The 102,263-nt window shown below is 41.7% G+C and overlaps 7 protein-coding genes, 1 long non-coding RNA gene and 1 other non-coding gene across 13 annotated transcripts; 4 read left to right on the forward strand and 5 right to left on the reverse strand.

The window, feature by feature from the left end:
* Nucleotides 1-1,340: 1,340 nt before the first annotated feature.
* Nucleotides 1,341-9,940, forward strand: gtf2b (general transcription factor IIB). The gene is made up of 7 exons (XM_006786805.2): nucleotides 1,341-1,435; nucleotides 4,587-4,699; nucleotides 6,007-6,140; nucleotides 7,060-7,206; nucleotides 7,822-7,951; nucleotides 8,268-8,549; nucleotides 9,068-9,940. The coding sequence occupies exons 1-7, from the start codon at nucleotides 1,419-1,421 to the stop codon at nucleotides 9,199-9,201; spliced, it is 957 nt and encodes a 318-aa protein (XP_006786868.1). The 5' UTR covers nucleotides 1,341-1,418; the 3' UTR covers nucleotides 9,202-9,940.
* Nucleotides 9,692-31,782, reverse strand: LOC102784989 (serine/threonine-protein kinase N2). Of its 3 annotated transcripts, XR_015716817.1 has the most exons (24): nucleotides 27,697-28,010; nucleotides 25,309-25,473; nucleotides 24,997-25,132; nucleotides 21,135-21,289; nucleotides 18,123-18,252; nucleotides 17,844-17,989; nucleotides 17,479-17,686; nucleotides 16,851-17,036; nucleotides 16,523-16,632; nucleotides 16,285-16,428; nucleotides 15,127-15,202; nucleotides 14,734-14,890; nucleotides 14,236-14,362; nucleotides 13,669-13,805; nucleotides 13,323-13,398; nucleotides 13,035-13,126; nucleotides 12,770-12,946; nucleotides 12,618-12,680; nucleotides 12,458-12,534; nucleotides 12,129-12,271; nucleotides 11,916-12,023; nucleotides 11,755-11,835; nucleotides 10,646-11,666; nucleotides 9,692-10,537 (listed from the first exon to the last, which is right to left on the reverse strand). XR_015716817.1 is itself a non-coding variant. In XM_006786804.3 (23 exons), the coding sequence occupies exons 1-23, from the start codon at nucleotides 31,507-31,509 to the stop codon at nucleotides 11,463-11,465; spliced, it is 2,919 nt and encodes a 972-aa protein (XP_006786867.1). In that variant the 5' UTR covers nucleotides 31,510-31,782; the 3' UTR covers nucleotides 9,692-11,462. The 3 variants fall into 3 exon arrangements, 2 of the variants coding, with proteins under 2 accessions (XP_006786867.1, XP_087688350.1); XM_006786804.3 differs by lacking the exon at nucleotides 27,697-28,010 and adding an exon at nucleotides 31,489-31,782 and having other exon boundaries at nucleotides 9,692-11,666; XM_087832224.1 differs by having other exon boundaries at nucleotides 9,692-11,666.
* A 3,678-nt stretch (nucleotides 31,783-35,460) lies between these two features.
* On the reverse strand, nucleotides 35,461-66,248 carry LOC102793735 (heparan sulfate 2-O-sulfotransferase 1). Its single transcript, XM_087832002.1, has 7 exons — nucleotides 65,641-66,248; nucleotides 43,636-43,886; nucleotides 43,454-43,539; nucleotides 43,055-43,193; nucleotides 42,172-42,269; nucleotides 40,187-40,344; nucleotides 35,461-37,249 (listed from the first exon to the last, which is right to left on the reverse strand). The coding sequence occupies exons 1-7, from the start codon at nucleotides 65,762-65,764 to the stop codon at nucleotides 37,026-37,028; spliced, it is 1,080 nt and encodes a 359-aa protein (XP_087688128.1). The 5' UTR covers nucleotides 65,765-66,248; the 3' UTR covers nucleotides 35,461-37,025.
* Nucleotides 39,294-43,020, forward strand: LOC148097759 (uncharacterized). Its single transcript, XR_015716783.1, has 3 exons — nucleotides 39,294-39,443; nucleotides 40,418-40,581; nucleotides 41,434-43,020. It is a non-coding gene; the product is annotated as an uncharacterized LOC148097759 (long non-coding RNA).
* A 314-nt stretch (nucleotides 66,249-66,562) lies between the features above and the next one.
* On the forward strand, nucleotides 66,563-74,507 carry selenof (selenoprotein F). Its single transcript, XM_006786806.3, has 5 exons — nucleotides 66,563-66,652; nucleotides 69,133-69,300; nucleotides 72,709-72,772; nucleotides 73,216-73,265; nucleotides 73,385-74,507. The coding sequence occupies exons 1-5, from the start codon at nucleotides 66,605-66,607 to the stop codon at nucleotides 73,514-73,516; spliced, it is 462 nt and encodes a 153-aa protein (XP_006786869.2). The 5' UTR covers nucleotides 66,563-66,604; the 3' UTR covers nucleotides 73,517-74,507.
* Nucleotides 74,508-75,249: 742 nt separating this feature from the next.
* On the reverse strand, nucleotides 75,250-79,215 carry cldn18 (claudin 18). Its single transcript, XM_006786807.2, has 5 exons — nucleotides 78,996-79,215; nucleotides 77,508-77,672; nucleotides 76,047-76,176; nucleotides 75,829-75,942; nucleotides 75,250-75,669 (listed from the first exon to the last, which is right to left on the reverse strand). The coding sequence occupies exons 1-5, from the start codon at nucleotides 79,213-79,215 to the stop codon at nucleotides 75,573-75,575; spliced, it is 726 nt and encodes a 241-aa protein (XP_006786870.1). The 3' UTR covers nucleotides 75,250-75,572.
* A 908-nt stretch (nucleotides 79,216-80,123) lies between these two features.
* LOC102786249 (transcription factor Sox-14-like) lies at nucleotides 80,124-83,622 on the reverse strand. Of its 2 annotated transcripts, XM_087831453.1 has the most exons (2): nucleotides 83,613-83,622; nucleotides 80,124-81,644 (listed from the first exon to the last, which is right to left on the reverse strand). In XM_087831453.1, exon 2 carries the CDS (start codon nucleotides 81,625-81,627, stop codon nucleotides 80,935-80,937), a length of 693 nt encoding a protein of 230 aa, XP_087687579.1. In that variant the 5' UTR covers nucleotides 81,628-81,644; nucleotides 83,613-83,622; the 3' UTR covers nucleotides 80,124-80,934. The 2 variants fall into 2 exon arrangements, with proteins under 2 accessions (XP_087687579.1, XP_006786871.2); XM_006786808.2 differs by lacking the exon at nucleotides 83,613-83,622 and having other exon boundaries at nucleotides 80,124-82,150.
* A 6,793-nt stretch (nucleotides 83,623-90,415) lies between these two features.
* trnap-ugg (transfer RNA proline (anticodon UGG)) lies at nucleotides 90,416-90,487 on the reverse strand. Its single transcript has one exon. It is a non-coding gene; the product is annotated as a tRNA-Pro (tRNA).
* Nucleotides 90,488-92,894: 2,407 nt separating this feature from the next.
* septin2 (septin 2) lies at nucleotides 92,895-101,787 on the forward strand. 2 transcript variants are annotated; one of them, XM_087831400.1, is made up of 13 exons: nucleotides 92,895-93,049; nucleotides 93,844-93,886; nucleotides 94,561-94,675; nucleotides 96,784-96,870; nucleotides 96,966-97,089; nucleotides 97,314-97,448; nucleotides 97,569-97,686; nucleotides 97,904-98,005; nucleotides 98,532-98,677; nucleotides 98,840-98,962; nucleotides 99,978-100,038; nucleotides 100,428-100,522; nucleotides 100,651-101,787. In XM_087831400.1, exons 2-12 carry the CDS (start codon nucleotides 93,863-93,865, stop codon nucleotides 100,512-100,514), a joined length of 1,122 nt encoding a protein of 373 aa, XP_087687526.1. In that variant the 5' UTR covers nucleotides 92,895-93,049; nucleotides 93,844-93,862; the 3' UTR covers nucleotides 100,515-100,522; nucleotides 100,651-101,787. The 2 variants fall into 2 exon arrangements, with proteins under 2 accessions (XP_087687526.1, XP_087687527.1); XM_087831401.1 differs by having other exon boundaries at nucleotides 98,840-98,923.
* The last annotated feature ends 476 nt before the right edge of the window (nucleotides 101,788-102,263 follow it).

Below are 102,263 nucleotides of genomic sequence, written 5' to 3' on the forward strand. Positions count from 1 at the left end.
TCATACGTATGCTGATGAACAGGTTGTTTTTAGTCCAAGTAGTGCTGGATTAGAGTAGCTTCTTAATACATGTGCTGAATATGGTGTGCTATATGATATAATGTACTATGCTGTTAAAAGTACTATCTTGACATGTAGAACCAAGCAAGATAAACAACTGAATTTCCTTGTGTTTAAACTGTCCGACAATAAAAATAAAAGGTGAAATACCTTGGTCACTTTATTACTGATCAAATGAATGATGATGATGATGATGATGATGATGATGATGACATATATGGACAACGTGGTAACTCTTTGTTCAGGCAAATACTATTACAGTATAATTTTAGCAGTGACAAAGCTGACAGTGAGTGGTTCCTGTTACTCGTTCAGTCTGAGGAAGCACTGGTTGAAGTGTTTGTGTATTTATTGATTTCTTTTAGGAATATTTCTTTAGGAATAGTAGTGGTACAATAGTTATGTCAAGCTATATAGTTTATGTCTTGCATATTTCCAACCATATCCATAATCACATACTGTGTATGCTACCATTGTGTATAGTGTATTATCTTACTTTTTTCATTGATTGTACTTATTTGTATTTTTGTATTTCCTTCTGATATCTGAACCTGAGCTAAGGTAACACAAAAAATTTCATCAATAAAGTCTTATCTTATCTTTTAAGTAATTGTGTATTTTATGTATATCATGGTTTTATATCTTTAAAAATATTTTTTCATTAAGGATTATATGTTGTGTTTTTTTTTGTTTTTTTTAAACTATGGACATAAAGTCTGTCAATAAAGACTGATTGATTGATTGATTGATTGATTGATTGATTGATTGATTGATTGATTGATTGATTGATTGATTGATTGATTGATTGATTGATTGATACCGTCCCACGGTGTAATGAAGGAGACATGAAAGTCACTGTAGTTTGTCAATAGTTCAAACTGAAATTAATTTTATTGACGAAATTCGTGGTATTCTGTGTTTTTGCAGTTGGAGTCAGAAACAGATTAGAATCAACATAACAACATTTATTTACGTTTTTATAGGTGTTTATAATGCATCACATTCTTGTGAAAGCCACTTTGCACTTCATTTAGTGGTTTTAGTACGGTTTGGTCAAATAAACAGACACGTTCATGTCACAGAAAACTCTAACGTTAGGCTCGCTTAGCTCGCTAAACCATTAATGTGTTGTCATTGTACGTCATTCTTGACAATAAATGAAAATCTCCTAAAAACAAAACAAATATTGCGTATTTATGGAACGAATTTTTACAGCCCAACGTAAAAGGAAGGCTACCTGTATTTAATTTGGTCTTTTTCTCTTCCCGTACTCATATGGACACGTGATCAGAAGAGGTTATAAATAGAGGTGCCGCACTCGTTTGTTTCTTTGAATCTGAGACAGAGCGAGGAGTGACATGGCGTCTACAAGCCGGTAAGTGGTAGAGCCGAGAAAATGTAATACATATACTTTCTTTACATATGGTTCTAAGAATATTAATTCATAAGAACAAATACTGGTGTGCGTCGTGGTTACTAAAGCTAAAACACTATACGTCGCTGTGCTTACCGATCGCTGTTCGTTTCATTGTGCTAATTGTTAGCACAGCTAGTTAGCTGGCTAGCAGCTAATCATTAGATGTCACCAGAAGTCGGTGTTTTTGTTGCACAGCGATGTGGTGCTGATGCTCCTGCTTTTTGCCACGTTATCGTCTTTGCATTGTAGACTTATTTGTCCACCATTTCAACTTTTTTCGTGTATTACAATGGTGTGTAGCTGAAACTGAAGCTAATGTGTTGTTGACGTTACCACTCAGTGAGCAGTTGTGAATCATTTGTAAACACACGCAGTTTCCCGTGCAGTCCGTCTACCTTTACACAACAGTGGTTTGACGTACCCTCCTTTACGCACGTATAATAAATTACTGTAGTTTACCAAATAAGTTTTGCATTTAAAGTTTCTTACGTTATTGATTTTCCTATCAGTGGCACCGTAAGGATGTGCGTATGAAGGAGTAAAATGCAGTTGATTGAGCTAATTTGACTGACAGTTTCACATCCACTCTTTTAATGATTGCTATTGTGAAGTATTTCCAGTTTACCTAGCAAAGATGTAAAAACCCGATGGATGCGGGTTTTTTTTTTTCTTTCAAATTCAATATCGGACGTATGTAATATAGGGTTGGGTGTCGTCACAGATTTCTAGAATCGATTCGATTCCGATTCACAAGGTCCCGAATGGATTCGATTTGAATCAGGGAAATTTTGCCTCAGACAGTCAGAAATATTATAATTCTTATCATTTATCAGTACATATCTATATTTTTATACCTATAAAAAGAAAGCTGACACTTGTGAGACTTTATCAAAGGTGTAAGCATCACATCAGACGCCTTTGTATCAAAGTAACTTAGGATAAAACACAGAAAATCGATAATTAAAACCCACCCCTAATGTAATATAAATCAGAAATCCACCAACAGTGAAGAGATTACCATCCATGATCTAAAAAAAGTGGATTACAGTTTAATTTGCCAATGCCAGAAATGTACATTTGTGTATAACACCTTGTGTGGTTACAGACCCACCAGCGGTCATGTGTTGACAAGCATCTGTCAAAGAGATGTGGATTTATCTTGATTAAACAGATAAAAAAGATACCTTATTTGTTTCATCCACCCTTAATCAGAAACCTCCCACTCCTTGACTGTTCTGTTACTTTTCGGCATTGCGGCGAGGAACAACACCCACTACTGTCACAGATTACCTAAACTAAGTAAGAATGTATAGCTATATATATAACTCAAGGATATCTCCTTTCAACTAACCGTATTTACTTTTGTTGAATCCACCCCAGACACATCTGGCCAGTGAACGCACTGAACATTCTCATATGATTTGTTGTGACACATTTTTTATTCGCTTGACATTCACTTGAATTTTTCTGTGTGAAAACAAACCAAACCACGGGGATGAGCTACAAGTTTGCAAACTTAAAAGCTAAGTCAGACCAGGGTAAAATAATTGTGTGAAATGCCCCAAAAAACTTTTAAGCTGCTGTTTTTTTGTTTTTTGTTTTTTTTTTAAAAAAAGAGTTCAACAATCTCAGGCTCAGTGGGAGAGAGAGTTCCAGAGTCTGAATTGTTTCTCATTTAGTTCTCAGCCTTGTATGATGCACAGCCGACAGGCCCTGATCACATGATTTCAGGGAACATGCTAGGGATGTAAAAGTTCACTGATGTACAATAGTGCCTGTCCATGCATAACCCTAAAAGTCAAACTCAGGATCTTAACGTGGATGTTAATGGGGAGTCGGTGCAACCGAATTAACAACAGTGTGAAATGTGAATAGCTGGAAGACTCAGTCAGAACAGGTGTTTTAAACAACCTGCAGATGTTTCTGGGAGGCTTTACTTAGGTATGTGGACAGTTGTAGTAATCCATATGTGATAAAGGGATGAAGAGTGACAGAGTGGAACTCAACAGGACACTATTTCTTCAGTGATCAAAGAGTGAGACAGATTTAACCTGAGCATCCACAGCAGTTACTAATTTCTTGATGTAGGAAGTTGAGGATTTTAGTGTGGGTGGCTTTTTATCTTCAGTTTATTTTAACTGTCCCGTTGTGTGGTTGTTGTTGACCAGCATTTCTGCTGCATCACCTAAATTGCTCAACTTTTGGTCAAGCGTAGTTTGAATTTTGTTAGATCTTTTTTCCTGTTCTTCATTACACCGCATTTCTGCTAACGTCCAGCTGATTAATGCTTGTTGTGAGCCATTCGTTTTTTTCTTTTAGTCTTTTATCACCAGTTCAAGCTTTTTAGGGGGAGCACACAGAGTCCTGGTTGAAGTTATTTTGTGTACAAGTCAGTTTGATCATGCCAGACCACTATGCTGCCATCTCCGGCCCCCTATTTCTTATCATGTTTGTAAATCCCAGCTTTTAGACCGAGTAGAGCTGTAAACATCCATGCGGCACACACAATCTCATATTACTGTTTATACCAGTATATTAATTTGTGTGTGTATTGTTCCCATGTCTTGTTCCATGCCCTGTTTTGTTACACAGTTAAAAAAAACCCCAAAAAAAACACTAGGTTTATGATTGAATTCAAACCTTTGAACACTAGTGTGTCTTAAAGATTATCAGAACAGTGAGATGAACCTGTCACCAAAACAGCCTTGTGTTTAAAGTACTGTTGCTAGCTACTATCTTTGTGTTTTTGATGCTGTTACTTGCTTTGTGAGATGTGTTGTTGGTGAACATTCAGTTAGGCACTTCTTCTGAAACACAAAAAGGGAAAGGAAACTGAAAAGGTGAAGTATATTTAGACTGTAACATAGTCTGTATGTATGTAAATTTGCCCTCTCAGAACAGTTGGTGTTATGTTCCCATGTTTTACTCTGAGTAGTCTTTTATGAATTGGCCGTTTGAATCTTTATTTTTCATTTAGATTTGACTTTGGGGGTAAAAATGATGTTTAGTGTCATGAATTGAACACAAATTCTCTCTCTACCCATCCCCATCTTTGCCTTTGTTTTTAAACTTTTCTTGCTTTTGACCTCTTATCTGTTTGTTTCTGCAGCCCAGATGTTCTGGCCCTTCCCAGAGTTCAGTGTCCCAACCACCCTGATGCCTGTCTGGTGGAGGACTACAGAGCAGGGGACATGATCTGCCCTGAATGTGGCCTTGTAGTAGGCAAGTATACATGGTTTTAGATCGAGCTTCCACTGAACACATCCTGTATTTGGTTTCCTGTACTTGTTATCTCAACTGAACTGAACTGGGGTTTTTTTTTTCAGCACACATCTTCCTGAACTCATTTGCTTTGTCATCATAGTTCAATTCCGAGCTATGCAAGGCCACATTTTCCAAAAGTGTATAAGTAAATTAAATATTTTGTTTAAAATTATCCATAGATGTCAGGTGACATGACAGGTTTTTGTCTTGTGGATAGTAGGAAGTAGGGAATGTATTTTGTGTAAAGGTTAAGATATAGTATGAGAGGCAAAAAGCTTGATGCTTGCTATTAGACAAAGCTTTAGGGAGCAACGAGCTCTCCTCTAATGAGCCCCTTCAGGACAGAGCAGGTTAGCCGAGAGAATAGAGACGCCCGCCGCCCTTTAATGCAAGCTTAAGTGCCCTCTGTTCCCGTTTCCATAGCTTTGGTTAGCCTCTAAGGAGATGAATGTCACTTTGCCTCAAGATATTAGGAGTACTGATGGATGGCAAGAAAAACAGGATTAAAATATCAAATCTAATCTTCAACCCCAGTCCACAGTTCCTGGAAGAGACAGTCATAATAACTTGAAGAATGCAATGGCCTTGTTCAGACAGTTTGCCTCATTGCTGATGTCACACCCCTATCTTTTCCTTTTTGGTGTAAAATAATTGAGCCATATTCAAAACCGCAGTAGTAGTAATGGAGCGTAGTAGGAGAACATGTAGTGGAAGAGCCAAGGAAAGACAATAGAGGAGGACTGACATAGTAGCAGCAGTGTTTGAAACTTAAATTCTGAGCATGTCTTTGACTGAATTTGCTTATATTATTGCACCATCTTCTGGTAACTTATTTCAGAGGGATGAAATATTACCAGGCACAAGGAACAGCAGCAGCCATCAAAGCTTTTCGAGTGTTGGTGAATCCCTGAAAACCTTCTGTAGTGTCAGTTATATCTATCAGAGAGTAACCCTTTTCAGAGCAGTGGATGTGAATTCAAAACAGATAAACAAGCAGCTGAAGATTAAGTTGCGAGTGTTAGGTAGTCAAGTTGAAAGTAAACTTTAAATCGTAAGCATTTTAATTTCTGGCATCAGTTTGCAGAAAATTATATAATCAGCAACAATTTAAAAGCTGGAGCTTCATCAGAAACGCCTCGTTCAGTCCAAGCTGTAATACAGTGAAATGTTGCAGCTCAAGAACTTGATCTTGATCTATTGATAGTTTGAATAGTAAATGTTGTATTAAATGAATCTTTCTTCAGTTATCCAAATCATATGTTCAGGTGATCGTGTAATCGATGTGGGCTCAGAGTGGAGAACGTTTTCTAATGAGAAAGCCCTCAAGGACCCATCCAGAGTGGGAGACGCCCAGAACACATTACTCAATGGAGGGGACTTAACCACCATGATCAGCAAGGTGAGACACTGTTTGAAATAAAAAGCCAACCTTTTGTTTTCACCCTATTAAAGATGGCTGCTAGAGTAGCTTTTCTATTAGTATGTGCTCGGGTTGCCTTGGCACAGCTAGACACGGTTTTTAAGGTTTTCCTGAGACTAAATAATTGTACCTGGTAGGAGGTACTTTTTTAGTTCCTATTTGACTGGGACAATCCAAGGCGATCCAAAAATGTGATGTCAGCAAACTGTATGCCGACGAATAGCTAGTCAGCGGCATTACTCGATGAGACATGAAAGCATCTCCATCAGGAAAATTAAAACCACTATTTTTGAAACCCTGCTAAACCTGGCTACACAGAAACTATACCGTGGTGCCCGAGTCTGAGGAAAAGCCACAGACCGAGCAGCAGGTATACCATCACCTCGACATCCACCTGTGTCGCATGCAAATGATGTCACGGGACGTTATTAGCTCTTCTCCTTTACACAAAATTTCTTCTGATTAGCTGTCCTGTGAGCCTGAATGACCATATTAGGGGATGTCTCCTAATTTTGACATCATAAATTGAATTAGAGCAGTGTGGGTTCTGAGCTTTTGGCTCAGGGATCACTTTCATATAGGCGGACTTCATCATTTAAATATTTTCAATGTTTAATTCTGTTTAAAATAAGCATCCACTGTAACAGAATGTACAGTACTTAAGAAATGCAGAAAAAATCGCAAAGCACATTATTGTTCGATTGCAAATTACTTATTTACTGACATTGCTGAACAGAAAAATTACTTTTAGTGGCTGAATGAAGAAGTCAAGTGTACTGGCTCAGTTTGGGTACAAAAATATTGAGTGAATTAAATTTTTAGCTGTAATTTATTTGACGTTACTGTGGTTTCACATGAAATAATTTCACTGGTAAACATGCACCGTTTACCTCCACAGGGAACAGGAGCTGCCAGCTTTGATGAATTCGGGAACTCGAAGTACCAGAACAGGAGAACCATGACCAGCTCTGACCGGGCCATGCTCAACGCCTTCAAAGAGATCAGCACCATGGCGGATCGCATCAACCTGCCGAGGAACATCGTAGTAAGTAACAAAAAATAATAACCTGTAAAAATATTTTCTGCTGTGGCCTAACAGTCGCACTGAGAGCAGAGAAAGTTGCTCAGCACAGATAACTTCATCTGCTTTTTGTCGTCATTGTGAACAGGTGACAGACTGTGAAATAGAAAGTGAATCTAATGAGATGTTAAAAGTTAACAGAGTGCTAATGGAGAGCAGAAAGAAACATAAATCCCGCTTGTGTGCAAAAAACTGCTTTTGTTTTTGTTTCCTTTGTTCTATTTACCAAAGTTCTTGTTGTTGTTTTTCGCACTGAAGTCTCAGTTGAAGCTGTCACGCAGTTTTCCTTGTGAGGATAGTCTCATTTTAAGGAACAAAAGGGTCGTGGGCTATGGTCGTGTTCCTAAATATTAATTCAGACATGATCGTATCATTTTTATTAAAAATTAAGCAAAACGGTGTCATAAAAGAGCCACAAATATAGACTCAGCAACTTTGTTAAACTGAAATGAAATGACTTCCCTGTTTTAAGGTCATGTAATGACAAACATCACACTGTTAAAATGCAGTTAAATTCTAACAGAAGCATAAAATCCATGACACTGAAATTAAAGTGTAAATAATGTTTTTCCCCCTCAGGACAGAACAAACAACTTATTTAAGCAGGTTTATGAACAGAAGAGCCTGAAGGGCCGAGCCAATGATGCCATCGCGTCAGCCTGTCTCTACATCGCCTGCAGACAGGAGGGTGTGCCGCGAACCTTTAAAGGTCAGAATAAATTTGTCTTGTGTGATTTTGAGTAATTTACTATCTTTGTTTAAATGATTATATATAACTCTGTGTTGTGTTCTGGACAAAATGTATTCACATAAAGAACTTATGTGTTTTCTTTTTGCTCGCTCACTCACATTTTCATGGAATAAGCCAACACAGGACTGTTTGTTATTCATGTGGTGCCATCAGTAAATGTTATTTACAGGAGTAGTCAGGAGGCAGAAGTGTAGGATGTGCTTAAGGATAAAACCTTAAAAAAAAGTAATTTCAGTCCATCCAACCACCCCTAAAAATCTCCTTTCCTCTGCAGAGATCTGCGCTGTGTCCCGGATCTCAAAGAAAGAGATCGGTAGGTGCTTCAAACTGATCCTGAAGGCACTGGAGACCAGCGTAGACCTCATCACCACTGGGGACTTCATGTCCCGCTTCTGCTCCAACCTCGGCTTACCCAAACAGGTGCAAATGGCAGCCACCTTCATCGCCAGGAAGGCCGTGGAGCTCGACTTGGTGCCTGGCAGGAGCCCCATCTCTGTAGCTGCAGCTGCCATCTACATGGCTTCCCAAGCTTCAGCAGAGAAGAAGACCCAGAAAGGTAAGAGATTATGGACTGGAGTTAGACAACAGGTAGACTTTTCACGCCATTTTTAAGTCTTGATCCACAGGTCTCTAGACTTTCTGAAGGCCTTTCAATGTTTTTTTTGGGCATTGGCTGCTTTTTAACTCCTCTTCAGTCCAGACCTTGTACCATTTTTGGAGAAAGAAACAGTTTTAAGTTGTTTCTTTACTAGCAGTCTGTCAGAAAAGCCCCTCTTTTTTTTCATCATATATACAATGCTCGTTTCTGTTCAAAGTTAGAACTTTTAATCGCTTTAAAAACACTGATCACAGGTTTTAGTCCATGTGCGAAACGACCAGTCAACCTAGTTCCAGGCCACTCGGCCATAAGCCGTTTTTATGAAGCTCCTGGTGCAGTTTTTGTACTGATGTTAATGTCAGAGGAGTGTTAAAGGTCTGTATTTACTGTCAAGAAAGCTGTTAAGAAAAATGCACTGGCACCATTCCTCATATACTTATAGTAATGGCTGAATTGTCTGTCATGCTCTTCCACAGAAATCGGAGACATCGCTGGTGTTGCAGATGTGACCATCAGACAGTCGTATCGACTCATCTACCCACGGGCTGCAGAGCTTTTCCCCCCAGACTTCAAATTTGATACACCTGTTGATAAACTGCCCCAACTGTGAAGAACACTCCTCTCGTACAGCACAACAATTTCTGCTGTACCTACAAGATCATCACCATTATTATTGCTGTTTTTTCTTTTTTTAATGATGCGTGTTGGTTTTGGAAGATTTCTCTTGTCCTGCCTTAGACGACACCAAAGTCTGACAGGTGCAACGGACACACATTCCAGTACTTAAATAAACAGCTTGCAGACTGTACTTGCAGTATTTCATTTGAGTGTATATACTGTACAATGTATATATGTCCAAGTGGGAAGTGTAACTGATACTTGCAATTTTAGGCTGATTTCATACTGTACACAAAAAAACTTGTTTTTTTGTAGAAAATTACCAGTTTCTATTTTGTTAGTGTGTTTGAATTGTTCTGGGTAATTTAAATAAAAATAAAATTTCTCTTTAAACCAGGTCAGTGTTTGGATAAAACTAAATTTTCTGTGTATGTGGAGATGACCTCAAACTTCCAGAGATGATGGAAAACCCAGAAACACAGTCACTGTTACAAATGTTTAATTTGTGCATTCGTGATGGGCAACAAACAATGACTGCAACAATGCCTTTGATTTTCTTTGTTTTTTTACACCGGAGGATGAAGAGCAACTGCTGTGAGTACTTGGTGTACCATCCATAAAGTTCATCTGTTCTGGCAACAACATGCACAAGCAAAAGAATAAAAAAAACAAACACTTTGTACAATCTATTTTCATTAAGAAACGTTGATAATTAAAAACTATTGATAAAATTAGTGCTTTCAGCTTAATTGTGTACATACAGTATGTATATATATTTATATAAAATATACCCTGCCCTCCCCCTGTAGTGATTCATAAACAGCTCTGCAACATTTGAGTCAGTTTATACAGAACAGCCACACTAACAGAGTGCCGTGCCCCCTATGTCAGCTACAACATGTAACCTGAACAACAGGAAGCTTTCAAATGGCTTCTGGATGGAGACCTAGAGTTACTATGAGCTTTGTAGCCTCATTTCCAAAGCAACAGCTGAGGACACCGACTTCTGCACAAAACCACCTCTTTAAATCTGCCTTTATGTAAACTTTCAGTGTGTCAGATTGTTTAAACTACAGAGAGCCGCTCCTCTGCTACTCCAGGGAGGACAGGATGAGTTTGGTTTCGGTAGCTGTAACTGGGCGAGACGCTTTAGTGTCTTTACTGAGGTAAAAGAAAAAAAAAAAGTCAAGTCCAACACACATGGTTGTTCTGTAAGGACATGAAGGAATCAAAGAGCAAAAACAAAGGTCATATGATGTTACGGTTTGATCGTGATGCTCGACTGGATACTGTATCAACTCCACAGCTGGTCAAAAGCAGCGAGGCCACTAGAGGGCACCAGACAGAAGATAATTTTAGTGTTTTTCATCATTTTTTTCCCTTAGCCAAAGGGCATTTTAATGAACTCGGCTCAAAATAAACAGTAATTCATTTACCAGTTTGGGCGGTGTGTAAGACATGGAAGCTTCAGGTGGACACGCTGGGAGGAAAAGGAGGTAAACTGGACCGCTAGACCCAAAAGAATATGTAGTGAATACTCTTACTCGTTTTCAAGTCAAGAAGCAGTAGTAGTAGTCGTCGTCAAGATGTTTTGTTGTTGTTGACTATTCAGTGACGATGCTTTAAGCACTTCAAATTCAATGAGCGCCACTTTCAGATGCGATTGCTGCAGAACTTTACAGTGAGATAAGGTACGGCGAGGGCTTCGAGACTAACGAAAAAACCAAACCAAAACAAAACAATAAAATATACGACTGAATATTATCTGTACAGATCAAAAAAATTGAAAACAGTGACTCTAAATAGCATGACTGTGATGTTGCCGTTTTCTCAGAGTTCATGTGGAAAACATTCTCAGTGGTCAGACAACGGACACGATGGCAGTCTGTACAGGAGGACATCCCGCCTGCTTCACTCTCCAACAACAGAATTCATTCTTTTCCCCCTCTCCTTTAAAAAAAAAAAAAAGAAAAGAAAAAAGTTCTTCATGTGGATATAAAAAAAAAAAGAAGTAGTAAGTGTGTGTCCTCAGGAGGCATCTGGACTTTCTTCTCAATGGCACACAGTTCTGCCCGAAAGCTCCTCCCCAAACATGAGGGGCAGGGAAGAGTTTGTCTGTTCTTGTTTAAGGATTTAAAAAACAAACAAAAAAATGGGATCTACAGTCATTGCTGTGCTTGCTGGTTCACAGTGTGTGTGTGTGTATGTGTGTGAGTGTGTGAGTGAGAGTGTGAGTGTGTGTTTCAGGCGAAGCTAACACCAGTCAGCGATGTAATCAAAGTCAGAGAACAGGTTCTGCTCCTCGGAGTTCAGCACTCGGGGTTCCCTGGGCGGGGTTAAGATTGGAGCCTCTGAGGTAAATTCATCGTCGAAGTTGCTGACGTCACTGGAGCCCAGGATGGTCGGGACGAACGGCGGCTTCACCTTCTTGGCCAAAAGCCCGGTCCAATCGATGGTCTATCAATAAAGACAGAAAGAGCGAGTGGGTAACAACAGCGTTCTTTTCTTTGATTACCACAGTGATAACTTTCTCTTTGCCTCTTACCCTGAAGAAGAGATGTTTCTTAACCTCCTCTGCATCCTTTTCTCCTGCTCCCAGCCGTCTTTCTGGGCTCCTCCTCAAAAGCTGAGCACAAAGACAAAAAATATAATGTTAAAGTTTACACCCAGGAGCACAAAGAGACCGTTTCTTGTCTGTCTACACACCCTCCTCATGATGGAGATGGCCTCAGTTGAGAGGAACCGTGGATAGCGGACTTCATCGTTGACAATACTGTCAAATACCTCCTCTTCGTCGTCGCCGGGGAAGGGTGACTGAAAGAGAGACGTGCCAAGGAGAAAAGAAAAAAACCTGATGTAAGGAACATATTCAAGAAATAAATGATTGATTCTTGACATCTTGACGAAACACATGCTCACCTCTCCAACCAGCATCTCAAAGATGAGGACGCCCAGGCCCCACCAGTCCACGGCGCGGGTGTACGACGTTTCAGTTAAAACCTCGGGAGCTAAAAACTCTGGTGTGCCACAAAATGTGCTGGTGCGATCCCTGAAACCCATTCCTGAAGGCAGCACAGAGCACGTCCATCACTCCAAAACAAATCTACATGTGTACCTCCAACAACTGATGGAGCAAGTTCATAACTCTGCTTCTCTGAAGATCTTACAGCACAGGAGTGAACAATCTACCACAGGGTTATGCTTTCAATAACTCTCAAAGTTTCAATTTGACATCATCATCCATTTACCTTCTTTGCAAAGCCCAAAGTCAGCAATCTTTACATAGCCCTCTGTATCCAGGAGCAGGTTATCTAGCTTCAAATCTCTGAAAATTGCAATGAGAGCAAAAATAACTTTCGGGACCCTGACTTTGAACTGAAGTATTACTGTAAATTTCTCAGGCCTTACCTGTACACAATCTTATGGTCATGTAAAAACTGTAATCCCAAAACAACGCAGGCTGCATAAAACCTGCAAAAAGGTACAAAAACACAGGAGATTTAGACGACGTGCCGCTGTGAGAGTTTGTGGTCCTGCCCACACGTTAACAAGACACTCACACAGCCCTGGGCTCAGAGAAAACATCAGCGTGGATGTGCATCATCAGGTCGCCTCCAGCCGCGTACTCCATCACAAAGCAAACGTGCTCCTGCGTCTGGAAACACGCAAACAGGTTGACCAGGAACGGGTGACGGACGCTGTTGACCGTTTCAAAGATCCTCTTCTCGCACATCAGACTGGAAAAGAGAGGAGGAAGCTGAGTCACCACATTACACCGAAGTGACCTGACAGTGGGGGGTTTGTGAAAGAGCTTTAAGTGAGTACCTGTCGACCTCATCGCGAGCCACAATGTCTCCTTTCTTTAGAGCTTTGATGGCAAACATCTCTCCAGTGCTTTTGTATTCTGCTAAAAGCACCTGTGGAGGAAATGAACACTTCAGTTTTTTGCCTGCTTGATTTGGCTACTAAAAGTTATTCAGCCCACAGAAAATTTATTGCAAACATTTCTTCTTCTTCTTCTTCTTTTTTTTTTTTTTAAATTGACTAAACATATTCTTAATATAGTAGAAATGTCAAGAAGATAATCATCATCAGCATTTTTATTCAAAGTACCTTTCCAAAGTGACCACGTCCAAGGACTGCCACGCATTTAAAGTCTTGGAGACTAAATTGGAACGGCTCTTCTTCCCTAGAAGGAGACCAGTGCATACATCAGTGTACTCACTCACTCCAAACCAACCTGCATTAAACTTTAAAGTTACAGCAAAACAAAACAAAACAAGGAAAGAGACACCACCATGAAAATTCAGTGACATGGAGCCAAAGCCAGGGGGCAGTGTTTAACCCAATGAAATTTGTTTTGAGTAGTAAGTAGTTTTTATTTGAAACAAAAACAGTAACAGTCATCAATTCAACGCTTTAAAGTAGCATATACATGGCAAGCAGTGACCCTCCTTACCTTATCTCTGTGTCTTTCTGAATGGCTGTAAGCTCCAGGTCAGGATGCTGGAACTCATGGTGCACCACTCCATCCATATCTGGCTTCATCACCGTGCTGATTCTCTTGTTGAGGAAGTCAAATGAGGCGAGTGCATCCTGCGGAGAGGAAACACAGGAGAACAGAAGGACAGAAAGAGACACACAGGGTAAATATGAAAACAGTGCCGGTCACCTATTTGTTGTGACTTTAAATTTAGTCTTTAGTGTTTCTCTGTAGATGAAAACTAACGTTGGAGAAACAAAGGTTTTCTATTAAAGAATCTAACTAACAAAACATAATTCAAAAATCATTTCTCTCAGTGCGTAACAATCTAATATTTCCTTCCTTTTTTAATTTTTTTTTTAAATTAAATTTCACTTGTTTGGCAACAACACACTTCCCTCCAGCTCACAGGAATGAGGCCCAGCATGGTGGACTTTTACCCACAGGAGATTCTCAGAGAGCTCAGCATGACTGCATCCGTGATTGTATCAGCTCGCATGCGTCTTATTACCACTTCTTGTAATTCCTTAAACAAAACCATACCTGTACTTCCCCCTTGTCAGAAACGCTGTGATGCACTTGTGGTTCTCGGATGTCATCGGGTATGGAGTAACGTTTGGGCCCTGGAGTGGGCTCTTTGTCGAAGTCCAGCTTGGTCACCAGCGGGTCGCTGTGTAAGGGACAGAAGTACAGCAGTGGTGAAAGTTCTTCTTACCGAGCAGCTGTGCCCATAGACACCCATGTAAAAATGGCAAACACTACAGCATTAAAATGCACGTTTACATGTTTTAATGTAATCATCCGACTGATCACATGACCTGTTGGTGTGGTACAGCCTATCCGAGAAGTTTTGGTGAGTAAAAATCTTTGCAATGCAGCCATACACTTTATGGAGCTATGCAGATGCTAAACAAGTTTGCTAGCATTAGTTAATTACTTAGCACCCTACAAGAAGGCAGAGATGAAAAATAAAATTGCAGATGTCACAGTGGCTATACACATCTTTTCTATCCAGTCTGTGGTTGCTGTATGGCTGTGTACCTGCTGGGTGTGGGTGAACCAGGCAGGCTGCTGGATCCAGTCTCAGCCGCCTGTGGGCTGAAGGAGTTTGTGCTGACGGTTGGTATGGCTCTTCTTACCAGACGGCCCCAGGTGGCGATGTTGATGTTCATCTGAGGGGCTCGCAGAAAGGTTTTACCTGACAAAGAGTAAAAGACAGGAAAAAGACTATAAGGAAAAAATGAATAATGGAAGAAGAGAATCAGGAATATGCAACCAAATAAGTAAGGGATCCGAGGAAATTACATACAGTACTTAGTAAATGTATGAACACTGGAGAATCATTGAATATATTTAAACACGCAGGTCAACCAAGAATCCATCACTGCTGCCTTAGAAATAAGAACATGTGATGGCTTCACAGCAACGACTCACCTTGCTGTTTGGAGAAAATCTTCTTTTGTCTTTGCAACTTTGGTCGTCTCTCTATGACAGGGTTGAAAAATGTTACCTGAAAACAGAGAAATAAAAAAGTAATTTCACAAAACAAAACATCTGTTTCCTGTGCATTCTTTTCTCCTGTGCAAATACACATGTCTGTAGTTATGCACAAGCATAGGACATGCTGTCGCAAGACTAGAAACTAACACAAAAGTGTGCCAAATCATGCACACCCGTAACACTTTACAGATTTCTGTCAGGATTAGATCACACTGAAAAAGCTCCACATCCAATCTTACAATCTTACATCCAACAGTAAAACCTTCTGATTTTATTTTAAGTTTTATGCATGAGTAATTTTACACACAACATCTTTTAAACTACACTTCTGATGCAGACACTGTTTGAGGCAAGTGACTGTCATTAGTTTGTTTTTATCTGTGAGAGATTATTTAAACCCCGTCTTGCAACAAAAGCTTAACAATCACACTTAGTTTACGTCACGTTGTTATTTCAGAACTCAACCTTCAGGCTGCTCCAGATATCATTTTATTGACAAGTTTTTTGTACTCCTGGATCTGTTTGATATCGAAGAGATGGGATACCCTCAATAACAGCTGACTGAGTGCAGAAGCCCCACCCACCTGCTGCTTAAACCTTCTCTTTAAAAGGGGCAGCCAATCAGAAGAAAGCTGGCTTAAAGGCAGAGAAGCTAAAAACTTGTTTTGGAGCTTGTTTCAGACAGTGGATGAACCCAGTGATGAAACTGCTCTAATAAAGACAATGAAAAAACAAAAACCATGGAGTTGGACATCTCCGTAATACGTTTGAAATATTCTTCTGTGGACAGACTTCACCAAGATTCCAGTTAAGGTCTTCTCAGAGTATTCATGTCTTATAATTTACAATTTTTTTTCAAGTTTAAAAGTGAGCTTTTATAAACAAAAAGATCACCAATTGACACACTTCACCATGTTTCCAATTTTATTTACTATAAGTATAAGTAAGTATGTCTATCCATACATGCCCTACCAGATAATGTTTAATTGTGACCAGTCAAAGCTAATTTACTACTTAAATTACTTTTTTTAATTTTTAGATTGACTACTTATCCCCCTTTTATGGAATTAAACTGAAATGGTGTTTGTATACCTCAGCAAACAGCATTCCCTGTGGCTCCAGGTACAGACACATTCCATGACGTTGGTTGTCCAGGAAGTCCTCCAGCCGCAGAAACTTGACAGCACAGAGTGAACGCCAGTCCCGCCAGTACACAGCGATCTCCAGCTCCCGGGACTGCAACGCAAAGATGTGAAACTCAGCGTCCGTGCTGTATAAACACAGAGTCAACAACGCAGGTGTAGTTCAAGGGTGGGAATGTGTGTGTTACCCGGTCCAGCTCCAATGTAAACTTCTGGTCCCACGCCTGATTGCTGACTGGTTTCCAGCTCGTCTGTCCTACCACTGTGTTGTCCAGCTTCAACACTGCACTGATCTCATCTGAGGAAAAAGCACTGAGCTATTAACAAAACCCCAATTCTATCCCAGTTGGTATTAAACAGGCAGTTGCTTCACTTCACCCATATTACAGTTTCAGGTGCGATTTGCTCTGGGTCATGCCCACACTTTAAGTAAACAGATCATTTGTTTGTGAATCAGCACAATATCACAGTTCATCTTTCGGTAAATATTTTGTGTACGAGATCAGATGTACTTACTGGAGAGTTCCTCGCTCTTGGTTAAGTTCCTTGAGCTCACGCCACGGTTTCGGTTTGCTCGGCTGATGAAGGACGAGCGGGTCTCGCTGGGGCTCCAGCCAGGCAGCGGGACAGATGCAGCTTTGGAACGACCTGGGACATTTTCCAGTAGATCCTGACAGCCCATTAGCCTGACATCTAATGTGCCTGGAGGTGAGCGAGGACAGGACACACATGTTATGCAATTGCTCCTGTACAAGTTTGTTCCCACTTCAAGTGACACCATGTACTGGTATAATGAGCTAGCCCAGTTTACTGTCTGCTCCTAAACTGGACTATAATTTGTGCACCTCCAAATAACTAGGGGGGAAAAACAAAACATCAACCAACCAACCAGATCTGATTGGCTAATAATCCATCTTCTTTTTTTGATTCAACAGCAAAAAGTACACACTGTATTACAACCAAAAATAAAAACCAGTCCACACAGATCAGCTCAGTATACTTAAAAGTGGATAAAACTTTAAATTAAAGGGTAAAGAAACAAACAAAAACAAACAAAAACAAACAAAAAAACAATAGGCCACCTTTAGAAACTGAGTCCTATTTGCACTGTTAGTGATTAGGAACAGCTCAATAGTCCAGTTACCTGTGAGTGCTGCAGGCTTGGTCACGGTGCTGTACTGTGGGAAGATGATACTGGATCTGGGACTGAGGGCTGGTGACGACAGCAGGGACAGCTCTTCTATGATGCTGTTGCTGCGAGGATGGTTTTTAGGCAACTCAGCGAGGCGTTGCTCCAAGGAATATCGCAAAAGGTCGAGCTTTTGACTGGACTCATTGAAACGAGCCTGGGCCTGAAGGAAAGGAAGAGGATAAGGCAGCGAATTAAGACAGATTGAAAGGAAATTATTTTACTACAGCAGTCCAGAGATCCATTTCATCTCAAGTCTAAGATTCCGTGATCTCAAAAGTGACAGATTTTGACTTGTTGTCCAGTTTTACACAGCCTACCTCTGAATGTGCCCTCTTTTCTGTGACTTTTCCAGAGCCCAGAAGTTTCATGACATTCTTGGCTCCCTCGGCTACCGCAGCCTCTATCTTGGCGTGGTGACACAGCTCCTCCACCCGCAGGTCTAAAGGGCTGATGATGGGCTTTTCTGGAGTACAAGGTCACACTTGAATCATTCACACTGATGACATCGGATTTATAACCACTGTTTCTGTCTTTCTGTTTTAATCTCCTCAGAAAAAAAAAAAAAAAAAAAAGCTCTGAAGGAAGGGAAGGCTCACCCATCACATCATTGTTCTCAAAGCTCAGCTCGCTGGCCTGGCTGGCCTTGAGGATCTGCATCCTGATGAACTCAATCTTCGTCTTGCTGTCCTGAAGCATCTGCTGAGCGGCTGCTAGCAACTTACGATCCTGTGAGTAAAATTGGAAATTAAACCATCACCGCTCATTAGGGAGGTATTTTATCTCTACAGACCATTGATGACCGAATCAGAGGATTCAATAACATTTTGTCTAAATGCACCTAATCCCTCTGCACGTGTCCTGTTTTGTTGCATGTAACACAAAAAGCCCAGACACCCGTTCGTGCCGTTAATTGGACTTGAAGTCTAAATGACAACATGGAAAACCATTATTCACCAAAGAAAAAAGAAAAAAAAAAGTGTGCACGGCTGTGTTTGCTGAACCTTTCCTACGTGCAAACACACATTGGAGTAAGCAAACTCCACCCCAAATTCCTGTTAAGTTTAAATCCTGGTTGTTGATATCTGCGCTTGCAGGAAAGGCCTCCGTTCAACAGGCACTTCCTCTCTGACATCAGGAGAGGAATAGTTCCAACTGGAAGGTGCCTCCGTCGGTCTGACAGGGAAAGGTCGCTTACACCCGCCCCAGCAAGCCAGACAATGCAAATCAATTTACAGCTCCCTGCTTATTGCATTACAGTTTTCAAACTACACTCACCAGAATTTCAAGTGTCCTCCACCTAAACAGTTTTATTAACAATATCCTGCAATAAAAAGCTAAATGGTATCATTTCAAAGCAGAAGAGTTTTCGGTTTTTGGTGGGTGGTGATTACATGACATTGTCTATGTACAGTAAAAGCAAGGGGCCTCATTCACAAACAGTTGGTACTCACAAACTCAAAGTTAAACCACATGATTCACACACAAATATGAGATTCCTCAAAATATCCTTAACCTCAGTTTGCTTCATTACAAATGTAGAACTGCTTCAAGCAGAGTTTATGAACACAGACGCAGCTCTCTTCAATGAAAAATAAAATAAAATAAAAGTATTCACACAGTTTACCTAAATGACATTAATATAACCACACACTGGTTAAAAAGGCAATAACCTATCATCACACTAGATTCCAGCATTTTTGCAGTTATTCCCAGTTATGATTGCAGTGGGCCACTCATCTTGGATGGACAGATCAGGTGGTCCTTGGTCTCCACCTGCTACCGGACACTGCAACCTTTATATTTCTAACACACGGTCAGTCCTGAGAACTCGGCTCTTTCAAGCTTCAAACTCAACACACTTTTGTGTCACTTTCTTCAGCTGTGAATTCTTTTCTTCTTTAGAGTCTAAGCGTCACTCTGACAGCAGTTCCACCACTCTTTGCATGGTACACCTCTAGGCAAACGTGTCTCCTCAGAGAAACCAGGGAGTGGCAGTACGCTAGCGCAGCGCAAACTCTGTCAGGTTAGGATGATTTTGATTCACTTACACACACACGGTGACAAAATGAGTCGGTGTGCATGTTTCATGAAACCAAAGGCACCATGTCTGTTTTTGTTAAGGAAATAAAACCCAAAATAACAAAAAAAAGTTAGAAATAATGTTATTACAGTGCCGCTAATCTTCCTTCGACTCTGCTTAATCCCTCTTTGGGGTTTGCCAATGATTCCAATTCAATCCAGAAACTCCAGACTACACCAAACCATCTACTACACACTGGCTTGAATTACTACTGACGGATACAAGGGCCGAGCTTAACACGAGAGGCTCTCGGCTGTTATTACCGGTCTTCGTGACTTAACGCACACCTCCCAACTAAATTATAGTCCTCCCTGACTCTGAGGATTCGAGGACACACAAGGACCAACAGAGCTTTGTGAACAAACAGCGGTGTATATGACACACAGTATGTGTCAGCGCCTTCTCCCGTTTCCTCCTCCCCTATAGTGAAGCTATAAAAGCAAACCTGCCATGCAGCAGCCTGGTATTCATAATGGCAACAGGCCAGCCGGCTCCAGTTAACATGCGATTATGCTCACAGCACCTTTCTGAAAAGACTTTACCTTAAGTAGTCTAAGCACTTGTGATTATGAGTCTGGAAACTCTGACAACCTGCGGTACAAAAATTACACTAAGTAGTGTTTTGGAAAAAGGTCAAATCAGATACTCAGATTAACCAGCAAGCCTCATCATTTGTTCATAATGACTTTTAATTAAGCTAGATTTATACTTGTAGAATCAAGGATTTTTTAAGAGTAGTGAGCCCCTTAAGTAAATTCATTCATCACTGTGATGAAGCATGCTAAAGTCCAGGTAAGGCAGACACACTTTGCGCTGTCATTTTCTGAGTAAATACACAATTACATGTAAATATGTGAAAACTCCTAACAGATCAGTGATAATCACACATTTCACAGGAAAATTGGTCCTGTTGTTATCATGGCAGTGAGCCACTTGGTGGTGGGGGGAAAGCAATCTACTGAAATGCTGACAGCTCACAAGAAGACGGCTACAACGCTGAATCTGTACTGTTGCATTTTATTCGTTTTCCAAAGTAGTAAAGATATGTCATCTTTTTTAAACTGTAAAGAATCACAATCATTTGCCATCCAAATCACCTGGATTGAGATGACAAAAACACTCTTACTGCAGTCACAGGTGGTGTTTTTGCTTACTTGCTTTCTTTAAGCTGCCAGGAGCAGAACATTTTGTTTTTAGTTGTTGAATTTAAATGAGGTTCAGGCTAAACCCACACAGCTCAAAACGGCACTATGCCAACTGGTTTGAAGTTGACTGCCTGTTGACTGTATAAACACACAATATGTTTAGTTTGAGGTAATAATGTTACCACCCAGCAACATCATAGTTTGTAACTGTGGCTAATATTGTGCTTCCAGATCTCAGCATTGTTATTTTTACTGAACAAAGACTAAAACAGAAGAAGCAGTCAGCTATGTAGAAGTGAATCTATTCATTAAATAAAGTATCATCAGATTGTGCCCGACATGAACCAGAGCAAGCCTGACTCTCCGGGTAACCCTTCGCCTACCTTGGAGGACCCGTTGGAGTACATCTGAATCATGTTCTCGGCGCCCTGTTTGACTTTTAGCTCAATGTCAACCTGCCGTTTTAAGGCCGCCAGTCGGTTGCTGCTGGTGCACATTCTTGCTTCGCTGTTAGGGGTACCTGGTGTTAAAGGGCATTCTGGGTAAAGGAAGAGGAAAGGGGAAAAAAATTAGCATCTTATGGCCATCTGGAAACAATTGTGGACATTACATCAAGCATGTTACATTTGGCACAAATATACAGAGGCTACAAATATTAACGGAGCATGTGTGCACCATTTTTTATTAAGCTAAACAATCCTGCAGCTCCGCAAAATGATTGATAAACTGCTTATAAATTGGTCCTGTTGCAACTTCAGTGAACACTTTACATGCTCAGAAGGGTGTGCTGTTTATGACTTGATGAGGTTTGTTAGCACAATGCTTGACTCAGCACAAAAACTACTACAGAAGTCAACAACATTAGGATTAAGAAATCTATTGTCAGCTAAGCTTTGTGGATTTTTGCTCAGAACGGAAATCCTTCAAATGTGAAGCCACAATTATTCAGTCTGAGTTTGGCTTTAATGCTTTGGTATTCAGGAGTTGTAATATGAAAGGCTGTCATTTCTGATCTCAGCTCATTGACTCTCTCCTGAAGTCTGCGCTGTTCCAACAGCACAGGGAAACCCCTGCGGCCATCTCTATTGTACGCATTTTAAAAAAAGGAACAACACACAAGCGTGAACATGCAGATGATTGCCAGTACTAGTGCCTATACTGTTTATGCAAAGTAAAAAAGGTACATGTAACAGAATATCAACTTTTAAAAATGATCTATGTCCAGATCCCACAGGCTGCAAAGACTAAACAATAATCTGTCCATAGATCTGTAGACATTTATTTGTTTTTCCTTTTATACATTAATGCACACAGGCAAACACACACAGATACTTAAACCCACTGTTGTCTACTCTCAGAGATGGACCACAGACCTGGTGGATAGGTTCACTGTTTTGTTGTGTTTTTTGGTCAAGTCTGAACTTGAAAGGTGCAGGTAAAAAATAAATAAATAAATACATTTAAAAAAAACCTCTCCAAGCTGATCATTGCAGCCGAAAGCAGAGCAGAACATTCACTCTCACACACACGGGTGAGGTGGGCAAAAAAACCTGCCCGACTTCTCCTGACTTGACTTGCAAGTTGAGTTTCAGAAGCTATGTTTTCATAAAGCCAGTAGTCTTAGAAAAGAGTCAGAGCATTCTTTAAGTGAGCCCACATCTGAAGCATGAACCCTTCCAATCTGTTGCAAGGTCCTTTAACATAGTAAACTTCATCATGTATTTAACTTCTAGCCTTTAAGCTCAGCTCTGTTTTTTAGTGAGTTTTCCAAATCCAAAGACACAAAACATGTCACATGACATAACCAAAGACCAACAGTTCACTGAAGGTGTCAAGACCCAAAATAACACTGGCAAAGAAACGGCGTTGTACTCTGAGACAAAGCCAGATGCAGATAACAATAACCAGCAGGCAGGTCTGTGATTCATTCAGTCCGATGCTTCATCAAAACACCCTCTAACGATTCCTTTGAGCACCTGCGGGATACAGGCAAAAAGGAAGTAACTTATTCTTTGAACTAAAAGTCTAAATGATTCATCTAATGAGACTTAATAAGCTGAGAGAGCGCTTCACTGCTGAGTTTTCTGTTAATGTGGAGGAGGGGAGGATGCTAGTCCTTCCAGGGTAACGCTTTGATATGGTGACACACTTGAAGAGGTAGGGCTAGACAAGAAAAGCAGAGTATTTGCAGAAAAGCCTGTGGAGCAAGGTGAGAATTTTAGAGGTGCTCGGGGCAAAACTGTCACAGGACATCTATTTAAAAAGACACATGCAGAAGTGCTGCTTGTGTCATCTAGTACATGTCTGGGGCTTTCCTCTTCGCCTGGGGGTGCGGTTTGGCTGAGGTCGCATCGAGCCAAGAATTCAAGGACTACAACCCCCGCCTCTTCCAAGAGTGATCTAGTCCCTGCTGGGCCGTAGGACAAGATAGCTGCAGGGCTGATGTCACTGCTGGACAATCGACAAGGGGAACCCTCCCTCAGATTAATCCCATCTGCATCTGATGAGAAGGCAATGAGACATGCTTACACCGTCTAAACTAGTACATTGTGAGTGGGAACCTTAAACCTGTGTGTGATGAGCGGTAGGCAAACAGATTGGGACTTAATAACAAACGATGTTGGGGTTAGTTTTCTTTATGAATGAGATCATATGTGACAGAGGGACCTGACTGGTGTCCCCTGCTGCTCACACAGAGCGCCTGAGTGCGAGTCAGTCCATTTCTGGCCTCCTCAGCTGAGTGGTGGAGAATAACCAGAGCCCCCTCAACTTTCTCCTGGAACAGAAACACATTCTGGGCTGCTCGGAGAGACAGAGCAACTCCTTCCTGCTAATTCAGGAAACAAGAGCTGAACATATTTCAAGAAGCTGTCTCATGTCTAAGGAGCTGAATTGCACTCAGTCCCTCTTGACCGTTTTTGCGATGGCCAGCGACATTCCACTGGCCTCGCGTCACTTAAAAAGAAAGCCCTTATTCACCAGATAGGTCACAGAGTCAGGCTAAATTTATTTTCACTTAAGATAACCATTTAACAAGACAACTTCCCTTCCCTCCTCCAGCAAACAAATACACACACTCACACATCCCTCTTCATCAACTTCCTATTGTCAAATGAGCCGGGACAACCATTCCTTCTCTTCCTGAATTTGCGCAGACATTTGCCACCAACAGCTACCCTAAAAGGCAGCTACTGTGACAAAAAGCGCACTGAATGCACAGATGCTGCTGTGGTCCACTCTCTCCAAATTCCACTGTTGTCAACAAATGCAAAGGAGCAGGCTTTCAACAGCCTCGGAGAGGAACAATCGACAGCTCATTGTAACTGCCACGGGAATGTGGAATGCAACAATGTCAGCCTCTGGAGAGTGAGTCACCTCCAAACACTGAATGTGCTCTGTGTGTGTTTACATAGGTGCTCGTCTGACACAAAAGAGACAAAATTATTTGGTGCTGTGCATTTACAGCTAAACCATAAGACTGCTACACATACATTAACTGGAAGAGTGGTCTGTTGCCTTATGTGACCTGGATAAACTCATAGCTGAGAATGAATTTAGCTTTTAAAAACACACTGGCTGCAAACAAGAATGCCAGCATACGATTATGACTGCAAACAAGACGACAATAAATGTGAACACATTAAGATATAAAGAAACAGAGCTTCATAATAAGACTTTAATATAGAAAAATATGTGTCCAAGACCATGACTCCTGGACTGTGCTGTCATTTGCAACAAGGCAATTAGGACTGGAGCTAAAGTTTATTTTCATCAGTGCTTCATCTGTTAATTATTCAGCGAGTTTTCGGCCATATAAGACAATTAAACAAACACTGTGTGTATATGAAAAACTGTATGTGAAGCTTAAAGTAAACTTAACATCAGGTATTTGATTTTAAAAAGACGCTGTCCATCTGATGGTGGTGACACATGGGTGTATTGATCTGGTTACAGTTTTTACCAAAGCTTAAATGAGAGTTTCGGCCCTGTAAACCTGAGGTAGGCAGCTTTTGTAATTATTAAGTTATGACAGACTACCAGGACGTTTAACATGGAAAATATTCATTGTATGAAGGCTAATCTTTGCATGCCATTATTACATTTACTTAAGTGGCTGTACAAAAACTTAGGTGGGAACATTATTTTTCTGATGGTTAATTATTTGACTACTTATATTAACCCCTTCCTACTTTGGTACCATCTATTGAATCTGACCCTGCCCTCCTTTAGCGCTTGTGTAATTACCTAGCACTTCTTCGGGGTCTTTTACCACAATGTGGGCGTTAAGTTCTTGTAGCTCCTGATGAAGCTCCTCGACCTTTTTGTTAGATTTTTTCAGCATGTTGTCAACGTAAGCCAGGCTCTTCTTATCTGTGGTGACCTGAGAGGCGGAAAAATGAGAGGAGACCACCTTAAAGCCTTGAAAAGCATCTCCATTAACTTAATCATAAATGTGATGTTATTAGACATGGGAGAGATAGAGAAAACTGCATAATATATTTAGATTTAGACATTTTGAGGGAAACAGCAGATACTATACTACATCTGTGACATTACCTTTCGCAGGTTCTCTGCACCCTCTTTGATCTTTAGTTCCTTACGGATCTCACGGCGGATCTGCTCCTTGATCTCATCCAGCTTTTGTTGGACCATGGTGTCCGACAGGTCCAGGTTGTGTCCCAGACCGAGGCGCTCTGCCACCTGTTGGCCCCGGGCATCCCCCTGGAGGAGGAGAAGGAGGAAGAGGAGGAGGAACAAAAGAGCAGATAAGGTGAAGATGTGGAATGTAATTAAGAGTAGTTCAGCAAGGGAGGAGAAGAAGAAGAGAAAAGGGATGGTGGGGGGGGGAAAAAAGAGGAGGAAAGGACAAGCAGAGGTCAGTACTGTGCACACTGGCATTTTAAACTAGCATTTAATCAACAGGTCTTATCAATGTTAAACTATGAAGGAGAGAACAAATCTGCACTGCATTAAAGTGCAGAATTGCAAAACAGCTGAAGCTGTTGCTTCATAACATGCATGCATTTCCATCTCGTCATGAGCTGGTGCTCATGACAAGACGGAAACACAAAGGAGTTGTTAAAAACTGTTTCGGCCCAGCAGTTAGAGTTTCTCACAATCACAATCAAAGTTCATGTGAAATCTGAAGCCCTGAATGCAAATATTCACCTGGTAGATTTAATGCATAGGAAGATCATGGTAATGCACCTTAATGTTGGTCATCAAACAGCATTTAACAGCAAAAGCAGAAGAACTGTCCCCCTCAGAGTGATGAAATGTTTGAGACGTGCTGAGATTAGAAGGTACTGTACAAACAAGAGAAACACGCACAGCCAGAGAGAATCTTTCAAAAGCTCTTGGAATTCTTTTTAATAATAAACGAAAATCAGGTCCAGTAGGAAATGCACCAGGTAAAGCCAGCAGGTCACATGACACAACTACGTACAGTCAGAGGTCTGCTCGTATTTCCTGTTATTTTTGGCTTTTTGATGCAAGATAGTACATCTTATGCTTGACACCCCACTTCAAATGTTTTCTTCTTTTAATTTTAGGATTTTTCATTTTTTTTGTCAACTTCATGATTTTGTAGCTAGATATAGCAATCATTCATAGCCTTTAATGCACACATCAACAAATAAAGATCCTTGAAAAGAACTGGAAGAAGTCCACTTGCAGAGTGAAGCATATTTCACCCTTCACCTCTGTTCAGCGAGAAAGCACACGAGCCAGTTTCTTTTTCTTTAACTGACTATTTCAGTCAGACATCACAGCACAGGCGTAGACAATATTACAATTATGCAATCCTCCTGTTTGCTGAAGCTTTTAATATTTATTGATTACCATCAAAGCTCTGGAGCCCAAAGAGGCGTTTTCCTGGACACATAAATTTATATGATCTCATCACCAAGAGATTGCCAGTCTTTTCTATTTTAGACCTACTCTCAACTGCTCTCTTACTCACAAGAGGCCGCCGCAGCGAGTAGCCCCGCATGTTTGATTTGACAAGTTTTTATACCAGATGCCTTTCCTGAAGCAACTCCATAGGGATGTGTGTGTTTTCCCAAGATGGAGCTGGGGATCTTTTGCTTGTGTAATAGAGAAACTGCAATACTGATCCCCCAAACACTAAAGCCCCCCCCCCCCCCCCCCCCCCTCCACATTATAAAATGACTATGTGAAATAAACGTGTCACATCAACTACACTGAAAATATCCATTAACAAAACAAGGGGGTTCAGAAATTCGGCGCAGGCAGCCCATTCACGGTGTTCTGGCATCACTCCAGCATAGTGGTGTGTTTTGAGCTTGAGCTAGCCGCTGTGCGTGTTGTTTTCCCTGCTGCTGTCAGTCACCAATGACCTGCATCCTTAAAACCATCACCTTAACTAAAGAGGGATTAGAAGCCGCTTCCTGAACACTTCTGCTCTAGAAGGTCATAGTACAGCATAATGATCCACTAGTTTGTGAGCATCTAAGGTCTGATTATCAGCATATTACATTTTATTATAAAGTCATTCAAGCAAAAGTTATTTGGCTTGAAAAATATCTCCTTATTTTAAATATGAAGTTGTCAGCATGACCTTTTAATTGTGCTCCATGGCAACAATGAACGACCGGCATTTCATTTTAACCATTAATTAAAGCAGCCAAATTGCAATTATTTTGGGGGGAAAATAATAAAATAACAATAAACAACAGATTCAACATGAGATAAACTCACTGCCTCGTCCTGAAAGCCCCTGGGCTGTAAGCAGAAGGACATTAACTTACTCTATCCAAGAAAACAAAGAATGATTTGTTAAAATCATTGTTGCTTTCAACCCATCAGTATAAAATTTGCACCCTCATAACTGTAGTTAGGTTTAATCAGAAATCTTCAGTTTCAAGGTTTACTACTCTTTAAACTTGCTAATGAGAGGATGCTGAAAGGATCATTCCGTCTTACCACAACGTCATCGGTTTCAGCCAATTCCATCTCTAGATCCATTGAACAAACCGGTCCACGCACGTTCTGCTGACCAGCCACGATCATCTCATTAACTCCAGTGGATTTCTGTTGTCTAATAAAACTAATAGTATCCTCTCCCACGGAGGTGAGACGAGCGTAACCAACCGAGGCTCTGCCCAAAGCCACAATCATTCACTCCACTATGATCCGATTTTCTCCAGCTTTTTTCCTTCCCTTCTTCACACTTTCTTTCTCCTACAGACTATTGACATCAGCAGGGAAGATAAACCGTCTGAGCAGCGATGGCCAAATCCCTCTTAGCTTCTCACTCTGTGAGGTCAGAGCAGCCCAGAATGGGACCTAATCTGACTCCATGCAGAGGGCTGTGGCTAAAATTAACCCATGTTAAAAAACAACGCTGGCTGTCTATGGCAGACCAGAAAGCAGTGTGCCTGCCATAGACAGCCAGTGTGTGTGTGTGTGTGTGTGTGTGTGTGTGTGTGTGTGTGTGTGTGTGTGTGTGTGTGTGTGTGTGTGTGTGTGTGTGTGTGTGTGTGTGTGTGTGTGTGTGTGTCTGTGTGTCTGTGTGTGTGTCGGTGATGGTGTGGTGGAGAAAGAAATTCTCAAACAAGACTGTGGTATATTGTCCTTTATCCAAGCTGCATTTCTGGTTTTCCACCTCTCTTCACAGTTACTTCCTTTCCAAGGATTGAACTCCTGTTTCACATTAAAAGCTATTTCTAGGACCATCACCATGTACCTGAATTGACCATTACACAAGGTACATCAGGAGCTAACCACATGTACCTGGACCAAACCCTGAATCAAATCCCTGGCATATGACTGACAGATTATTATTAAGAAAAACGCATCACGCTTGGTAAGATGAGGGCTTTCCATCAGCTTATTCCTTCCCTTCCCCCATCCTGGCCTCTCTTCTATAAGTACTATCTTTAGAGGAAACTATAGTTTGCACATATCCTGGTCGACTCATAGGTAAAATGGAGGTCACAGCTGGGAGGGGGGTGGGGGAGTCCTCTTCTTAAGCTGGCTGCTCTGCAAAACTTGTTTGCACTGTAGCTGCATCTGCCCAATGTGGAATGACGATAGCAGGAGGACACCAGAAGAGGCCTATTTTACGGTACAACAATGCAAGGAAATCCATGAAAGGCCAATCAGATAAGGCAGAAATTAATCAGCTAGAAGACCCCGCGGGGCCTGTGTTTTAATTTTGAGATCAAATAAAAGAAAAAGACCAAGCTCTCCTCTCACTGCAATACCTCTCTGACTTGCTCCTTTACCTGTAACTGCTCTTATGATCTCTTGACACTAGAACGTATCACCCCGTAAGGGGGAGTGACATCATACCGGGAACTCGAGACTTACTAAGTTCAAAGACGAGCGGAGCAGGAATTGTAAGCAAATGTTTCCACTCACGCTACAATACATACAGTTTATGATGAATGGAGGGAACTTGCCAGTGTGGCTCTGCTGGCTGCACTGTGAAACATCCAAGGCTTCACAACAAATGTAAACAGTACCAAAAACCTTGTGGATACATATTTTAGTTGATGTTACAGAAACAGTCCTGCTGGGAACTACTTAATGCGTGTCTAAGGAAAAGCACACAAAAAAGGTGCCATATTCTTAAATGAGTAGGGCAAGGGTTACCTACAAATGTTGACCTTTGTTAATGAGCTCCTTTAGAGCTCCGGGACATGAAAGGCAACTGAGGTAAAAGCAAACATTTGGTCTGAACCTCAGGTAGAAGTAGAAGTCTAACAACAAGAGCTCCACTCACACAAAAGGACAATGCAAAGGTTGAGCCCGCTATCGAAGTCTGTGCTAAAAAAGCCAAGCCCTTGCCATTTCTGTGCGAGGCCTAATCGCAGCCTACAACCCGACACCCGGTCTATCTTACCCCCACAGCTGGCTGCAGAGCACTGGCCACAGCCCTGTACTCTGTGCTGCCGCCAAAAATAGCAACACAAGCTAATAAAGATAGCTCTTACAAGTGCAACCTTCACGCAAGCAGTGTACATATCCCACAGCAAGTCAAACAGCAGGGAACGCCTCACATGTCAGGTCACAGCAGCTAAAGGTCATTTCTGAGCTCCTCAGGCAGTAGGTGTCCAAAAAACCTGAATGAGAGGTAAACCACTTTCCTGCACCTGTCACCCTGCTGAGTGCATGTGGTTCGACTCCAATTTCCAGAAGCAGGTGTTTAAATTTAGCAGAATGCCAAAGATAAAATTAAAAACTACATGTGGCTTTTAACAGGATCAAGACCCCAGCACCGGAGACACCAACATGTCCTACTGTTATTTATTCATGCACACAAATTTGACACTGCCTGCCTGTTACATTATGCTCACTGTTGTTTTTATCATTCATCATCACCCACACATGACCATAAATGTGCAGTGTCAGATTTCACTCCAGATTATATTGCTAACCTTTGAGAAAGTAAAAGTAAATCTTTTTATGATTTAACCGGTGTAACGGTTCTGAAACAGAGACCGAAATTATTATCCAAATGTCCACGATTCTCTTACTGTGATGGAGTTGTTAAAAGTCTGGTTGAAGTATTAATACGTCATCTAGTTTTAGTCATTACGGTGAAGGTTTTGCTTTTTGTTATTTGTTAGCTCTAAAGAAAAACAAAAGGTACAAACCAAATTACGGTTACACTCTTTTAACTACACAAATCAACCAGTCCTCAAAGTAAGATTAGTCTGTGAGCTTAATCTAACTTACATACATGTCTGTCCTTACACAACATGTACAGCATTCAAACACGACTGCTCCCAGGCAATCCTGTTTAAATATAATAACTATAAACAAGTATAGATTCTGTGTTGTTAATCTACCTAGATCATGTGTCATGTATAATTTAAGATGCACAAATTAAACACCTCATCGGTCTGAGTCATCCATACATGACAAATACAGCATTAGGTTCTCGCACCCGTGGAGGTGAGGCAGCTTTCAAGTTGAACACGAGTTTTGGAGGTCACGCATAAAGTAGTGCCATCGGATAACGAGCTGTATGGATGAGCTGTTGCACAACTCAGTTTTTCTGATATAAAGATGCACTTGGAGGAGGGGGGAGTGACGTCACTCGAGTGAAACTGTATTAATCAGTGAGTCATAACTGTTCACACCGAACAAAAAAAGGAGAGCGTAACACTAACTTCCAGCCTCTTTTAAAAACAGAAACTAGCGTTACTGTTGCAGTTGGCACTAAGCTGGCTGCTGTGGTGTCGCTGGTTATACGTTCAACCAGTTTATAACGAGCTTGGAAAAGAAAACTCAAAGCATTTTCTTTACAAAGACGACTTTTTTTTGTCTATTTTTACCACATTTTCTGCACACTGCCAGTATCTAAACACACGGCGGCAACGTTTATTTTCCCAAAAAAGTAACGCAGGTTAACTTTAACGTTAGACCTGTACGTTTACGTTAAACGGCCACTATTTAAGAGCTTTTACGGTTACGCAAACGCTAAACCTCGTTAACTAAAACAGGGTCCGTTACATTAAATAACACGGCGGTTTTCGCACAAAATTCCCGGTTTGAAAGTTAGTTTGGACAATTGTGTGCCAGGCCTCAATCCATGGATAATTCCCAGACAGCCTTCTGGAACCTAGCAGAGGCCCTGCAGTCCTCTAACACACGACTAACTCACAGCAAGCCTCGTTTTAAAGCGTTTTAATTGTTAGCTAACTTCTAACTGCGCCTCTGGAGCAAGTTTGCGCACTTTTCGCAACAGTTGTCAACTTTTCCTACCTGCACGGAGTCGGCGGCCATCTTGATTTTCGCCTTTGAATCAAATCCTACAGGGAGAGCGGAGGGAGGGGTGGTGGGACTCCAAAAACAAGCCTTGTTTTAAGTTTCCCTCTCTGGCGACAAAAAAACTTCACTATTTTGACCAAACCATCGGTCATCTCGGGTACACGGAGTTTCCCATGCCGTCTTCACACTTCTCTGACGCGCTCGCACCGTCCTAGCGGAGTCCAGGAGGGTGGACTGGCGCTCATAAATAAAAAGCTGAAGCATAAATCTGTCCCAGTGCAGCTGGAGAAAGAGGCGGTGGTTAGAATAGAAGAGTCCGCCCAGAGGAGCTGCAACACTGCCGGGACAGCTACTACACACATGTGATCAGAAACTTTGTAAAGGCTGGCCTCACCTCAGGCTAACATCCCCAAATCTTCCCCAAACACAAATAAAGAAATTAAACCAAGGCTTACATATGTGAAGCAGCCGTATTAGAGATAAAAGGTGGAGGAGTAACACCAGTCAATTTAAATAAAATGCTTTTACAAGTAAAAGTCCTGCAACTATTTATGTTTATTCAAAGTTGAGAAGGTAAGTGAAAGTACAATTTAAAAAAAATAATAACATTTAAAATTTAACCCTAACCTCACTGGCCACTCTAATAGGTACAAATGTTCAACTGCTTTTAATCTAATCAGATAATCACATTTAGGCATGTAGATGAAGTCATCACAGCCTGTTTAAACCCAGTATCACAGTGGGGAACAAAGGTGATGTGCGTGACTTTGAAACATGCAAATCTGCTGATCTGCTGGGATTTTCCCACACAACCATATACAAAATAGTCTTAAAAATAGAAAATATACAGTGACGGTCAGTTCTTTGGCTGAAAATCCCTTTTTGATGACAAATAATCACTCATTACAACCAAGGTATGCAGAAGAGCATCTCTGAATGCACAACACATCCAATGTTGAAGCACAAGGCAACAAAAGATCACACCAGATGGCACTCCTGTCAGCTACGTTCATAACACTGAGGCTACAGGTCACGCGAGCTCATCAAAATTGGTCATTGGTCACCAAAATTGGTCTGATGAGTCTTGATTTGTGCTGCGATATTCGGATGATAGCATCACAATATGGTGTAAACTGCATGAAAGCATGGATCCATCGTCCCTTATACCACTGGCTTAGGCCGCTTGTGGTGATGTAACAGTGTGGTGGATATCTTTTTGCATAGCAGCTGATCGTTTAAACATCACAGCCTACCTGAGTATTGTTGCTAACCATGTCCAAGGATAGAAATAACACAAAAACATATGTCAAATGTTAAAAATCATATTTTATTAAAAAAATTAGATGCTCATTTTGAATTTGATGCCATGTTTTTCACAAAGTTGGTACAAGGGCTTCTTTCCCACTGTGCTTCCACTTCTTTTAAACATTACTCTGTTGCTGTGGTTTTGAAGTGAGCTCAGTGGCTGATATGTCGCACCTCAGTGAGAAGACTTACTGCAGCATTACATAACCCACAGAGGCACACTCTTCATCACCAGCCATATGTCCCAGAGACCGGACTTACTTTTTTCTCTGTACTTATACCCACACTGTCTCATATATTTATTAGTTGTTTTGTTGGTCATAAACTGAGCACTGTCAGCATATTGTGCATGCAAAAAAGACTAAAGACTTTTAAATGTGACGTTCCTGTTTAAATTCCTGGAAAGGTCATTCTCCAAAAGCCCACTGAGGACAGGAGGGGGCGGAATAGATGCTGTGATGCCTTTCATATACATCAGTGATACATCATCAGCATTCACAATCTGTGAACTGCTCAGGCGTAGTGCATGGTGTGGGAGGGGAAAAAATGGAGGCGATTTAATGTGCTGGCAGGTTTGTTTATATTTATTGATATCTGCCATTATCAGACACGTGCATGTCTGCGTTGCACCTCCCCGGAGTTCCACCTCTGTTATCTCACTCAAATAATACAGATGTGGGTGTGTTACAACACATGATAAACGATTATTATCCAGATTACGGAGGTGATGGTGAAGTTTTAGTGAGATGGCTATGGTTCAGACAGGATTTTAAAAAGAAAAAGGAAAAACAACCCTTTCATTCACTCTATATATTTCAAGTTAGCTTGTTTTTGCCTTTTTTTTTTTAAAAGCAACCCCATATATATGAGTTTATGGTGGTGTGGTGTTTAGCACTCCTTCCTAAAGGTAGTGGGTTAAAATCCACCAGCTAGTCTACCAGAGTTTAAATGTTCTCCATTGCACAGGAAAGGCTAATTGGTGATTTTCAAAGTGAGTGTAGGTGTGAATGGTTGTCTCTCTGTGTTAGCTCGGCAATAGACTGCCAACCTGTGGAGGATGTACCCCATCCTTCACCCTGTGACAGCTGCAACCACCCCCACAACCCTGTGCTGGATAGGTGCAAGAAAATGAATGGACGGCGTTATTACCAATAGCGGCAAAGCATAAAAATACACTTCACAGACATAAAGGGAATGATTCAGGCTAGCTTGTTTATTTTCCTTTTCCATGTTTCTCAGGTCGATAGCCACAGCCTGCGTGTGAAACTCTGCTCATGCATTATTCTTAGTCAAACCTCCAGTGATGCAACACTAAGCAAAACATATTGAATGGCGTTGCATAGCACGGGTTTTACAGTGGGGAAATGGACATCCAGTAAAATGGCTCCTGGTTTAAAAAAACAACTAAATAAATAAAAAGCAAATGAACTCTACTGACAAATAAAGCACGAGATGTAGCAAATTCTAAAACTACAGGTAATGATATTAAAAAGCAGGCACTGACACAGAATATTGGAAAGCTAAGGCACCGAGCTCAAAGACAGTCTGACTGATCAGTGGTGGAGAGCTGGATGAACACCTCCCGCGGTATCGGTTGGATGAATAGGAGCAGGTGAGTGGAGGAGAAGCAGATCAGGTGACACTACTGACAAGAAAGAACAGGCATGTGGGAGTGGTAGTGACTGACATGACAACAGAGTTAGCCCATGGAAAAATTACCCTAGTGACTGAATGAAAACCCCAGGATGTGACAGCTTGGCTCATTTTAAATTCTTGGCCAGCTTTGCAAAACTGAAAGAATCCCCCGGCTCACTTGATTACCGGTAAACAATAAAATAAAGAAAAAAGAATCAGTAGAAAATCTGGTATCTGTAGTGGTTTTATACATTTGTTATATGTATAAATATGTCATCCAATCAACAGGGAACCTCATATCTGACACTGAAAAACACAACGCTGCATGACTATATGTTAAATGTTGTGTATGTATGGGTGTGTATTAAAGGTTTATTTTAGGTTGTTTACATGGAGCTTTCAGTAGCAGACTGTCGTAAAAACAGGCAGTCCCTGGTCTAATATTAAAAGGCAGCGTGTAACTGAGGCTTCAGAGTAAGAGGGGGGGCATTGTCCATGTTAATCTAGGTCAGAGGGCCAAGACCAGGAAGCTGTAACTGGAGAATGATTTGAGATTACTGGGGATGAGTCCAGTAGCTGATGCCTGTCCAGGGATTATCTGAGAGCATGGGTGAATAACGCTGAGTGGCAGCACTGGCTCACATCAACTTTCCCTGGCCTGTGGTGGCTCCTGTTTCAGTGCCCTCCGTTTATGAAGCTCAGCTGCAGAAACTACGAGAAGAGGAGGTGCTGAACACGTGCTGGAAATATAAAGAGGTTGGCACACAACCACATGTCACTGCAATCATCAAACACTGTTTGGAAGTCATGTGAAAATGATAAACACACACTCAGAGGCAGGAGTGAACCTGGAGGCTCTTTATCGCCCCCTGCAGGACACCTGAAGTAAGCCAGCTTGACTTTTCCGTTTATCTGTATCACCTCGCAAAATCCTTGCTCTGCTGTACACAATGATGATGATGATGATGATGCAAAAACATTTGGAAAAAAACAAAAAACAAAAAACAAAAACCAGTCATGAACCTCAGGTAGTTTTTTTTTTAAAGTCTTCTTTATATTGTTTGTCAGTCAAAAGATGAAAACAGACATGGCAGCCGTGTTGTCTTTATGTTCAATCAGAAAAACCTGCAAAACAAGGCGAACTCTAGAGAAGGCACACAAGACAGAGTGGTTAACTACAGTATGTCCTCAGATGGCAAGGGAGCATCCATTCACCTGGATATACAAATACAGACAGTGACAGCACATCCAGGAAGAAGCTGAGGCTCTTTCCCATCATAACAAAGTATGCCTTTTTAAAATGCTTGTAATTTTCATCGTTTCCCTTACACGATTAAAAAAAAAAAAAAAAACCCCATCAGAGCCCAAATAAAGCCAATTTATCAAGTAAATGAATGAAGACTGATCTCTTATCAGCCTTTTAAACGTACCGTAATGCTGCAGCTGGTTATGTTAGCGTGGCATAAAAATCAATGAGAAACAGTCTGGCTTTGACTGGGAATGCTCTTTTGAAGCTCCTGAAGTAATGCATAATTTCCCCACTTGTAAAAAAAATGGAAACGTTTGGGCTCATAGTGGAGTTAGGTGACACCCAATACAGCAGGGGAACTTCCTCATGTCCACTCTTCATGCTTTAGTTGCTAAAAGTCTGAAATTTACTGGTACAAAAGTCGCATTGAAAACAAGGAAAAGCACATTTCCCCAAACAGATTTTAGCAGCCTCCCGTGTTTAAATGCTTCTACGTGACAAAAATAAAACCAACAACACGTCCAGACTTCTGTAACCTATCTGCCAGGAAATGCAATGGATTTAAAAAGTTGTAAATATTTACAGAAGCAGCAAGTTCACCTCACTTCAATAAAATAAGGTGTAAACGTTTCCTCCGTTACCCTCCATAGGAAAAGCTGCACATTTACAAGAGTCACACACTTAGTATAGTATAAAACATACACGCCTGCCCCGGGAAACAGTCCGCGTTCACAGGACTTTTACTCATAAAAACCTCAAAAGGCTTCATTCAAGTCCAGCAACACAGCAACGTTTCTTACAGTACCGTCTCTTTAAGTTAGTAGTGGTGATGAGGCGTGAGGCATGTCGTTTCATCGTCAAACGTCTTTACGTACAAACCAAAAACGTAATAAAGAGATAAAATACAACCAAACACAACCAAACAGTACAGAGCCAATGAGAATCTTCTGGATAGAAGAACAGTGAATCCAATCAGGAGTGGAGGGATGATCAGCTGTCGGCCGGTCGTCTTTAAGACGCCAGCCGGGAGAGGCCCTCGGCATGGACGACCTTTGGCGTTGAAGTGAAAGGGAATGGAGCAGCTGCCGGTAGCGATAGCAACCTGCTGATTGAAACGCGAGCTCCTCGTCCAGCTGGCCGGCACAGCCGCGAGTAGCAACTGCTGCCAGTCCGGTCGCTGCGTCACAGCCGGATTGCTTCTCCAGCTCCACATCATGCTCTCAAATGAGGCACACAGTAGTCCTCAAGTCTCACCTCACTCCCACTTCTGTTTGTCTCAAGAGCGCACGACTGAGCATGGACGAAGTGTTCTGTCCTCCTCCAAAGCACTCCGCTCTCTTCTCTAGTTTTTGGGGTAGATTTTTTCATAGAAGAAATTTTGGGCCAGCAGGTAGAGTTCCCCGTCCTTTTCCCGGACAGCATGCGCCCTGACGAACTGGAACTGCTCCAGGGCAAATTCATAGAAGTCGTTCTCCATCTTCCAGATGGTGGACTGCTGCAGCTTGGCAATCGACTCCTTTGTGGGCGGCTTCTTCTCGCTGGTCTTCCTTAGGTGGGATTTCTTACCTGTGATGCGAGTGAGGGGGAACAACATGGGATTAAAGGACATGAACTCAGTACATAAGCGGCCTGTTATATTTACTGGTAATGCATTTAAGTGTTGCTTTTGTTAGTTTTGCAGAAGCGATTGTTGCAGTTCTGTTAATCCACTGGCATTAACAACAAGCAGCTTCAATCAGAATGACACCTTTTCTTTTTTTCAAGATCCTTGAACAGTTGCCACTTTCACATGAAACAGCAGCAGCTTCTTTTCTGTTTAGCCGCGTGGCCTTCATTAAAGTGACTTCCTGCTGCTTTGTGTCAAAATGGCTGCTGTGACAACAGCAACATTAAAGCATACTTAGTGTGAGCTTTTTCTAATATAAACTACACAACCGACAACAACAAAATCCTACATAACACTGGTATCTGTATGTCCAATAAACAGCTAACACTAAACATGTGTGTGTCTCTGTGTGTGGGGGAGGCTGTCTTAAAGGGCCAGTTCACCTAAAAACATGACTTTTATTCATTTAGATTGTGCTGGTGTGTGACGCACAGTTATTTAAGCCTTTTCTTCAGAAATGTAAAAATAAAATACATATTGGTGGGGGATTGGGGGCCACCTCCTTGTAGGCAACAAAAATTGCTTCGACAAGCAATTGCAGGTAGGCATGGTGACCACTTTCTTTTGCAAAACATCACATAGGTCACCGGTTGGGAGGCAACCCATCTCCAAACAAGACTGCAGTCACTTTCAGACAGATCGGCAAACGTTTGAAAACAATTGTTGTGTAATTGACTATGTGCACGTTAGCATATGCTACTTCCGGTGCGGAAACTCCTGTGGGGAGCTTTGTTTCCGGTGTCCTATTCGCGCCTTGTTTACGGTCTGTAGTTGCGTGAGATCCCATTCTTAATCCATTGGCTTTAATATGATAAACCCATTCCACGAAGCTCTCCACATACAGTTCTTGAGCTAATCTGAAGCCCACATGAAGTTTGAAGATCTGTAGCGTTGACTCTACACAAAGTTGGCCACCTCTGCACATTATACATCACAGTATCTTTATACGGCTGTGGCCATGAAAGTGATTGGAACACCTGAATTAGATGGGTACTTCTGGCAATATAGTGTATCTAAAATGAATAAATAGCCCTAAAATAAAGATGAATAATAGATAAATATGACTTTGCAGTTAACTGTCCATTTAACTCTGGAAACAGGCCACTAAATAGTGTCAAGTTTATTTGCTCTGTATTAAAAACAAACAAACAAACAAACCCAAAACAAAAACCACACACTGTAAAATAAGTAGTTTTTAAATTAACTGTTAATTGCCTGACACTTGACTAGGCACAGTGACTGTGCATCATCACTGTGCAGTAGTCAGAGAAATAAAAAACAAACAAACAAACAGAAAGAAGCACCACAAACTGTCATGCGTTATCTACAGTCCTCTGGTTTGACCCGATTGAAAGTCACAGATAACTTACTAATGCCAGAAACCTGGCAACCACGTGCTAGCTGAGTAATTTAGTAAACATTAGCTGTACCCGTGCACAAAGAAATGAGACAGATCGAGACGACATGACATTTGAATGTGAGACTCAGTCTTCAGATTAATTGATTAATGCGCTCGGGTATATTGAATCATTGTGCATCGGTGTGATTGTCACACCAGACCCTATTGTGCTCTCCATTATTCATTCTGGCTGCACTCATTATAACTAATCTGTAACTACATCAGTGAAGCAGCACGACTGCATTTTGATCACAGCTGAATTCTCGGGAGAGCAATTCAAAGCGCTAATGAGCAACCGCAGCACGTAAACACACAATATTTAGCCCTGAATTTGCAGTGAGAGGATTGAAGCAGCAAATATATATATTAGGGGTGCAACAATACTCGTATCGATATTGAACCGTTCGATACAGTGCTTTCAGTTCGGTACGCATATGTATGAACAATACAAAATTTTTAATTTATTTTATCAACTTTTCTTCTGACGATGCTGTCTGTGTTGAGCGTTCAGTGGATCTGCGCTCGACAGTGCAGCCTAGGCGGAGTAGTCGAACGCAGATTCACTGACCGCAGGGCAAGCTAGCGAGACAGAAGTTAAGCTCTCCTTGCAACATGGCAAATTGAACCTCCCCCACCCTCATTCAGATCTGGCGTTTGGAACTATTTTGGTCTTCATGTGAAGTATGACCCTGAAGGTAAGCGCGTCATGGACAAAAGTAAAAAACAATATGTCGGATGTGCCACGCAATGCTCAATTACATTGGTGGGAACTAGTGCGCGCAGTTTGCTTAACGTGTTGGCCGTCCAGCCCCACGCACGGGGCGATCCGCGGTAGCTCGTTAACGTCATTTTAACGAGATTAACGCTGACAGCACTAGTGGGAACACAACGAATATGACTGCACATTTACACCGACATCATCCTAGTGCAAAGATGAGTGGAAGCAGACAAAAACAACAAGCACGCATGCTACAAACTTTACCCGAGTCATTTAGACAGCCGTTAGCACATGATTCTCCTTATGGGGACCTGATATGTTTAATATGCTGCTGAGACTATAACCCAGAAGAAGCGTATAGTATAGCTTTTATTTTGGAAAGAGCCATTTCTCTGTAATAAACTCTTTTCCGAAGATGAGTGATTTCTCGATCAGAGATTTATTTATTTTTTATTAGTTTGTTGTTTCAGCAGCATTAAATTTAAAAACTGTACTTTTGAGTTAAAATATATATTTATAATTTTAATACATGACAAATTAAAAGGCATGAACATTTTTTTTGTATCAAAAAAATATCAAACCGTGACACCAAAGTATCGAACCGAACTGAACCGTGAATTTTGTGTATCGTTGCACCCCTTATATATATATATATATATATATATATATATATATATATATATATATATATATATAAAAACTGTGTGGCAGGAGCAGCACCTGTTTTGTACAGCTCAGTGGCTCCTTTGAAGAAGCGTGGCAGCGCGGCCTCCAGCATCATGACAAAATCTTCCAGCTCTTCTGTTACGCCGACCAACAAGTACTCATTCACCAGGTTGTACTTTGCCTGCTCCAGAGCCCACTGACTGCCCACGTTCCTACACACAAAAAAAGAAAAAAAAAAAAGACATGTTTTTCTTTTCGATGTGAATATTTTCTCTTTATTCTTAGGGAGTCACTGCTCTGCTGGATGGGAAAAAAAATCCCACACAGCTTGGAAAAACTGAGCAGAAATGGAGGGGAAGAATGATGTAAGGCCTGACACGGAGGAAGAGGAGGTGACGGGGAGAAGAGCAGCAGAGAGGAGCTGAAAGACAGACAGGATGAACGATTAGGTGAGCCGTGAGTCCGGAGAGGGTTGAGACAACAGGAGAGCAGCGCAAAAAGAAAAAAAAAGGAAAAAGCTTTGTAGTGAAAATAAAATAAGGATTGTTTAAACCTATAAAGTAAATTGTTGGCAAGGCCTTCTTAAACACATCAATCTATGACTGGCTGCACTGACCTCACCTTTTTGTCTTCACTATTTATTTAATGTTTCCAAGGGCCTTTCCATTACTTTAATATACTGCTCTCTAAATCCCAGACACTCAGACCTTCAGTCAGCAAGAGGGTAGATGGTTAAAAGATGGAAAGCAGAGTTGGCAAAGGATTAGGCAGGATGAGAGGGATGAGTAGGGTCAGCGAGAGACTGATAAAAAAGGAAGAAAACACAATGTAGAGAGAACGGCTCAAGGCAGTGAGAGCTACTGGAGACCTTGAGAAGAGAGTGTAGCAAAGCAGAGAATGACTGAATGTGGTGCTCTATTGAACAAAACCGATACATCACGTCTTTTTTAACAATTTCATCTGCATGCACTGAGGAAAAGACAAGGTCAGTGACTTTGCTTGTTTGTGTTATTGACAACAAACCCAGAGAAAAATATCTCACCGCTGCATTGATTCCTACCCTAACAGTGGTGTTAAATCTGAACCCAACCAAGCATATTTAACATTTGATACTGTGCAAATGTCTCGAGCCAGTCCTGATTTATTCCTATTTTGCTCCCAAGGAGCCAGACTTATAATGCAGTTTTTTCTTTTTAAAGTGCTCTTGAGCAATGGTTCTCCGGGCTTTCAGAAGTTTTTCTTCAGACATCGGCTGCTTTTTCGCTCATTTTCAGTCAAGTTCTTGTACCTGACTGTTTTAGGAGAAACCGGTTTTCTTTCGGAGGCCAAGGAGCAGACCCAGGACATGCTGGAGGGATTATGTCTGTCAGCTGCCCTGGGAACGCCTTGGTGTTCCACCGGACAAGCTAGAGGAGGTGGCCACGGGGAGGGAGGTCTGGGCTTTTCTGCTAAGACTGCTGCCCCACAACCCGACCCCAGATAAGCGAAACAAGATGGATACATGGTCTAATAGTCTGTCTTTAACCACTCTTTTATGAAAACACTAAATATGCCCTATCAACCAATTTCTGCAGTTGAATCCGTAGAAAATGCTGAAGATAACACAGTTAAACTGGCATAAAACAGGACTTTTGCACCAACAAGGTGATTCCCAAAAGAACTATTAGCTAAAAACTCAGCATGGTGTGCAGCGTGTCCTTAACTGGGATACTTTAATCTCTGCTGTAGTTTTTTCAGGTCTGCTACTTCTTCTTTTGTTCTCATCCTGTCTACTTTGCTCATTAAAAAAAAAAAATTTAAACACACAATGCACACCTCGAAGAAAACAAAACAGTAGTGTATTGATTTATAGCTACACTATTTTATTAGGTACATAAGCTGTATCATTAAGCCTGTTCATTCCTGTTTTTGGTTGCAATATAACCAGATCTCTTCTGTCAACATGGAAATGTCTAAAAAAAGGACACAGGTTTGATAATCTCAGACTCAGTGTGGTCTGAATGCGACACAGCAGGAGCAGCAGGTGTTTGAATTCTCACCAGCATTCGGAGTAGTGACCACAGAAAAAGGGAATCTGGAGCCAGAGCTTCTCGGGAGCGCAGTCCGAGCCACCAGCTGATACACATTCATCGAACGTCTGAAACACAGAACATGAAAAACACCAAGAAAGTAGACGAAAAGATAAGTGTTCCTTCACATTAGACCTTCATATCCCTTAATGCACTTAGAAACAAAAGAAAGACGACAACATTCCGAAGTAGCTTTATGCACAAATATAATCCTGAAACTACACCGAGCCTTAAAAAGTTACTTGAAGTGGTTATTTTCCACAGTTTAGTCAGAACTTCAATTCTCCAGTAATTTTTTCTTCTAGTTCAAAAGAAAAAAACAAAACACACATTTGGGAGAAATGAAACAGAGGGAATTTTGTTTTAACTGGAATTACCACCTCACAGTGGTATGCTAGTTAAGTAGCTGGTAACAACCCAGTCTGGTCACATTTTATGTCACCACTTCATCTGATTTTCCCGTTAGAGGCATTTGTGTGAAATTTAGCGATAATTAAACTGCGAATTCTCAACTTTGGTGAGGTGACACTGATCTTGACTACTAACTTTTAATGAGCTCATCCTTGAGTCCAAATGAACATTTGTGCCAGATGTAATTAGATTTTTTTTGCTAGCATTCCTGATGTTTTTCCATTTACAACCACGGGATTCAACCACGGACACCCCAAAAACACTCAATGCCTTGATGACTGTCGGCAGCACAGAGGCCTCAAAATGCTGAGCTCTGGAAGATAAACGCTCGGTTCGATCACTCAAGCCAAATATTAAGTGAGATTTCATCCACAGATTTGTTGTTATGTTATGTAAATGAAAATGAATCCATTCTTTAAATAAAAGAATAAAGCTGTTTTACCTTCTTGTCTCCTTGCTTTCTGCGTCTCAAGCCGGGCCTGTAGTCGTCCCCGAAACGTAAAAAGTAATAATAGGACACCAGCCTTTCAATTGGGTCCCTAATCACATTTATGTAGATGGGCTTCTTCTTCACCCCGAACCTGAGGAGAATTACTCATTTCAGAAAACTCACCAGGAATGAAATCAAAATGCATGAAACTGAATTTTGAATTTTTGTTTTTATGCAATTTTGTTTTCCTAAACATTCAAATCGCTACAATTTGCTTTTCACTCTGAGAGTGAACAGCTTTAAGTGACCACAAGGTGGAGTCAGCTGATCAAAGCCACAGCAGGGTGGATTAACTGGTTACAGGGCTGTGGAGAAAAAAAAAAACACTATGTGAAATGAAGGCTTCTTTACTTGGTGAAATCCAGGAAGGAGACGTGTCCGTGGTAGAAAGCCGGCTTCATTTCCCTCCATTCAGTCACATTCTTTACAAACCGCACCTGAACAAACCAGAATCAACATATCACAATAATGACCTCCGTAGCAGACAAAGATGATCAGGTGTAGGAAGATGGAGGAAACGCAGGTCCCCTGACCTGGTCCTGGAGGGACATGACCGGGTTGTTCTTGGTGGTGTTGATGTGCAGGACGTGGTAGTGGTTCTTCCCGCACAGGTCGTAGGCGATGTTGGTGAAGGAAGTGCTGGCTGTCTTGGGCACCCGGTTGTAGATGATGACCACGTCATCCTCGCTGTCGGACAGCGCTGCGGCTGAGTCCCGCTCCCGCAGGCTGTCTTGCGTGTGCCTCTGCTCGATCTCTCGTACCTCGTGTCTGGCGATGGCTCGTTCTGGGGGAGACGAACGGAAATTAGAAAAAGGCGAGTTCAAGATTTTTTTTTTTTTATGAGAGTTGCCTGAAAGGAAAGATTAAAAAAGTCCTTCAGTGAGTTACTGATTACTCAAGCTCCAGGTGAAGCTGTTCTCAAGCTGAACTTGACCTTTGACCTCCCTGTGAAGCAGAATAACAGCAGGAACTTTTCCGTGAAAAAGATCCAGCTCATTTGTTAAACTACTGATCGATTTAAGAGAAAAATAAGACTACATGCTCCAGTTTGATTTCAGAGCATCCCAAATCCTCAAAGCTTTGTGTTTTCTTACTTACAACTATGATCCAACACTCTGTACTTGATATGCATGCTACAAATATAGTCTTTGATTCAAATCTGATCCACTTACACCTTAAAATATCGTGTTTCCTTGTCAGAAGCGTCGGCGCTGTGTGAGAGACTAAACTGTAACTTCATTAAAAATGGATTTTCATTTCACCATCTGTCGGGAGAGCTTCAAGATCTTTCCCTGCTTCACGCTGAGGATCAAGAGTAATGTCAAACAGGAATATTAGGTAATCATTTTGTGAGCAGCCCATTTCACACTGTGGTACCGCTTCTCTTGTTCGCTAATCAGATTCATCTTTAATATCAGTCCTCTACCTTTACTTTCACTCTCCTCATTTAACTGCAGAGTGGACTGTGTGTTTGCTCATATTTTAGATCAAATAAATGTACCTTCATTTGGACTAGCATGTAGAACAGGCTCAGGGTAATGGGAAATGATTCTTCCGAGAAAGGTATCACATAAAGGGAGTGGGAAAGGGAACAGTAAGAGGTGGTTCAGGGTTAGAGGTTGGCAGTTATTTGGTGGCTAACTGGACATTTGCAGGACATCAATGTAGCTTAAATGAGAAGGGTGGAGGGTTTTTTGTGAGGCGTGGGGGGGCTGTTTCCACCTAAACACTGCACGAAGCTGCAAAAAAGCCAGACCCCAGTAGCTCAGTGTGAATAGATTGAACACAAAGAAGGCATGGCCTTTGTCGTCCTTGGGCTTTTCTTTATCTGAATTCGGCTCAGATTGACGGGTGTTGACAAAGCCTCAGAGTGCTCTGCAGGAAGCATGGAGAGAGAAGAAGGGTGTTTGTACGAGGAGGGGAGGCAGCACAACACTGGAGAACCTAATACCCGTGGGAGCTCCCAGTAGAGCCACTAGGCTCCTAAAAACCTTTCCTAATGCCGTGCCTGGCAACTGAGACACAGTTACAGCTTGGACCTGGCCTGGACGTCTTTCCAGGCTGGCATCTGGCACCAAAAGGCCAATTAAGATGTCATCTGCGATTCCGGCAGCCTCTCCTTCATCTGTGTGAATGCGAACATACTCTCAGCCCCTGCTCTTACACCTTCCCGAGCAGCTGTTAATGTTCCGCTCATGAAAGCGAGATCTGGTTTCTGACGGTGCCTCGCCGTTTCCGCATGCTCACAACTGGACTGACGGCGTGGAGACGTGCCAGGTGGCTGTAATGGCTGAAGGCTGTCAGCGTGCAGAACAGCTGTAATGGAGATACTCATTCGCATGTCCGTCCAAAGCGCGCCTTGGCCAACAACAACAGAAATAACAGTTGCCATGTTGAAACTTTACCACATGGGATCAAGTGTCGTTTTGGATTATTTTTGAAATGGAGTACTGCGACAGCAGAGAGAGAATGGCAAAGACAAAAGAAGAGTTTTACGGGTGTGCAGTGCCAGGTGTCTTAAGGACACACTCTTTATTCTCAAAGGTTTTGACAGAGAGTTGACTCATATGAATGATGGGAACCTTAATATAATGGTTATTCCAAATATTATATTACATTAGGGCTGTTCGATATAACGATATATATTGGATGACGATATAAAAACGTCTATAGTTTCATTTTACGCTATCATTTGTTTTGTGGTGTCGCAAAATAAACTGTTTATGGCAATATTTTTTTTTTATCGTTTTGATGGTCACTGTAGTGGCTATATTAATTTCTTAAAGTTCTCTCTTTCTCTTATATTTAATATAACCACTAAGGACGGACAAGCGCCTGTTTTTATGCGTTGTGGTTAGCAACAACAATGGTAACACCATCGCGTGACCGCTTGTTTATGTTCCACATAAACCTTTCACAATAAAGCTCAAGATCCTGTTGAGACTTTTCAAAATAAACTGAATCACGTGAAAGAGCAGATTATTTACGGATGAGAAGTAAAAAAAAGAGCCGTCAGGTGCTAAAAAATAAACCTTAGACTCAAACATTAGAACAGGCTTTTCCTCGCAGCACGCGGTGTAATAAATACTCAAAAAGAAAACAGCGTTTACAACTTATGTCTAAAAATGTATAGTTTCATGCATCTGTTAAAACACTCGACTCCAGCTACGTGACGCGCAGCTGGAAACACTTCCCGCAAGTCGAGCTGCCCGAGATTCACAGAATTTACAGAAAATGTTACATTTTTGTGATTTATATCGTTATCGGACGATAGAATTCTTATATTGGGATATGAGATTTTGTTCATATTGCACAGCCCTATATTACATCTTAGTTATTTTTCCTATACTTCCCACAATGAGGTCTATACAGTTTTGGACAATGACATACTTTTTGTTATTTAAGGGCTGGCAACCACCTGCTTCTAGGGAAAAATGTGCATTCTGCCTCCAGCTGGCAAGTGGATGTTGGAGGTTGCTGGCAGTTGGTAGTGTAAAAGTTGTCACAAAGAAGTATTCGGTGCTGCGACTATTTGGATCACTAACAGGTTGCTGAGGTCGCCAGGAGTTTTTATGGAAGATGCCGACTTGTCTCCAAACACTTGCAAACTAATTACACGATGGCAGTCAAACTCTGAAAAGCTCGATGCAAACTTAAAACATGGGATTGTTCACCTTCAGTGTAAAAGCTGAACCTTTTGAAATGTGTCGGTTGCTGTGTAAAGCATAACTTTTACTTTGAAGGTGAATGTTCTCCGTTTCTGGTTCGTGTCACTGAGAGAATCACCTTGTAATTATTTTTAACCTGCAAGGGGTTTTTAGACCTGTGTGACCGAGCCCTATATGGACAAAAACAAACAAACAAAATGAAAAAAAGCATAATCACTCTCAAGTTATATGACAAATATAGACGAATGTAATTCCTCAATGGTTAATCTAATATTAAAGCCTGAGAGCTTGGACTTTAGCTCCTGCTCATTATATTTCTGTATCTTCAGTACTGTTTGGCAAATAGCTAAAATAATAAAATAACCTGTTTTGATAGACGGGGTCACATGACTGTTGGGGTTTTCTCTCTAATATTTTAGGGTCTTTGCTTTACAATATAAAGTTCCATAAAACTGGCATTTCATGAATTAAAATTGACTAACCTGTTTGATTTGTGTTTTTCTTACTGGTTATTCAGAAAACGTTCATCATCTGAACTTAAAAGCAGCTTTAATCCACATATCTGCCTCACTTCTCACATGCCAAATATATTATGAATGAAAACGTGTTTCCAGTGCTTACAGCTTAAAGAAAGAAAAAGAAACATCTGAAATATTCAACAGCAACTTTTTCCAGTGCTCCAGTTACTCTAAATAATCCACAGGCCTCACTGTCAGGAGTGTTTTACTGGGACTACTTTCCATTAAATAAAATACTCCCAGTGAGAACTGTTGACAGCGAGGTCTGTGGATTATCCAGAGCAAGGAGTAAGTGCTTCGACTGCAGCTGCATATATTTAAAACAACACGGCTTGAAACTGTGTGCGCATGGCAAACAAAACCCCGTTCAAAGTAGAACCAAATTAGCCCACATGGTTAAAATACAAACACAAATCAATGGAGATAACTGTTAAAATGTGTTCCCACAGGCTTCGGCTCTGTCCGTCTCCAACCGCAGACATCAGAGAGAGAAAGAAAGAAAGTGAAGAGCGTGCAATTTGCTTTGCCGTGGAATAAACACACTAATGGAAGAGTATGTGCAGCTTCAGCTTGCAGGGAAGTCTTTCAGTGTCTTGCTTTTAAAACTGAAGGATAGAATAGTGAGAAAACACCGGGGGCTACCGTGTCCCTAACTACAGTGTCTTGAACTATGTGAAGGGGCTGTGAGCCACTTGTTAAAGACACGGCGTTTTGTGCCAAATTTCCAACAGTTAACAAGGAGGCGAAGAGGACACGGAGAGGGCTTCTTGGGCTTTGTAGTAGACGCCCTATTCATTGCAAGATTGAACACACTTGGCGCAAACCTCCATATCAGAGGGCGCCCCACACACAAACGTAAGCTTAGCGCTCCCTTCTGAGGTCATTTAATTAGAGAACAAAAGCCTGAATTACTATGGCCACACAGCAGGCCTCTTTTCATTCCACATTTCCGTCGATTTCCTCCCCTCAAGCCGACTATGTGCATTAAAAGCTAATTATGAACCGTGACGCCAACACGGGTCTTAAACATTGTGACAACTACAAGCCTATTACTCTGAGCTTCATTCAAAGTCAGAGACAGGAGGAAGACAGAGTGCTGGTAGCTGAACATATTTACTAAAGCAATTTAACGCCGATTAGACCCAGGCATTTGAAATCATCATTCATATTCGCCGCCAGATCTGCAGAATGTGACAGGCCGTCATGTATTATTGCTATCACGTCAGATCTGATGGGATAATAAAAGTGGGGGAGAGAAGATGATCCGTTCTCCAAGCAGCTCATAAATTTACCGTCGCTCCGATACGCCAGTTGGAGCTCTCTGCCTCTTCCCCTGAGAAGTTTAGCCCCTCGAACCGAAGCCTTGAGCTAGGTGGGTAATAGAGATCGGCTATCAGCGGCAGACTGAGGTCTATGGGCTTGTATGGTTCTGCTTGGATGCCGCTGGATTGCAAAATCAATGAAGGATGACAGGCAGGAGATCTAGGTTGCTGCTGTATATAAAAAAAATTGAGTTAGTCTGCTGCTGCTGTTTCTCCTCGTCCCCCTCTATATAGACTTGGATGCATGCTACTGTTTTGCAGTGCCAGGTTTCCAGGGGGACAGTTATGTCACCACTGCAGCACTCACAAATATTTGGATAAATTGTGCACTTCTGAATTTCTAATATAATTCAGCCTTTGGACACATTTAGCAGAGGGTGGATTATCAGAGGAAAAAGGAGTAAAGTCAGACCGACAGGGAGAGATTCAGGGCCGACCAAACGGAGCAGAACCTGCATTGGCATTGTTAGTTAAGCGATGACAAGGAAAATGAAACATGCTGTGAGAGGAATCTGTTGGTGCAGCTTTTCAGCGCTGCTGGCAGCCGCAGAGAAGCGAACACAGAGACAGATAAACAAGGCCGCTTGCACTAAGTGGCTGTGAAGGTGTTGGGTGCATTCAAACGAGATCAGAATGACAGACAGGAACAGAGACGTGCAAAACCCACGCACACTGGAGCGCATTATTTAAAAAAAAAAAAAGGGGGAAAAAAACTTCCTTTAAACTTTAAAACCACACATGAAAACTTTTATTTAATTGCATATTACTACAGTGGGAAAGAAACCAAAACAAAAACAGAGAAGTCTCCAGCAGACTGAAGTGCTAAGGAAATGGGGGTAATTGCTAACGCCGTGGAACTTTTTCTCCGCTAGATTTGACACACAAGTGCAACATTGACGCTCAAAGAAAGGTTTCATTCACTCGTCGCTTCTCCGCAGTAGCGTACAGCTGGGGGAGACAGAAGGAGGCGAGGGCTTTGTGGAGAAGGAGGGAGGCCAGGACGAACCAGGTCTGAGATGGAGACAGACAAAAATGTGGACAGAGAATCTGCTCACTGTTTATTATGAGGCAGAGCTGGAGCAGCAGGGATGCCACCAGCCTTGAGGCTGTCTCTTGAAACGAGTCAGTCCCTGCAGAAACTAAAATGTTTATATCCTTGAGCAAATAACAGGTTTGCTCTTCAATTCTTACTTTTCCATTACAATTTATATAAGAGAAGTGCTCTAAGTGACAGCTAGGTCTAACTTGTGTTAGCACTAATTAGCAGCTACAGCAGTGTGAAAAACTAAGTACACCTTTACTACTTCCATAGAAATTAAGAAGATAAGTAGCAGCTCTGTTCTTTTAATTCAACTCACTTGATTAAGTGTGAGCATCTCTATAAAAGCAGGCGTGGAGCATTCAGGAGGGTTAAGAAAACACCATAATCTTCCGAGGTGTGAACATCCCAGCAAATTCACGACAGTACGATTTAGGGCTGCTCAATTAATCGAATTTTAATCTCGATTACGATCTGGGCTTTCAACGATCATTAAAAATGACTGAGCCGATTATTAGCCCCTCCCTCGTGCTTTACTCTCGCGCTGCTCCGTGTGGCAAATCGAGCGCACCTCTCTGCATTTCGAACACGTGTCACGACAATTAAGAGCAGCGGTCTCCAACCTTTTTTGCGCCACGGACCGGTTTATGCCCGACAATATTTTCATGGACCGGCCTTTAAGGTGTCGCGGATAAATACAACAAAATAAAACTAGTACCGGTACCGAAAAAAAGAAAATTTATTCATAACACACGTGAAAAGACCAAGGAAAACCGAGTAAACGATAAAAACGATAACAAAATAACGCTGAAAACCGATAAAAACCCTGAAAACTATACATTGCACACCTGAGCCTCAACTCTCGCGGCCCTGTACCAAACGACTCACGGACCGGTACCGGTCCGAGGCCCGGGGGTTGGGGACCGCTGATTAAGAGGACCCGAGGGAAGCTCGGAAAGCTAAGCAGAAGTTATTTGGAGAGGAGAGTGACTGCAGTTGGTTGAAAAGAGAGGTAAAAAAAAACTTCAGTGGTGTGGAAACATTATGGGTTCACGGAGTCAGACGTGGATCAAGTAGACACGTGTGTAAACTTTGCTACAGTGTCGTAGCTGCACCACAGAGCAACACTGCAAAGTTCACTAAACATAGATGTTTACATTTTTCATTAATTTTTTATATTGCAAACATTTGCACTGTTATCAGTATTTGCACACTATTTTATATTATTTTTTGACAATCTTTAAAGTCATTATTCAATACATTGTTATTGTTAAATAAATATCGTCAAATAATCGAGATCTCAATTTCAGTGAAAATAATCGTGATTATCATTTTTGCCATAATCGAGCAGCCCTAGTATGATTAGAAAAAAAAAAAAAAGACTGAACTAATTTAACGTTTGTTTGGAAAGATTTCCAGGAATAGTCTTTTCCCTCTTACAAAGTTGCATCTGACCAAACCTCAAGACTTCTGGATGTCCTCTGTAGTCATATCTAGAGTCAAATCTCAATCATCTATGTGACAGCTAAAGCTTGGCACAAACTGGCTCATACGACAGGACAATTATCCCATGCACCAGCAACAAATCAACAACAGAAAATGAAGCTGCTGCAAAGGTCCGGTGAAAGTCTAGACCTTAACTGAAATGCTGTGGTGCAAACCTCAATGAACTGAAGCAACGTTATAAAGACGAGTAAGGTGAAACAAGAGTCGCACAGTAAACGATAACTTTAAATTTTTGTTGCAGAAATTGTATTTAGTCCAAGCTTAAAACTTGCTAAAGCAGCAGCTTGCTAATGGCAGAACATTAACCACAGGATAGCTGCATGGTAGCTAATCTATACATCTACAGTCCCAGTATGAGCGATGATTTACTGGTTTAGCCAGGAGAATTCAAGTCAACATTTGACGGGATGTCAGTGACAGCAGCAGCACAGAAACACACAAAAATTTATTGTCTACAAGAAGATGTAATGAGCCTCCGTTTGGTCTGTTGTCTAGATTGATCGTATAAGGAGGGGAAGTTTGATTAAGAATGCTTTAAATGATGGCGAACAATGCATCAAAGTCAGATTTTAATATAAGTAACAGGAAGGCTCCACTATTTCAAACCAGCCAGGGAGGTGACGTGTGAAAATAAAACGTCTGGCTACACTGCAGATCCTAATAAATAACACGTTTCACAGTGACGCGAGATTTCCCGCCCAGGACCTGGCACTGCTGCTTTGCGAGGCTCTATAAATGCTCACAAAAGAGAGTTTCTCGGTTTAATTGTTTGTTCTGCTTTTACTAGAAGGTGCAGAGACACACGGTTAAGGTCAGATTTCCACCTATAACGACCCGAGGGCGATGGAAGCGCCCTCTCCTTCAGAGAGATGCTGCTGCTTCTGCGTCGGCCCAGGAATTGAATTAATCAAAAACAGTCCACGTAAAGGTCACGTATCCTCCTGTAAAGCTTCAAAACGACATTTTTCCCCCGCTTCCCGACAAAAGTAGCTGAAAACAAGGGCATCTCTGTCATGAAAATACCCACAAAGCATCCCTCAGATGGGGAGACGACGACAAAACGCACCCTTGTCAGCGCAGACAGTGGTTAGGTGGTATGGGTCTCGAGTCCACAATTACTCCATTGAATGTCATTTAGGAGGAAGACGTTCAGACTACAAACTACAAAAGTGCCCTTTTTTTGGCAGAAAATGCTTTGAAAGTGTCGGCTTTAACTGGGGAGTTGAAATACAGATGATGATGATGATGAAGAAGCAGGATCAAATTCAAATAGTACACCGAGTCAGCCCCAAACACATGTGGGCCGTTTTTATCTCCTAGTCTAAATGCGAAACATGTCTTCACACTAATGATAACAATCCAGGATAGATGGAGGTGATAATCATCATGGTTCAACCTGCCATTTCCCACCCTAATATGTCTTTGGCGCGATCGAAGCCAGTAGTGCTGTCTGACAGGTGAGCCAATAATGTCTGGGAAAAACCGAAGGAGTAAAGGCGGCCACGTTCTGTCTGCTTCATCAGAAAACAGCCAGTCAGATGAGATTATGGAGCAATTTACACAGATGGCAGATCCCATCATTCCCCTGCCTTGTTAAGTAAAGGCGGGTCTGACAGGTTGCGAAGGGGTGGGATGGGGGGCGATTGATTGGAACAGATCTCATCTTGGCACAGATTGTCAGTGACTAAGCAGTGGGAATTAGCCAACATTTTCAGAGGCAGCTGCGCTTCAAAGGGAAGGAGAATAATATGTGGGTAACTCGTGTGTTGTCGAGAGGATGAGCCTGTAAATGCATTTGCTAAAAGGAGAAAAAAACCACGGCAGGAAGGTCTCTGTCACTGCTAAATGCTTCCTCCACTCACAGGCTCACAAACGCTGCAGTCAAATCTGTGCAGAAACCTGAAGCGACTGAATGCATATAGATTTGCAGTCTTCCTCAGAGCAGTTGTATCTTGATATAACACCGATGTTTGCATAACAGCGCAGATCTGGTTGCAAGCACAACTCAGATATCCTGTGTTGACTGTGCTCCTGCGCCTCTTCGCCCCGTAACACGTAATTAATAATGCATATATAGGAGTCTGGGGAAAACTGCACACTCTATTAGATGGAGCTGACAACAGCTATTCATAGGTTTAATAATGATAAGTGGGTGGGACAGGTGAACATTTATGTTTGTCTCTCTTCTTTTATCTCTTCACGTAAAGCATCTGCAGGCCAAGGATGAAGAACCGAGTTCACCGACAGAAGATCAGGTCCCACTCCGCTCTTCAGCTGCAGGTCTAAACTCAGGATTTTCAGTCAGCATTGAGTCTCTGTTTTCTATTTCCAGTTTGACGTCTATAAACCTCACCGTGTTGGATCGATACGAAACTTTCCGCTGTGTGTAAGGTCACCCGAGGATATAAATACACATGGCTTCTCAAGATGCTGATAAAATAATCCTGCCCATTTTTCGGGTCTGTCAGAGTTTGGATTGCTCAATAAAATCCTTCACTCGACAAAACCATAAGCCAGATGGAAGAAACTCGAAGTGGACATAAAAAAGAATAAAAAGTCATTGATCCTTTTGATCAACGTCACCAATTCTTATACAATGTGCACATCTGAAAACATCTTTCCAAAGAAAACGTTTTTTCCCCAGGTGTAAAAGCATAAAAATGGATTTTCAGGTTAGCAGATGTGCAAATGTTCTGATTTTAATGATGTTTTTGTGTAAAGACTGCAAATGAAGCAAGCTGAAAGAAGCCAGGCTTTCTTTGTGTTGACTGGCTTGACTAAACCTAAAAACCTAGTCGGAGATAATGAGGATCACGACGATGGTTATCAGCTTTCTCTGTAAACTCGGGCTTTCTGCTTCAATCTCCGTGCTTCAGGCTGCATAAGAAGGAACCATTCAAAGCTCTTCTTCTTCACAAAACAGATCAATTGAGTGCCGACTACTCCAATCAGAGACATTACCAGGGGAATGGGTGATAGAGATCTATGCAGAATATTACAGTGTAACAGTAAAATGCAACACTGGTGCTGCAAAAAAAGGGTGAAAGAGAGTAATGCTGCAGATTAGTCGTGAATTCATGATCATTGCAAGCTCAACCAGTTAGATAAATATAAATTCTTGAGTTAATGAATTTATTTTTACTGCTAGGCGCTGCAGTTTATTTCTAGCTCTGAAACGTTTATCTGTATGCATGCAAACATTAAATGTCACTCAGTGTGTTCAGATATGACTCTTCCTAATAAAGAAGATTTAAAAAAAAAAACAAAAAAAAAACCAACCCAAACAATAAAAACTGTTGCTTTAGTTTGTCACCAGATCAAAGTAAAATTAGGTTTAACTTATAAATTTGGAAATCAGAGCTGTAGATCAGGTCAAAACATTAAAACAAAAATCATTTAAGTATTTTCTGCATCTCCAGCTGAATGACTGCGAAGCAGAACTCATTTAGGAGGAAACTCGGGACTCTGAACGTAGCCTGAACCTATATGTTACCATGACGATCTAACTCCTTTAGCGACTCAGACTTTAAGCTAACGCACTAATGCCCACCCCCGTAACCCGCTACCCATTTCTGCTAGTTACAACTAGTGCAACACCTGTGTCCTTGGTTAAACCGTCTATGGCCGTGATGCATTGTGGGTAAACTAGGTGAAAATCAACAGTGTGGAAATTAGAGTATCTGAGATGGCCACATGAGGCCAGCTCCAAAAGAAAGCCAAAATTACCCAACATCACAGCAGGAATAAACATGTTTACAGTCGGGTACAATAATGGTTTTGGTTTCTCTGAGTCGTTTTCTCGTTTGTGCAAATCTGTGGGTTCTGTGGGGGGGACTGGGATATTTAACTCCCCAGTCTGAACTGGACAAACGCTTAAAATTTACATCACCATGGACACAGCAAAGCATAGTCAGTGAACTGGACCTTTCAGCAGCGTTTGCGATGTTGGCGTCTTCTGGACCGTTTTTACTTAAATCAGATATCAAATAAAATAAGAAGGTTAATTATGCTGACAGGTCGTCCAAGAAGTCTGTGCTCAGTTTTCAGCGAGAGTAAGCTGCCGAGTCAGCGCTTCACCCTGTCATTCATGCAAAAGTCAAAAATGAAACTCTAGACTGTAAAATGGGAGCTTCCCAACCAACGAGACCAGCTTCTATATAAAGTCTATAATGCAGAATTCATATAAAAGAAATAAACAGCTTTAGGTCTGAGGTTACTCTTGGTACAGCCTCTCAGGCCACTTGGATGCATTTATAGTCTGATTTACTGATTAAAAAAAGGAACACCACACTAGGGCAGAGTGTTAAACCTTTAATGCTGTTTTCAGTGAGGGTTTCACAGGGCTGCATTCCTATTTTATTTAGGCCGCATTAGAATACCAATTTAATGATGGTATTTGAGAGCAAAATGCAAAAATATGTAAATGGAACCCGAATGAATTAACAAGCGACTGTGGGTGGCATCCGTAATAAGTGTAAACGTTAATATAGCAACAGACTCTTGAAGCTCGTGCACATTTTAACCATGTTGTTCATGATTTGAGGCAGCTGTGGCGGCTGGTGGTGTAAAAGCACTGAGTGCTCAGTGAGGGTAGACGAGGGCTGTATAAACAGTAATCCATTTAATTTACATTTTTAAAAACAGTGCAAAGGGAAGGGATTGTCACGTGGAAGCGCCGTGACCTCTGAAGAGGCAACAGGCTGTTGGTTGTTTGGTCACAACAGTCACTTTCCCACACCGTGCCTGTAATCAGCACAGATTAAAGGTTAAACCCTTTTTATTTATTTGCTTACGTGTTGCTGTCAAGGTTACTCGCAGTTCTGAAGTGAGAGAGGAATATCAAAGTTTTAACTTTTGCCGCTTGAAAGCCTTGAAGAGCAACTCTTGAAGGTATTTTTCTGAACTGAGCGGTTTCTGCGTCGAGAACAAAACGACTGGGTCAGTGAGGTGGCCTCTGTCTGTGCAGCTATCATCAAACCGCATCTTTATTGATATACACGTAGGTGTCAAAACTCGTCATGGAGGCTGCAAATGAGGTCGTAAAATGACGTCTTTATGGAGGGAAAGGGTTAACATTTGGCAGCACGGTGGCTCAGTGGTGCAGGCCCTTCACGTCCTTCATGTTCTCGCCTCTCCTCAAGACTGTACTCGAACCTTTAAACAACCCTTTGAACTACTCCATACCCAGCTGGACTCCTTTTACCCAAGTAAGTCAGCTAAGATGCTGCAAGTGTGGCATGAAGGAGATTTGGGAGTTGTTTGGGGGAGGTGTTGAAATGCCTAGTAATGTCTACACTAAAGAAGCTCCACTGATGTGCTCTTGTAAATAAAAAAAAAGGGGGAATGAAAGGACACTTGACCTGCACAACAGCACACAGGCCCTTTATTACTTCCTCCAGGCAATGCTCACGTGTAGCATTGAATCAATCGTGTCAAGCCGGCATCCAGTCTGTTTGATAAGGTCACAATTAGCAGGAATCTAATCCAGTGCACTGCTTTAGCACATTAGTATTGGTCAGGAGGAGCAGGGCGCACAGAGACACTACGCTAACGAGAAAAAACAAAACTGCTCGATCAATCAATCTGGTGCGTGGCGTTCACTGCGTGAGCAGACGTTGATGAAAAACAGAAAGGGACGTTGACACACGAATCTACTTATCCTCCGAGTGTCAGACCTTAGCGTCCTGCAGCCCAGATACTTCATTAGTAAGTGCTGCACACGCACAAACACACATCTCAACCCAGGTGTTTGTACTTATTTGTATTCTGCCTAAAAAACAAACAAACAAAACTTTCTAGCTGAATGTCAGGAGCTCCATCACTGACAACAAGAAGGGAAAAAGTGCAAAAAAAAAGGGCTATAAAGAAATGGATGAGAAGAAGCCTGATTGGAAACAGCGTGGTGGCATAAAATTAACAGCTCTTCCCCGAGGACGCGCGGTGCTGGACATGTCACAGGTGAACGCGCTGAACGGCTTTGAGCCCACTCTGCGATAATTAGAAGCAAAGTTGAACCGGAGGCTGAGGAAGAACAAGGGCAGCGCTGCTCAGTCTTCCTTCCTCCTACATCCCTCTGTGCTCTGATGAAATGGGTTGTAAAAATGCTGCAGGCTTGCTTTCTTCATTTTTCTCTCTTCCCCCCCCCCTCTCTCCGTAGAGGCTTACGATTTCCACCAGCCATGGCTTTAAATATTTTTGTGTGACAATGAAAATTAAATCATCTCTTGCGTTTCACCCCCCTCCACCTCACTTCCTCTTCCTTTGATGGCGCCTTATTTTCCAAATCCGGCAGCAGATATTCTCATTTCATGCGCTCGTCCAGTGGGGTTCGTAAAACACAAGAGGGATTTGAATATCACAAAAGGGGCTCAGCGAGCAAATGAAGAAGTTGTTTACAAGTATTGATCCAGAAAGAGCTGGATGAGAGCAGTGCCATTATAAGTCATTATCACGGCGGGGTTTTATTAGCCCCTTGCTGTTTCTCCTGTCAGGAGGAGGAGAAAAATGAAGCCCCGCTAAAGGAGAAGCAAGGAAACTGACACCTGCTGTCACGTGTTTACAACCACAGGCTCCGTCGTCTGTCAGAAGCGCACAGGATTAACTAAGTACGCCCCGGTTTTTACGCCTCCGGAGTAAATTTGTACATGTAGCATTTAATATAATTTTAAAAAAAGTAGTGCGACAAGTAAAGGACAGATTATTTCTGAGATCAGCATGTGGAAAAGTCACATTAGCACATGTTAGCATGTTAGGGATATTAGCATAATTACAGGTGAACAGAAAAAGTTAATGGAAAAGGAGGCAAAGCTCCAAGAAAAATCTCAATATTTCCATGTTGTAAATGTAGTGGGACAAACCTATTCATTGAGATTAAAGTGACAAAGGGGAAAATTGTATATAAACAGATTTTAAAGACAGAGGTACCAGCGAATGTAAACAATGTAGACCTATTTTATTTTATTGAGGAGCTGCAACAGAGTGAAGCCAGGCTGCTTCTGATGAACAAGAATCTGTGTTTATATTTCGGAAAAGTCCCAAAACAAAAATATCCATTAGAGCCCGACTGATTTATTAGTGAGCCAATATTATCAACCGATATTAGCTAACTATGTTTATCAAAGAAGAAACCCAAGAAACACCCTTCAGACATGTTATGGGTGTTGATGTTGCAAAGTTTGGCCACCAGAGGGCACCTTTCCGCTCCAAGCCTGAGTTAATTAATAAAAATCGTGCGATAATAATCTAAGGTATGTGTGTACGACTCCTAGACACAATCTGGATGAAACTTTCTTTGTTAACTGCCTCGGTTTTAGGATGAACAATATCTATAACTATAACTGGATACTTACTAATTATATCAGCAAATATCATTATTCTTAAAAGTGCCATATCAATCAGACTCTACTATTCATGAATAATAAGGTGATTATGAGCTAAAGTACTATTTTCTTGACACTGTGTCTGATTTACTTACTTAATAAAATAAAAACTGTTTATTTTAAGCTCTTTTTTGTCAAATCCTGATTTTTCTTTTACTAAATGTATACATTTCACCTTAAATGGCCTTAAACACGTCGTTATGCGTCATCTCTCAGGGTTAGTGCTCACTTGCATTTTAATTAAATAATATCTCAGCAGCTGTCAGTCACACCTCCCGTCGTCAAAATGAGCTTGGTCGATATAACATGACCGGCAGGCTTTCCGCGTCGCGTGATGTTCAAAGCCAATTTTATCACGTTGAGTGAGCTGACACCTTCCCCCGGCAGTGACGCCGGAAAATATGAAGACAGTGAGGAGGGAAGAGCCTGAGAGGAGGTGGGAAGGGAGTACTGGGGACGGGCCAGCCGAGCGGTAGTAGAGTGGGTTTCTCTTCTAGAACAGCCTCCAATTACATCCAGGGTGTGAAACCGTCCATAACACCCCGATTAGCCTGTCTGTCATCCTGCTCCGGCAGCAAAGGCAGAGCCGGCTCCGGTTGCTGCTGCGTGCTCCACTTTGCAAGAACACATTTCCTGTCGCACAAAGTGCACGCCAGGGGCCATAAATCCTCGGCCTCAATCAGAGCCTGCTTCTAACAATACAGCAAAGAGCCCAGTATGACCATTAGTACACTCTGCCTCCCAGTCTCCCATAACAAATCCATCCCTGACACCTATGCCCATCCTTTCAGTGGGCTCCTCTCCATTAGCTGCTCAAATGGCACGTATCAGAGAGTGACTGAGCAGGCAGGTCCGGGCGATAGGCGCTACCGGCTGCTTGTGGTAGCAGATGCCAAGGTGCAGAGTGAAAGCAAATGACTTATGCACCCTCCCCCCTTTAAGCTAAAAACAGAGATGCAGGGTGTCAGGGAGAGTTCAAAGGGAATCTCAGCGGCATAGCCAAAGAAAGGACGAGAAGAGATGAAGAGAAGCTGGAACTGACACGTTCAAGGAGGTTCAGGTTTAAACAGGTCTAGTTGAGCGCTACCAACGCGTCACCAATTAACTTTAGAAAGGAAGCCACCGTTTGGTGTCGAGTGATTCACAGACACCGGCTGACACCCTCTTGATAAATGTGTAGGAGTAAAGGGAGACATAAAAAGAGTGACGATTCAAACACAACTGCAGCTCGATCTCCAACATAAGCAGCAGGAGGAGGAGACAGCGGCAGGCCGGCTCGGAAAGCTATCAAGCTGTCTAATTAAAGTCTGCGAGGGCGTGCGTGAGGACAGGGTAGCGGTGCCTGACCGATGTCCTTCCAAGAGCAAATTCCTGACCACGTCCCCCTGTTCCCCGAGCGCTGGAGTGTGAGGGTGGGCTGTGAGTGCCCGGCATAACAATCAAAGTCAAATTCAAACGCGGGCCCCGCAGCGATGGCCTGCGGCAACAAATGAATGCTTAAACGTCTCACGTCAGCTCTGCAAACACGCCGACAATGAGCGCGAGCGCTGCATTCAACAGCATCTCTCTTCTCTCTTCAGAGCTCATCACAGAGCCGCTTGTGTCTGGAACTGAATATCACCACGCAACAGATGGAAATTGAATTCCTTTAATCAGGGTGAGTAACGGCCAGTAAAAAAAAGAAAAAGGCGATGATGCCGATGGGGGGAGAAAAAAAGAAGAAAGTCTTTGAGCATGTGCCCTGCTGGGAGACACGCAACCCTCACATGGCCTGGAGGGCAGAGAGCTGAAGAGGTCTTTTTGTTTTTTCTCCAGTTAGAAGGGCCACGAGGTGACACCCTAATAAGAAATGTGTCTGTTTCCACAGCCCTCACTATCTAACCCTAGAATGAAACTGCGACATATAGCTGCACGGCTCGGTTCTGATTGATCTAAAAACCTTTAAAACAGGCACAGAAGCTGTTGAAAAGCCGAGCCTCTCCACGATGAAAACTCCATATTTATGAATATTCTCCCCGAGGAAAATACGTTTAGCGTGGCTTCAATTTATAAAAGCAAGGTAGCAAGGACAGGCACAAATAATGATGCACTCAGCTATGTAATGAACATGCTTTCAGGCAGAAAAGACGGGAGAAGAATTTAGTGTTCCTGAAAGTGAAAGGCACCGCTATCCATTCATCGAGACATTTCCAACAAAATAAGGAGGCACTCACAGCTTTGACAAATAAAAATTATTCAGCTGTGTCACGATTTACACTTACATCTTTGTCACCATCAGTCATTTCTCTCTGGTTTAAGGTGATTTAAAAAAAACCTCCAAAGAAACATGTCGTTTGGCTTTGGCTTTCAACCACCTCATTACATTTTGTCAACTTCAGGAGAAGATCCAGTCCCTGCTGAATCAAATCTGGGCGCTTGTCTCCTGTTAGGGAAACATTACTCCTGATTTTCGGTCTCAAACCTGAGAACAAAGCAGAGTGATATTCTTCAAGGTCAGGCGTGAACTGAGAGGAAATTAATGACAACTCTGACGGGGCGAGAGAAGCCTTGGATGCTTCTCTGTTTGGCTCTTTATTACAGAAACTTTATTTCCCATCCATCCCTGTACATCCCGTCTGCGTTACCGCTGACCCGCTCGGCAGCCGAGCCGGTGAGAAGCCGGAGAGAGGAATCCTGCCAGAATTATGGATCGGGGCCCACAGCGGGGCATGTTTGTTATGCAGGAAGCTCCTCTAAGTGAAACCTTGGGATGAAGATTAGCTTGGAAACAAATCACAGCTTGTCCGCCCTGCGGGTGGTGTCTAATGGGAGAAATGATTCAACCTGGATGCTGCGTAATTCGAGCCCACGCTGCGAGGAGCACGTTTCCGTTACTCAATCCCACAAAAATTTCACAGTGAACAAGTAATAGCGTGACACGGCATGATCACATAGATCTTCATCTTTTCAAACCCCCCCCCCCATTTTCAGTTACATTTAGACCCCACCTTCTTTTTTCATTGTTGCACAGATGCATCTGTAACAGGCGTACCTGGTATTGTGACCGGCCCCCTGGTTATTTGTCAGCACATGAAGGCATCAGTCACAACTATTTGGCTATGCAGCACATAATTCAGAGCTCCGTTATACAGACGTCCACCGAGTCCAGTCATCCATCAGACTGCCTTTTGCCAAGTCAACAGATTCTCGTGGCGGTGGGCGGTCAGGGAAAACGCCTCTCAGGTTGTGTTTCAGCTTTAGCTGTGTGTGTGTGTGTTTGGGTTTTCGCTGGGTGTAAAGTATAGCTCTTTACGGCAGCAGTAAACTATGTCACAGACCAATATAGCCATCTATTCCTGCAGGACTCCTGATTGTTCCAACATGGGAAATCTCAGCTTTGTTCAATTAAGATTAAGCCTCCGCTAAGGAGGTCGTGGTTTTTGGTTTGCGTACATGCAAGTCATTCTGCCTGTATACACGATAGCTCCTAAACTTTTGAACAAATTGCATGAAATCTTTGTAGGGGTGTAGAGTGAGCTTATGTTCATAGTCCATTACAAGTTAGCTTAAATTCAACAAGGTATACAAGGTCAACTTAATGATTTATTGGTTAAAAATTGTCAACAAGCCTTATAGCTTAGACACTATGATTGAAGAAGTGTGGTGTGTGCTGTCCATATATGGAAAGTACCATATATCATGCCGCATTTGACCTCTGACCTCCCTTTAAGGTCAACAGATATATTTAAAGGTCAAATTGATTAAATAGTCCTATAGGAGCAAATAACAAAACCGTACACATTGCTTTAGTTTTTAACTACACTAAAAACATCTTGAAGCACAAAGAAAACAAAATGAATATATAAAATAGAACATTATTACCTTATAAGTAAATACTGCACAGGGAGAATCCGCTGCCTTGGCGGATGTTAGGACCCTCTGAGTGCTTCTTGTTTATAACCTGGCCAGAACGCCTTCCAACATCAACTCATCTGATAATATCTAACTATTAATCAGCTGCCCTAAAGGTGGACCTATTACGCCTGCCTTTTTATTTCCAGACACATAAATACTGCTGCAGTGCTAAACATGTTTAAACACCGAGGTCAGTATATGTGAAAGTAATCCCAGTAAGCCAAAAGCTCAGGCTTAAGACAGTTTTTATCCTACTCTTTGATCTATGTGATGTCAAGGAGAAGAGATATCCCTATTATGGTTATCACAGCTCTGGCTGTGAGCACAGAAGCTCCACCCACCAGCAAACCTGTTTATGAAGGGCAGCCAATCAGAGGAAAGTTTTCTCAAAGAGGATCTATAGTTTGTTTCAGACACCAGAAGAGTCTCTTCCACTTACTAGAGCACCTACTCCACTTGGTTTCGTTCTTTTTCCATTACAATTGAGTACCACCAAATGTGCATGACGCCACATTTTCTACTCAGCTCGCTTGGAACTCCGGCCGTTACCAGGTACTATCACCTAATGGAAAACCCTAAACACTAAGTCGAGTCGAGCCGACTACATACTAATGGAAAGGGGCTTTAAGAGGCTCCAACACGATTCAATATCAGGTAAATAAGGATTATTTTGAACTGTGAATCATGCAAAGCTACTCTTGTAGAGTCCAGGGTATAAACATAAAATGAAGTGAGTATAATAGGTCCACTTTGATATCCAGGATTTGAGGCTGTCAACATCTAATTAGATTTTTATTAATCCAAGCAGATTGTTGTGGTCTGCAGCAGATGTCATATAATCTCATTAATAAAGTGAATTCCAAAAAAGTCCCCTAACACACACACACACACACACACACACACACACACACACACACACACGTTTCCAAAGACAAATGATATGAATATGAAACTACAATATTTTTTTTATTTTACACCTTCAGCCTGCCAAGCTAAGGTAGTGCTGATAAAGCTACTTTCAGCTGCTGTTAGTCACCGGGAGTCACCTCCGGGTGATTTGTGTCTCTCCTGGGACTGAACCAGGCATCTCACTCATTAGACAAATGCGTAAACCTCTACACTATAGAACCACTTAGGTTAGGCTGGTTATGACCAGAAAAAAAAACAACAAAGAAAAATACTGACAGCTTTGACTATCAACAAGGCTGAAATAACATCCTTCCCAGGGTAACAGCTGCATGACGTTCTGTGTTTTTATTCTAAGGTCAGCCTGGGCTGACAAATGGTAAAGGCCCTGCTTCTTACATAGCACGTTTCTACTCTAAAACAACATCACTCATTTACCCACTCACACACCGGAAGAGCCAGAGATCGAACCACCAGCCGTCGGATAAATAGATCACCTCCTCTAGTCCGTAACACAAAAGAGACGTGACCACAGAGCACATGCCATAAAACACGTGACCGGGATATACACACAATGATCAGTATATTACTCAGTTTCACAAAGCAAAGGCGACGCACTCAAATGATGGTTCTCTGCCCAGAAATCGAAGCAGAAAATATTCAGGTGGCTTCATAAGTCGATCCACTCATTGGTAAATCTGCTGCTCACAAGTGGAATTGGAGCTGACTTCAAAAAACCCACAGATGTTCGAACTGCTGTCACGCAAGTGTTAAAAAAAGAAGAAGAAAAAAAACACCTCTCATTTGAGAAGGTGAAATGGAATTTTTGCCTGAAAATACGTTTTCAATTTTTAATTTACAACCCTTAAGTGAGGATTTGCTGGTAACCCACAGCACTGGGATGTTACATGGGCCGTATTTTACCTTCTGAACAACTGACTGATGAAGGTTGCAGTTGTGGGACAGGGTCCCTTGTCGTGGGCTAGACTTTCTAAAAACCAGCTCAGAGGAGGTGTGGGAGTCTTGCTCCCTCTCAGACCACTTAAACTTAAAAATAGTGAAAAGTTATTACAGGTTTCTTTGTGTAAGGATGCCAAAGAGATTTTTCCTTCACCAGTTTAAACAGTAAGCTGTGCCTGAGCCAGCCCATGCGCCATCAGGACCCCCAAACCGCCTCGCCTGGATTGAATTCATTCCTGCTATCACCTCTGCCACAGAATTACACCTGTGTTTTTCCCTGCTGCCACATGTCAAAAGGTCCCCCGGCTGCCATCCCTTCAAATAGATGTGGTGTGAACCCCTGAGGTACGCTGGCTGCACTCTCACAGTGTCTGCACAGCTTTAAAAAAAAAAATCCCCAAAGTGGAAGCACCAGAGAGATAATCCTCCAATGTCCCAGATCTTTACTGGGACTGAGCCCCTGGTGGGAGCCAGCGAGGGAAATTGAAGGCAGCGGCGGCCACGTTTCAATCACAGGAAAGAGTTTGGTGATGGGGGCATGAGAGGATTTGCAGCAGTGCGGTGTCCCCCATGAATACAAAATATTACTAAGAAGTACTTTAAGCAAAGAGCTGCTTTCTGCCCTGTGAACACTGGGATATATTCTTCACTCACTGCCCTGGCCTTACAGTCTGCGTCCAGCACCATCACGACCCAGGCACAGTTTACAGTCACATCTTTCTAAATTAGCTGATGATTCCTCTGACAGAGAGCTGGGGGATTTACACATATAAGTCATTTCCCAGGGAGAAGAAATCTCTGATTATCTGTGTGTGATTTTTTTTTAAAGTGAGGAATCTTGGATTTCTACCCGGACTTCTGAAAACTCTGAAGATCAATTTTCATCACTTGCATCAACTCTAACAATGGAAAGGCCAAATCATCAGCACAGAGAATACCTGTCAGGTTAACCTCCAATGAAAACAATACTGTGTAAACACCATTATGCATCAAGTCAGGGACAAAAAGCGCCCCAGTCTTCTGTCTCACACTGCACTGCATAAAATGAGATGAGAGGTTGACTCAATTTGCATGCACTGCTTTTACTGCACATACTCAGAGTCGTTCGATATTTTTGCCTCACAGTCATGCAAAGTTCAGCAGGACAGCTCCCAGATACGAAAACACGTCCTGACTGTGAACCTTTGTCTGGACCATGTGAAGCATATGTGCTGGAAGCTCTGATTGACCCAAATGCAAAACAATGGTGATGCCCACATCTATACAGGGACCTCACTCTCACACACAAGCCTGCAGTGGTCCCTGACAGGACGGGATCAGAGGCTCGGAGGGCCCCGTAAACTTACCGAGCTTTCCCCGGGACTCCTCCAGCTTCTGGATCTGGTTCTCCAGGAAGAACATGGCCACTGCGAACGCCAGCAGCGCCAGAAGCTGCAACTTGGGCGGCATCATGACTCTGAGCAGCCCCATCAAATCATCCAGAGAGAGATGATGGTCAGTCCATGCTCAGAGGAAGAGGAGGAGACACCGAAAACACACACACAGCAGCGACGATGGTGGTTACAAAGCGGCTGAGAGTGTGTGCATGGCCCTCTCTCTCTCTCTCTCTCCCTCCGTGTGTGGATATCTCCCAGCGTTCAGATCCTGTGGTTACCTCAAACGCGACGTGTTCAAACTCGGCTTGGTTATTTCATTCTGTTAAATCTCGACAGAGCGGGAGGAGGGGTCGTGGAGCCTTAGAGATTTCTCCAGAGTACGTATTTGTCCCTCCGGGATTTGTTCGCGATGGTACCAGCCGCTGTCGCCTGCGTCCCCCACACAGAGCTGTCCCGTCCCATCCAGTGTGTTCACAGCCGCACCACGGACACACTGTTACTACCACTCAGGCCATTGGGTGTATTAACAGTCCACCACACAGCAGAGATCTCCCATTCGTCGACTCTCTCTGCCTTTTCCTCTCGGATTGGACCGTTTTCCGTTGTGGGACCCGGAATTGGACACCAGGGGTCGCACTTCCATTAGCAACCATGAAATGACCGAGGCGAGGAAGAATTTTTTTAGGCTGGCTTGGTTTATGCCAAAATACAAAAAAGCATAAAATTAAAAAGAAATATTATTTTTACTTCAAATATTTACACAATATGCTTACTAAGTTTTTTGTAGGTATTTTATCATTAAAGGTTAAAAATGATACATAAAAGTCAGAAATGATTATCACTAACGTTTGTCGGACAGGCGCGACCACGGACCGACCTTCAGTGGAATAAAGAGGCCCTAATAGTAGTTTTCGCTAACAAAGCAGGCTCCAAAATGTCGGGAGAGGTGTATCTCCTGTGGCTCCTGTCGCTGTTACAGACGGTGAGTTTATTAACTGTGAGAAATGGCAGCGCTGGCCGCTGTCACAGCTGCTTACAGTGAGTGTGAGCGGCTGCGGGGCTGTTTGCTGGCGATCTTTAGGTTCAGCTTTTAATGAGCCACATCCTGCTGCACCCGGAGCTTCAAACTGACGTGGCTTATCCTGAAAACAGCACCGAGTCCTGGGGGAAGTGATACCTTTATAATGTGCTTGTTAGATTTTTGCTACTTATTATGTAGTTACTTTTTCGAGTCTTGTGTATTTTAAGGAGAAAGTCGATGACAAAGAGAAGACTTCCGGTGTACTAAATTTACTGTACCTGAGCGCTTCTCAGTGCCGGTGCCGTGCTGAAAAGTGATTGGTAGTATTTAAACTGTTGTAAATGATTTATTTTCTATCAAACATACATCTTATAAATGATATCCAGTCGTTTTGAGCTACAAGGAATATTTCTGTCACAAGGTAGAATCTGCAAGTTTTTATGTGCCCTTTATTTATTTAGGTAAAAAAAAAGCTTCATTGACATTTGCTGTCTTTTTCTTTGTAGAGAGTGAGATGTAGCCAAGATGGCAGCACAAATAGCAAGAAATATAACATCATATTTCTATAACGATATTAGAAATGACTGAATTGGTTATAATGTAGATCATAGAGTGGGTACAATAAAGCCGGGTCATAAAGATGCTTGTGGAACAGTTCATTTTATATATAACTTCCTTCATAAACCCTGTTGACTACAGTCTATTGAATAATATAAGCAAAAGCCTTTGACATAAAAACACACACAGAATCATTGGAAATCACAATTGTTTGCACTACAACAGTTTAAAATCTTGTAGTTTATTTAGAAGATAACCTTAAATGCTAAAGTTAGAGGGAGACAATCATCAGAATGAGATCTTCCTCGACCCAAATATGAAAGTGGTTGTGGGGTGGTCGAATGTAAGAGGACACTGATGCGAAAGCGAATCACGTTTTCCTGCCGGGGGCGTCTTCAAGGAAAGCTGACAAAGTTGATTAACAAACAGCAGCCCGGTGGTCTGTTATTCACAGGCTGATTTAGGCAATCTAACCCTGAAATCTTCCACGCAAAAGACTTTTGCTACGTCAGGTTATTGTTATGTGTTTTAAACTGGTGTGTTAGGTTCTTTGGAAATCTCGTTCAAAGGCATCTGGCGTATAAAATGCGTGATTTTATGTTTGTTTCTGTTAGAGTAAATATGCATCATTTACAGTTTCAAATTATTCTTATTTTATCTTATACTGGGGGCTTGGTGGAAACCCCAGTTCATCCTTTGATGATAAAAGCCCGTCCTTTAAGCTAGCTTTCTTCTGATTGGCTGCCCCTCATAAACAAAATGTTTAATCAGCTGGTAGGTGAGCTGCTGTGCTCATAGCCAGAGCTGCTTGCCTGAGATGACCATGTTAGGGCATCCTCGCTTTATGACAGCATACCGAGCCAATAATGGAGAAAAAACCAAACAAACTGAGTGTTTGGAGCTGTGTGAAGCCTGAGCTTGAAAGTACCACACACACTGTCAGGTTAGGTTGTACTCTCTGTCACGTTAAGGAGACACACAGAAATATAGCATGGGGCAAAAATCATGTGACATAATTTTGCACTACGTAGGAGCTGACAGCGGGGTATAAGAGTTTCTAGCAGAGTTTCCATTCCATTTCAGGATTCAGTTGAATATTTTATTACTCGTTTTAAGAGTCTCAATGGTCTGACGCCCACTTAACTGAGCTTTTGAGACCCTACACTTCTATCAGAGCACTGAAGTCTACAAACCATCTGCTCTTGGATATTTCTAGATCCAGGCTTAAAAGCAGAGGCGATAGAACCTTTTCACTGTTGGTTCCTAATCTTTCTAACAACTTACCTTTTCACCTTTTCACAAAAGAGCTGCCTGCTCTTCCTATCATTTTCAAACACTTTTAAAAACCCATTTGTTCTTGCTTTGTACCCTGGCTTTTATTCTGCAAACAGTCTTGTGTACTTGTTTTATTAGATTTTTAGTGTGTACACATTGTACACACATTGTAGTGACTGTTAAGTATAGTGTATATTTTGTATAACCTGTACAGCACTGTAGCGTGTAGCATGTTAATGTGTTTCACTATACAAGTATTACACAGATAACTCAATGTTCCCTGAGTGACAGTAGTATTAATACCCTTTGAGGTACTCATTTAGATTGTACTTTGGATAAAAGCTACAAATTATAATTGGTGAAGTATATACTTTGGTTTTACTCAATAATATAATTCAGCTTTTAATAATATATTTTCCAGTTAGTGATATCTAAATTTGTTTTGAGATGGCATAACTGTCCTAGTACTCTAAAATCTTATATGACAAAGTACTTAATTGTTGCTAATTTTAACGTTTTAGTTGTGCTGTTGGAACCTAACACTTCTGTCCTTTATGAAAACGTTTGTTTCTTCCTCGCTTTATCTTTGTCCTTTTACCTCCCTTCAGCTGTCAGCATACGGTGCCGATCTTTCGTCTGAGGCTTGCAGGGAGCTGGGTTTCTCCAGCAACCTGCTGTGCAGTTCCTGTGACCTGCTCGGGGAGTTCAGCCTCGCCAAGCTCCAGCCTAATTGTCGGCAGTGCTGCCAGCAGGAGGCCCAGATGGACGGGCGCAAGGTAAAGAGAAAAACGGAGGGCTCACGGATCGGGTCGACAGAAAGCAACTGCCTGTCTAGATTAAGGCACAGCGTGGAGTGTGATACAAGGAGATTCAGAGTAGATGAAGTGTAACCACAACCAAGGTTAAAGAGCATATAGTGAAATTTAAAAATTCACGTTTCTTAACTGTGGGGCTCTTGAGCTATGAATGGATGCTTAGTTTTAAAGAAGACATTTTGTTCTGTTCCTCAGTTGTTTGCAGAAGGGTTTACAGGACCTCTGTCGAAATGTGTCACGTTTACTGACAGGGTCATGTCCCTCAACACTCGAACTGCTACTAAAAACAGCCGCGCTTTATCCAGCCTTCCGGTTGACACTGTTTGCAGCTGTGCCACACACAGCTTGTTAATAGCTGTCCGTCTCAATCTTTCTCAGATGTTCAAAGTCGAGGCTCCTTAACCTCAGCTCGGGGTCGGCGTGTCAGGTGTTACCCTGTCTGTAAGCAGTGAGGGCAAGTTACTGTATGCGCGCTGCCCCGGATATTACAGCTTGCTTGGGAGGACTCTCTGCTGTGCTCTGGCAGATAAACACTGACTTAAGTGATGGTGAAAAAACAATGTAATTTTTCCCTGATTAAGCAGGGCCCCCAGTGCGTGTGTGTGTGTGCGGTATCCTAGCAACAGCACCTTGGAAATGCGCAGCACACACCTCATTACACCTCTTGATGATAACTGTGTGTCAGACAGACACTTAGAGCAGAGATTACTCCTCTTCGGCGCTGGAGTGAAAATGTCACTTAGAAGAGCAGTTGCCCATCTCTCGCTGCACTCAGAGGTCTCCGATGGAAACGACAGCGTCACTAAGCACATTTTTATCCTCAGACGGCGACAATTATCTGCCTTAAGAATTCCTTTCAGCGTTTCAATTGCCATCAGCGCCGTATTGTTAAAGCTTTCGGCCAAATGGCTTACTGCACAGCCTGGTCGATTAGTAAGATTCACTGAGCACGGAGGGCATTTCGCTTACTCATCTTCGAATGTGCTCTTCTCTGCAGACCACCTGGGTGCAGCAGCACTTCAGCTCCTCTGGGTGTGAATGATGTATTACATCTCTGTAGAACAGCTAAACCTTTATGAGAGTGTCTCAGACCTCTGTGGTGCACAATTGATGATGGTAACACTGGAGGCCTTCGTTTCTTGACTTTAAAGTGGACTTGTGCTCGTTTCCAGCTCGATTTATTATTAAACTACACTTGACCACCTTTAGGAAATTCTCATTTCAAAATAATCCTCATATATATATACTGCTCAAAAAAGTAAAGGAACATTTTTTTAAATCCCAGTATAGCATCAAGTCAGTTAAGCTTCTGGGATATTGATCTGCTGTTAAGTTGCTGAGGGGGTTGTTAATCAGTTTCAGCTGCTTTGGTGTTAATGAAATTAAGAGACGGGCAGTTACTCTAGGAGGGCTGGACAGGATGGTTAAAGTCCTTACCCCAGCAGCAGGACAGCAGTCTGCTTTTTTGGGCAAAGAGGAACAGGATAAGCACTGCCAAAGCTCCAAAATGACCTCTAGAGTCAAACAACTAGAAACAGACTTCATGAGGCTGTGTAGTCAAATTGGGATTTGCCATAGAGTACCAGAACTAGCACTGGTGCCCGGTGCTTTTCACAGATGAGATCAGGTTCACCCTGAGCACATGTGAAAGACCTGAAAGGATCTGGAGAAGCCGTGGAGAAAATTTGGTGTTGGGTCAATGATGGTCTGGGGAGGTAAATCCATGGAGAGACGGGCAACAGCACCCTGACTGCCATTAGGTATCTGGATGAAATCCTTGTGCTCGTTGTCAGAACTTACGTTGGTGCAGTGGGTTCTGGATTACTCCTAATGCATGACAGTGCCTGACCTCATGTGGGGAAAGTATGCAGGCAGTTCCTGGAAGATGAAGGAACTGATACCACTGACCAGCCCCACACTCCCCTGATCTAAATCCGCCAAAACACCTCTTGGACGTTTTGTTTTGGTCTGACACCACTAAGTTGCTCCTCAGACTGCCCAGGAGCTCTTTGATGCCCTGGTCCAGATCTTGGAAGAGATTCCCCAGGACACCATCTATTGTCTCATTAGGAAGTTCCACATCATAGTTTCAGTTTGATTTTTGGGGTGTCTTTGAATCTAGCCCTCTGATTGCTGCATTTGATGGAAATGAAAACAAACACATTAGCCAGTCCATATCAGTATAGATATCCAGCAGTATTTGTTTTCTCATTCAGATCTGATGTTTTCAACTTTTAGCTTTAGTTTTTTTGAGAAGTGTATTTTACTGAGCCTCCCTGCAGCCCCTCAGATCATCATCGGTCTGAAACAAGCTATTTTAGCTGTTTTCTTCATTAAAAATACTTTACAATACATTGGCTGATTTTTGAACAAGATTCTTGTCGGCTGGTTACGTAGTGTTTGGGCCCCCACAAAAAAGCTTTTCTTTGCTGGACAAACGGCAAAATGTTCTGAGATCAGCGACTAACTGATTACTCAAAAAGAAGTGTTAGAATTATGATCAGGAATGGTCCTGATCACCGTGAAAAATATGGATTATACGTTGTCTGTATATTTCCTGTAAACTTCTAATTTAATCTGTTCAGATGAGATGATTTATATTGATCTATCAAAGCTGACCTCTAAGTCAGCTTATTTTGACAGGATAACCATTAGATTAAGACATGCCAGAGGTAAAGTTAAGCTTTTAAAGTCTGATTCTTTATTTATTTATCCATTTTTAGCTTTGAAATCACTGATGGAGGGGGTGAGTAGTTAATTAACAACACTTTGAAATGTTAAAGTGCTGCACTAGGTCTGGATAAAGCAATCCATCATTAGTTTCCCGCTCCCAACCGAGTCGTGACTTTCCACCGATCTTCTGATCTGCCATGTGTGGTAAAATGAAAAGCTTGGAAATTTAATTTAAGCTGTGCCGATGGTTTACAGACACACAGAGGAGGACGGGGAGAGAACAGGAGAGGATCTTAGCCTTGCATGTGTAATTTAATTTGCTGTGCAAACCGGCCAACCAGGCCATTTACCACTCTCCTCCTTGAAAACAACACGCAGAGCGTGGCCTTGAAATACTGCTGTGACACTCCAATTTCCTCTAACTTATTGTGTGTTGGTGCCGGAGGTTTGATTACAAGTGAGCCCTGCACAAACCGCCATCCATCAGCCCCACTCCATATGCACAGGCTCACAGCTTAATGACCCCCAAGGAGTCGCCCGGACACATTTATGAATCAGTCTGCCTGAATCAAATTACTCCTTCGGGCAGACAGTCCATCCCCAGCGGAGCTTCGGTCCTCTCAGACTGTGTGCAGGCGTTTATGTGTTGGGAGGGAATCTCTCGGACTGCCTCACGGTGTGTTTCTCTCTGTGCAGCTCTACGCTGGAGCCATCCTCGAGGTGTGTGGATGAAAACTGGGGAGGTTCCCTCAAGTCCAAGGTGAGTCCTCAGTTGGGGCATCATTACTTGTTTTGGAACAACAGCTTTAACTGAAACTGATCTTCCTCCTCTGTGTGAGTCTGTTTTAATCAGTGGGAGGGACAACAGCACTAAAAAGCCAGCAGGACTGTTTTCAAACAGCCTTTTGAAGCATTTGTTTATCCTTTGTCTCTCCCACATGGAGACGTGTGGTTAAACCCGGTGTCAGGTTGCAGCGGTGTAGACGCTTCATCTCATGTGCGGGCAGACGTCTGGAGCCCCTCTTGTGCCATATGTCTGTCGTTTGCTTGCTTCAGCTGTGTCCCTCCTGTGTTTACAACAATCTCTTCTGCTGTTAAAAATCTATTTCGGGGATGTTTCGCAGTGGTCACTCATTCCAAACCTCTGAGCTAAAATATAAAGAGTTAACTGACTCATTTGTCTCTTTTTCCATTTCTCATCAGCTTTTGTTAGGAGTGAGAAGCCGAAGATGTTCAAGGGTCTTCAGATCAAGGTAGCCACGATGAATCGTGTTGCTAATGTACCAGCATTGTTTGCCACAGAAATTATTCTCAGGAGATGTAAACCAGATTATGCTAATCAAATGAGCCTTTCTCATTCTTCTCCCCGCAGTACGTCAGAGGCTCAGATCCTGTACTAAAGCTTTTGGATGACAACGGGAACATTGCTGAAGAACTCAGCATCCTCAAGTGGAACACAGACAGCGTGGAGGAGTTCCTGAGCGAAAAGTTGGACCGAATATAGACACGAGTTTTATTAGTTTTTTTTGTTTTTGTTTTTTATAATTTGGAAGACTCAGTTTCCCCAAATTACAAATAATGATTTATTCACTGCTTGTAGTTGAATCTAGCTGTGCAGATAGTTTCTCTGTGAGGTCTGTGCCTCCACCTTCAGGTGAGAGGGATTTTGTTTGTGGTGCTCTGACACATTCGTACAAATAGCCATCCATAACTCGTCTGTGATCAGGCTGCTGCTGTAACAGGTGAACTCTTGCAGCTGTTAATCTGATTTCCCACGTTTTAGTCACCACAAATGAAATCTAGTTCATCTCCGTTTTATTAGCTCGTGGCAGAAAAACTCAGGAGACATGAAAAATTCATCAAAATCTCTCGCCGTGGTTGATTACTAGAGGCAAGTGACCAGATATGATTTGTATTTTGTGTGAACTGAGATGTCTTAGTTATTTACCAATTTGTACACAACTTGGCCTTGATAGATGGTTTCTGAATCTCTGATCTGTATGACTGTTTGTTTTTTGTTTTGTTTTTTTCTATCTGAAAATCACGAGTCATCTGGATTTCACCAAACTGCTCACGTGAGAGTGTTGAACAGGATGAGCTTCAGTTCAGTTTTACTCATTAAGTACTGATCACACATTTAGGTTTGAAACGACCTTGCACATAATGAACTGTATTGTCTGTATGTGGGACTCCCTGTTCCCGTCTGTTTGATATTCTTGTATCATTTTTAATATTTTTTTTTTCTGAATAATGCTCAACATTGCGACTGATCGCATTTGTCGTCGGAGTGAACAAATTCTAGGTCCTCTTCGAATGCAGATGTCTTTGCAGAGGCACACGTTAGTGAAGAGCTCACAGGAAACCAGTTTTGGGATGTGAGATCTGATGTAAATTTGTGTTTTTCTGCGCCATCTGCTTTGAAGAGAAACTGGATTTGTTTTTGGAAAGTCCAGGTGATGGTCTAAATATGCAACAATAAACAGAGTCACTGATGATTTTTCTCTCCATGCTGTGTCCTTTCCATTAGACATTTCCATGCTAAGTCATTTGTAGTCACCAAACATCTGACTGTACTGTGGGTACAGGTTTTAGATTCATAGGTATGACTTTACTGACATCTAGTGGTTATTTATGACATCACATCAGTCCTGTGATGCATTGCCATTTTTAAAAATTTATTTTATCTTTACAAATTTTGTTCTTATTGAATGGCCTTTTTTGTTATTATAAAACTGTAAAACTTTTTTTTCAGCTGCTAGTTTGGGTTTCAGTAGAGATGTTTCCATGTCAAAACCAAAAATAAAGATACAGTTACAGAGCCATTAAAGCTCTTGGTACTGGACTGGATCCAGCTGTCTGATGGTGCTGATGGTTTTGACAGCAGAACCAGTTGAAGATGGGGCACCAGCACAATGTAGGTGGATTTCAGGCAGCCTGAGTCCAGGTGCAGTAAGCTTCTAAGCGCTGTTAAAAGATATCTGCCTGGTTGCTTGTGTCAGCTTTAAACTTGCCTGACCTTATTACAGATCTCCTTTTACAACAATACATTTGTTTAGGAAACGGTGATACAGTGGCCTGATTTTACCAGGTCTACCTGTTCCTTGGACTTATCTGCAAAATATACAACATTAGTAAAAGTTTCTATACATACGTCATACTTTAAATACCTGCATGTATAGTCAGTAAATGGTTGGAGCGACCACAACCATTTGGTGCACGTATTTTAGGAATCACTGTTTTATTTTCAGACAGATAATGATTACACAAAACTCAAGTAAAAAAAGAAGCTTCAGTTACATGCAGCATCTGAGCATCACATAACCACTGTTATGTCCATGTAAAAATAATAATAATATATCCAAAAACTCTTTCCTTGCACCTGCAGCTGGACAGATGTGAGACACTGCTAACTTCTATTATCAGAAAATAAAAACGTACAATTGAATGCGTATATGAAGCAAATGAAAATAAATCCCCTTATAAGGCAAACTGAATGTGTAAAGCTGGAAACACATTTCTATAGTAAAGTCAGACTACACGTGTTTACGCTGTGGCTGAGGTTACACATACTGGTGCTCTTTCTTGCCTCCCTCTGAGCGGTGGTCCATCACTTCAGTTTTGTTGTTGGACTGAGGTTTGTACACAACCCCTGGGTAACTGCAAAAGAAACAAATGGCAGGAAAAAATCTGCTGTGAAAATGTTTCTCATGTCCAGATAAAACTGCAGCAGAAAGTAATTTTAAACCAATCTTTGCATTTTTAAAAGGTTTGCACTCTCATTAGTTTCTGGCATTGTACATCTATGAGGGGACTTACCGTGGTTTCTCATTTTTTATCATCTCTCTGAAAGCGAGAGACTTCAGGATGCCACCAATGAGCAGGACACCCCCACCGATCCAGCCAACGAACAGTGCTGGGCCAAATGTGTAACTGGTAAAAAGAAGAAGAAGCAGAAAACAAAAAACATTACGTTGCACACACACTATAGGAATTATTTGGAGAAATAATTACATGCAAGCAAAACAGCATCATACGTGGTTATTCCTACTCCGCCCATTCCCATGTTCATCCCCTCTCCCATCATTTCTTGTGTGTAGGTGGACGTCCTGAAACTTTCCACAATTTGATTGGCATACACAGAAGCTCCTGCAATGCCACACACACCTGAGAGAAGGAGAAAAACAGGAGCTCTCAGCACTCTCAGCTTGGTCAAATACTGCTATAATGACTGCAGTGGATGCTCATATTAAACATGAGGTGTTTTAACTAATGAGGTGCAAATAATTCCTGTGGGCCCAGGCTTTAGACTGATCCAAACTGCATTCTGGGAGCCCATATCAGTTTATTTGACCATTAGATCAAATATACAGTCTGTGCTGTAAATTCCAGATGTCAGATGCAGTTAGCTAGAGCTTTAAGAATACTTCCTGCAGTTAAAGTTATCTCCTGGATATGATGAATGTCAATACTTCTTTACAAATACTGCAGTTTCATGAAAGAAATTATCATAGAAACTGTACAAATTAAAGTAAATACAACAAAAGCACGAGATTGTAGGTTGTATAGATCACATTAGTGTGAAAGAACCTCAGTAAAATTAAAGCATCACAACATTTGTGCAGCACTGTCCTGTAAAAATGCAAAATAAATTACAGCATGGTTCCTTTAAATGTTACAGCAACTTGCTGGCAACAGTGCTGCATGTATTTTACTTACTCTTACAGTGTAGCTCAGTATGGTGTCAGTGGATGGTTTTATCTAAAATCAGCCAGGTCTGAGGAAAGTTTACAACCGACCCATTCAGAATCTGCTACATTTGGTGGTCCCGTAACTTTAACATAATCTAATGAAAGTGTACAAAATTTTAACTTCAGTTCACATATTACAGGCCCTCAAAGTATTTCAGGGTGGGTAGAACTTGGCTCTTTTTAGGTAGCATAAATTTTTTCAGTATTTTTGAGCCCTCATAACTTCATAAATACACCACATGAATATTTCATGGTTGAAAAAAAATCAATAACAAAAACCATTTAAACTCTATTGAAAACTGAAACCGAATGAAAAAATGTAATTTGGGTAAACTTCAAGGGTGGTTCGTACAAGTTATCTCATATGAAAGAGCTCCGTTTGACCTTTTTACCTGTTCAGGCCAGGCTCAGCTTCAAGTTGCAATTACTTCTATGTCAAAATTGTTTTCTGTAACAATGATTTTAAGCCATTTACAATGGATGTCCCTAATTGTATGACTTTCAGCACAGAGGCCCCGCCCACCTGCCTGTTTGTGAGGGGCATCCAATCGGGTTTTGCAATGTGCAAGATTAAAAAAAAAGATGATTTTGAACCATTGGTCATACAAAGATACTCTGGGGGTGTCCAATAATGGAAACCCCCCCCCCCCCCCCCCCCTAAAAAAAGAAACAAAAACTATTCAGTTTAGTTTGTACTAGAAAGTTGAGAAAAAGCTTCATTTGAACTTCACAGAGGTAAATAATGACCTGCGATGACGAACATGATGCCAGCAGTGAGGCTCATCTTAGCCTTTGCGCTGTCTGCCATCTTGTTCATTGTGAGGCAGCTCAGGGAAAAGACTGATATCAGCATCCCGAGCACGCTCAGCACCACACCCACTATCATCAGAGCTCGCACCGCCTGGAAGGTACCTGGTGGACAGAAAACACGGAGACCTTAGCGCGTTACATTGACTCCAGTCAACCTAAGACCACTGATGAGTTCAGTTCAAGTATTATTACGTCAAAAACTGTAGATGGCTTCACAAAAAACACTCAAGGCTTCTATCTGACAGGTAGGCTTTTATACTCAAATGACTAATTCTTCAAATACAATGTGTCTAAAGATTTGAAGTGTGTTCTCTTGCAGTAGATGTGCTGTTGGGAGGTGCCTTTGCTTGTTGTTTGTTCTGCTTTCTGATAACCGAGTCTCGGCCTGGCCTTTATGATAGAAGTGCTAATGCAAACACTAATAGGTGCAGGCCAAACCCTCACAAAAACGAAGGGTTTGATCTCTTTCGGTGACACTTTTTTTGTTTTGTCTTAACTTCCTCTTTACTTAGTTTGAAACGTATCTACATCCTACACGACAGTCCAAGACTTCTACAGACACTTTTTAAAAGTCAGGTTCATGGCTGATGAACATGGTGAGGTTTTCACCCTATTATTACCAGTGAGGCATTTCACTTCTCAGCACTTTTCCTTTTTTATTTTTCATTTTTGTCCTCACTTCAGTTTTAGTTGGTTTCCAGTTTGGATTTGCTTTTTAAAATGATCATTATTTGTTTGTTTATCTGTATGTGTATTTTTTTTATTTTAATACTCAGGGTCTTTGTTAAAAGAAAATTTCAAATAAATGTAAAAATAAGTTTTTACAGACATGATAATATACCTGTAGATATGTGAGGCAGGTTTATCAAGTTTTTATGTTGACCAAAATGAGTTTCCGAAGTGCAAAACATATTTATTTCCCTACAAGTTCTTCAACCTAATAATTATATTTTACTTTGTAAAGAGTTCAGGGAGGTTTCTAAGTGAGGATGTTAACCAGCCAATGTTGTTCACTTAATTATTTTACAGTTTTTTTTGTTTGTTTTTGGTTTTCTTTTTACAAATTTGTTGAATGAAACAACCTCCTCCTGGGACATTTGAGAGGAAGCATATGTTGGATCTCGACATACGGCCTCGTCCTGAACGTCTACTGAGCACTCAAGACATTTTAAAATAACCAAATTACAGAATTGCTTCTATGATCAGCCCAAATGTAACATCTCCTTTTAGAGCAGAGACGGAAGAGTGTTCATTTCCTTGTTAAGAAAAACTCCTGCGGCTGTGGCCTGGTCAGTGAGGGAAAAATAATTCCCAGCCTGAATATGTTCAGTGTTTAAGACAACAATGATTTAGACTAATTTGAAAGCAAACAGTCAGTCACCGGATAGGATGTGAAAATTAAGGCTTGAGAGAGCCTCGCCATACCTGAGTAACCCAGAAGGCCGTAGAGCGGGCGGCACTCTGTGAGTCCGGCGGAGGTCGTCTCACAGTCTTGCCACAGACCCTTGTAGGTATAAACGGAGGTCACGACCTGCTCCTGCCTGTCCTTCACGCTCCAGTTGTTCATGGCTGTGGCTGCAATGAGGGCAGCTGCACCGATGAGACCCAAGATGAATCCACCATTTTGCAGAACTGAAGGCGCCATCGTTGTGTGGTGGTTCGGAAGCTGGAAAATATACACCTCGGAGATGCAGTGCGTGTGTGTAGATTAATAGATACTACTTAAAGTATAGCTGGACGTATAACTGAGTGTAGATTAAGGTGTCACAGGTGTGCCGCGTGATGCAGAGAATCAAAAAGTGCAAAGAGGTGCTTTGTAGTCATGGTGGTAGTGTGGTGGGTGGAGGAGACTGGGTGTTACCCCTGGGTGATACGGCAGCATGGGTTGGGCTACCAAGTGGTGTGAACGCAGTGGCGATAGGAACACCTGACACCTCTATGAGTGTTTTAATGTAAATATGAGAAAGAACGTTACTATTCCTGCGAATTACCAACTGTTTGTCAGTCTAGAGTCGTTAGTAACACCCTCACACTAGAAAAAAGTCCGGAAAAACAAGGTACAGATACACACAGGTGAGCGGGAACCGATCAGGGTGGCCAAAGCTCACCATCAGCTACACAGGAGGACTTAAGAAGTTTAAGAAGATTGCAGGCTCTCCTCTCTCTTGAGCTGCAGTGTCCCTGCTAAAAGTACAGTGAGGAATATTTGATGCATTTCTACTGTGTAATGCTGAACAAACGCACATTTAGACAATAAAGGACACCTTGTTTTTTTCCATTTACACTTCCAAATACAAGAGATTTGCTTGCTGAGCTTTTGTACATGAAGACCAGAGCTCACTGTGAGTTCTCTTTCTTGTATATTGTAGACGTGAAACAAGCTGGTACCTCATACAGTTTCCGTGATTCTGCTTATCACTTGGTCAACAAACGGGAGAGGAGATAAGTTCCTATTATTCGCTTATCATCATCACCCTGGCTCACTTTTGCTTAAACACACACACACTTACACACACAGAGTCATGCAGTAGTCAAACATGACTGGACTGGAAAATGTAATTTTGTAATGTTTGCAATGTTTGTCAGTTGCTGTGAAGTGTCTGTGGTGTTTTAGTATCTGTTTGTCTTTAGTGTAAGTCTGTAAAACAGCTTTTCGGGAGATGGGTGGTTAGAGCTTAACACAATCGCAACAGTGAAGTAATTATTACAGCTCATGTGTGATGTAAAATATGATTAACAGGGTTGTGAATCACCCCCAGTGACTACAACTACCAGCTTCTGCTTAATATTATTCATCAAACAGAAACTGACCAACTGCTTTACCTGGTTTAACACAGTCTTAATGCAGTTCTAAAAATACATATATAGACAGTCCCTCTGAAAACATTTATTATTGCCAATTCAGAGTACAAATCAATCAATCAAACAAAAACAGTCCCACTTAATGATGCAGATATTCTGTGGAATAACTGTCCAAGTGTGAGAACTAATGAAAAATACAAAACCTGACTGTTTTGGAAAGGGGGGAAGGGACAAGTCTATAACTTCAGCATGTTGGTCCTATGTTATGCATGTCCACTGTATTTAAACTGAAATGATTTTTCTTACAAAAGAGTAACAAATTAGCATCATCACCACCCTCCCCCTTCTCTAAATACTTTTTTTTACTCTATTTACATGGAATAAGGAGTGATACAGGGACTTTTATAGCTTTTTTTTAATCAATCCGTGATTGAAATATCTGCGCTGACACTTTAATATTTAAATGTGGTCATCTAAGCCTGAGTCTCTAAACGACCTCTTCTTCTTTCTGTGCGCAAACTTTCCCCTTCCTGCCCATGCGTCTTTATGTCTATCCAGTCTGTCACACACTGGAGCTGGGTGAAGCGTACGAGTCCATGCCGCTCTTGGTCATCCCTCCAGGAAAGAGGATATATGCCACCTGGGGTTGTAAACTAGCTGCAGACCAGGCGCCACAGTTACACGGCATCATGTATCCCGGGCCGGAAGGCGATGGGTGAGTGTGGGTGTGCTGTGCGGGGCAGGGCAGACCTCCAAACCCTCCAGTCTGGTATCCAAAGGTGTGCGCGCTGTAGGGCACGGCGCCTGCGGTCAGAGAGTGCGGTATCTCCGCCATCCGCTGGACAGCTCCGGTGCTGAAATGTGCCACCGGCTCCAGGAGAGAGAATGAGGAAGCAGCGGAGGCGGGAGCCAGGAGAGCTCTGGCTTTATCCCCGGGGACGAGAAAAGAGTCGATGGAAAATCCTTTCAAGTGTTCCGCTGCGTCCCCGAGTAAAGACGGCAGCGGGAAAACGAACCGGTCCCTCTTCAGGAGACTCTTAGGTTTGCGCCGGGGTCTGTACTTGTAATCCGGGTGCTCCTTCATGTGCTGAGCCCGCAGTCTCTTGGCCTCGTCGATGTAGGGACGCTTCTCAGAGTCAGAGAGCATTTTCCACTCCGCTCCGAGTCTCTTGCTGATTTCAGAGTTGTGCATCTTCGGGTTTTCCCGGGCCATCTTCCTCCTCTGACCTCTGGACCAAACCATGAAGGCGTTCATAGGTCTCTTGATGTGATCTAAAGGTTTTGCCATCGCAGGGACAGACGCATTAATTAAAACACCTACTGACCGCACTTTAAATTTACCTACTCCTTCAAAAAGCTCATGTTTCTCTAGTGAGTCAAATGGAAAAGTGCGAAGAACTCTCGGGAGTAGCCAGAGAAATATTTTAAGCTAACACTAAGTCCAAATTGACTGAAGCGTTTACACAAAGTGGAGCTGAAAACTACATAAAGCCAAAAGCCTGGGCGTATGAATGGAACCAAGAGGAAGCTTGTTATGGAAGATGCTGGGCATGTCATCCTCCTCATCATCACACCACTGTCACGGCGGGCCAAGCCAATGGGAATGAGAGAGCGCACTGTAATCCTCTCACAAAAAAACTGACTGTGAAGGCCTACAACATTTGAGGGGCACCCCCTCTTCTCCCTCTCCAACAGTTTTTAGTCTCTTCAAATCTCAACTGAGAGAAGCAGGGATGAAAACCAGCGAAGAAGCTGGACTGCAGAAAACTAGAAACTAAAAGGATTTGTATGAGGGGGTTGAAAGGTGCGGCTGCTTGTGGCCCTGAATGCCTCATTTGCACAATAATAATCTTCATTTCAAAGGAAGTCAGCTACCCTTATCATATTTTATTTTATTTTATTTTATTTTATTTTATTTTGACAGGTTTTCTGAAACTGTGCCACAGTTAGCACCACAGTTGTTCTTGGCTACAGTGTTTTCTTTTTCTACTCTTAGTTCTGTTTTAAATTTTGTGCTGTCCATTCAAAGTATTCTTGCATACCTCTTTTGTTAATCCACGTTGAACCAGCTCCTATTGTGTTTAAATGCATGGTGGAAAAAACACAGTGTCTAAAACCAATGTAATCAGCCCAAAAAATCCAACTTGTTAATTCCCCTCAAATTGCAAAAACTTCCAGATTCCCCTCCAACACGGATGACACGGCTCTTGAAATATAGCCCTGCGTTAAACTAAATTAAATGGGAATGCCTGCAGGTCTTGGCTGGTGGGCCAAACCCCAACAAGCCCTACCATAATAAGCTGACACCTTTAAAATGCTTCCACTGGCTTTAGTGAGGAAGGACCATTTCCAAACAGGTGATGATCAGCCTGAGATGACTCGAGAAAAATAAATGCTATTTCATTAGCATGCCTTAAACATTTCCCCATATTCAGCTTGGCTGACTGTCTTTAGAAAGAAACTTGTCGGCAAGGGTCTTTGCCTCTTTGCCTCAACATCTTACTTTTGCATGCCATGGTTGTAAAACTGACAATGATTCAGACCTCAGTCCGATCTTAACAAAACGCTCCCAAACTCTCACCCTCCCTTTTTCCTGCAGTTTTCCCACTTTGCGATGCCACCCACCGTGGCCCGATCTCTGTTCTCTCCAAACTCGCTGCCACATTTGCCGCAAAATCAGTTTTTACTCTTACCTTTTACATCGCTCATTTGAATTCTGTCCATTGACACAATGCAGGTTTATTATATATCAATATGTGCGTGAGTGGCTCACCCCTCCCTCCTTCGTACTCTGTGGGATCAATATTAATCAGAGCTGTAATTCACAGGTCCTGGGTGACTCCATTGATTGTTACAGGTTTTATCATTACTATACCTTATCTGATCAAATGTATGCTTCAGCTTTCTCATCTGTTATTGAAATGACATTGGTAGAAACTGAGCAGCAACTTAACTATGAATTATATGTAGTTTATGTGCATATAATTTATTATTGCCTAATATAAAAGGTAACCCTAATGGTTTAATGTATAGACAGTGTTGGGGAGTAACGGAATACATGTACCGCCGTTACGTATTTAAAATACAAAATATGAGTAACTGTATTCCGTTACAGTTACCGTTTAAAAAGGTGGTATTTAGAATACAGATACTTTGTTGAAATAAATGGATTACACGGCGGTACTTCCCTGTTTCATATTGTGGCGGGTCAGGACTGTTTGGGGGTTTTTTGACACCTACTTCTGTTGTTCCAGGCGGCAGCGTTACGGTTGCCATGGTTACAGGGTGACGCTCTCTCTGCGTGTTTCCTGGGTGAGAGAGGTCTTTTTGTTGTTGTTGTGCTAAGCTAATAGGCAAAATGCTACCGGTATAGCTCTAAAGAATGTAGCATCATAGGCAGTGTAGTCCGTGCTGCAGGGAGAACGGACTGCCATACCCGTTATGTGTCTGTGAGCGAGGGAGGGAGAAAAAGGAAAAGTAGCCTACGAGCTGTCATCGAGCAAAAACGGGAGCTGGAAGCATGTAAATATAATAATAACCACTGCAGCCAAGAAGAGTGCCTGACGAGCCCAGTTGTAAGTAAGCTAATAAGAGTCGACTGTACACCGTGTTCGTGTTTTCCTCCAAAAACAATAAGTTCCGTTGGAGCAGCCTTTCAACGCCTCTCTCTGTCTCTCGCTAGCAAAGTTGACCCAGACAACAAAGTAAAGCTAGTTTTCGGCTACGAGCCCGACACAGAACCCACCGTATTAGTCAGAGGTCCCTTTACTACGGTTCGGAGCCGCGGACCTTCAGTAACAGTAATAAATCACAGCAATAGTACATTCATGTAGTTGTAAACAGCATGATAATATATTAAGTAATCCAAAGTATTCAGAATACGTTACTCTCATTGAGTAACGTAACGGAATACGTTACAGAATACATTTTAGGTCATGTATTCTGTATTCTGTAATAGAATACATTTTAAAAGTAACCTTCCCAACACTGTGTATAGAATACATGTACTGTAGAGGCTCAACATATAACAGGGTTTCCAGGCCCAAAAATGACTTCTGCAAAACGGATTATACCCACGACAGAAGCAGGATGTGTTTGTCTGTGAGCAGACCTGCGGTGGTCAGCTGAAGCTCAGGGTTTAGGTTTCGGTTGCAGCGATGAATTCAGATATCAGGGTACCAGCGAGAAGGGGGGACTTTATTTCATTTACCTCCCACAATCAAAGGCGCCGCAGGCCTCTTCAAAGGCAAAATAAATGGACATAAAAGATCCGGTAGGGGCACAATGCGTCAGTGGTGGAGATGATAAGATGTTTTCGGGGAGTGTTTTTTTTCCCCTGTGGGTTCCCTCGCAGCAGACAGGCTGGAGGGATAAAGTGATTGGCAGCAGGGGACAGACAGCTGATCTGTCTCCTCATAGCTGTGCTGTTATCTCCCGTGCGGTAGGTTCAGACGGGCCTCGCACGCAGGAGGCACCCGCTGCCACACAGAGACAATTATTGCTTCTGCAGAGGAACCATGTTTTAGAGAGTTTGCCACTGTTTGAGAACAACAACGTGCAAGATAGACTGCACGAAGGGCAGCGCGGGGAAACTATCTTTGTCACTGGTATATGTCGTTTTTCTTTATCCTGCAGAAAGCTCTCTCTGTTGTTTTAGTTGGGGGGGAAATAAAAATAAATAAAAGAAAAACGTGTATTGTGTCTGTGTTTGGAGTGACTTCTAAGAAAGGGCAGTGTTTCAACTCTGGAGAGATGATGGGGGGGGGGGAATGGGTAATAAGAAAAACTGCCAGCAGCACAAAATGGCTGTCGTAATCCGGTTATCCCCAAGGCTCTAAAGATACCGGTCCTCTCCTTAGGAGTCTATCTTTTCTTCTTATGTCAAAACTGTCCTCTATGCACTCAGGTGGATTAAGGAGTCACACTGTAGAAAGAAATTGACAGGTACAAAAAGACCTGGGGGTGAAAAGGAAATGAAAGACGACACGGAGAGGCAGGCCAGGCACTCGAGCCGGGGAGTGTGCTGGCGTCTGACAAGAAAAGAATCCATCAAGTCAACTTAATGTTGAGGGAAGAGCAGTTTCCTGCTTATTTACCACATTAATTGACTGCATATTTATTGGCAGAGCTGATTAGTAATCGCATAAGTCTTTAATCTTATGAAATAGCTTTTTAAAAAGATGAAACACTGATGGGTTTGACAGGTATATTGTTCACTGATGTTCCAGCATAGTTTGTGTTGGGCTTAATAGAAGCTCCTCCAGGCTGTCCCTAAGAGAAGATTACATCCCGGATAGGTCACGTCACGGTGCATTGTTAAAATGAAGCCCCCATTTCGAATTCACTGTTTTAACTGGGAGTCAGTTGGCTAAAATCAGTCTGTTTTAATCGTTTAATCGTGGTTCAGAGGAACCTTACCTTCTTACAGTCATTGTTGGGATGTTCTGGGGATTTTTCCTTTGGGGAAAAGGGTTTATTGGAAAATTGCATGAATGGCTTTAAAACCCTTACTACAATCTGCCCAACCTTGTCTGCTGGGAGGTGGATCAAAGCTGCTGTAAAGGCTTATTAATAGGAGAGTTTGGGTTGCTCTGACAAGGCTTGGAACTACAGCACGGCCTGATTTTACTGACTGAGTAAAGCTCGTGATGTGTAAACAACGGCTCCTTTTGAGCTCATGAGAGGAAATGAAAAGTTTAGCTGGGGTGGGATCATTTTCTTAATGATATGAAAGGTAGTTACAGGAGCCTATAAAATATGAAGGGAGAAACATTGTTACTTGAATTTATCCATCATCCCCTCCAATCAGCCAATCAGACGGCAGCCCCTCGATGCATTTAGGCATGTAGACATTGTCAAGATGACCTGGTAAAGTTCAAACTGAGTATCAGAATGTGGAAGAAAGGTGATTTAAATCTCAATCTCTGCCATGACATTCAGATGGTAGCGTCATAATTTGGTGTAAAGAACATGAATGCATCAACAGCTCAGTAGAGATGGGAATCACCATACATCCCACGATACAATATTATCACAATACTTAACACACGATACGATATTATTGCAATTTTTTAAAATATTTTGCGATATTCAGATTCTGTACATAAAGGTAAACTTTATCAATATTCATTTTATCTAATATCAAAGTCTCACACTCAGTCTTTCTCTCATTTCAGTTTTATTGTTGACAAACTGAACGGTTTGTATTACAGTCTAGTCCAACTTAACTGAATGCAACCATCTGGTACAATTATAGCTATTCTGAACTATGCAATTTATGAAACCTATGCAGCCCCTTCAGCAACTGAAGAATTTGAAAGTAAATTAAAACAATATATAATTTTACATTAAATAAAAAAGTTTTAAACTTAATTAAAATAAAACATGTCTTAAATTAAAATAAGTAAACTGTCATGTTTATTGCTGCCATAAAAAAAAGTTAAACACATTTGGACAGTGAAGGAATGTCAGGATTCTTGCTCAGAAAAAGGATCAACATGCTCTGAAGTCAGAGCACAAAAACCTTTTTTGTAACAAAATATCGATTTCTGCTGTCCCTGTATCGATACATTATTAGCAAACAAAATATCACGATACTACACAGTATCGATTTTTTCCCCCCACACCTACAGCTCAGGCTGGTGGTGGTGTAATGGTGCGGGGAATGCTTTCTTGGCACATTTTGGGTTCCTGTAGTACAAACAGAGTATTGTTAAAACACCACAGCCTACCTAAGAATTGCTGTTGACCATGTCCATTCTTTTATGACCACTGTGTAACCATTTTCTGATGGCTCCTTCTATCAGTGCACCATGTCACAAAGTTCAAATCATCTCAGTCTGGCTTCTTGAACAAGACAGCGAGTGCACTGCACTTAAATGGCCTCCACAGTCACCACATCTCCTTTGGGGTTTGGTAGAAAAGGAGATTAATATCATGGATGTGCAGTCCAGCCTAGTACCAGTGTAGCCAGTAAAGTGACTTGTACATGCATTTGGGCAGATGTATGTTTTTCAGTACTTTCAGCCCAAATCCACAAATGAATTAAATAGATTAAGCTGTGTGAACTCCCCACCCCAACCTAATTACTTAAATAGTTTGAGTTTCAGTGACATTTCTACCCTTTCTCTCTCTCTCTCTCTCTCTCTCTCTTTTTTTTTTTTTTTTTTTTGCTGATGAACAATTTTAATCGATTTTTTGTCAGTTAATGTTGTAGCTTTCTAAGTGCATGCACCAGGGAAGTACCATTGTTCTCTGTTTGTTGAATTGATTTACAGGTCAGTTCCTCAGCCTGTGATTTTTTTTAAAAATACATTAATATAATTAAAGCTGAGACACCATATGAATTAAATAGATCCAGTGGGTTGCTGGGTTAATGTGTATCATTGCGTCAGTATAGATGGGTCTGTCTAATGTAATGTTTTGTTCATTGTAAACAGATAAGAAGACATCTTAAAGTGATTTACCAATGCTGTTAATACTAATGCAGCCTAAAGAGTTTGAAAGAAGTAATGAGCAATGGTGTCATTTCAGTAGTGGAAATAATTATTTCTGCCTAACATGGTGGAATTACAGCACTCCACTGCCTAAAGAAAAGATCGTGAAAACAAAGTCATTTGCGACTTTTTTATTATCACTTAATAATAAATAATAGTAACATAGTCATGATTGACAGTATCTCAAGTGACTTAATAAGCACTTGAATTTGACCAATGTTACATAAACCACACTGTACAATCAACAATATTTTAAATATTTGACTTTTAAATTAATTAAAGTTTGTAAGTTCAGTAAATTTGATGTAATAACTATTTCAAAACCAAAATAAATCTTGGATTAGTATCTTAATATTTACGAACATCTACCACAGATATTCTACTGTATGCCCAGGATACAGTAATCGTGGCATCAAATGGATTCAGACTGCAAAACAAATCAAATAAACCTGTCATGAACTTTTCTCTTTTCTGTAGACCAAACAATGAATAAACTCAAAAATACATTAGCAGTTTAATTGATGGTCAAAATGAAATTCTTGGTTGTACGCCAGTATAAAAATGGGAAAGGTTTGCGTAATAAATCAAAATGCTGAGCTTGTAATCTCAGTCATCACTTCTATCAACGAACAAACTCAGCAGAGAACAGCGGGAAAATTACTGATTTATTGACAAAAAGTCCCCTGTTTACTTATTTATTTTTAAGATCTCAGTGAAGGGTCGAAGAAGCAGATAAAGATCATCATATGGAGAAACTGCTCGGGTGCTTTACCACATTAATCTGCCGTGCTTTGCTGCACATCAGTGTGCATGATCTGAGTGTGCACTGATGGTGTTTGAGAAAAGGTAAGCTGAGTTTATCTAAGCTTCTGTTTTTTTCTGCTGGTGAATTTGTTTCCATCTGATGACGTGGAAAGCTCTGACGCGCTCAGACTTAAAATTTTGTCGTTTCAGCTGCAAATAAATACACTGAAATCCCGAAACATTCAAGTCTAACAAGAGTTTCTGACACTTCTGAGCGGCCCATTAGGAAACGTTTCAGCGGGAAAATCCCCAAGATTTTCAGTGCTCCAGGGAGGATTTCACTAAATCTTGTGCTTATTCTCATGATACTTAGGAAAAGTAAAGCGGTTTTAATAGCTTTCCCCTGACACATTGATGGTAGAATATGCTTTGGCTCTGTGGCAGATAGCTTCAATCCGAGGTCGACGGAGAGGGGGGTGGGGGATTGGCTCGTGTCTGCCTGCCAGTACGCTCTCATAAGGCCCCATCTAAACCAAATTAATACACTTCCTCCAACATCTGAGGATAAACCTGAAGGCCACATTACTGTGGCAGCCCCTATCAGCCAGCTTGTAATACAACCGAGTCAGCAGTCAATGAGATACATTTGCAACCAGGCATTTGTCAGCGACTCAGTGCCATTGAGGCAAGAGATTTAAAATGTCCTCCAGTAAATTAAGTGCTGCTTGAAAAGTGAAAGGTGCCGGCTAAGCAGGCAGCTGCTTACTTTAAATGACACTCTGGTTAAAGGGCTGTGGCGACGGTGGAGAGAGGAGAGGAGTGCTTGCCTGGGTTAATATTGTTGACAGAAAATGTTAAACATCTGTAGAATATCTACATATGTGCTACTGTAAATGTGACCAACAAACCAGAGAAGAATTTGTTTCCCTGTTTGTCTCAGATTCTGCTATGAAGTTTGTTTTCCACTGAAAAAACATGATGCTGAGAAAAGAGAAGCTGTGGCTCTTTACATGGATCTCTCTTGTTTGCACTCTCTCACAGGAACTTTTATTCTTATCCAAAGCAGAACTTTAGCTTTTTGCCATGTTGTCGAGTCGAGGAAACAAGCACATGAAATATATTTTTAAAAAACTTCTTAAGACGCCTCATCTTATGAAGCCAATACATATGACAGACTGAGCTGTCACTAAGGAGCTTATAGAAATAATGGAAATAGTGTAGTTTCTGTAGCGATGATGTGAGTGCTGTTACAGAAAGGGAAACAGGCTGGTATTTCCCAAAATATGTTCTGGACTCAGCCTAAGCAGAGGAGTGGCTTTCTTGGATTACATTAAAACGGGGAGAGCAGAGGTGCTGGCACAGTGTAAGGTTTGATAAGCTACTACTGGCTGAAGACAGAAAGACAGCCTTCAATCCACATGAATGGTTTCTAAACTACCTTTATTTATTTATTTATTTTAACCAGGAAGGCATTTAAAATATGTTTTATCTAAATTTGGTTCAAATGTGTATTCATTACATTAAATTTTCTAAATGATGTTTGAGAAATATTTTCAAAAACGGTATTAGGCACACCTACCTGCAGTACTCGCAGTAATCCACAAGAGATCAGTATATCGCTGAGTGATAGGAGACTCAGGAACGTACACACACACAGCCCAAGTCTTTTGAGAAAAAGACTTATTACTAATATCAGTTACTTTAGAACATTATTAAAAACCAAAAGTTGAACGTAATACACGTCTGTAAGAAACGGTGGAATGGTGCGTAAAAAATAATTGTGATTTACGGCACAAAAACAGTGGGCTCGTCCGGGATTTGAACCCGGGACCTCTCGCACCCAAAGCGAGAATCATACCCCTAGACCAACGAGCCGCATGTAGAGGACGGAAGAAGTATAATTTATAAACTGTAACAATCACAGCTGTCAAACTTGTTTTTTACCAAACGTTCTATAAATTCACTATCTAGCATGTGACATGTAACCTTTGCTTAAAATTCATGTAAGAACTAGTTCCTGTTAGGTAACGTTACTTTAGCTCGGTGACCCACAAGCGTTTGATGTCCAGCTACCAAAGTCATAATTAATTGGATTTGACACATCATTGATTAGGTATGACTTAATTGAACTTCATTATGGAAGCCATCAGTGCATTTTTATTCTACATTTAACATGAACTGGTGTAGCTGTGTGCTGGAATGGGCAATATGACTTTGACATGATCCTGGACATTTGCAGAAATGTGCAATTAGAGCTATCACATCATTTTCATCAAACCGTGATCTCTCTTTTTTCTTTTTCTCAAAGGTTCCATAAATGAGATGTAATATGGAGTCATCCATTAAAGATATCAGTGCGTAACTGCATCAGGCTGTAAAATTCTGTCAAAAAAATGTAACGAATCCCCATTCGTAAGCAGGATATGCAGGCTATGATTCATGATATATTTCATGATAGCCTTACATGTGCTGCAAAGACTTTATGTTGTGACTAGTGAGAAGCCTCCTTTTAAAGCAAACTGACACAAGATAATCAGTGATGTTTTCCTCTTGAACCTATGATCGGTGTGCTTCACTGTTTATAGGAACAGTTTAGGAATCATTGGTATAGAAATGTGACCCTTCTTCCTGAACATGCACCCACGCTTTACCCAAACATCCAAAGTGCTATCAGATCCTCTCAGCCTGTAACCGTAGATAGAGAAGTTAGACAACTCAGATAGATAAATCAGACAACAGTTAGTTATGTGAAAGCCATTTTGTTCAGAAGAAAAAGATCAGGATTGTCCCAGCCTGACTCTGTGATTGTTTACATTTTTAAGCTACATTCCAGTGTTATTCAGACAGCTCTGCAAGCAGGGACTGGTATTAATGAGTAATTGATTCTAGTGCCATATCAAGTCTGCTTATAACTTACATTATTTACTGATTCCCTTACAAGGACAATCAGCATTGTTTAACACGATCTCCCTCAACACTATCTAATAACAGGAGTTTCTGACTCAGTTGTGCAACAGCTGCATTGCATTAGTTTGGCATCATTGAGGAAAACATACCAGCAATGACAAGTATTTGAAACAGGCTGACACATGGAAATGTTTCTCAGTTTACACCCCTATCTTTAATATAACCTACATTACCCAGTCTCCTCAGTCTAGAGGGTATGCTGTTAGGTAACTGAGATAAGGAGATGGGCAGACAATAGCGGCATATTAATTCCATTATTAACATCGGTGGGAATAACTAGAAGTTATGCTAATTCCTTGAAGCTGCTCCCTATTGAGGGAGAACTAGAGTGTGAAAGAATAAATATCTGAAAACATCACAAAAATATATCCATAAAAATGCTATAAAGCTTGTCTCTCACAAAATCTCCCACTTTCATGAAACCTCAGCTAATGAAATTGTAGATATTTCACAAAATGTAAAATATTTTATAATTTATTTACTGGGATTTATTAACTTTGGATGGTTTGGACAAGTGGAGAGGAGGAATGGTAGGTATAGCGGACAAAAGGCCTCAGTTCATGAGTGTAGTGAAGGAGGACCTGCAGACATTGGTGTGACTCAAGTGAAGTCTAGAGATAGGGTGAGCTGGAGGCAGATGATCAGCTGTGGTGACACCCAATATGTGCAGGTGGAAGAAGAAGAAGACTTCCCTATGTTGAACTTACCATAAAGGCTCAATCTGAGCTGCATCACAGACTGGACTATATTAATAATTCAGGGTAGCTCCTATTATATCCCCTTTGGGAGTCTAGCCTGTTAATAACCCCCATGCTCTGTCTGATGGGCTTTTATTTTTTATAATGTACTTCTAATGGCCGATCTTGTACATGACACAGGCTCCTGCTGACTCACAGGGGCAAAGTCTTTTTTTTCTTTTTTTGTCAGTTTCAGACTTCAGTGTTTTCGGTTCAATTACGTTTTCGTTAGAATCTGTTTGTTTTTTCCAGTTTAGTTTCTATAAGTCTGAACATGTTAAACATTCACCTTAGTTTTCATTAATACGAATGTTAGTTTAATCCTGTTATTATATCATAGAGGACATTTTTCAAGGGCAAAATTAAAAAAAATTAGATCAGGTATTACAGCTAAGTCTTTTATTAACCTATTCTTACTGAACATCTGCAGCAATGACTTAACTATATTGACAAACACAAAATAATCTTCCTCTCTGTTTTTATTATTTTTATTTATTTATATATATTTACTTATATCAAGTCTAGTTTTTATTTGATTTACCTTTTTGGCACCTAGTTTTAGTTAGTTAGCAGTTTCAGTGGCTCGGCTGAGGGCTGAGCCTGCTGCGCTCCTCTCGCCCAGTGCATTGTGGTCTGTGTGCTAAAGGAAGCTGCTGCAGCGGAATCTGAAGAATTTGAGGTGTCCGCCAAGTCTGCTGCTCATCGCTCCCTGTACTTCCATCTACTCTGCAAGGTAACCGTGTACTTTTCAGCATTTAACCAGTTATTTATCACCGAGTGTGTCGGCGCCGTCGCTGTTAAAACGACGAAGCTAACATTAGCTTATTTGATTTCCTGCCCGGCTAGTTAATAGTAATTAAAGCTTAGCAGTGTACTGAGCTGCTAGCTCGGGCTGCTAGCTTGTTAAACAGCGTTCAATTGACCGTTGATAACCCGGAGGTTTGTTACCGCTATAGCAAAATTTTAAAATACCCGAAGCTGGTTTATTAAGTAATATCAGTCACATTTAGAAAATCGGAAAATCAGCTGACTTGTAATGCTAACTCAACTAAACTACCTCGGAAACATATTTAGTTAATTAACCGGAAAAGAAATGCTCGGTTATATGCAGAGAAAACGTCTTCTCCCTCGTACTGTGGGTGTGTTTCTCACAGTTTCAGTTCATTCAGGGGGTTTCGAATAAGATACAACAGCCTACAACACAGCTAGCAAAAGAGACCGATATGATGGTAATTACAGAAAGGTGGGGTTTGAAGGCTTAAGCTTCATCTCTTCCCTCAGATCATAGAGCTGTAGTGGGATGCAGCTGTAATGCAGACACCTAGAGCAGGAAAGCAGTTTTTTTTTCTGTGGTGAGACACAACACTCTCACAAGCCACTCCGAGCAAAAAACAGACTTCCTGTCTCTCATACTCTGAAGCCTCTGAGTATGTGACTGCATGAGTCCAACCCCCATTTTAGAAGAAGGGTGAGAAAAGATTTTTTGTGTTGGTTGGTTTATATCTTTGTTTTTGTCTTCTCTTTCAGCCTAAACAAGGAGGAAAAAATGTCTCAAGCTGACAAAATGAAGGTAAATCATATCAAACAAACAAACCAACCAGTTTTTCTATCTGAACCAATAGGCATGCTGTAATACTAGATTCCTGCCTGTACTTCAGTGACTGCCTACTCCATTGCAGTAGCTTTAATTGTAGTGAAAAGGAAACACAATATGCCCACTGAGTTGAAACTTCTTGTTTTTTAGGCATTGATATTACCGTCCTGTTAAAGGGTACATTGTCTGCGTGCTGCTCATTATCCTCATGACTCACTCATGCAGTTTTCTTTGTACTGAAAGGGCTAAGGGCAGTGCAAAAACACACTGCTTATCAAGCTCACTCATCTTGACCTTCTTCCTGAAAGGACAAGGAGTGGAGGCTTTGTCCACCTTATAAACTGAATAAAGAAGGTGCTGCTTTGTATTACATTTGAATTTTCTGGTATACAGCCTGGCTAGCTGCAGGGATTGGTAAATGGCTTCCTTTTGATGAGCTGCGTGTAGAAAATGCTGGATGAATGGGGTGGTGCGAGGTCTTTTGGAAATAGCCTCTTAAATAACCCCGTCACCGTCAAGCCTGCTCAGTGATTTAAGCTCGCTGCATATAATTAGCTGTCGCCTCACATTTATCCTGCTCAGTTTAATCGGAAGTAATAATCATTTTACACTCCTTTCTTTTTACTTTTCCTCCCTTTTCTCCTCTACAGCAGGGGCAGTTCTCAAACCCCGAGACCCCGGGGTATGTTGGATTCGCCAACCTGCCTAATCAGGTTCATCGAAAATCTGTAAAAAAGGGCTTTGAGTTCACCCTTATGGTTGTAGGTGAGTGCGCTAATGCTTTTCCCACCACATTTTTCACGTTGCTGTGACGTGACGCTGTTTTTTATTTCGTCTGGAAAATGATAATGTATCTCAGGGATAAGAATGTTAAAGCTAGAGTAAACACGGCCACTTTGTGGAATGTATTTTGTCTTTTTTCGCTCATGTTATTGCGTTAAATTCATGTTGGGATCTTGGATGCTCGCTTGAACAATATGCAGTTTTTGCAGTCTGAGCTCTTTTTGACTTCCGTAGATTTTTCGTTTGTGTGTCGCGAGCACGCCGGTTGTTTTGTGTTCTATAATTCGTAGGCATGCACTTGACTGTCTTACTGTGCATGAAGTTTTTTTTTTCTGCGCAGACGTAGTCATCGGTAAAGCTGCTCAGCTGATGTTGGCAGCAGTGTAAAACTCTTGCTCTGGTTCCTGTGACTGGGTGAACCCCTGTGCTTGCTGGGAATGGGGGAGGGTCGAAGCTCCCCTCAACACTGCTCATCCTTCTTCTTTAAAATAAACCAGAGAGGAATGTGGCCTGTGTGCCTCCAGGGACCCATTCAAACAGTGGACAGCGAGGCCTGCTGGTTCTTGTAATGCAGTAATATACCCTCTGTGTAACCCCCCCGTTATTAAACTAAATCAGTGTTTACCTGGGTGAGCGGCTAGATGCTGCTCTTCTCCACGTATAGAAATAATAATGTTGCAGTGAAAATGAAAAGCATTGATCTCTGTAGTCTCTTCCTTTCCCACATGCACTTGAACTTGCAGTGTGCATAATAAATATGTCAGTTTGCTCCCTTACAAGACCTCCTGGCAAATTGCCACTAAAGAAGACCTCAGTAAATCTTTTGTCACAGCCTGGCGGGAGCAGCAGTAGCTGCTGTTTAAGACTCTGTGTCTGTGCTCGACTTCTGCTTTTAGCTGGATGTAACCAAGAAACTAAACAGTAGTTTCTTGTCTTTACGGTTGCTTTGAATCTTTTTTTCCAGACAGCAGGCAGAGTGTTAGACTGAAGCGACGCGGCAGATCAGATCAGATGTTTGTGTGGTGTGCAGGAGGTTTTTCTTGGCCAGATTATCAGACTGAGTTACTGTTGTCTTTCACTTGAGGAACACCTACTATTGGTATTTGGATGCATGGTTTAAATTTTGTCCTGTAAAGTCATTGATACTGATGTGTAGTTCGTTCATAAATTATATCGACTGAAGCATTCAAATAACGTCATTCTCATTAAATACAGTTTGTTTACCCTTTGTTTATTTTATTAAAGAGCTGGAGTAATATAGTTTTAGAATCACATCAGTCCTTTCCCCTGTGACAGACTGGATACCTGTCCAGGGTGTACCTTGCCTGTTCCCCATAACAGCTGGGATAGGCTCCAGCTTCCACCTGACCCTGAATTTGAAAAGTCATAAAGAAAATGGAAAAATGGAAATTTCACCAGACAATTGGTGTTATGTTTCCTGTTTAACATGCTAAATTTGGAGTTCTGTAGATTTCTATTTGGCTTTTGAATGTCAGGTCTCTTTTGTGTAACCTCTCTGGTCAAATTAAAGTTCTTACCCTTAAGTCATGAACAAACTCGTATCCTTCCCAGCTTCTGACAAGGTTTCAGCCACCTGACGGCTGGGGAAAGATTAATGCTGAAGTCAGATTTAGAGTTTGGTTGATGCGTATTTCCATCTTGTGTGAGATGCAGTGTGTGTTACACACTGCGTTTCCTGCGGCGCACTGAGGACGTCTTTGTTCTTTTGGTTGAAACTGAGCTCTGCATTAGAAGAGCCCTTGCACTAACCAGAGCCTGACTGTGCATTTGTAATTATTAGCATTGTGCTAATGCTAATAATTACGGGCCGTGGTGGTCAAAGGGCCCGGTGGCGCCAGTGTCCGGCAGCCGCGCCTCTGTCAGTGCATCCCAGGGTGGCTGTGGCTACAATGTAGCTTGCCATCACCAGTGTATGAATGTGTGTGTGAATGGGTGGATGACTGGTTGTGTAAAGCGCTTTGGAGTCCGTAGGGACTAGTAAAGCGCTATACAAATACAGGCCATTAACCATTTAACCATTATGCAGCCCTCATTTACTTGTGACAGCTTTACCTTCCTGTTATCTAAAGGTGAATCTGGACTTGGAAAATCCACCTTGATCAACAGCCTCTTCCTCACTGACCTGTACCCTGAGAGAGTCATTCCTGGAGCAGCAGGTAAAACACACACACACTTACACGCTGAAAACACAGATGATTCATTTTTTGTGAAGCAGTTTGAGAAACCTGCGTTTGATCTTTCCTCCTTATAGAAAAAATAGAAAGGACAGTTCAGATCGAGGCATCCACTGTAGAAATCGAGGAGCGAGGAGTGAAGCTCCGCCTCACTGTGGTTGATACACCAGGATACGGAGACGCCATCAACAGCCAAGACTGGTGAGAAATCCTTGTAGGGTGGAGGCTGATGAGTAGATGAGGTATTTTTGGATTTGAATTGCTATCTTATTCCTGTGATCTGTGAGTGGTGATGACCCACTAACGTTAGATGGCTCAAAATAACACTGTAGAAATCTTAAGGATAGGGGCGAATCTATTATTAGCCAGGCTTTGTGTTTGCTTTTGTTCAGTATAATTTCTAACTTTTTTTTTTGTCCATCCAGTTTCAGCACCATTATCAGCTACATTGATGACCAGTTTGAGCGCTACCTCCACGACGAGAGCGGCCTAAATCGTAGACACATTGTTGACAATAGAGTTCACTGCTGCTTCTATTTCATCTCCCCACTCGGCCACGGGTGCGTCCTGCTATGCCCACTTGCACAAATACTGTATAGGCCTAAGTCATTACAGTGAAGGTCCTCTGTTCACGCAGATTCTTTGTCTCTCGTTGACCCTCTGTTTCCTTTCCCTCCCAGCCTGAAACCACTTGACGTCCAGTTCATGAAGGCCATTCACAACAAGGTCAATGTGGTTCCTGTCATCGCTAAGGCCGACACACTCACCCTCAGAGAGAGGGAGAGGCTCAAGCGCAGGGTGAGGACACCAGAGTTACCCATTGTTCGGGGACTTTTTCCATTTCCTGACTTGAAGAGTAGTTACAGTATCATGTTATCATACTCACTGCTTTATCCAGTGGGTGCATCCGAATATTGTCGTTATCTCGGGTCTGGAATCAAAAGAAAGCAGAAGATCATCATCAGTTTAACATAACTGCTAATAACTGTTGTTTTACACTCTTCGTGTTATCAAGATTCTCGACGAGATCGACGAGCATGGCATCAAAATCTACCATCTTCCCGATGCTGAGTCAGATGAAGATGAAGATTTCAAAGAGCAGACGAGGATCCTCAAGGTACTGACTTCATTATCTGTGCAAGATTTCAACCTTGGAAAAAGGCTTCTTTCTGTCTTCTTCCTACGCAAATAGCGATGGGAGATTTGAACAAAACACAGTTTCTATTTCAGTGTTTTCTGTGAATCAACTTGTGAGATGGCACGTGTGCTTACAAACAAATGCATCAAAATAAACACTGGGTCAAGGTTCAGTGTGTTACCCGGTGCAGACCGCAAAAGCAAAATCCAACAAATATTAATTTTTTTGTAAAAACAGTAAGTTTATATGTTATAAATGCAGGATTTGGTGGTTTAGTTGGTTGGTTAGTTAGGGTGAGGTGGTAGACAACCCAATCCTACTCTCCTGGTCATCTTGTGAAGCTTTGATTATTCACTTTAGAAGCTTTGGTACTTGTTTGGGACAGCTCTGCTTTTGTTAAACTTCCAACTATCGATTTGGGGATTGGTTTTAAGTATCATAATTATCCATGGTGTGTGGTTGAAACATGACGGCAGAAATATGAGCTACTGCTCCTCTTCTCCAGGCTAGCATCCCATTTGCAGTGGTAGGTTCCAACCAGCAGATTGAGGCCAAAGGGAAAAAGGTCAGAGGTCGTCTGTACCCTTGGGGAGTGGTGGAGGTGGAGAACCCAGAGCACAATGATTTCCTCAAACTGCGGATCATGCTGATGTGAGTGGTGAAGTTTGTGAGTTGACAAAACTGTGTACATAAAGTAGTCTCCTTTTGAAACTGCTGTAACCAGACGGCCTCCGCCTGCCTTTGGAGGGAGTATGGCGGTGCCTGAGCTCTCTGCAAATCTGTTTATTGTTTGACTTTTCCTCAATCCCACAGAACCCACATGCAGGATCTCCAGGAAGTAACCCAGGACCTGCACTATGAGAACTTCCGTTCGGAGCGCCTCAAACGGGGTGGCAGGTTGTCCTCCCATGGTTACATTCTGCCTATGTCTCCTGCGTACGTACTTCCCTGTCTGCTTGCTTTTCTGCACCTCCCCCTCCTCAAAGAGCAAATCTCTGAGCTGTGTGTACATTTACATCCAGTAAAGTATTGTGGAAAAATCACACACACACGAGGTGAAACTTAACAAAACCCAGCTAAACCAACCAGAAAAGGAAAAATAAAGAGTTATTCCTGTTTATTGGGTAGTCCGGTCATTCATTTCCTTTTTCCAGTATCAGTTCTGTAGTACAGTAGCTCTAACCTGTGAGTTTTGCATGTGAACTGTAACAGACTGTAGCAGAGGTAGTTGGAGGTTAATTTAGTGCTGTTTTTTTAGTGGGTTGTTTTATCTTGTGTGTAGCAAATCTGTGCAGGTTAGAAACAAGATTACTGTGTGTGTAGCATTTAACATAGTGTGGGTAGCTCATTATTTAACCCCTAACGTAGACCCAAAGGACTGTTTTTAGACTTTTCTTCTAAAGGCAACACAGAATAAGGGTGTGGTTTTACTGTCTTCATATTTGCCGTGCCATCTGTCCAAAGATGGTGTTTGGTGTTGAATTGCCTTATTCCCAGTGAGTGGACTGATGGAGGTACTGTTTTATTTTTGGATTTTCTTAGTTTGGGGGAGGTCCTGCTCTTCCCCTGACCTTTGCACCCACTGCTTCTCTCTTGAATCTTCATGCTTTCACCTCTGTGTAGTTATTTGTTGTAGCTGCCAACTCTTCTCTGAGAAGCCTTGTCCCTGCAAACAAAACTAACCCACTGACCCGCTTTTCTACTTCCTCAGTGTGGCTTTTGTCGTGTTTGCTTAACGCTGCTTAAAATGGCAACATTCTCTCATGCAGAGAAAACAGTTTCTCTGCTGACTAAATAATCATGCTTCAAAAATCACTACAAGAGCATTTATAACCTCTCCAGTTGTGCATTTGCTTTAATGATTATCTTTTTAATTGTGTCCTGCATAATTAAGTCATTGATCTTTGCAGCGCACAGCATTGCAATAACTATAGTTGTGTCTGTAAAGCAGAAAGGGACCCGAGCCGGAGGAAATGGACAAGGATATGATCCTGCAGGAGAAGGAGGCTGAGGTGAGATATTTTAGACTACAAGCGTTGTTTTCAAAGAAATGTGTTGTTTAGGTTTCCTAAAGAAAGTTTTCGGCCCAAGATAAAGATAAGGCACATTTATTGCTTGTGTTTGCGACGGGCAGCCAGTCAGACTGTTGTTGACTGTTGCAAACAAGGAGGCAGGTTTTAAAGGGAGAGGAGATGAAACGGCATATTTCAGACAGGGGATGGAGTGAGGGTGTGCACCAAGGTCCAGTATAAAACAAATAAGTAGACAACCTTGCAGAAACAACAAACAATATTATATGATAGACTCTATAGAAAAAAACCCCAAAATGCCTTATGTCGCTTCAAAGTCGCAGCCATGAGAGTGTCCTGATTCACACCTTTTGATGTTCTGTGTCATTCAGCTGAGGCGAATGCAGGAGATGATTGCCAAGATGCAGGCCCAGATGCAGAAACAAGGAGACGGAGAGGGAGAAGGCCAACATGTGTGAAACTGATGGTAAGAGGCTGTGGGGAGACCCGTGGCCGATTCTGCTGCAGACGCATGATCAGTTATTTTACAGCGTGCTAGATTTCTTCAGATGTCCAAATATTAATATTCTTACTTTTCTTTTTTTTCTGGATTAGATATTTGAGCCACTGCTCGAGTTTGACCAGAGAGATGGAAAAGGTGTAAAGCTGCCTGGTCATGACTCCTCTTGCTTGCCACTATTTTATTATTATTATTTTTGTAATTTCAGCTCCACATGGGATCTGGAGTCATTTTTTTTTTAAATGCATACAGTAAAGTATATTCAACAGTGTTACATTTATATATTCACTCACGGTTCCATTTTTTCTTTTTTTTTTTTTTAAAAATTGTACCACTTTAGAAGAAATCGTTTACTGAAATGAAGTCATATGACCAATATTTTAAAATGCTTGCATATTTTATATTGGGAGATAGTTAATTTTTTTCCTTTTGTTTGCTGTTCAGAAAACCAAAGTATTGCTGCTTCTATGCGAAGACTTTAGTGCTGAAGCGTCTGTCGGAGCACATGCTAACACATGAGTGTCATTGAGAGAGAGAGATAACTGTAGTAGCAGACGTAGCTGAAAAACCTCTTTTATTCCATTGTTACATGACTGTGTCAATGTTATTTCTGTCAGGAGAAATCATTATTTAACAATTTATGAGTTCACCATACATGCTTGCCATTAAATGGGACCTGTCCTGCTCAGTGTTGATGTTAACCCGCTCATGTGCATGCGATTCTCAACCCATAAAAAAGTTATGATAAATTTTAGGGCAGTGTTTCATCCATTTGTGCTTTTCTCAGATCGGTGTCGGTATGTTCAACTGCCTTCGAGTGTGGTTAAGCTCCTTTTGATATGAATTAAACTGTGATCCATAACCTTTTATAGTCTTCCCCATACGCCAGAGAAATGAGGCGCGAGGCCTCTTTGGTGCTTTCACTTAACTAAATGCATTTAGTCCTTCACGTGTGTCGTCCTCGGTGTAAAGTGAAGTCATGTGACAGGAGCAGTGAGCGAGTTTATTGGTACAGTGAGATTTAAGAAGTTGAAACTTCTACCTGTCCCTACTGCTGAACGCTTTGTGGTTTTAGCGACCGCAGAGTTTAAAGGCGACCTGATGAGGTCATTGTAGCCAACGATCCCCTCACCAGCCGAGATGTGAGTCCTGACATTCCTTTGTGCTGTTTGTACCTGACAGATTTTGTTCTTGATACATATATTGTAATAAAAGTTTTATTAAGTATCAAACATTTTTTTTTAGTCTGCTTTTTTTTTTTTAACATTTCCCCCCTACTTTTTTTGTTTTTTTGTTTTATTTCTAAGGGAGAACTGTTCAAATAATAAGATTTAAATAACAGAAAGAAATGTAGGTGTGTGTAATCACTGCGTTTGTGTGTATACGGAAAGACAATGGACACAGTTTTAATAATTTTTGTTCAAGATTTAACGTCTGTGAGAATAACTTACCAGGTAAGTTTGCAGTGTTAGGGAAGATCAGGTGACTGCCTGATTACCGTTGGCTGAATTTAAGCTGCTCGTGTTAAAGCATTTTGCCAGATCCCATTTACAGACTATGACTAGACGAAAGCAGCTATGAGCCACAGAGCGATTGGTCATGCAACACTTTGTAAAATTAATTTTTCTAAATCCATAAAGAGAGGTATGCCTCAGAAGCAACACAACTCTGCAGATTACAGATTCTGGGTGTATGATACACTGGATCT

Source organism: Neolamprologus brichardi, chromosome 18, assembly GCF_056152115.1.
Source record: "Neolamprologus brichardi isolate AB-2024 chromosome 18, ASM5615211v1, whole genome shotgun sequence".
Classification (NCBI taxonomy): Eukaryota; Metazoa; Chordata; class Actinopteri; order Cichliformes; family Cichlidae; genus Neolamprologus; species Neolamprologus brichardi.

Excerpts from the sequence above, each read along its gene's own strand:
- gtf2b (XM_006786805.2), top strand. Across the intron at positions 7,207-7,821 it reads ACCTGCCGAGGAACATCGTA|GACAGAACAAACAACTTATT; the intron begins GTAAGTAACAAA and ends TTTCCCCCTCAG. Across the intron at positions 7,952-8,267 it reads TGTGCCGCGAACCTTTAAAG|AGATCTGCGCTGTGTCCCGG; the intron begins GTCAGAATAAAT and ends TTTCCTCTGCAG.
- LOC102784989 (XM_087832224.1), bottom strand. The coding sequence starts at position 27,891 with ATGATTGTGGCTTTGGGCAGAGCCTCGGTTGGTTACGCTCGTCTCACC. Across the intron at positions 12,681-12,769 it reads TTCTCTGAGCCCAGGGCTGT|GTTTTATGCAGCCTGCGTTG; the intron begins GTGAGTGTCTTG and ends ACCTTTTTGCAG. Across the intron at positions 12,272-12,457 it reads CTTTGGGCTTTGCAAAGAAG|GAATGGGTTTCAGGGATCGC; the intron begins GTAAATGGATGA and ends TGCTGCCTTCAG.
- LOC102793735 (XM_087832002.1), bottom strand. The coding sequence starts at position 65,764 with ATGGGGCTGCTCAGAGTCATGATGCCGCCCAAGTTGCAGCTTCTGGCG. Across the intron at positions 42,270-43,054 it reads GAAAGCAAGGAGACAAGAAG|ACGTTCGATGAATGTGTATC; the intron begins GTAAAACAGCTT and ends TCTGTGTTTCAG. Across the intron at positions 37,250-40,186 it reads CACTGAGCTGTACAAAACAG|GTAAGAAATCCCACCTAAGG; the intron begins GTGCTGCTCCTG and ends CTCGCATCACAG.
- cldn18 (XM_006786807.2), bottom strand. The coding sequence starts at position 79,215 with ATGGCGCCTTCAGTTCTGCAAAATGGTGGATTCATCTTGGGTCTCATC. Across the intron at positions 77,673-78,995 it reads CGGCCTTCTGGGTTACTCAG|GTACCTTCCAGGCGGTGCGA; the intron begins GTATGGCGAGGC and ends TCTGTCCACCAG. Across the intron at positions 75,670-75,828 it reads ATAAAAAATGAGAAACCACG|TTACCCAGGGGTTGTGTACA; the intron begins GTAAGTCCCCTC and ends TTTCTTTTGCAG.
- LOC102786249 (XM_006786808.2), bottom strand. The coding sequence starts at position 81,660 with ATGGCAAAACCTTTAGATCACATCAAGAGACCTATGAACGCCTTCATG.
- septin2 (XM_087831400.1), top strand. The coding sequence starts at position 93,863 with ATGTCTCAAGCTGACAAAATGAAG. Across the intron at positions 98,963-99,977 it reads ATTCTGCCTATGTCTCCTGC|AAAGGGACCCGAGCCGGAGG; the intron begins GTACGTACTTCC and ends TCTGTAAAGCAG. Across the intron at positions 100,039-100,427 it reads TGCAGGAGAAGGAGGCTGAG|CTGAGGCGAATGCAGGAGAT; the intron begins GTGAGATATTTT and ends TGTGTCATTCAG.